The 144,179-nt window shown below is 36.8% G+C and overlaps 5 protein-coding genes and 2 pseudogenes across 12 annotated transcripts; 3 read left to right on the forward strand and 4 right to left on the reverse strand.

The window, feature by feature from the left end:
* The first annotated feature begins 5,909 nt into the window (after window positions 1-5,909).
* Window positions 5,910-13,451, forward strand: FAM162B (family with sequence similarity 162 member B). 2 transcript variants are annotated; one of them, XM_047759858.1, is made up of 4 exons: window positions 5,910-6,346; window positions 6,494-6,602; window positions 9,528-9,636; window positions 13,280-13,451. In XM_047759858.1, exons 1-4 carry the CDS (start codon window positions 6,175-6,177, stop codon window positions 13,376-13,378), a joined length of 489 nt encoding a protein of 162 aa, XP_047615814.1. In that variant the 5' UTR covers window positions 5,910-6,174; the 3' UTR covers window positions 13,379-13,451. The 2 variants fall into 2 exon arrangements, with proteins under 2 accessions (XP_047615814.1, XP_047615806.1); XM_047759850.1 differs by having other exon boundaries at window positions 5,914-6,346; window positions 6,491-6,602.
* Window positions 13,452-15,451: 2,000 nt separating this feature from the next.
* On the forward strand, window positions 15,452-15,873 carry LOC125121014 (60S acidic ribosomal protein P1-like). Its single transcript, XM_047769342.1, has one exon. It carries the CDS (start codon window positions 15,491-15,493, stop codon window positions 15,833-15,835), a length of 345 nt encoding a protein of 114 aa, XP_047625298.1. The 5' UTR covers window positions 15,452-15,490; the 3' UTR covers window positions 15,836-15,873.
* A 4,070-nt stretch (window positions 15,874-19,943) lies between these two features.
* KPNA5 (karyopherin subunit alpha 5) lies at window positions 19,944-56,026 on the reverse strand. Of its 2 annotated transcripts, none has more exons than XM_047759868.1 (14): window positions 55,845-56,026; window positions 52,386-52,519; window positions 50,575-50,676; window positions 50,359-50,458; window positions 47,547-47,641; window positions 45,680-45,811; window positions 42,581-42,669; window positions 37,265-37,364; window positions 34,339-34,502; window positions 32,561-32,639; window positions 30,797-30,922; window positions 29,821-29,948; window positions 27,191-27,369; window positions 19,944-20,257 (listed from the first exon to the last, which is right to left on the reverse strand). In XM_047759868.1, the coding sequence occupies exons 1-14, from the start codon at window positions 55,846-55,848 to the stop codon at window positions 20,070-20,072; spliced, it is 1,620 nt and encodes a 539-aa protein (XP_047615824.1). In that variant the 5' UTR covers window positions 55,849-56,026; the 3' UTR covers window positions 19,944-20,069. The 2 variants fall into 2 exon arrangements, with proteins under 2 accessions (XP_047615824.1, XP_047615833.1); XM_047759877.1 differs by having other exon boundaries at window positions 55,816-56,026.
* A 1,089-nt stretch (window positions 56,027-57,115) lies between these two features.
* ZUP1 (zinc finger containing ubiquitin peptidase 1) lies at window positions 57,116-85,757 on the forward strand. Of its 6 annotated transcripts, XR_007132154.1 has the most exons (12): window positions 57,116-57,494; window positions 58,652-59,224; window positions 61,430-61,540; window positions 63,529-63,650; window positions 65,955-66,123; window positions 70,358-70,546; window positions 70,842-71,007; window positions 75,095-75,246; window positions 76,604-76,824; window positions 78,197-78,248; window positions 78,879-78,999; window positions 85,380-85,757. XR_007132154.1 is itself a non-coding variant. In XM_047759923.1 (11 exons), the coding sequence occupies exons 2-10, from the start codon at window positions 58,666-58,668 to the stop codon at window positions 78,242-78,244; spliced, it is 1,737 nt and encodes a 578-aa protein (XP_047615879.1). In that variant the 5' UTR covers window positions 57,116-57,494; window positions 58,652-58,665; the 3' UTR covers window positions 78,245-78,248; window positions 78,879-79,878. The 6 variants fall into 6 exon arrangements, 5 of the variants coding, with proteins under 5 accessions (XP_047615879.1, XP_047615861.1, XP_047615894.1 ...); XM_047759923.1 differs by lacking the exon at window positions 85,380-85,757 and having other exon boundaries at window positions 78,879-79,878; XM_047759905.1 differs by lacking the exons at window positions 78,879-78,999; window positions 85,380-85,757 and having other exon boundaries at window positions 78,197-78,435.
* RSPH4A (radial spoke head component 4A) lies at window positions 81,617-101,219 on the reverse strand. Its single transcript, XM_047759891.1, has 6 exons — window positions 100,421-101,219; window positions 95,693-95,927; window positions 88,577-89,311; window positions 86,799-86,946; window positions 83,409-83,526; window positions 81,617-81,990 (listed from the first exon to the last, which is right to left on the reverse strand). Exons 1-6 carry the CDS (start codon window positions 101,140-101,142, stop codon window positions 81,750-81,752), a joined length of 2,199 nt encoding a protein of 732 aa, XP_047615847.1. The 5' UTR covers window positions 101,143-101,219; the 3' UTR covers window positions 81,617-81,749.
* A 9,395-nt stretch (window positions 101,220-110,614) lies between these two features.
* LOC125120630 (transmembrane protein 230-like) lies at window positions 110,615-111,264 on the reverse strand (annotated as a pseudogene).
* A 23,711-nt stretch (window positions 111,265-134,975) lies between these two features.
* LOC125120632 (amine sulfotransferase-like) lies at window positions 134,976-143,038 on the reverse strand (annotated as a pseudogene).
* Window positions 143,039-144,179: the final 1,141 nt, after the last annotated feature.

A 144,179-nucleotide genomic window follows, 5' to 3' on the forward strand; every position in this document is an offset into this window, starting at 1 on the left:
CCTGTCATTATCTACCACAATTACAGAATAGTCTCTGACTTAGCAATTCTCCGGCTAGAAAATTTAGACCTAAGACATAAATTCTCAACTCCGCAAAGATATATTTATTTACATGATGTTTCTTGCAGCAATCCTTACAATAAATAAGAAATTTTAAAAATATCATACAATTTAAATGTCCATAAAAGACACATTGAATAAATTATGGTACATTTGTTCAATAAGACTATTATTCAGCTCCTTGAAAAAATGAAGTAAGTTTATATGTTCAACTACTAAAAGGCCCTACCACCTATAGTGAATGATGGAAACCGGTTGCAGAATAGTTTAATTTTTGCATATATACTATATATAAATATTGGGAAGACAAATATATATATGATAATACCAGTTTTCCCTAAAAGGTGATCGAGTAGATTTCCACTTGCCATGTTTCACTACTGTTTGAATTTTCACTACAATCAGCATGTTTTACTTCAGAATAAAAACTTTAATAAACACAGTTTCTTTCCCCCTTTTTTTTTTTTTAAACACCACAGCTCATGGCAACTCTGGCTTCTAAACCCACTGAGTGAGGCCAGGGATCAAACCTGCATCCTCATGGATACTGGTCAGGTTCTTAACCTGCTGAGCCACAATGGGAACTCCCACAACTACTTTCTAATCAATAAATACCAGTTTTAACTGTCTGGAGGCTGAGAAAAAAGTCATGAAAAAAAGCAATGCCTAAAACCACACACACTTTTAGTGGAAAAAAAGAACGTCTATTAGATTTATTTGGGGGGGTTTGGAGTTGTGACACTAAGCTCATAATTAGCTTCCAGGCATATAACATAACCACTTGGTAGCGCAAGCTGGCTAGGTGGCTGGCAAAATGGCTACAATAACCTCACTTTTTCTTCTGACATTTGAGAATAATCTATACTTAGAATTTTTAACTACCAAAAGGAAAAAAACGGAAAGAAAGCACATATATTTGAGCTGCAGAATATAGACTGGGAGCTAGCTGTCTACAGGGACAGAACTCATCGTCTTCATAAGTATCATGAGAAATTTAGGATTGGCCCCTATCCCGCAGGTGTGTGTTCCTAGAACAATTTGAAATACTGCTGCCACCTAGTGGGTAATTATTTTTACTTTTTATTTGTGGACAATAGTATAACCGGAACCAAGATCCTCATGGAACACTTTTAAAGCAATTTCATAATAAAGTTATGTTGGATGTTTCTGTTTAATGTAATACTAAGGAATATATGCATTAAACTAAAAAATATTTTATTAGTTTACCAAACAGAAGTAACTAAGAAATGGTAAAGATACATTCTAAATAATTTGCTTTAAAATTGACTCTAAAAAAATTACAGCTTTTAATTTTGTCAGGGAAATAATCCCAAGTTTCAGATTTTATACATCTCCTTCCTTGGGGAAAAGCAGTTATAGAAATTGCCCTTTCTTCCTAAATATTTGAACTATAATGCATATGAACAAAATCGTCATTAAAGAAATTAAAACTTTTTCACCATTCGTTCAGTTAACATTCTTGTTGTAGTCTTTCTCTTTTTCACTTTAAGAAGATCCTTTAGAAGTCCCCGTCATGGCTCAGTGGAAACGAATATGACTAGCATCCATGAGTACGCAGGTTCGATCCCTGGCCTCATTCAGTGGGTTAAGGATCCAGTGTTGCTGTGAGCTGCGGTGTAGGTAGAAGAAGTGGCTTGGACCTGGTGTGGCTGTGGCTGTGGCCAGTGGCTACAGCTCTGATTCAACCCCTAGCCTGGGGACCTCCATACGCTGCAGGTGCAGTGCAGTGCTTAAAAAAAAAAAAAAAAAAGATCCTTTTACACTTCTTGTAAGGTTGGTTTAAGGTTGGTTTAAGGTTGGTCTAGTATTGATGAACTCTTTTAGTTTTATTTTCATGTTTGATTTTTGGATAGCCTAGTAGGCATAACTCTTGGATGTTCATTAGTACTAAGCTTTTGAGAACAGACGTTTAATATATACTTTCTAGTTGAATGAAAGAATGAAGAAATAATGAAATAGCTGATTTAACCTCTGTAATATTCTATCTCCTAGGTTATGCAGTTTTAATCTTAAAAAATTTCCCTAGATTTTGGTTCTTTTACCCAACCCAGACCTCTTGTTGGAGAGCTCTGATAATTTAAATGATTTGTGGGACTAGTGCCCTTTCGATTAACTTGAGTTAATTGAAATTAACACATTCTTTCATTACTCTTCATCATCAGGATTATAAATAGTAAATAAGATAGAGATGTGGGATGCAGGGTTAAAAAGGAATAGGTGATTGGCACCATGAAAGTTTTTTTTTGGTTTGTTTTGTTTTTTTGTCTTTTTAAGGCAAAACCCGTGGCATATGGAGGTTCCCAGGCTATGGGTCGAATCGGAGCTGTTGCTGCCCACCTACGCCAGAGCCACAGCAACTCGGGATCCGAGCCACGTCTGCAACCTACACCACAGCTCACAGCAATGCAGGATACTTAACCCACTGAGCGAGGTCAGGGATCGAACCCGCAACCTCATGGTTCCTAGTCGGATTCATTTCCACTGCGCCACGAGAGGAACTCCCAGCACCATAAAAGTTTTACATGATAATATCCATGTTTTAGAAAAACCTCTGGAGGCTAGGCGAGAAAGGACTGGAGAAAGAACTACCAGACATGGGGGAAATACTTTGGAGGTCATAAGAATAGGATGAGGGACAGAGAATAAAACACTGAAAATGGGAACTAAAAGGAATAACATGAAGAGCTGTATATAAGAGTACATTAATGCTTTCTGAAATCTCATTTTGGGCTTTGGCTGGTGTCCTCAGTACATGCTCAGTACCAGCAGGTAATCGGGCCCTGGCCTGGACTGCTCATTTAATAATTTGCCCAAAGCACTGGAGATCATTGTAAACCGCGTCTGCAAGGAAACTGTCACTCTAGAACTCACCCTACAAAAAGACTAGCAGGGGATTAGTTTTTTGGGTTTTTTTTTTTTTTTTAGTTTTTTGGTTTTTGTTTTCTTTTTTTTTTTAGGGAAGCATCTGTGGCACACGGAAGTTGCTAGGCTAGGGGTCTAATCAGAGCTTCAGCTGTCGGTCTACGCCACAGCCACAGCAATGAAGGATTGATCTGTGTCTGGGACCTACACCACGGTTCCTGGCAATGCTGGATTGTTAACCCATTCAGCAAGGCCAGGAATCAAACCTGCATCCTTATGGATACCAGTTGGGGTCCTTACCGCTGAGCCACAACAGGAATTCCATAACAGGGGATTAGAAAACAAGTTGGTTAAGGCCCCTCCCAACTGCTCCTTTGGGAACAAGGCATTTCCTGATGAGGGAATATCATCCCAGCCAGACTACAGCAATCTTTGGATTTCCTGCCTTAGCCCCGTGCTGAGCATAGAATAGCCTACAGTGAGTTTTTGAAAAATAAAAAATCACCCACACTTTCCCTTTAATCTATCTCATAGCTTTATTTAAAATTTATTCCTAGTTATAACAATATATCTTAAGGAAGAAGTAAATTAGCCTGTAGGAAATGGGGATGTAAACCATACAAATCAAAACAAGACTTGAAGGAACAAAAGTGAAAACAGTATATGCAAATTATATGAAACATTGGAGTGAAAAACAATATAGTACAGAACTGGTAGCCTGAAACCACCGTTAGGAATGAGCTCAGTGAGGAGAAAAGATTTTTGTATGCTTACCTGTTATGCTGTAATCTCAGAGCCCTGAACAGTACCCAGCACATAGGAAACACTCAATGAACATATGCTGAATGAATAAATGAGCTGTTCTGGTTTAAAAGAAAAACAGAAAGGAATATAATTAGCTTTTCTTTTGATTAGGAGTTGACTTGAAGGGTTTTTTTCTTTTCTTTTGTTTGTTTTTGGTGGTTGTTCCAATTCTAGAGCTAAAGAAAGCATCACTTGTGCAGCTGTAATTTTTTTAAATGTAGAACACTGCCAGATAATGACATTTTAATCCCATCAGGAAGAGAGAATAGAATGCAAACTGTTCTTTCTCTCATGACATAAGCCATGGTTCTCTTGCCCTGTGGTTCCTCAATGATAGAGAAGCTTGAAATAGAAAATCATGTGTAGATGTCTGACGTTTGGTTCTCTTCTCTCCAGGGAAATAAACTTATTTTGCCAAACTAGTTTAATAAGACTTGGTGAACTTTAATGAACTATTAACAATTGGTTGTTTCCCAGAAATGTTTTTCTCTCACTCTATGGATCTTTCTTCTTAGTGACATGAAGAAAAAGAAAATATTAAAAGAAAAAACAACACATTTGAATAATGGGAGAATTATTCAAGTAGCATATTCCTGCAACCATCAAATATTATTTATGGCAACACTGTCAGGTATGAATTCATTACCTTCATCATGTAGCATGTCCTCAAGTATTCAGTCTTTCCTTAAACTTGCCCAGATGTAGTCTATTTTATTATTGAAGATTTGCATTCATTTATTCATTCATTTGACAGATTAAAATCAAGTTATCTACTAAGTGCCAATGTTTCAGCTACATCCTGGGGATACAGTGCTGAATAAGACAATTTTGACCCTCAGGGAGCTCATAGCTTCCTAAAGTTCCCTACAGGAGATTTCTTGAATTAAAATGCCCCTAAGTTTCCAGACTAGTTAAACAATGTGAAGGGAAAGAACATCTTTGAAGTGTTATTATGTGCCAGGCACATTTGGAGGGGTATCCCTAACCATCCTTCCACCTCATGCCTACTTACTTTGTTTCATCTTGCTTTTTTTGCTTCATCTACTAACCCCCACTTGGCATTGTTCACAGCTCCATGTCCACCTCTGAGAAGTAGCTGGTGTATACAGTATGGGTTTTGTTTATTTTGTAGTGGTTGCAGGAATGAACTTGAGAGGCAGGAATTCTCATTTTGCAAATGAGGCCAAGATTGATGACTTGAATGATTTGCTCATAGGGAGTTCCCTGGTGGCTCAGAAGGTTAAGGATCAGGCATTGTCACTGCTGTGGCTTGGGTTGCTGCTATGGTGAGGCCCAGGAACTTCTGAATGCTGTGGGTGTGGCCCCCCAAAATGATCTGCTCATAACTGTGTAACCCTTAAGTCACAAATCAGGGGTTTAAACTTGAATGAAGGCAAAGCCAACATTCTTTCTAAAATCACTCCTGTAAATGCGTATTTCTTTACAGAGTTATGCATCTGTGTTCTTTTGTTAAATACCATTATGTGAAAGGCAGTTACAGAGATCTTGCCTTCAAGTGCCTAAAGTCTAGTTAGGGAGAAAAGAAACACCTCAAAATCCAACTAAAAGTAAGTTAGTGTCTGGGCAGGGGAAGAACCTCAGAGACAGTCAAGGGGAGGATGGGCTGGGCCTGAGGCTGGGTTCTTAAGGGCGCTTCCACTTGGCTGAGATCTGACTTCCCTGGACTATGAGTAGGTAGAAAAAGTAAGTTCCTTCCACTTAGCTTTCCTACAAGCCCTTCTCTGAGTCCCTGCTCTCATTTAAATCCCAGAGAATAGTGGATTCTGCCCTCTTTTTGAGAGGTAAAATGGTGGAAAGTAGAAGAAAAGCTCCTTTGGCAGGGAGTTTGGGGAGTTTCTGGTCTAAGACATGAAGAGGTAACGAAAAACAGTTGATGTTGTTTTGCCCAGAAACGATAAAAGTATGGGAGTGGAGGGCGGGGTGAGGCGCTAACTTCAAAATACGTCCTCATGGGAAAATCAGAAGTCTTTTGACAAAGTCCTTACACTTACTTGGTAAACATTTGGAGCGACTGTTGGCTTTTCCTGGAGAAGAGGAGGGAGATTTATTCCCTTGGGCAGGGAACAGTGGAACCAAAGGGCGAAAGCCCGATGAAAACACGTTTCTACTCAAGAGTAAGAAATGCCCTTAAAACCAGCTGCACGGAGCCGTCTCGGAGGAAAGTAGTCCAGCAGAGGCAGGCCGCTCCCTGAGTCCTACCAGGCGAAGGACTCAGCCCTGGGGTCGCGATGTCCCGGTCTCGGGTCGCCGGCAGGGGGCGGGTCCGGGAGCCGAGGGTGGGCACGTCGGACTCCAGCTGCGCGCTTGGGGCTCCCCCGGGAGCGGCGCGAAGTGGGGAGGGGCAGGGGGCCCCCGGAGCTCGAGCGCGGGCTCCGGCTAGCCGCGGGCGCGGGAACAAGGCGCATCATGCTCGCCGCGGTCCGGAGCCTCCTGCGCCTCCGCTCGGGGTGCATCCCCCGCTGCGCCCCTGGAGCACCGCCAGAAACCTCGAGGCGGCCGGTAGCATCTCTCCGGCCCCGGGGTCTTCCTCAGTACTCCAGTGGCGGGGCCCCGGGCGGCTCGGAGCCTCAGGGTTCCGGTGAGCGGGGGCTGGAAATGGCCTGGGAGCAAGGGGTCCGAGGAGGGGCGGGTGAGGAGCCGCGGCTGGGGGATTGAGGGGTGATTTTCTGTGCCGTCGGTCTGTCGGTTCTTCCGACCAACACCAAGCCTGTCGCTTTCGCAGCAGGGAGGGTCCACAGGGTCCCCGCCGAGCATAAGCCGTCGCAATTCGACAAGAAGATCTTACTGTGGACCGGACGTTTCAAAGCGATGGAAGAGATCCCCCCTAGGATCCCGTAAGTGTAGCCTGTGCCTGCCCCGGGTGCGTGCGCCGGGGAGGGCGCTGGGGTTGGAGGGTCTATCCACTCACCTCTCGACCTAGAACGAAGGCGGCCGCGGAGCCAAGCAGGTCTTCCCAGCAATACCTTCCACCTTAAGGAATTTGTCTACGGCCCCCTAGTACGGTTAAATGTCAAGCTTCCTGACTAGTCTGAGAACTAAACTAAGCGGAAAAGGGGATTGTTGGAGTCGAGTGAAAACCCAGAAGTTCAATGGGCTCTTCCATGGCGCCCAGATACCCGCCCCTAGTGAGCTCCAGGTGGTGAGACAGAGGTTAGGCCTAACCGAAGGCACCGTTGTCCTCTCGAGTACCCAAGGGGCTGCGGGGACAACAGAGAAAGAGGGGCTCTGTTCAGGGCGGCGGCTTCCTGCTGCACCCAAGGAGTAATCATGGCTCGTGGGGTGGCTGGAGAGTCTCTGGGAAGAAGCCACATCCACTCCTGGGGAGGGAGATGCCTGGTATACGCGGTTCTGCAGCCCTCTGAGCCCGGGATTCTTGGACTAGGACTCACTATGCATCAGCGTCGCTGGCCACTTCCCCCATCCCAAACCCAATAAAAACTCAAGCTGCCAACTTCAGGTCCTTTCTGCTAAATTAAAAAAAAAGAAAGAAAAAAGTAAATACAACCGGTAAAAACAATATTCCTATAGCTTCAGTTTATGCAAAGTCCAAAAATCTTTCCAGCACTTTTCAAGGGAGTGTTTAAAAAGGGGAAAGAAGGAAACTAAGAATAAAATTACTCTACTACTTTTTAAACTAATCTTAAAAAACAAGGAGGCTAGAATTATATCAAGTAAGAATTTTAAATGTTCAAATAGATTTATATGAGGTAATCAATGCCTGATAGACTAGATAATGGACATGGGGCCTACATCTTGTTCTGTGCATATTGTCCACACTTTTGTTGATTATTAATTTATTGGTTACCAAAAGCATCTCAAATAAATAGAAGAAATACTGGTGGGAAATGTTCATTCAATAATGAATGCTCAAAATTTTAATTTCTTTTTTTATCAAATTATTTGATGAGGAATGGACATAGAATTTGAAATAAAATGGAATTTGAAATCTCTTTTCAGCATTTATTCAACTAGGATATTATTTGGTAATATTTTAAAAAGGATATTTTGTTTTCCTGGAGAGCTATAGCCTCTAAACTACAGATGTAGCCCCAAACAGAAATTAGCCACAGAGAAGCTTAAAACACCATTCTTAGTATTTTTTGATTTTGAGTTCTAGTGCTGCAACTGAATAATCCAGAATTTAAAGAACCTGCATTATTGTAAATTAATGCTTGTCAAGGGACAATATTGCATTAATGTAGTTGTATATGTAGAGAAATCCACATTACAGAAATAATTTCCCCAGGATCGCTGTCAAAAGAAATATTATAAACAGAATGTAATAACAAGGTGCCTACGAAAAGTGTTGCAGTTTTTGGTTGGGAACATAAAAAGTATTAGAATATTTTTTATTTTATTATTTTCTATAATTTGTTAAAAAGCATTGCTGTTTAAGACAGATATGCCTCCTAAGCTGTGTTAGATTTACAATGTAAATGGCTTTCACTTTTATGTTCTTAATGGACATAATAACAAGTGACCTATAATTCTCGTACCATACACTAATGATATTTAATAATAACTGCACTTTTCTTTTCAGTGTTAAACTAATTTGGCATAGCAGATCAAAGCCAAATGGATGGGTAAAAAAGATCAGATCTTTTAGTTTCCATCTGGAACAAAAGTCAGTAACAAGTATAATCTAATAAAATCCTAACATTCACCTGTTTGTAACTAATTTCTTAAGATTTACATTAATCTGCCTAAAACCTGAGGAAAACAAGCTAGATATTGATTTCTGTGTTCTTTTCGCTGGTGAAAGTTAAAAGAATTTTTTTGTTTGTTTTTGAGAGGAATTGCAAATTATTTTTCTGAAATTCTTTTTTCATGTAAGTACATTTTATTTATACTTGACATAGAGAAGAAAGAATACCACTTGAATACATTCTCAAAAATCATTCTTCAATTATGTGTATTTATAAACTATCATTTCATATTACTGCAAATTGTTAAAGTTTATTTCAGCAAAAAGGCCTACAGGCATGACTACTTTTGTAACACTGCTTTGCTAAAATCTTAGACAACTAGCATATAACTTTATTAATAAATAAGGCTATGCAGTATTCAAGTAATCATATTAAAATATCAGAATTATAATAAGAAAACAAAGGTGTGTTTATCTTTTCTTCAAGAAATTACTGTGATTTTGATCTTCTTTTGAAAACTTCATGCAAAAGCCATGAAGGAAACACCTTTTCTCTAACAGACATGCTCATGAAATATATAATGAAATGTATCATAGCAGTATGAGTCATTTTCACAAAATGTATAATAGTCTGTTTAATGGAGGTAGGATGGGAAGGGGCAAGAAGAGATTTGGAGACCAGTGAAAAGGCAAAATGATGAAAATGAGTTTTAAAAAGCAACTTGTTTAAAACTGAAAACAAAGCCCACTTAAGACAAGGGGCCAAATGAACAGGAGTCATAGACACACATAAGTGTGTCTTCCTTTTATCCCAATGATTGAAACAAAAATAATGGAGCGTAAAGTTGTAATCTCTAGCAGTTATATTTTGAACAGTTAGAAACTAAATATACTGCACCATGGTTTCATAGTGCCTGACAGTAATTAGGACCTGAATAAATACCTCTTAATTTGCAATTGGTAAGATAATGTGCTAGCATTTAGAAGTCTTTCACATCTGCCATTTCGTTCAAGAAGATGTTTGGAATATTTTCATAACACATCATTGTCTGTTATGCCAGGTGGTAAAGCATATTGCTTTAGTGTCATTAATAGAATACACATCTTGGTTTAGGCCAGAAATGATAGATGCTGCAAGAAACAAAGCACGAGTGAAAGCCTGTTACATAATGATTGGACTGACAATTATCGCCTGTTTTGCAGTGATAGCATCAGCCAAAAGGGTGAGTACCTCTTTAAAGTAAAGCTAGACTTGTGAATTTTAATAAAGATTAGGAGCTTTATTCTCCTTTGGGGGCTTATTTCTCTTCTTTCAGTGCAAGAAGGGTTTCATCTCAGACACTTTGAGGCACCACATATGTCTATCATGCTGGCAACAAAATCATTCATGAAAATTTGAATCAACAAATTAACTATATGGACAGGAGGGACAGAAGCTTGTTTCCATTTTTAGATAAGCAGAAACAAACCAAAAAAATGACAGTTTATAACCTAGTTAAAATCTGTGCAAGAAGAACTTTGTTGTATGAAAGTTATCCAAACTAGATCATTCCTTAAATCATGAACTCAATTAGGTGTTGCACAGAATCATGAAATAGTTAGAAATGCAAAGTTGGAAGTGGTGAGCAAGGCAGACTAGTTTGCCTGTATCCTGTATATGAACCCTTTCCTTGGCATCACCAGTGTGTGGTTTCTAGAGGGAAACTATGAGCAAATTAACGCTCTGATTTTCCCTCTTGTTTCCTCATATTATTTCAGCTGTGAAACACTTTTTACTTGAAGAGCAGACCCACAAACATTGAGGTATCTGATACATCTCTGTGGAGTCTTCATTTCTCCAGTCTTAATTTCTTCATCCTTAACAATTTTCCTCTATTTTGAACTCTCCTCTGGACACAACCCAGTTTATCGGTGCCCCTCTTCATTGTGGCACCTGTCACTGAACCCATCAGAGTGTGATTATGACTTTGTTAGTAACGCAGCCAGAGTTGGAACTAGATTGTGGCAGCTGTGTTGCACAGCATGGTTTGCCTGGATCCTGCTTCACTCTCTAAGCACATTTAACCAATGACCATTCTGCCTAGTCCTATGATTCTGCTCTTTAATTCTCAAGTTTTCAAGAGTGTTTGAGCCCAGTGAGTCACATGGGAACCAGGGCCTCTAAGCTTACTGATATTCTGTACGTGTCTGTTCATTTCTGGTGGCTTGGCAAAGAACTTATGCTTTGAAATTATTCTCATCAAATGGAAAATTTCTTAAATGTTTGCTGGCGGAACACTTAAACATAGAAATAAAGAAATTCAAGGAGTTCCCATCATGGCATAGCAGAAACGAATCCAACTAAGAACCATGAGGCTGTGGGTTCAATCCCTGGCCTCACTCAGTGGGTTAAGGATCCGGCGCTGCTGCAAGCTGCAGCATAGGTTGCAGATGCACCTTGGATCTGATGTTGCTGTGCCTGTGGTTGTAGGCCGGCAGCTGTCGCTCCGATTGTACCCCTAGCCCGGAAACCTTCATTTGCCTTGGGTATGGCCCTAAAAGGGAAAAAAAAAAAAAAGAAAAAGAAAAAAGAAAGAAAGGAAGAAATTCAGTTATCTCATTTTTAACCTACTCTAGATAAAGGGACTGACCACCTAGCTGATAATTTTCTCCAGCTCCTAAGTGACAGATTGGGTTCTGATACTGCCTGGTCCCTCCATGTTTCATACCATCTTCCCTTTCTTCCTTATGCTTCAGCCACACTAGCTCTTTTCTGTTTTTTATTACATCAGACCCTTTCCTCTCTCCACGCTCCCCTTCCGTCCCCTGGATTTACCATTGCTGGCTCATTCTCATTCTTCTCAGAGAGAGGGTCCCTGACCACCCCATCTAAAATGGCCTCACCCAGGAACTCAATTTTATCATCTTGGCAGCTGCTCATGAGTGAGTCATTATACATCAGCAGTCCTGCTAGCTCCACTTAAAAATATATCCGCACCATTTCTATTGATATCACCCTGGTCTAAGATAGCCAACCCCTTGTTGCCTAGTTTATTGCAGTATCTTTTAGGTGGTCTCATATCTGTTCCTCTTGCCTCTCTCCAGTTCACCTTTCATTTTGAATAATCAATGCCTTTGCCTTAACTGAGATAGTGTCAGATAGAGATAGAGAATTGGTTAGCAATTTGAGATGTATTCGAGAAGGCAAATGGATAGAACTTTGTGGTAAATTCAATATGGGAAGAGGAGAGAAAATATAAGAATGAAACCAGAAAGCCTGGGTTTTTGACCTGAGCACCTAGATGAATGGTGACATTTGTTGAGATGTGTAAGGCTGGGGAAAGAGCTGATAGGCATGACAGGTAAATATACAGTAAATATACCAAGACCTTTATTTTTGATTATTATGTGTGAGATACTTATTAGACATCCCTCAATATCTGTTTTTATTTATGCTGCTGAGATGTATGTTCTTCAGTCTGAGGACCTATAGCTTTCCTCACTTCTGAAAAACTCTAAGCTGTTATAATTTTAAATATGGCCTCTTCCCCCATTCTAACTATTCTTCCCACCTCCTCAGAATATATGCTGGCACTTAGGATTCTAGATTCTATGTATCATAACTTCTTTATCTTTTTTTTTTTTCCTTTTTTGGCCACCCTATGCCATATGGAGTGCCCAGGCCAGGGGATCAGATCTGAGCTGCAGCTGCAGCCTAAGCCACAGCTGTGGCAGCAATGGATCCTTTAACCCACTGTGCGAGACCGGCGATCAAACCTGTGTCCTGGCGCTGCAGAGACACCGCAGATCCTGTTGCACCACAGCAGGAACCCATTTTAACTTCTCTTTTCTACTTTTTCTATCTTTATCTCTGTGCTGCATTTATATTTTCATTTCACAGGACTACCTCAGCTCCATGTCCAAGAGTCAAATCCTGAACTCACCTGTTGGTGTACAAATTAAACTGTTAGCCCGCAGCTATTGAGGCCAATATTTTCCCCTAATGTTCCCTGTTAGAAGCCATATCCTTCATTCCTGGCTTCCGTCTTTCTCATTCCTCACCAGTGCATGCCTTTTGTCTTCTTTCCATGTCTTGTACCTGAGGATTTCCCTTTCTTGATTTTGAGCTTAATTATTTGAAAATATATCCGTTACTTTTTATTCAACAAATATGTCTATATGCCAAGAGAGGGTGGAGGCAGATTTCTGACATCACCTGTTCTGTTGATTTGAAGTCTAACATCTTAAGTAAATTTTTTCTGTACCAAAGGATCATTTTTTTTCTTTTTTTTTATGGCCACACCCACAGCATATGGAAGTTTTTGTGCCAGGGAAGGTATCTGAGCCGCAGCTGCCACCTATGCTGCAGCTGCAGCAACAAGGGATCCTTTAACCCCTTCTGCCAGGCCGAGATTGAACCCACACCTCCACAGCCACCTGAGCTGCTGACGTCAGATTCTTTTTTTTTTTGCCTTTTTAGAGCTGCATCCACAGCATATGGAAGTTCCCAGGCTCGGGGTCCAATCAGAGCTACAGCTGCCAGCCTATGCCACAGCCACAGCAATGCCAGATCTGAGCCACCTCTTCAACCTACACCACAGCTCATGGCAATGCCAGATCCTTAATCCACCATGCCAGGCCAGGAATTGAACCTGTATCCTCATGGATACTAGTCGGGTTTGTTTCCACTGAGCCAGATGGGAACTCCTGCAGTCAGATTCTTAATGCACTGTGCCACAGTGAGAACTCCAGGATCATTTTTCTTAAATGCTATGTGTGACAGATGGTTTAAGTTACTGCTCTTCTTTTCATAGTCTCTCCTATGTATCTCCACCTAAAACAAATTCTTCCAGAGCGTCAAAAGGCTTTTTTAATTTGTTTGTGCAGGCTGCAGAACGACATGAATCCTTAACGAGTTGGAACCTGGCAAAGAAGGCTAAGTGGCGTGAAGAAGCTGCATTGGCTGCACAGGCCAAGGCTAAATGATACTGACAAAGTGGTAATTGGAATATCATCATTGTTATCAGCAAAAATAAAAGATTGGTAAGAGAATATTCAACAACTTTTTGCCAAGGTTTTGTTTGGTGACGAGATCCACAGCCTTTTTTTACTTTTTAGTAAATTTTTATTGAAGTAGAACATACATTCAGAAAGCACACAATAGTGTATACAGCTTGATAGATTTTTATCTAGTGAACACACCTGCGTAACTACCGCCCAGGTGGAAATGTAGGACATCAGCAGCACCTCAAAAGCCTCCTTTCTGGCCTCTGTCAGTCACTACCCTCTGCAGATAACCATTGATTAGTTTTGCCTGTTCTGAACTTTATATAAATGGAGTTCCACAACAAGCATTTGTGATAGGTATAAACTGAATCACTTCGTTGTACAGCAGAAATTATCACATTGTAAATCAACTATACTTTAATAAAATTTTAAAACAATGAACAAAAAACAAGCACTTGTGTGACTGTTGATTCTTATTCTCCACATTATATTGTGTGATTCATCCACAAATTTTGAGTAGCATGAGTTCATTCATTTTTATTGTGTTACGGTATCCCAGTGTATGGATATGCCATAATTTTTCTGCCCCTTTGGTCCAGTTTTTGGCTGTTAGAGATGATGCTAAACTATGCATTTTGTATATGTCATGTTTAAATCACCAAGGACTCTTTAAAACCTAAACTAATTTTCAACCCAAGTGCTGGTATATTTGGTGATTGGGTAGTTCCTCTGGGTATACTTTTCATAGTTCGCAACTAGGGGAAACAGGCTTAAAAACTTTTATAAGCTGAGAAATATTAATTTCAAAACCTATTCTAAAATGATGGAAGTACTAAAACAGTAATTATAAAAACAATTTAGAAAAGACAAAAACATTAGGAAAAGAAAAATTGAGTCAGTGGTCTTCAAACTTGAATAAGCCCTAAAACATCTTTAAAAATCACATAGCTCCTCCTCACACAATTTTAACTTGGTGCCTAAAGTTTTAAAATCATAAACACGGGCAAAGTTGAAATGACATAATTTCCACTTTATTGTGTATTAACTGTACTTTAAATATATTTCCCATCCTAACCTGAAGCTGCAGAATTAGCTCATTCGGTTTAAGGAAGGTGTCTGCTTCGTAATTTTAAGGACAAAGCCAGTCCTTATTGTCAAACTGATAACACCAGATCAAAACTGACCTTCCTTGTTATTTTTAAGGTGTTTTTTTGTTTTGTTTTGTTTTGTTTTGTTTTTTTGCCATTTCTAGGGCCGCTCCCGCGCCATGTGGAGGTTCCCAGGCTAGGGGTTGAATCGGAGCTGTAGCTACCAGAGCCACAGCAAAGTGGGATCTGAGCCGTGTCTGCAACCTACACCACAGCTCATGGCAATGCCGGATCCTTAACCCGCTGAGCAAGGCCAGGGATCACACCTGCAACCTCGTGGTTCCTGGTCAGATTCATTAACCACTGCACCACGACGGGAACTCCGACCTTCTTTCTGTTAGAAAAAGTCTCACTTTGATTTGAAAATGAAAATGCTGCTCCACATTCCTGGGACAATAATCTCACTTCTGAGTTAAACTCTAAGATAGAGAATGCAGGCAGCATTGTCACAAGTCCACCTTCTGGATGAATCAGCCACTGACTGCTTTGGCATTTTGCACAGGACCTCTCTGCTGTGAGACTCTGCTTCAGGATCTGTCCTTTCGGAATTATCCATTCATTACACAGAAGGCTTTTGTACCACAGAGGAAAAAGCATGGGTAAGATTCAGAATGGATGAGAAGTCCTTTTTTTTTTTCTTGAAGGCAACTGACTGGGTGTTTATCCCACCTACAGAATACCTGAAAAGCAACATTAGTGTTTAACTAGATAACTGTTTAATTGGATAACTGTCCTGTGGCCTAGTCAGATGGACACAAAAAACAACTAACATGGTGCTTCAGGGTGTGTGTGGAGGGGAGTGGGATGGGGTAAGAAACTTACCTATTTAGGCTAAGGTGCTCGGTCCTTTCGAGGAAGCTAAGGCCGCGTTGGGGTGAGGCCCTCACTTCATCCAGCGACCAGCACCGCGCCTGGCAGCCCCCACCTAGCACTGGTCCGCACCATGGCCTCCGTCTCGGAGCTCGCCTGCATCTACTCTGCCCTCATTCTGCACGACGATGAGGTGACGGTCACGGAGGATAAGATCAATGCTCTCATTAAAGCAGCAGGTTTAAATGTTGAGCCATTCTGGTCAGGCTTGTTTGCAAAGGCTCTGGCCAATGTCAACATCAGGAGCCTCATCTGCAATGTGGGGGCTGGTGGACCTGCCCCAGCAGCTGGTGCTGCACCAGCAGGAGGTCCTGCCCCAGCCATGACTGCTGCCCCAGCTGAGGAGAAGAAAGTAGAAGCAAAGAAAGAAGAATATGAGGAGCCTGATGATGATATGGGCTTTGGTCTTTTTGACTAAACTTCTATAACATTCGATAATCAAAAGCTGAGCTATTCGCTGAAAAAAAAAAAAAAAAGACACTTACCTATTTATTGTCTTCACATTTAAATGAAAAAGTAGAAAGTGTGTGTGAATGTGTTCATTTGCCACTAAAATTGCAGATTGTTTTACTAGGAGCAAGAAATCCTAAAAATAATTGATCCAATTAGTTTCACTACTCTGATTAACATAGTTTCAAATACTGAAGGAAATGAGACCAGCCAAAGCAAACAAAACAAAAGAACAGGTAGTGGAAGAAGAAAACAAGAACAAAAACACTAGGCTGGGAAAAACGACAAGGTCCTACTGCATAATCTAGGAAATAATATTCATTATCCTGTGACCATAATGGAAAAGACTATGAAAAAGAATACATACTTATATAACTGAATCATTTTGCTATAAAGCAGAAATTAACATTGCAAATCAACTATGCTTCAAAAAAATTTTTTTAAAAACCCACTACATATAAGGTATCCAGCCCGTGTCTGGTACATGGTAAACACAAACAAGCAAATAAACTCTAGGCTGGGAGGCCTAAGCCTGGCTGTGTGATTTTGTGTTTCAGAATATATTAAGAAAGTTAAAGAGACATTCCCTCCTATTTCTATTTGTTAAGTTTAAAACTCCAAGCCTTAAATAAATGCACTGTATTGCAGTAAAATAACAGAAAAGGAAAAATAATCTCAATTGAAACATGTGAATACCCCACTAATTGCCAAGGCTTGAGATACTAGGATAAATTAGACATGTTCCTGTTATAGAAGAATATGTAAGTCCTAAAATAAAAGCAACATACTACTTTATCAGATAATGCCACCAACAAAATCTTACTGGTGTTAGAAAGGGGATGGAATTTTAATCAGTGAGGACATCTATTTTTGCTCCATTAAGAATATACAATCATAAGAATAAATCAGACACACATATAAATGCAATTGTAAAATAACATTTTATTATTTTTAATATAGTGCTATAACACTTCATAATATTGCATACTACTCCAATGTCAGTTTATTCAGTTAGGCAAGAATATCTTCCCCTCATCCCACTTCCCAATCAGAATTTAAAGATGCATTATCCTTTTAAAGCCCTAACTGTACTGGCTCCTAATATGTCACATTTCATAAAACAATAATGATATGAACTAAAATGAGTAAAAGTTAACAGCAATTACTCTGATTTCACAGTTTCACAAAGCAGCCAGCAGACTGCTAAATTTAGAACAGCAACAAAAATCCACTAAGACTTTGTATTATAATTACTTTTTCCGTAATGCTCCTTCTTTAGAGAAGAAAAAATATGAAGGCAAAGGTAATGCTTTGTCTAACAAGTCCTTTTCCAACAAATCAATCTTCATCTGCAAATAGGTTTTACAGTTACCAAAAGATACACTGTTTCTGTGCCAGCAGGTTTTATTACTTTTTATTTTTTTATTTTCCTGTTCTAGTGCTACCAGTAAGTGAACAGAATGACACTAAAAATTAAGTTATAGGAACACCTTTCAAAATAAAACTTACAGTAAAAAAAACAGGTTACTGAGTCAAGTACTCACAAATAGAAAACAAGCATAATTGCATAGATTAGCTGGTAAAAATTCAAATTCAAACAAAAATAAAACACTAAATTTAATTAAATAATGCAAAGGACTCTTTCAAGTATTTTCTTGATTTTTTTTTTGCATTAATGTTGCATGTGTTGCCCTTTACAACATGTTTTCTTTCTTTCTTTTTTTGGCACAGTTTCTTTCGGGTTTAAATATAATAAATCTTAGGAAAGCAAGTTAAAAAGAGAAATTTTTCTCCACAAGGGTCGGTGAAGATTAATGAAAATAAATTCTGGAGCATTTTAAACAGCACATTTAAAAAGAGTAGTCATATTAAAAAAAATTTTTAGGAACAAAGTATTTGCTAGTATATAGGTTCAATAAAGTCAACACCATACCAATCGATGGTCCCAACTCTTACATATTGCCCCTTACATTCAAATCTAATCAATCACCCAAGTAACAGATCCAATGCATTATACATAATTTTGAATGCTTAAAATATTCTGTACCTAGAGATATAATGCTTATTTCACTGGCAAAACTTTAAAAATCTTCCCCTTAAAGTTCTTCCTCTTATTTCTATTATTTTTCCTTCTATAAGAACTATTTTGTTTGAAAGCCTTGGCTTAGAGATTTATAATGTGACTACGGGGTCCTCAAAATAAAAGCAGGCACAGCTGGTTATTTGTGAATTATGTTGCATTATCAAGTTCACTTGATTAGAAAGAGTGGAATACCCTGTTATCTGATACTTAGAACTATCTGCATCACAAAAAAGCATGTATCTGATAAATTCACCATCAATTTGGTAATCTTTCATATAACTACCCTGTTCTTTTGAATATACATGTGTATATATATACACACATAATGCAAAAGAAACACTTCTTATACTGAGCTTCATAACTTCTACTACAATAAAAAGGGCACAGATACAGTCCTCTACTTAACAATTTAAAAGAGGTTTGGCAGATGTAGTCAGCATTATGGACACCATTTAAACCTGTGTTCTAGAGCTTGTAGGTTTTAAGTGCCTTGCCAAAAGCTTAGTTTCATGATATATAATTTACAGTGTCATACTATTTAAAAGTACTCCTATATACATTTTCTTTTTGTAACATGCCTCTGATTTCCAGCAGAAACATTATAAATGCTATCATAAATGAAATCTTTCTTTACAGAATAGGCTATGAATCATATCAAAAATGCTTCTAGTTCCCATCTTAAAACTGCAGTAAACTGATTTTTAAATAAGTATTTTAGGTATATAATTGAAAATGTAAATAGCCTGCATATAACTATAAATGAAAAAACTGAATTCAACAGTACCATATATGCTTACAAAACTACAAAGTATAGTACTGTGAAAATAACATACAGACATACCCATATATATGTATCTATAAATATATATATATAATTTTTCAATTGAAATTGTTTTTAAAGTTTCACAGTATGAAGAGGTTTTTGCTACTAATACATAAACACATACATTATATGACCAATCTGATACAAATGTAATCTAATACAATGGTTCATAACAAGCAGTAGTATGACCTCGGAATTACCAAAGGGGGAAAAGTCCTAATATAGGTTTCAACCAAATAACCAGTATTTCACTAATATCATCCTTTAGTGTCCAAACATTAAGTGCATTTAATAAAATTTAACACATAACCAGGTGATTTCTTCAGTATAATTTTGCCAAATATCTAAGTTCACTATTATACAGAAAATGAAACATTTCAATTACTGCTCTGAAAAATCAGAGAAAGAATTACAGTATTATTGTTGCTATGCAGCCCTACTAGAGATTCATGATGGCATCTCTAACATGGTGCGCTTTAAAATGAGCAGTGAAAAAATAATAAAATTATTCCAAAAATGGTAGCATATTTGGTCAAAATACAAAATATACAATAGCATTTATATGTTAAAAACAAATATTTAAATGTTGAGTAATCATTTTAATGTGTTCAACATGAAGAACAGCTTCTCTCCACAACTGCCACATTTTAACTGATTGTCAGTACAGTATTTCTTCTGTTTCATAAATAGGTTTTCTGTTGCAACTTTTGTTTTTTTGCAAAGTATAACCTACAGCACAGTGATTTATAATTTAAGGTAAGATCTATTTTCACATTTTAATTTAGATTTTATTCTATTTCATGTTTCTGAAGTTTTTGTTTTATTTTTGCTTCAAGAGGTAGATTTAGTAGAGAATGGGCATGTCAAACTTACTGCCAAAATGCAATTATCAGCAGCTATACTGCTAATTTATAGTTAACAAGAATGCTAGAAAAATTCAGAACCATTACATAATACTTTATCAAAGGTCTCCTTTTAGGTTTAAATTATTAAATAATCTCATAATGTATTTAACTGTTGACAAGCAGATACAAAAAAACAGACAAAACAATGAAAGACATAAACAAAGGAACACCAAAATAAAAACAAAACTGTAAATAAAGGTTGCATCTGAATGGAAATGTTCATTTTGCTTTTTAAAAGTGCATCAACTTCTTTCTTTTTTGTTCTACCAAAACCACCCCAAAAACAAAAAAACAACAACAAAAAAATCAATCAAATATTCCCACTGATATCACAAGGAAGGGGAGTTATCTGAAGCTACCTTTTTTGGCCATTATTTTTCCTTCTACCAAGTTAAAGGTGAAACCCTTCCATTGGTGCTTCCTGCTGCTGAAATACAAACTGTTGTTGGTTTTCATCCACTTGAGGTACAATGCTGGGGTCATCATCTTCTACACCAAAGTAATGTTCAATCAGATCAAAAGCCTTTTGGTAAATCTCCTGATTTTCATGGCTTTGCAGAAACTCAATTTTATCCAGACCTATTATACATATAAACAGAATTATTACCCAAATTTCAACATACATTTAAATCAAAATAATGAATCAATAGCATCTGACCATCCACTGGCAATGGGATTGTTATTTTTATCTAATTAAAAAATTTTGTACAATTATTAAAGGTTACTTTCCACTTCCAGTAATTACAAAATATTGGCTATATTACCATTGTTGTACAACAAATCCTCGAAGCTATCTCACATCCAACAGTTTGTACCTCCCACTCCCTGATCCCCATACTGCCCCCCACACCCCCCAGGTAACCACTAGTTTGTAGTGTATATATGTGACTCTGCTTGTTTTTTATTATATTCACTAGTTTGTAGCTTTTTTTTTTTCTTTTTGCCATTTCTTGAGCCGCTCTCGCAGCATATGGAGGTTCCCAGACTAAGGGTCAAATAGGAGCCATAGCCACCAGCCTAGCCAGAGCCACAGCAATGCAGGATCCGAGCTGTGTCTGCGACCTACACCACAGCTCATGGCAACGCTGATACTTAACCCACTGAGCGAGGCCAGGGATCAAACTCGCAACCTCATGGTTCCTAGTCAGATTTGTTAACCACTGAGCCACGATGGGAACTTCCTGTAGCATTTTTTAGATTCCATATATAAGTGATACCATAATTTTTATTTAATTTTTGCACATACTAAAAGCCAACACTAAATGACTTATACTTCAAGATGCACAGGCTGGGGAGCAGGAAGACAATAGACTCCACCCTTCTAATTGTATGATTTTGCCCAAATAAATTAGGTTCCTCTGTACTTTAGCTTCTGAATTTTAAAATGACCGTTTTAGATTATGTAACTCCACAAGTTGTTTGCAGAGGAAGTGTACTAAACACAAAGCACAAAAAGAGAAAGCGACAAGACAAAAAATAAATTTAAAAATGGGCAAACTAACACATAAATTTTCTCACAGAATAAGCCTAAGGGTATCAGTATGGAATAAATGAATGCCGTTTGCAAATCTAACATAAGCAAAGCCTATTAACTTAAACTGAAAAAGCCCATTTTGATAGCATATGGAGAAAGTGCAGAGCTCTATTTTACTGCTTATAAGAAAATAATCTAAATATATGTTTGGGTGATGCTGAAAATCTTTCTCACTTAATTACAGATAAACTTCTTTAATTATATTGTTGCAGGAGAGAGAGAAGCAGCAAAGCAGTCATATCTCTATACAATCATGAGTAGCCCCCAAATTCTAGTATAACTTAGGGTAAAAAATAATGACTGTAGTAAGGAAATGTTCTTAAATCAGTGATTAGTATCTTGTATTTATATGATGTCTTAACCAGTGACATTATATAATTTGAAATAAAGGTAAAGTGATCTCCCAGGCTTGGTTGAGGGATCACAAATAAAAGCTTGAATCAATCATATCATACAAAGGTACTTAAGACAGAAAGTGAGTATTTAAAGGAAATATACTGAAAGGAAAAAAATCAACTTAGATTTATTCCTTAGCCTAAAATAAATCCCCTGTGAGTTAAGTTAAATGTTTTAAGAATTCAATCAGAAAAATCTAGCCAATTAAGGAGTTCCCGTCGTGGCGCAGTGCTTAACAAATCCGACTAGGAACCATGAGGTTGCGGGTTCGGTCCCCGCCCTTGCTCAGTGGGTTGATGATCCGGCGTTGCCGTGAGCTGTGGTGTAGGTTGCAGACGCGGCTCGGATCCCGAGTTGCTGTGGCTCTGGCGTAGGCCGGTGGCTACAGCTCTGATTGGACCCCTAGCCTGGGAAACTCCGCGGGAGCAGCCCAAGAAATAGCAAAAAAAGACAAAAAAAAAAAGAAAAATCTAGCCAATTAAAAAAAATCATCAAATCTGTGTGAGGTCAATGACTTTGTAAACTTTGAAGGAACAGAAGAGTAGAATGAATCATTTATTAATTATAAATGAACATGGTTTATCTCATTAAGTCAAAAAGGTGAAAAGGAATGGGAAAAAACTCATATTAAACTACAAAATAAAATTAACTCAAATTTTTACAAAAAAAGAGACAAGTTGGTAACCGGACAAAGTACAATAAATATTCAATAGAGATAATGAAATACACCAACACACGGAAAATACAAACCACCTTCCACATGAAATAAAAAAAGAAACACATAAAAGCAACTTGGTGATACCACTTTACATTGGCTAAATCAGCAAAATCACCAAAACAGGTAAAAGGTTGCCAGTGACACTGTCAAGTAACATGTCTTTAGAAAGCAAAATGAGAAAACATACCCAAAGCTTAAAAGTAAGTTTGTGCCCAGGACTCAGGAAATTTATCCCCAAATATTAATTCAACAGAATAAAAATATTATATTCAGAAAGATGCTTATTACGGTACATGTAAAGTGGTAACAAGTTGGAAAGAAACTAATGGTCAACTACAAGAATATGGCAAAAACAGAATGTAACATTCTCTTTTTATAATATTATATGACTATTGCAAATCACAGAAATTATGCAGAAATGTAATTTCTCCATACTGTTAGAAGCAGAACACAAAACTACACATGCACTATAATTATATCAATGTAAAGTATTTGTGCATAAGGACATGTAAAAAGGATGGCAAATAATGAAGAGAAATTGTTAGGATAACAGAATTAAGAGTAGATTTTAAAATATCAAAAATATTATACTGCTCTTACACAAAATATTTTTATAGAACTGGAGGGGGAAAATATCTATGGCAGATAATTAAGAATTGACTAACTCTCAACAGAGTGGGTATACAGTGAATGGACTACAACATAATAAAGGCCATATATGGCAAGCCCACAGGTAACATCCTATTCAACAGTGGAAACCTGAAAGCTTTACCTCAAAGATCAGGAGCAAGACAAGACTGCTTACTTTCATCACTTTAACTCAACATAGCAATGGAAGTCCTGGCCAGAGCAATTAGGCAATAAAAAGAAAAGTTATCCAATTCAGAAAGGAAGAAGTAAAAATGTTACTATTTGCACATGGCATTCTATATATAGAAAATCAGAGACTCCACCAAAAAAACTGCTATAAATAATCAATAACTTCAGTGAGGACACAGGATACAAAATAAGAATACAAAAATCTGTTGCATTTCTATATACTAACAACAAGCTATCACAAAGAGAAATAAAGAAAACAACCCTTTTACAACTGCAACAAAAAGAATAAAATGCCTTTGAATAAAGTTAAACAAGGAGGTTCATGAAAAACCTGCACAATGAAAAAACTATGATCAAAAAAATTGAAGCAGACACAAATAAAAAGACATTTTGTGCTGTTGGATTAGAAGAATATTGTTAAAATGTTTGTATTACCCAAAGCAATCTACAGATCCAACATAATTTCTATAAAAATTCCAATGGCATTTTTCACAGAAATAGAACAATCTTGAAATTTGTATAGAGCCACAAAAGAACGCAAAAAGTGAAATAAATCAAAAGAACAACAGGGAGTTCTTGTCCTGGCGCAGTGGTTAACGAATCTGACCAGGAACCATGAGGATGCAGGTTCGATTCCTGGCCTTGCTCAGTGGGTTAATGATCAGGCGTTGCTGTGAGCTGTGGTGTAGGTTGCAGACGCGGCTCGGATCCTGAGTTGCTGTGGCTCTGGCGTAGGCTGGTGGCTACAGCTCTGATTGGACCCCTCACGTGGGAACCTCCATATGCCACGGGAGCGGCCCTAGAAAAGACAAAAAAAAAAAAAAAAAAAGAACAAGAACAACAAAGCTGGAGGCATCGTGTTCCCTGATTATGAAGCTATGATAAAACTGTATGGTACTCGTGTATAAGCACATCAGTGGAACAGAATAGAGAGCCCAGAAATAAACCTACGCATATATGGTCAAATAATGTGACAAAGGAGCCAAATATATACAATAGGGAAAGGACAGTCTTTTCAATAAATGGTGCTGGGAAAATGATAGGCACATACAAAAGAATGAAAACTAAACCACTATCATACACAACACACAAAAACTAACTCTAAGTTGATTAAAGACTTGAATATAAGAGGTGAAACCAGGATTTCCTGCTGTGGCACAATGGGACTGGCGGCATCTTGGGAGTGCTGGGATGTGGGTTCGATCCCTGGCCTGGCACAGTGGGTTAAGGATCTGGTGTTGGTGCAACTGTGGCTTAGGTCTCAACTGCAGCTCAGACCTGATCCCTGGCCTGAGAACTCCGTATGCCACAGGGCAGCCAAAAAGGAAAAAAAAAAGTTTGTTGGAGTTCCTTTTGTGGCTCAGTGGTAATGAACCTGACTAGTACCCCTGATGGATGCAGGTTCGATCCCTGGCCCAACTCAGTGGGTTAAGGAACCAGCGTTGCCATGAGCTGTGGTGTAGGTCACAGACACGGCTTGGATCTGGCATTGCGGCTGTGGCATAAGCTAGCAGCTATAGTTCCAACTCGACCCCTACACTGGGAATTTCCGTATGCCATGGGTGTGGCCCTTAAAAAAAAAAAAAAAAAAAAGACGTGAAACCATAAAACCCCTAGAAGAAAACACAGGCTCTTTGGCATTGGTCTTGGTGTTTTTTGCTTTTTTTTGTTTTTTGGATTTTGGATTTGATGCTGAAAGCAAAGGCCACAAAAGCAAAAATAAACAAGTGAGACTACATCAAACATAAACTTCTGCACAGCAAAGGAAAACATCAACAATATGAGTTGAAGTATTTATAGATCATATACTTGGTTAGGGGTTAATATCCAAAATACATAGAGAACTCATACAATTCAATAATAAAAAAAAAAACCACGGAGTTCCCATTGTGGCTTAGTGGTAACAAACCTGACTAATATCCATGAGGATGTGGGTTTGATCCCTGACCTCATTTAGTGGGTTAAGGATCTAGTGCTGCCCTGGGCTGTGGTGTAGGTCGCAGACTCTGCTCAGATCCTGCATTGCTGTGCCTGTGGCACAGGCTAGCAGTTGCAACTCTGATTCAACCCCTAGCCTGGAACTTCCATATGCTACATCATGTGTGGCCATAAAAAGCAAATAATAATAATAATAAAACAGGAGTTCCTGCTGTGGTACAACAGGATTGGCTGTGTCTTGGGAATGCTGGGATGCAGGTTTGACCTTTGGTTAAGGATCCAGCATTGCCTAAGTGGCAACTGCAGCTCAGATCTGATTTCTGGCCCAAGAATTCCATATGCCTTGGGGAGGCCAAAAAATAAAACAAACAAATAAATAAACAAACAACCCAATTAAAAGATGGGCAGAAGATCTGAAAGGACCTTTTTTTTCAAGGGAGATACACAGATGGCCAAGAGGTACCTGAAAAGATGTTCAACATCATTAATCATCAGGGAAATGCAAATCAAAACCACAATAAGATAATATCTTACAGCCTGTAAAAATGGCCATTATAAAAAAAAATGAGATAACAAATGTAATTAGCAAGGATGTGGAAAAAGGGAACCCTGGTGCACTGTTGGTGGGAATGTAAACTGTTGCAATCACTATGGAAAACAGTATGGAGGTTCCTCAAAAAACAAAAAATAGAACTATCATATGATCCAGCAATTCCACTTCAGGGTATTTATCTGAAGAAAACGAAAACACTAACATACAAAAAAAAAATAGGCACCCTCTTGTTTACCTCAGCATTATTTACAATAGCCTAGACATGGAAGCAACCTGAGTGTCCACTGAAGGGTGAGTGACTAAAGAAAATGTGGTATAGGAATTCCTGTTGTGGCTCAGTGGTTAATGAATCAGACTAGGAACCATGAGGTTGGGGGTTCGATCCCTGGCCTTGCCAGTGGGTTAAGGATCTGGCGTTGCCATGAACTATGGTGTAGGTCGCAGACATGGCTTGGATCCCACGTTGCTGTGGCTCTGGTGTAGGCTGGTGGCTACAGCTCCGATTAGACCCCTAACCTGGGAACTTCCACATGCCGCAGAAGCGGCCCAAGAAATGGCAAAAAGACAAGACAAAAAAAAAATATATATATATATGTATATATATATATATATATATACACATACACAATAACATATAATTCAAGCATATAAAAGAAGAAAATCTTGGAGTTCCCTGGTGGCTCAGTGGGTTAATGATCTAGTGTTGCCACTGCTGTGGCGTGGGTTTAATCCCTGGACTGGTAACTTCTGTATGCTGCAGGCATGGCTCCTTGACCCCTACCAAAAAAAGGGAACTCTTGCCATGTGCAACAATATGGATGGTCCTTGAGGGAATTACACTTAGTGAAACCAGTGAGATAAAGACAAATACTATATAATCTCGCTTATATGTGGAATTAAAAAAAAAAGAGCTCATATTTACAAAGAACAGATTGGTGGTTGAACAGAGGAGGTAGGGGGTGAATGAGAAAAGCTATAAACTTCCAGTTATAAATAAACAAGCCTTGCAGAGGTAATACACAGTCTCCACAGACTACAGTTAATACTACCGTATTATATATTTGAAAGCTGCTAAGGGAGTTCCCGTTGTGGCGCAGTGGTTAATGAATCCGACTAGGAACCATGAGGCTGCAGGTTCGATCCCTGGCCTTGCTTAGTGGGTTAAGGATCCAAGGTTGCCATGAGCTGTGGTGTAGGTTGCAGATGTGGCTCAGATCCCGCGTTGCTATGGCTCTGGTGTAGGCCAGCAGCAACAGTTCCAATTAGACCCCTAGCCTGGGAACCTCCATATGCCACAGGAGTGGTCCTAGAAAAGGCCGGAAAAAAAAAAAGAAAGCTGCTAAGAGAATAAACTTGAAGGGTTCTAGAGTTCCCATCACAAGAGAAAACATTTTGAAACTATATTTAGGTGACATGAACTAGAATATTATCATCATTTAGCAGTATATACACATATTGAGTAATTATGTTGTACACATGAAACCAATGTAATATGTCACTCATATCTCAATAAAACAACTTACAGTAATTATAAATTCTTAACTGACTACTTACCATATGCTTCTTCAATGAGGGCACAGTATGGATTAACACCTATTCCATTCTGCTTAGATTCTTGTTCACCAAGACGTAAAATATTTTCAAGTCCATTTAAAGCCACTTGGACTATTTTAGAGTCCATAACAGTCAATAGGTCACAAAGTGGTTTAATGCAGCCTAAGGCTACCAAATACCTTTAGAGTAATTAAAAAAAGAAAAGCAGAGGGAAAACATTAAAAATAAATACTCTTTATAGCAATGACATGAGAATATTCTTCAGTGACATGTTATGTAAACAATTATTCCTAAACAATCTCAAACTTTAAAAACATTTACATTTTCACTTATACAGGAACCTGAAAATTCTTACTTTCCTATTTTCCTAGTTTAACATAATTAGCTATAAATGGTATTACAAATGTTATGAAAATATACATGCAAGCAAAATGGTACTCATGCCTGTTTTTTCATGGTATATGAACACTAAGAAGAGTGGGCTCAAGATTTTTTGGTTTGTTTTTTAAGGTTAGCCTATATAACATGTGGGATCATGTGGAGGTAGGTAGAAATGAGAGAGCAAATCTAAATCAAACTCCAGGAAGTTCTTCTCACAAAAACAACTGTAGCTACTGTTCTAAAACATCTGCTGTTTTAGATGCACAGAAGGCTTCTGGGAACAAAACAGGCCATGTTGTAAATAATTTTAATAAAAAATGATTACAAAAATTATTCTGCTCATTTCCTAATGCTTTATGCTTTTCTAGTTGTTACTAGTTCTTTAAAGTAACTGATTTGTTCACTTGGCAAGAAGTCCATACTAAGCATAGAGGTAAAAAACATTTCTGAAGTCAGACTGCTTGGCTTCTAGTCCTATTTCTACTCCTTAGTTGTGTGACTGAGTTAACTTCTCATCACCTCAGTTTCCCCATCCTAAAGTGGAAATAATAATAGTACTAAACTGAGAAGGTTGCTGTGAGAATGCCTCAGGCATTCAATAATAGTTAGTTTCCATCCCTTTAAAAAAATGTACATATCTTCACTGGCGTACTCACTTGTCATATACTATACCATGACTGATCAAATATATTTGTTGAATGAATAACAATTTCATAGAGTTATAAAGGTAAAGCAAATAAAATATATGAAAGTATCTGATGCACTGCTGATGCTCAATAATTGAAATGACTTAGCACATCTAGCACTCAGTAAATATTAGTGCTGTGCATGCTGAACATTATCTGAGATCAAGACTTCCATATGCAGAGTTAATGAAATGGTGCAAATGATTAGAAAAATAGTGATCTCAGTTTGGACATTTGATTTATACTAATATATTTTCGGGATAATATGTGGAATAGAGACAAAGATGAAAACAAATTGAAAAAAAATACAACTGTTCATAGGTGAACAAACTGTGGGTCCCAAAGCAGAATAATATTGTTAGAAATGAAAGATCTTGTTTTATCCCTGCTTTGTTTTAATGACACAAATGAAATGGAAATACTAATTAAAGCAAAGAACAATGGAGGATAAAAAACAGAGAAAGATGTTATTAAATATAGTGATATGAATCTGAGAGATGATAACAGTAGAAATTAAAGCAATAATAGACAATGATCTGCCTGTAAGCAGATCTCAAAATCCTCTGAGTTGTAAAATGGCATAGCAGTCTGACTTTTTTTATAAATTAAGAAATAAAATATGCATTAGAAAATATTTCCTGAATAGTCACTTCAAGATCCTTCATAAAAGGATCCTTAGAAGATTCTGTAGGAAATCAGGCTTTTATAGAAATGCAAAGTAAAACTCTGTGACAGAGGAAAAAATCGTGAAAGCACAAGATGAAAAGTGACTTAGGAATTAATACTAATACTAAAAATTATGATTACAAATAATAGTGATAATAGCAGCTAACATTAGCAGAGGACTTATGTTTAGGCACCGTGGTAAAGCATTTTAAAGTACAAGTTACATTTAATCATCAATATATGACTATAAGGTACTATCCATTATTTAATCCACTTAAAAAATAAAGAAAACTGTGGTTTAAGGAGGCTAAATGACTTTGTAAAGATCACACATCTTTTACTGAAGGAACAGAATTTGAAAGCAGGCTGACTTCAAAGCCCATGTACCTACTATTTATGTTGTTAATAAAAAAAACAAATAGGAGTTCCCATTGTGGCTCAGCAGTTAACCAACTCAACTCGTATCCATGAGGATGTGGGTGTGATTCCTGGCTTTGCTCAGTGCATTAAGGATCCCACCTTGTTGTGAGCTGTGGTGTAGGTCACAAACACCGCTGGGATCCTGCATTGCTGCAGCAGTGGAGTAAGCTAGCAGCTACAGCTCTGATTCAACCCCTAGCCTGGGAACCTCCATATGCCACGGGTGCAGCCCTAAAAAAGACAATAATAAATAAATAAACAAACAAATAGTAAAAAATACTTTTTCTCTGAGTGAATGATATAACTAACAAACACTGTCATTTCACATTAGAAATGGCTATAGAACTAACTTCTATAAGCATGTCTTATATTTTCTTATAGAAGTAGTGTTTTAGTTTCATTAACAAAAAATATATATTAGTTCAAATTTTTTTCCATTTACATTTACAAAACAATTTTAAAAAATCTGTTTCACACCTTATCTGTTCTGGAGTGCCTCCTGATGTTGCATTAGTTATAGCCCAAGCTGCTTCTTTCCTGGTACGAAACTCTGCTTTCTGAAGAATCTCAATCAAAACAGGAAAAATATTTGCATCTATAACAGCCTGAGGAGAAAAAATGGTACAGCACAATCAATGCAAATACTATTTTAAAAATATTAAGAAGCAGAGGAATCTTCAAACTCACTGGCTTTAAAATGTCAGGCTTTTTTTTTTTTTGTCTTTTTAGGGCCACACCCACAGCATATGGAAGTTCCCAGGCTAGGGGTCCAATCAGAGTTGCAGCTGCAGGCCTTAGCCACAGCTACAGCAATGCACGATTGAACTGTGTCTGGGACCTACGCCACCTTTCACAGCTATGCCAGATACTTAACCCACTGAGTGAGGCCAGGGATGGAACCCACATCCTCTGAATACTAGTCGAGTTTGTTACTGCTGGGCCCCAATGGGAACTCCTAAAATGTCAGGCTTTTTGGAAACACCTTTGGAAAAAAATTAATGTCCAATCTTTCAACAAACTTTCACATACTTTCTTTTAAGACTAGACAATAAATTAACAGAATATATATACATTTTAAAGATGATAAAGCACAGGCAGATGACTGATCAAAATAGATAATTACTGACTCAAGGAGCTTGATAGGACACTAAGATCATTATTCAAAAGCTTTAAGAAGATCACTGCCTAATTAAATTTAAAGAAATTTAATCCTTTTTTAAAAGGATTATGTCTCAGGCACCATACTGGGCAATTATATATACAGTTGCCATTCTTCACTAGAATGCCTTCTAGAAGTAAATGCTATTATTTTAGAGGAGGAAAATCCAGTTCTTTAAAACACTTTTCAAGAATCTTTAGTAACTCATTAAAAAAATTCACTGATAAAAAGATGACTTTTGTCCAAAATGACTTCTGAGATTTTCCTGTTTTCTCAGATCTGGAAGATATTTACCTGAATCTGAGCTCTATTTCCAGCAGTGATGTTTGAAACAGTCCAGCAGGCTTCTTTTCTGATTGACTCCTTTGAGCTACTCAATAAGTGTAAGAGACAGGGTAATGCAGAGCAATTCAAAATTACCTGAAACAAAAGTCAAATATGAGAACAAAGTTTTATCGGAAACAATTACACAAAAGTATATTAATTATTTAGAAATACAAAAATCACTCTGGAAAATGAATTAAAGAAAAAAGAAATTACTCTCCATGTAAAATGTTGGCACTTGCTCTCTTCTACCCCCCCCAATTTGCTAAAACTTATTTAATACTGGTGCAGTGAGGTGCCCTGCTCTCAATCCGCAAAATTTGCAAATAAGCAGGATACTCTGAGGTGTGCCCTTTAAGTTTACGAATACATTCAAATAAGTTCAACTGATAGAACTATTTGAAGAGAGATTTAGTGATTGGTCAGGATCCAACCTTTAAGTTTTATCATTAATAGGAAAAAAATATATCTATTTCTATCTCAAACAGTTTGCAAGTACCTAATTCTACAAGTATTAAGAAACTTTAATGCATGCAATGTCTATTAGTTTTATTAAATAAAAATTACATAAATATTAATTATAAATAAATAGAAATTAAGTAAAAATTAATTTTTACTACTCCATTTTTCTTTAGTATAAGCAGGAAATAAGTCCCTTCACATTATTTATCCCTTGACAAGATTAATTATGTTCCATTTTCACGATATCCACAATGACTGACATTAAGTTTACTTGGTGAAAAACATATGCAGCAGTGCACCAAAAATTCAGCTGAAAACAGGCATTTTCTTTTAAAGAGCTATTTTAAATTAATAACTATTAATTAGTAAAGATCTACTACTTAATAACTAATTATCTAAATATGACTTTAAAAGATTAAACCTGAAAGAATGTAGGTTAGCATAAAAAGTTTATGATGGCAAAGGAGAATTTAATGTGTTACACAGAGTTTATGCTTCTATCTTTAAGAAAGATAATTAGTCATATCTGAAGTTAGTCTGACATCACACTTTTTTTTTTGACACCTCACCATCTTCTAAGACAGGTAGAGAAAGACAGACAGACAGACACACACACACAGTTAGTTACCAATCTGGGAAATGTTTCCTTGCTATCTTTCCTTACACTCCCATAATCTAGGTCTTCAATCTGCATTTCTACCCCACTTCTAACCATTTATAATCCATCACTGTCTCACTAACAGTTTCTTCTCCAGTCAAGTTTAACATCTCCTAAACCTAACTCACACATCTGCCTCCGTACCTATGGTTGCACAGATTTCTTCTAGTCTTCTGAAATCCTTCTCTACTCTTAAGATTTAGCTTTAGTTCCTACCCCTTTGTAGAATCCACAAAAATTTCTCAGCACACCGATCTCTTAAAAATTGTTATAGTATTTACTGACCAGTTGGCTCTCAGCAAACATACTACCCTTGGGTAATTGCTTTGTTTCAATATATATTTCCCTCACAATTGAATTGTAAATCCCTCAAGAGCTGAACTCCTATCTTATACTTCTTTACATCGATATAGGTCTAGGATAGCACTTACCTATAGAGGTATCTGAAGTGGATCACTTATTATCAAGAATATGCTTACTGTTCCATTACAGATGCCTATATAATTATGGTAATGCTAACATTTTGATTTAAAATGTAATCAAGTGTTATAAAACATGATAAACTTTGTAAAGTCCATTATGTTACCAATTCATCATACTAAAACTGAACTTACCTGTGTTTGAATATCATTACCAGTCACAATATTACCAACTGCTCTTAATGCAGGTGATACAACTTTATAATCACTGTGCCTAAAAACAATAAAAATATAAACTTAAGTACTATAAAAAATTTATAGAAAATATGCAAAAATAATACAGAAAACTCTTGCACTCTTTACCTAGAGATCCCATTTGAAAATGTTTTCCTAATATTTAACAAAGAATCTAATCCAGAATCATGTGTTGCACCCATGTCTCTCCAGTCTCTTTTAACTCAAAACAGTTACTGAGTTTTCCCTTTGATAATCACAACCCAGTTATTTTATTTTGTTCAGTAATAAGACCCAGTCACATGCTTTTGGCTGAGCTATCACAAATGTGATATGCTTTTCACTACATTGTACTGGATGACATATGCCATCTATTTTGTCCATTATTGTGGCACTGAACTCTGGTCACTTAAATAAGATGGTGTCTCCCAAAGTTCTTCACTTTAACATTACTGTTCTTCTCTTTATAATAATATTTTATGATAAAATAATACTTTTAAACTATGTAAAATTCCATTCCTTAACCCACTTTCACACTAGTTTTAGCATCTCTTGATATTTAGTGTCTGAATCATTAATAACTATTAGTATTGTTGCCACTGATGACTTTCTAATACTATTACTTCAACTATGTGCCTTTTCTACCTACTCATCTATCTACTTACTTTAATGTAGACTCATGGATTCCTATTTTATTCAATATATTATGTTACTACAATTTATTTCAATGCTCATATCATCCCAGGCTTAAACAACAGGAGTCCCTTCAAGTGATCTTCCTTCTGACATTTCTCCATTCTTTGGCCACTCATTACTTTCTGAGTTTATCTTATTTTTTCTCAGTCCCAGCCCTGAAATTAGTAATTTCTCCAAGAATGTGCTACTCTACTTGGTGGACAGCAGTGTTTAAAAACCAAGGTTTGGCGTCCCTGTCGTGGCTCAGCGGTAACAGACCTGACTAGTATCCATGAGGACGGGAGTTTGATCCCTGACCTTGCTCAGAGGGTTAAGAATCTGGCATTGCCATGATCTATGGTGTAGGTTGCAGATGTGGCTCGGATCTAGCATTGCTGTGGCTGTGGTGTAGGCCAGTGGCTATAGCTCCAATTCGACACCTAGCCTGGGAATCCCCATATGTCAAAGGTGCAGCCCTAAAAAGACCAAAAAAAAAAAAAGAAGAAGAAGAAGAAGATGAGGAAGCCAAAATATGCTTTTAAAACAAGTTTTCTGATAAGTTTTAAACTTTTTTGTATAGAAAGTCTGTTACTTTTTTAAAAAGGAGCAATAATACCCCAGCAAAGAGAAATATTTTCTTTAATACAAGTAACATACTAAATGTTTTTCAATTCATGGACTTATATACAAATTCATTATTGTAATGAACAAGTAACTATATTATTGATTTTGTGAAAGCAGGAACTGTGTTCCATACATAATAAATTACACAACACTCTAGCATTTAATGGGCATTCCATAAATACTTGTTGAATTATGTCTCTCCCATTCATGAAGAGATTAAAACTAGTAAAGTTCATCAACAAACTGATTAGTTCCAACAGAGTACATAAGAAACAAATTTAAAGGTCAAATTTTCAGTATGCAGCTATTCGTCAAAGTAGAATTGGCAGCTTTTCAATCCTTCCTGAAGACAATGATTTCTGAGATGTTTACAAGGTCATTACTATAATTGCTAAACTAAATACACAATCATATACTTATTAACCATAAATTGTAGTTACATCAAAAGTTCCACCAATCTTCGACAGACTCCAGAATCAATGACTGCTTGAATTTTATCATTAGGTCCATCAGAGAGATATGAAAGGGCCCAACACACATCTGCTAATACATCTGGGTCACTGCTAAACAACAATCGTGACAGCACATTTAAGCAAGGTGAAACCTGGAAGGGAAGAGAGTCAGTACGTAAAGTTTTTCTCTAACTAAAACAAAGGTTTTTTTAGTAAAAGAGTTTCTGGTCAATTTAAAATACAAATTTAATGCTACAAAAATACCAGAGAAATTAAGACAGTCTATTGTTTTAAAATAATGATCATGAAAACCATATATATATATACATGAAACTGATGATTACTATTCATCTTATACTGAGTAAGATACACGCTAATTTAAAGTTCTTAAAAATAATTAAATATGTATCTGGGATCCCCTGTCTATGTCTAAATCATACCCTCCCCCACTCCCCAAAAAAAAGGCATAACAAAACTGAAGAAGTAAAAATGATTCAATTAAGTGTTTAATATGATCATGGAATATGATCCAATTTAAAGGATCCTCACCTTCGGAGTTCCTGTCATGGCTCAGTAGTTACTGAATCCGACTAGGAACCATGAGGTTGCAGGTTCGATCCCTGGCCTTGCTCAGTGGGTTAAGGATCCAGGGTTGCCATGAGCTGTGGTGTAGGTCACAGACGCGGCTCGGATCCCGAGCTGCTATGGCTCTGGCGTAGGCCGGTGGCTACAACTCCAATTGGACCCCTAGCCTGGGAACCTCCATATGCCATGGAAGCAGCCCTAGAAAAAGGCAAAAGACAAAAAAAAAAAATCTTCACCTTACTTATTACATACACATTACTGGAAAGGAAAAAAACAAACAAACAAAAACCAAAACAGAAACACAAATCCCATCTTTGAGAAATCCAGTAGACATTTTTAATCCTGACCACAACTGGTGAACTAGAGAAACTGAACTTTGTGGGGTACTGAGCATATAGGAGGTTGAAATGAAGCACTGGATTAGAAACTAGAAAGATTAAGTAAAAGTTACATACTGATTGATTTGAAAACTTCCAGCCCTCTTGCAATTCCCAGCTCCCAGATCTCCAGTGGTTATTTTATTACCTACTCCACATCTCAACCCAATCTATCCACCTTCCAACAGGAGAGTGGAAAGTCTGTCTCTAGAGAAAAAGAATGGTTTTAGGAAACATAATGAAATTTTGAGTTTCTCCAAGAAAATACCATTTTGCTGCCCAATTATTCTACAATGAAGCCCATTAGACAATGAACCTGGACACCTATCTTCCAGCTTTTCAGGGCCTGCCTCCTAGGCATGTCCAGAGTGGCAAGGATCACCGAATGTACGAAGAGAGCCTCCAGTAGGAAAGAGATCAAGACAAACGAACCATAAATAAAACAGAAATGTAGAAAGAAACTGAGACATCAGAAAGAAGATAGCTTCCAAAATTATAAATCTACCAATAGACAATATGCTGGATCCATAAAAGAACCAAATCCTATATAAAAATGGGCAAAGAACAAAAAAAAATTCTTGAACATATGACTGTGGAAACAAAATTAAAAAAAAAAAAATTGAATGATGAAGGAAACTCTCTCATAGAAAACCCCAGAAAATTTACCTAACAAAAGTCTTAATCCCTATTAATGTAACATCACACTGTAAATCTGGAATGTGTATGTAAAAAAAATCAAAAAGATTCCTAAAGCTAAGGAGATTACATTTTAGAGGAAGAAAGGTTTTCTTTGTTTTTTAATTTTATGGCTGTACCTGTGGCATTCGGAAGCTCCTGGGCCAGGGATTGAATTTGAGCCACAGCTGCGACCTATAGTGCAGCTGAAGCAATGCCAGATTCTTTAACCCACTGTGCCAGGCTGTGGTTTAAACCCACACCTCTTCAGCGACATGAGCCATTACAGTCAGAATCTTAACCCATTGTGCCCCATTTAGAACTCCAGAAGAAAGATTTTTTAAAAAAATTTATATATATATATATATGTGCATACACACACCCACATATATAATAAGCACATATTTATATTAAAAGGTGCTAAGAAAAAATAGAATAAAATGTGTGGGTCAGTGGCTGGGGATAGTGATAAATTTCATGATTAAACATAGTAGTCATGGTAGAGTTCATGCAACAGTTAACTTCTAAGCTAGCACTTACAGGAGATGAGGGAATTAGGTAGATATGAAATAGTGTTGGAAGTCAGTGATTCTCAAAGTGTTGTCCATGGACCCCTGGGGGATTTCTGAAACTTTTATGGGATCTTTAAGAACAAAACTATTTTCATAATTATACTAACACACAGTTGGCCTTTTTCACTTTATTGACATCTGCACTAAAGGTACAAAAGCAACAGTGGGTAAAATTATCAGTACCTTTGCACAAATCAAGGCAGTGGTACCAAAACATATCACAGATCTTTGTATTCTTCACCTCCACACACTTGTAGTTAAAAGTGGGGAGGAAGAATTACCTTGAAGAAGCAGTAAAAATTACTAATTTTATTAAATCTCAACTCTTGAAAACATGTCTTGTGAATATATTGTGAGATAAAATGGGAAATATATACAAAGTACTTCTGTATACCAAAGTACTATTTTATCTCCAGGAAAAACACTCACTTGAATTGCAAGCTGAATTAGCTATTTTCCCCCATGGGAATACCGTTTTTACTTAAAAGACTGTTAATCATTATTCAGTCTTAGATATTTAGCAAATGTTCTTTTTGAAAAATAAAGCGAGCTTTTTCACCATCTTAATTCTGTGTATGTGCAAATATTGTCTAGTACATAAAAAATTACTAAAAGAATAAAGTCCTTCAACCTCAAAAAATCTATTATAAGGAAACTTAAAAGTTTATGTAGACAGATTACTCAATTTATGTATTTTACTCATACCTTACTAAAGTTTGGAGGAGGATTTTTCCCTCTACATAAATTTGAGAGGGCCCATACAGCATTTCTGGTGGTTGTAAGTCTGTCTGAATTTGTTAATAACCTGTCGAGAAAAAGAAAAAAGGAGTTGCCAACTTTACACTCATTTGTCCTCTTTAGCTATTTTCTACTGTCATAACATAAAAACTTTCAATACATTTTATAAGGAATTCAGAGCAACCTTGTAAAATAGGAAAAGGGAGTTTTAAAAATTCAAAATATTTCCAGAAACAAAAATAAACATATCACAGCTCTATTTTTAAAAATTTTAAAATACGACCTGAAGAGATTTTTATAAGATATAAAACACATTCAAAATAAAGAGCATCATGGGACACTGACTTACTTATTTCTATATACTTTAAAAAGAGTAATTTTAAGTTTGTTTTTTTTTTTAACCATGGAAATAATATACTATCCAAATTCAGGAAGTGAGAATACAGGGTTCAAACCAAATAAAGATCAGCTATTGAGAAAGACAATTTTTTTGTTTTGCTTTGAACAGATTGCCTATCTTCACATTTTTATAGGCAACCTGCTAGAAGTACAGAGAAGCTAGATTTAAAAAAAAAAAAATCCTATTCTGGAGTAACATTAGCAAAAATGGTGAAGGGAATTCTGGGAGGCTTATCCTACCCTCAAACACCAAAAAATACCCTTACAAACCCCATCAGAATCAATTTTATCAAACTCTCAAAGACAGTAAAAGTTTACCATAACCAAGTAAACTTTTAATCAGGAAGGAGCAGAAATGTGGTAGAAGAGCTTTCTCACAATATAACTTACCTTTGCTCAATCCCCTCCCTAGCTGGAGGCAACCTTGAAGACAAAGGCTGGAGTTGCCACTGTGAGTTCTGGTTCCAAAAGGGGCTATGGAGACTTTGTTTCCAAGAAATTGTTTCTCTGTTTTGACCTGTCTGGGTACTCCCTGAAGGAGTGATGAAGGCTCTTGCCTTTATTTTGCCTAATTGGGAACTCTCTCACCAAGATCAACAGCTGACCTGTCATCAAAAACCATGGAAGGCAGAAGGCAATGATATATTTAAAGTGCTGAATGAAAAAACTGTCAAGTAAGAATCCTATATCCAGAAAAATTACCCTTCAAAAATGAAGTAAAAGGTTCCCAGAACAACAAAAACTGAGGAAATTCCATCACTAGCAGATCTGCTTTATAAGAGTAACTAAAATAACTAAAACATACTGAAATAAAAGGACAGTGAAAAATAACTCAAGACCGTATGAAGAAATAAAGAACACTGCTAAAAATAACCACATAGGTAAATAAATATAAAAGGGAATATTGGAGTGCCTGTGTGGCTCAGTGGTAACGACCCCGACTAGTATCCATGAGATACAGGTTCAATCCCCGGCCTTGCTCAGTGGGTTAAGGATCTGGCATTGCCATGAGCTGTGCTGTGAGTCACAGATGCATCTTGGACCCTCTGTTGCTGTGGCTATGGCATAGGCTGACAGCTGCAGCTCTGATTTGACCCCTAGCCTGGGAGCTTCCATGTGTCATGAGAGCAGCACTGAAAAGACAAAAAAAGGGGGGGGGGGGAATATTATTTTATTTTTGATTTGTAATTTCCCTTTTTTTCTATAATAGATTTAAAAAACACAAATAAAGAGCAATAAATACAGATATATGTTAATAGGCATACAATATATAATAATGTAATTTGTAACAACAGTAAGTTAGAATGGGTAGGACAGAGATGTAAAGGAGCAGGGTTTTTGTATAATATTGAGATTAAATTGGTAAAAATTCAAGCAAAGTTGTTGTAAGTTTAAGATGTTAACTGTACTCCTTAAATTAACCATTAAGATTATAACTAAAAAATACACTAAAAAGGAAATGAGAAGGGAGTCAATAGAGTGTATTGCCCCCCACCAAAATCAGTTAAACACAAAAGGTAATAAGGAAGGAATTGAGGAACAAAAAAGATTTAATACATAAGACATATAGAAAACAACAAAATGGCAGAAGTACTTTCTTATTAGTATTTAAATTGAATATAAATGGATTAAACTCTTGAATTAGAATTAAAAGGCAGTGACTGGCAGAATGTATAAAAATAAAAACAAATAAACAATAATCCATGAGCCATCTATAATACACTTTAGAAGACACTCATTTTCAATTCAAAGACACAAGCAGAAAACAACAACAACAACAACAAAAAAAAAAACAAAGACACAAGTAGGTTGAAAGTAAAAGGCTGGAAGAAATATTCCATGCAAATAATAACCCAAAGAGAGCCAGTGGAGATATACTAATATAGAAAAACAGACTTAAGTAAAAAACTGTTTAAGAGACAAAAAAAAAATAACATTACATATTGATAAGAAAGATAATCCATCATGAAGTCTTAACACTTATAAACTTGTAAGACCTAGCAACAGAGTAAAATATACAAAGCAAAAATTGGCAAAAGTGAAGGGAGAAATAGAAAGCTGTACAATCACAGAGACTTCAATATAGTTTTCAATAATGGAACACTTAGCTAGAAGATCAATAAGATAACAGTAGACTTCGACAACATTATAAACCAACTAAATATAACAGGCACCTATACAACATGCCACTCATTAACAGAAGAATATATATTCTTCTCAAGTGCACATGGAACATTCTCCAAGATACACCATATGTTAGATCACAAAGCAAGTATGATAAATTTTCAAAGGCTGAAACCATACAAAGTATCTTTGAGCACAACAGAATAAAACCAAAAATCACTAAAAGAAGGAAAACTGGAAAATTCAAAAATGTGTGGAAATTAACCAATGGCTCAAAAAAATTCTCAATTAGGAAATACTTTTAAATGAAAATGAAAACATAGCATGCTAAAACATACAGAATGCAGTGAAAACTTAGGGAAAATTATAGCTGAAAACCTCTGCATTAAAAAAGATCTCAAATCAATAACATAAACTTCCATCTTAATTAAGAAACCAAAAAATTTAGAGCAAACTAAACTGAAATCTAGCAGAAGGAAGGGAACAATAAAAAGCAGAAGTAAATGAAGTAGAGAATAGAAAATCACTAGAGAAAATGAACTAAATCAAAAGTTGATTCCTTGAAAGAAAAGTCAACAAAATCAACAAACCCTTACCTTGACTGACAAGGTAAAAGACTTAAATTAGGAATGAATGATTACTACTTATCTTTCAGAAATAAAAATAATCATAAGAGAATACTATGAACAACTAACTGTAAGCCAAGTGGATAACACCAAAGAAATGAACAATTTCTCAGAAACACATAAACCAGCAAATTGACTCAAGAATAGAAAAGCTAAAGAGACATGTAACAATTAAAGATACTGAACCAGTCATCAAAAACCTCCCAATAAAGAAAAAAGTCCAGCATGAGATGGCTTCACTGGTAAATTCTAGGAAACATTAAAGAATTAAATACTTCTCAAACTCTTCCAGGAAATAAAATAAAACTCCTAACTCATTTTATGAGGCCAGGATTACCCTGAAACTAAAGCCAAAGACATCTGAAGTATGTATTTATATTCCTAATAGATACACATGAAAAATCTTCAACTAATTCTAGGAAACTAAATCCACAAACATAACAGAAGGATTATACACTATGAACTATCCCAGAAATGCAAAGATAATTAAGTACATAAATATCAAACAAAATAACACACTACATTAACAGCATGAAGATAATAAAATGAGACCATGTCAACTGATGCATAAAAAGCATTTAACAGATCCCAACACCATTCATGATAAAAACACTCAACCTAGGAATATAAGGAAACTATCTCAATATGATAAAGGAAGTTTATCAAAAACTCACAGCTAACATCATTCTCAATGGTGAAAGAGTGATCAAAAGCAAGACAAAGTTACCTGCTTTTGCTTATTTATGTAACACTGAACTGAAGCTCAGCCAGAGCAATTAGGCAACAGAAAGAAATAAGAGATATCCAAATTGGAAAAGAAGAACTATTATTATTCACAGATGACATGATCTTATACACAGAAATCCAAAAAAAATCTGAATAGTGCTGAGAGTTCCTGTCATGTCTCAGCAGCTAACAAACCCGACTGGCATCCATGACGACACAGGTTTGATTCCTGGCCTTGCTCAGTGGGTTGAGGATTTGGCACTGCCGTGAGCTGTGGTGAAGGTTGCAGACTCAGCTTGGATCCGCTGTTGCTGTGGCTCTGGCACAGGCCAGTGGCTACGGCTCCAACTGGACACCTAACCTGGGAATCTTCATATGCTATGGGTGCAGCCCTAAAAAGACAAAAGACAAAAAAAAAGACAAAAAACTGAATAGTGCTAATAAATGAATTCAACAAAGGTATAGGATATAAGATCAACACACAAACATCAATTGTATTTCTATACACTGGGTACTAAACAAGTCAAAAAAGAATTCCAGGAAACAATTTCATATAAAACTGCATCAAAGACTAGTTTCCCTGTGGCACAGGGGCTTAAGGATCCAACACTGCTTCTGTCATGGTATAGATTTGGTCCCTGGCCAGGCACAGTGGGTTATGGATCCATTTGTGGCATAGGTCACACCTGCAGCTTGCATTTGATTACTGGGTTGCAGGTGAAGCCAAAAAAATTAAAAAAAAAAAAAAACTGCATCAAAGAAAATAAAATTCTTAGGAATAAATTTAACCAAGGAGTTCAAGACCCTACACACTGAAAATTATAAAATATTGTTGAATAAATTAATTTTTATTGCAGGAGTTCCCGTTGCGGCTCAGCAGTAACGAGCCTGACAAATATCCATGAGGACGAAGGTTTGATCCCTGGCATTGCTCAGTGGGGTAAGGATCTGGCATTGTGGGCTGTGGTGTAGGTTGGAGACACGGCTTGGATTCTATGTTGCTGTGGCTATAGGGTGGACTGGCAGCTGCAGCTCCTATTTGACCCCTAGCCTGGGAGCCTCCATATGCCATGGGTATGGCCCTAAAAAGCAAAAAAAAAAAAAACCCACAAAAAACAATTGCATTAAAAACTACACTTACCCTTGTTTTGTGGAATAATTACTTTAGCACAGTAAGCATCAAGTAAGCAATGACCCTGTGAAGTGTGGCCTAATAGAACATAAAGACAGATATGATATAACTGGAAATTTTTTTGTTAGCTTTTACTTACTTTCAGGTTATTTCAAGCTTGATTAAAAATAAAATTTAAAAGTATCACTGAAGAACTTAACTGTGTATATAGAAATAAAGTGTAGAAAATAGTTTTCTTTTCCAAAAGTAGTTATTTAATTGTGATAAAGTACTTACTCTAAAAGAGGCGGAAGTATTTCACAATTCAAAACAAAATCTCTGCATTCTGCATTGTCACCAGCAATATTACCAAGTGCCCAAACAGCCTTATAAAAATAAGAAAAAAAAATTATTTTACAATAATATCTTAAATAAGAAGCTCTCTCTTAAGAATGAAATTTCAGTGTAGGAGGAATAAAGTGATAGTTTTCAAGATGTTTAAAAAATCTCTATTCTAGTAGGACACAAGAGGAGAAAACTTTGAAGGTAATTTTAATAATATTTTTAATCAAACTGAAGCACAGGACATTTAAAAATTTTTCCTTACATGCTAGTGAAATGTTTATTCTGTTTAACAAAGAAATAGTTTGTCTACTCTGAATCTACATGGAGAAACAAAAAATAGTTGACCCTTAAACAACAAAGGTGAGGGGTTCCAACCCCTGCACAGTTGAAAATTCATATGTAACTTTATAGTTGGCCCTCCTTATCCAAGGTTCACAGACTCAACCAACCTCAAATTGTGTAGTACTGTAGTACATGTTTACTATAAAAAAAAAAAAGTCCATGGGTAAGTGAAACACATAGTTTAAACTTGTGCTGTTCAAGGGTCAACTGTATAACTATTAAATGAACTTTCCAATTTCTCATACTAGAGGTTTGCTCCTATGCCAAGGAATCCACTCACTTTTTACTGACTTGTAAAAGAAAAAAGGAAAAAGGAATGAGAGACAAAGCACTGAAAAGTAAGGTAAAACTAATGTGAGAATTGGCTGAATTGATGATTGAAAATAAGTTTAGAGTTAGTCCAGGCTCATTATGATTTTTTTAAATAAATGGTAGTAAAAGTTCAAATTATTTACTTATTAAATTTAACTTAGATGATGAACTGCACAAATGCAAATGATTATTCTCATTTCAAGTTTTTCATATAGGTACAAAAGCAGACTAGGTTACTTTTTCAAATGGGAAATTTTAACATTTAAAATATGACTTAGGGGAATTCCCATCGTGGCTCAGTGGTTAACAAATCCAACCAGGAACCATGAGGTTGCGGGTTCGGTCCCTGCCCTTGCTCAGTGGGTTAACGATCCGGCGTTGCCGTGAGCTGTGGTGTAGGTTGCAGACACGGCTCGGATCCCGAGTTGCTGTGGCTCTGACATGGGCCAGTGGCTACAGCTCCGATTAGACCCCTAGCTGGGAACCTCCATATGCTGCGGGAGTGGCCCAAGAAATGGCAAAAAATAAAAAATAAATAAATAAATAAAATAAAATATGAGTTAGGGAGTTCCCGTTGTGGCTCAGCAGTAATGAACCTGACTAGTATCCATGAGGATGTGGGTTCGATCTTTGGCCCTGCTCAGTGGGTTAAGGATCAGGCACTGCCATAAGCTGTGGTGTTAGGTCACAGGACACAACTCAGATCCAGCACTGTTGTGGCTGTGGCACTGGCTGGCAGGTGCAACTCCAATTAGACCCCTAGCCTGGCAACTTCCATATGCCGTGGGTGCAGCCCTTAACATATACTCTAGACCCAAGTTTACTGTCTATTTTTTTAAGAAAAATCTTTTAAAGTAATGACAATTTGCACCCTGTGAAGTCTAATATTTTGTCAGTGGGGATATCAATTTGTATAACGTTTTTGGAAGTTAGTTTTCAAATATGTAATAAGAATCTTAAAATTTTTTCTTTGAGTAAAGTCATTTTTCACTAACGAAACAATCGAGGCAATTATTAATATCAAGACTGATATATAATTATGTTCATCATAACATTAAGACTAATAAGCTAGAAATAACTCAAACATACAACTATTGAGGAACAGATAAATTATGGTACCCAACTGAATGGATAATTAGCAATCAGTAAAATTTTCCTGGAAGAATAAAGTCATAAGAAAAGGCTCTCGGAGTTCCCGTCGTGGCACAGTGGTTAACAAATCCAACTAGGAACCATGAGGTTGCGGGTTCGGTCCCTGCCCTTGCTCAGTGGGTTAAGGATCCGGCGTTGTGGTGAGCTGTGGTGTAGGTGGCAGATGCGGCTCGGATCCTGCGCTGCTGTGGCTCTGGCATAGGCCAGTGGCTACAGCTCCGATTAAAGCCCTAGCCTGGGAACCTCCATATGCTGCGGGAGCGGCCCAAAGAAATAGAAAAAAAAAAAGACAAAAAAAAAAAAGAAGAAAAGGCTCTCAATACTACTGTTAAGTGGAAAAAAATACCCATAAAAAATATAAACAAAAAAATGGAATGGTAGAGAGATCAAAAGAACAATTTGCATGAAAATGATTCAAAACAGAAATATCATGTAGTTCCTATTATGGCTCAGCAGAAACCAATCTGACTAGTATCCATGAGGACACAGGTTAGATCCCTAGCCTTGTTCAGAGGGTTAATAAGGATCCAGCATTGCTATGAGCTGTGGTGTAGGTCACAGATGTGGCTCAGATCTGGCATTGCTGTTGCTGTGGCTGTGGCATAGGCCAGTGTCTACAGCTCTGATTTGACCCCCAGCCTGGGAACCTTGATAGGCCGTGGGTATGGCCCTAAAAAGACCAAAAAAGAAAAAAAAAAAAAAACCCAAAAATTTGACTTTGGATGGTACAAATTACATGATTAAATTTTCCCTGCCACGACTTTGAGAATTTATACATAACGTTTAATTTAAAATAATGTGATATTTTAAAATGAAACAGGCAATTCATTCTTCCTTTCTTCTAAATTTTTTTTTTTTAAGGGCCGCACCAGAGAGATATGGAGGTACACAGGCTGGGGTCAAATCGGAGCTGTAGCCTCTGGCCTACGCTAGAGCCACAGCAACACCAGATCTGAGCCACGTCTGTGACCTACACCACAGCTCATGGCAACACCGGATCCTTAACCCACTGAGTGAGGCCAGGGATCAAACCCGCAACGTCATGGTTGGGGTTTGTTTCTGCTGCGCCACGATAGGAACTCCCCTTTCTTCTAATTTGACACTTAAATAGAAATTACAGTATCCTAACGAATGTAATATACATAGGCAGTTTGGTAAAAATGAACTTTAAATCATAATCGCAAATGGTACTTTCAAAAGAAAATTAAAATCTAGTAAGTATAATAGTTCAAATTAGATACTTACTTGTTCTTGAACATCTTCATGCTCTGAATTAAGAAGTTTGATAAAAATTGGAACAGCCCCAGTTTCAATAACTACTTTGGTATGCAGAAAAGTTCCAGAAGCTATATTAGTTAATGCCCATGCAGCTTCAAACTAAGGAAAAATAAAAGAATAAATGAGAGCCCCAAAGAAATGTCAGAAAGGGGAAAAAAGGGAGAGAGGGAGTAAAGACTTAGTTGAACAAGTCTGAGAGAAAGACTGACTTATGATTAATAAGATTTGATGTGAAATCAGATTTCACAGGCAAAAATGCTTTAATTTTTTTTTAAAGGACACTTCAATCTGGAAAAATAAGAACTGAGAATAATATAATGAATATTTATAAAATCACGAGCAATAAATAAACACACATGAATTTATAATTCATAAAACTCCTTATGTTTACTACTAGGGAGCCAGGTATTCTAAAGCAAATGTCTCTAAATAAATGAGACACTATTTAATAGAGTAATAGTATATTTATGGAACCTAGAATCATAAAAGATATTTTGTTTTCCTAGGGACTATCTAGTCCCAACCTCCTTACTTAAGAAATAAAATTAGAAGCCCAGCCATCCCTGGACATTGGAGTATGGTCATAAAGAAGTAGAAAGAACATTATCCTTAGTTGGTGTTTTGAGTAGTAGACTGAAATACTCCCATTGCAAAGGCAACCTCCTAAATATAGCCTTCAATTTATGAATTTTAAATATTCATGTTGGAAATATTTTAAAATTTCTTATCATTGTGGTGATGAAAAAGAATTCAAGGAGTTCCCTGGTGGTCTCGAAGCTAAGGATCCGAGCTGCATCTGTGCATCTGCGCATCTGCAATTTATACCACAGCCTATGGTAATCCTGATCCCCCACCCACTGAGCAAGGCCAGGGATCGAACCCTCATCCTCACAGACACTAGTTGGGTTCATTAACTGCTGAGCCATGACGGGAACTCCAGAACAATCTTTTCTTTTTTTACTTTATTTTTATTTTTTTTTTACTTTTTTTTTTGTCTTTTTGCCATTTCTTGGGCCGCTCCCGCAGCATATAGAGGTTCCCAGGCTAGGGGTCTAATCCGAGCTGTAGCCGCCAGCCTACGCCAGAGCCACAGCAGTGCAGGATCCGAGCCGCATCTGCCACCTACACCACAGCTCACCACAACGCCGGATCCTTAACCCACTGAGCAAGGGCAGGGATCGAACCCTCAACCTCGTGGTTCCTAGTCGGATTCGTTAACCACTGCACCATGATGGGAACTCCAGAACAATCTTTTCTTAAACAGTTAAAATGTTTGCAAACTTCAGTAATTTACTATTAGCAGCTAATTATTTAGAAGACATCTTAAAGTTGTTACTACAGTATAACTGAGAAGCAACTGCTCTTTAGGACGAATCTAAGTATGGTCACATTTTAAGTAGATTATACTGACTTGTTCTTTTTTCAAAGAAAGAACCAATCAATCAAATAAAAATGTTTTAAGAGGAACAAGAATTTATACTAAAAAGTTACAGCTATAGTTAGCTAAGAGCCAAAATAAATTTAACTATTATTAAATTAATATTTTGGTTTAAGGTTTTCTAAAACAAAAGTTATTAGAGGTACAAAATTTTTCTAACATTAGGAATGACTTTATATATTTTTCCCAAAATTTTTTAATAAAAGCAGTTCCAAGAAGAAATCAGCATTGCAACCTTGACCAAGGCAAGACAGAAAGCACTACCTTTTCCTTTAATTGCCAAGTATTTACTGACTGCTTACAATATATTCAGTACTATAAAAGTTGCTTTCTCTAGAAACACTAATCCTATGTCACTTCTGGAAAGAGTTTAAGACAGAAAACTATAGAACTCACTTGTAATGTACAATTTTCATTTCTTTCAAGAAATTTTACAAATCTCTGTACAACTCCTGGTTTCTGTATAACTTGATCAATTGGTGGATTAGGTTCTAAAAATTAAAAAAGAATTAAGTTATTACATAACACAGAAACACAATGATCTGGTCCCTGTGTCAATTAACAGGGCACACAAAATAATACTTTCCTAGGTTCTGCTGACCCAGTTTAAAATCCTTAGCTGGACATAGCTGAAGAAAACAAATGTCCTCATAATTGCAATGCTTACTGTAAAACAAATCCTTTTTTTTTTTTTTTGGCCATACCGTCAGCATGCAAAAGTTCCTGTGTGAGGAACTGAACCCACACCACAGCAGTGACCATGCTGGATCCTTAACTTCAAGACCTCCAGGGAACTCCTCAAATTCCTTTTTTTTTTTTTCTTCAAATTCTTTTTCATTACCACAATGATAAGAAAATTTTAAAATATTTCCAACACATATTTAAAATTCATAAATTGAAGGCTATATTTAGGAGGTTGCCTTTGCAATGGGAGTATTTCAGTCTACTACTCAAAATACCAACTAAGGATAATGTTTCTTCTACTTCTTCATAACCATACTCCAATGTCCAGGGATGTCTCTTTCAATATTAACCATTAATTGCTTAATGTCTTTCAGCCAATTGAGGTTCTATTTTGTCAGGGTATTGTTTATTATTTTAAAATATGCTATTAAACTATCTAGAATTCTTGATAAATTTTCATGAAATGCAGAGGACTTTTGAGAACCATAAAACCTCTAAGAAATTTTAAAACAAAGACATGCAAACTTGACAGAAAGGCATTTCAAGAGCTGTGAACTATTTTGACAGGAACTCACAAGAATCAGTAAAAGAAAATATTTATAATTTCTGCTATAAGCCCAACCTGGACAAGGCCAATCCCACTATAAGAAAGAGAGAAATCATTGATTTTATAAAAAGAAGATACTACATTAGAAAAAAAATAGAATACTCTGAGGAATTAGGACAAATGAAGATAAAATCTTAAGACAGAAGAATTAAATAATAGGGAAGTTGGGATATTAAAAACTGGTGGCAAACTAATATTCTTAAATAGAATTAAATCTAAATTAATTCTGTTAATTAGTTATAATAATGCATATACCAAAAGAAACCTTGAAAGAGAATGTGATAAAATGAAAAATTAATGTTATTAGTAATACATTTAAATCATTTTTAAAATTACTTTTAAAAATTAATGTTTTATTTAAAAAATATTAATCTGGGAGTTCCCACTGTGATGCAGTGGGTTAAGAATCCGACTGCAGCAGCTTGGGTCACTGTAGAGGTATGGGTTTGATCCCCAGTTGGCACACTGGGTTACCACAGCACAGGTCAGCAGCTGTGGCTCGGATTCGATCCCTGGCCTAGGAACTTCCACATGCCCTGGATGCAGCCATAAAAAAAAAATTAACGTGACCAAAAAAATAATCCAAATTAAAAACACAAAAACTGTGGATGGTCAGGAAGAGGAAACCATTCTTGATCATATAGGATTTCCTAACATTGCTAAGCTACTTCAGCTTGGAAGATAAGGGATGGAAAACAAAAGTTAAATGTACTTATGAAAAAGAAGTACAATAAGAAAGCAAAAGTAAAAGCCTTGTAATCTATGCTGACCTGAACACAACAGTTCTTTTACTCCTTATATGTTGCTAGATATTGTCTCCCTTAGGAAGATAAGGTGGCTAGCCAAGGGCAATTTCAAAATCTTAATACAAGCAGATATAATTAAAATTACTAATCCTATAAATTCTATACATGAAAGACAAGACAGACTTAAGGATTATATTTTTGTTTAATAAGGAACTTTTATAAACTTAATATAAAATTAGATAACTAGATAAACTATAAATTAAAAAGGTCAATAATTGAAAATATTCAATTTAAGTACTCAAAAAGATGCCATACAATGTTACTATTATACAAGCATTATTTGCTTTTTTAAAGATAATTATACTAGTAAGAATATAGTGAAATGGGAGTTCCCGTCGTGGCACAGCAGAAACCAATCCAGCTAGGAACCATGAGGTTGCAGGTTCGATCCCTGGCCTCGCTCAGTAGGTTAAAAGATCCAGCATTGCCAGTGAACTGTGTTGTAGGTTGCAGATGAGGCTCGGATCTAGAGTTGCTGTGGCTCTGGCAGAGGCCAGCGGCTACAGCTCCGATTAGACCCCTAGCCTGGGAACCTCCATATGCCGCGGGTGTGGCTCTAAAAAGACCAAAAAAAAAAAAAAAAAGAATATAGTGAAATGAAATAAATACCTATACAAACTAAAGATGGGAGTATAAATTAATACACTGTTTATTCCCTTTGACCCATGATTTTACTTTTATAAACTCATACTAAGGAAGTTTTGGATTGTACAAGGATTTATGTAGCTTTGTTTATGATAATCAAAAACTGTGAAAAAATGAAATATGATTAAATTATTTTACAGTCATCATGCTCTGATGTTATGCTGCCATTTTTTTTTAATCTGAAAATTATTTCTAAAAGAATTAAGAATATGTATCTCTAATTTGTTTCTTGGCAGGGGGACTAATGATTTTTATATTTGCTTCTTTAAATTTTTTTTATATTTGTAGATACTCTACAATCAACATGTGTTACTTTGACAATGTTTTAAAAAAGATGTGATTTAAAAATACATTTTAGAGAAAAATTAACTACTGGCAAAGAAAAATGCCTTAAAATGAAAAAATATCTAACAAAACTCATAAACTCTTAACAATATCAAATAACCATAATGAAAATCAATCTTGCCTTTAGAAAGCAGCTTTCTAAATTTCTGTGTTGCTGTTAGCTGTTGATCAGCATTATTAGAAAAAATCATCTGAACCATATCTGTGGTAATAACTTCTTCCTAAAACACAGAAAATATAATTATTATTTAAATATTTTGTATTAGTAATTTTGCTGTATCACCATCTCTGAAATATTATTGAAATACAATTTTAAATACACTTTTGTAATATCTACCTCTGGAATGGGTACAGTGGAAGTGATATCTGGATCCTGGATAGGACTTTCTAACATAGATTCGTCACTTTTGGGCAAAGAGACATTTCTGCGTTTGAATAACTGTAAAAAAGAGAAATAACCTTATATGTTGAGCTTTCCATAAAACATAAATTCCTATAGAATTATATTTTCCTTTAAGTGAACAAAACAATAATCATATAACTAAAATTCTGAATATTTCAGTATTTTTTTTAATATTTCAATATTTCTTAATCATTATACCACGAACACCTAAATTATCTATGAGAAGTTAAACTTTCTGGGCTAGATTAGTTCTTGCCCTTTATTTCAGCTTTCGGTCATTCTTAATCTCAGATCTTTTACCAATGGCCAGTCCCATAAGCAGAACAACATTTAGATTTTACATTTTAAGAAGCACATATACCTATACTGGATTATAAAATGTTTAAAAATGTTTCCAAGAAAATCTTAATTAAAAAGCAAACTATTACATTAGTGAGTTAATGTGATACATTAACAGAGCTGGTAACAGATTAACAAAGAAGAGAACTCTCAGAAAAGATGTCCTGATGCTTATTAACTCAGGAATGAATAAAGGAAAAAAAAAAGAGGAGCAAAGAGTCTTGATCAGATCACTGGGGAAGATTTATAGATACATCTTGTACATCAAAATTGAGGGAAAAAATCTGATATCATATTCTTTTTCATAGCTAAGTAAGTTCTGTTGTTCCTCAGTCTATATACAGTTCTCTTTCTTTTTTCTTTTTGTCATTTTAGGGCCGCACCTGCAGCATACGGAGGTTCCTGGGAGGGGTTGAATCGGAGCTACAGCTGCCGTCCTACACCACAGCAGCACCAGATCCGAGCCATGTCTGTGACCTAAACCACAGCTCACAGCAACGCTGGATCCTTAACCCACTGAGCGAGGCCAGGGATCAAACCTGCGTCCTCATGAATACTAGTCAGATTCGTTTCTGCTTAGCCACAAAGGGAATTCCAACACAGTTCTCTTTCTAACCATTCATTCAAATGATTTTTTTTCCCCTGAGTTCTTAACTATAATAGAGAGTATACTCTATTATAGTATATAATATAATTTGTCATATAATATACCACAAATGGGGGGTAACAAATCATAATCATATTTCTAAAACAGGCTTTTTTCTACTTTCTTCATTGTTAGCCTTTTTCACATGTAAGTTTTAATCCAGGTATGTAAGGACCACAACCTCCTAACTATTTATGAATACCTCTAAATTTAAGTATAACTGGAAAAATGTTGAGATACACTCTTTTAAATGAGTTTTTTCTATTCCTTACATCATACCTACAAGGTTCAAACAGGGAAGGCTAAGAGATCTGGTTGATGAGACTACAGGAAGAACAGTATGAGTAGCAAAGGAAGAGGATTACAATTAACTTAAGGGCAAGAGCTATGAAAACCACAAAGCAACAAATGAATAACTTTTTTTTAGGGGGCAAATCTTACAATGACAAGTGAAAGTGATCTAAATACGCTCAAGAGTAAAAATTTCTTAGCACTGGAGTAAAATATTACCATAAAAGGCTTATCAATGAAACAGAAAAGCAATTCTTATGTGACTAAAAATAGCACAGGATTCTGATTCATGAATTTGATAACATTATTCCTGGAGTCTAACAAATTAAAAAATAGGGTAATCTATATTCAATTTCCTAAAACATTTTTTATTTAAATTTATCTAAAAATTAGCAATAATACAACTTCTAAACTCTGTACATAATAATGTTTTTATGTTAAACAGAATTAAATATTTTAAAACACCAACCTGTTCTTCCCTTTTTTGTTTTCGAAGCTGTATTCCTTCTTCTTCTCTTCGTCTACGCATCTCTTGGGGATTTAGGGCTTTATTCTTGTAACTTTTCATTCTATAGTTATCCTTCCCTGGACTAGCCATGGCATCTTAAAATTAGAGAAGAAAACAGATACCAGTAACACTCAAAACAACACAAGGTATTTACTCTAGGTCAAGTAAATTCAGGCTCAGTGACCAAACAAAGCAACAAAAGCCAATCTGAAAATTATTCCCTCACTCCCATATCAAAATTGGAGCAAAGTGACCAAATATTTTAAGACTTAACTACCAAACAATTAATAGATTTTGGTCTAAACATAGACAGAGTCATTACCCTAACTCCACTGATCCAGAGATGTACTCCCCCATCCCTGGTATTTTAACCTTTCTGTAAGTGAGATGCACCTTAAAATTACTGTCAGCCAGGAAATGATCATGAAATAGTTGGGTAAAAAACTTCTAAATTATAGTTTCTGGAAAGATCAAGAAAAAACAGCAATAAACTGTCTTATTTTCAATAAAATATGTTATCAGGCTTCAGTAAGCAAACCTCAAATATTTATTGGGATCCAGCTTCTTTCATTTACTTAAGGAACTTCCTTGGGAACTAAAGTCACACAGGTCATAACTTATGACCACAATACCAGTTTTTAGCACGAGAATATAATTAGTTCTTTTAAAATACTGAAATACTTCTAATCTTAATTTTTATGTATTTTTATGTTTTTAAAATATTAACATTTACATAAACAATTTATCCATTCATTGATATATCCAGCAAATATAAGTGCCTAAAAATAAGGCAAGTACCATAGGAAAGAAGTAATAGATTTAATAACTAGGTCACTGGTAAAGACAAAAATTTCACTAGTGGTAGGAGCTAAAGGTAGAATGGAATAAGCTGAGGACTTCACAATGATTTAAAAGTACAGGCGCCTTTGAACTATTAACACATGTATGGTCTAGCGATTAAAATCCATTTACAACCAATAGCCCTCTGTATTTAATGAACTTTTTAGCAATACTGTGAGAACTTACAAGTATTTACTACTGGAAATAGGCCAATCTAACTTTCTTAATAATAACAATAACTAATATTATTCTCTGTTTCACGAATAAAAATTCTGTCTCAATAAAAGCTTAGGTTCTTGGAAGGGAAAAACAGAGATCAGAGTCCATTACGTTACAGAGCAAACTGGGCTTCAACATTAGTTAGTGAATTACACTCAATAAGTATAAAATATCTTAGCAAAATGAAATGTTCACAGCAATAAGCCTCTTAAAATATTTATCACCTATACATTAGGCATTTTCTAAACCACTGGCTTCTAAACTTTTTAAATCACACATCCTTCTGTATGCAAAATACATTTGGGAATTCATTCTTGATATATTTATACACACATATTACTAGATTAATAAACTACCCCATTATAAATTCACACAGAATTTTTTTTTTAAAGAACAGTTTTAGGGAGTTCCTTTATGGCACAGTGGGTTAAGGATCCAGTGTTGTCACTGCACTGGTTCAGGTTGCTGCTGAACAACCCCTCATGAGTGGTGTGGGTTCAATCCCTGGCCCCAGAACTTGCACATGCTGTCAGCGTGGCCAAGAAAAAAAAAAATTAAGGTAAACAAATGGAAGTTCTAACATTTTCTCCCCACATCTGACTGAATTACCTTGTGTCTCCCAACATACACAGCAGACACTAACCCTAAGACTATCTAGGCAATGACATTAAAATCTTCCAATGTAAATGTTAACCAAATAAAATCCAGCCCCCCAAAACTTATATATCATTTGTTCCTTTTCTTTTATAGCACTTCTTGTTTCTGATTTAACATCTGTCTCCTCACTGCAGTTACTTTAACAGGAATACAAGAGCTCTCCTTTGGCGGAGGGTTAAGGATCCTGTGTTGTCACTGCTGTGGCTGGGGTTTGATGCCTGGCTTGGGAAGGTCCAGATGCCATGGGTGCGGCCAAAAAATAAATAAAGGGAACGTAAAATCCAAGGAAAATGAACTTTAAGGGTGCCTTACCCAAGAGGATGTTTCAGTGGAAAATAGCTTAAATTAACCATATTTCAAAGGCTACTGTCTCATACAAATTATTTTAAATATAAGAAATGCCATTCAGACATTTTAAAGTTGTTAAATAGAGGAATTTTTTTCTAGTCATAAGCTTATTTATTTATTCAGCTCTTTGGAAAACTATGTTGAGGTTGGGCAAATAACTGGAATCTGATTACACATTAACATAATTTCTTGTCTTCATACAGCCTCCATTTATATGGGCTTTAGTGTCTATTAGTAAAATTACAAAATCAGTACAAAGGGGGCAGTGCACCAAATAGAGCCCTAAACAAACAGTACTTGAAGATCTAAAGAACAGGGTCATTTCTTGTTTACCAAAAGAGAAAGTCACTTCCCTACAAAACATAAACCACTTAGTGTTGTAATTAAGAGACACCAAATCAGAAGATACTTTATAAAAAAAAGTGTTCAACAGACTTGTTGCCAAGGCAGAAATGGGGAGGGGATAGGATGCACTGGGTGTTTGGGGTTAGCAGATGCAAACTATTACATTTACAATAGATAAGCAATGAGGTCCTATTGTACAGCACAGGGAACTATATCTAACCTTGTGATAGAACATGATGGAAGATAATATAAGAATGTGTGTGTGTATGCATATATGCCTGGGTCACTTCGATGTACAGCAGAAATTGTTAAATCATTGTTAAATCAACCATAATTTTAAAATAGTTAAAAACAAAAACAAAAAAATGTGTTCAAAAAGCCCAAGAGTAAATGCCAATGTCATATTCTTTTGAAGTATCACTATCCCATTTCACAGCTTTCAATTCATTTCATCTCTTATGCATTATCAAGGAGACACTACTAAATTTTCACTTTGGCAGTGAGCTGGCAGATATTAGAGAAGCACCTAACCCACGCTTGCCGGCGTCAGAACTGAGCCTTTCGAGGCACCTGCGTCCAAGTGGAAGGCAACTTATGCAGGCAGAAGGTGCGATACGCAGGCCTATGGAACCCAATCTGCTTTATTCCGGACACCATAAAACTTCTAATAAGCTGCAGGAGAGATGGCCGAGTCCCAGGAGCGAGAGGTAACACTTAACAAGACCAGGTACTGAAGAGGAGGAACTACCAAAAACAGTGAAGCAGGATGATATCTCCTGCCTAAAGTTCTTTTTGAAGACCAGCCTGACTCTGGGAGAGTATACGTGCTCCCTGCGCCTCCCCGTCCTCAAGAGAGGCTGCCACGCCCCCGCCACCACTGTCTGCCACAAGAAATTGAGAAAACCCCAGTGTGGGCTGGTCCTGAACCCTATAAATAAGACTGTGGCTTCAAGACCCAATAGCTCCCAAAGCCTAAACTCACCCAATCTGGTCTGTGTCACTCCCACTTACTCATTAATGTGGCACTATCCAGCGCCGCTACTTCCCAGTCCCCGGCTTCGGCGTCTGCTGCGGTATCAGTGGGTCCACCACTCCGCCCCTAGCGATGAGTATAGAGACCAGGCTCCCAACTCAAGATGGCGGCCACCTGCGCCCCTTACCCGAGACCCCAAGGGTCGTCTCCCAGAAACCCTTGCACGCGGCGGCGGCGGCGGCGGCGGCGGCGGTAGCGGCTGCATAGCCCAGCAGAGGGGCGGAGAGAAGCGCGCCCCAGCCCCACCCACCCAAGGAGGAGCCGGCCCCTGCGCGTGCTCAGCAATTTTACCCCCGCGGAGTTGCTGTGGCAGCAGTGTCCCACTGTCCCAGTCCTCTGTGCCCGCTCTCATTCATTCATTCGTTCGTTGATTGAATAATTCATTCGTTCATTTTACAATGCAGTATTGATGGAGGGCCTAATCAATGTCAGGCATTGTTTTAGTATTAAAGGTAAAACGGTGTACACAACGGATAGAAGTCCTAAACTCATGGAGATTTGTAGAGCCTCCTCAGCTTCATTTGTTCTACCACTGCACTCTGCTCATTTGTTTCAAGCTTTTCAGTTAGCCATGTGTTTAAATTTTTGGATTATATAACATCTGTGGATTTTTTGACAAAAACATAGTCTGTGACATATGTAATGAGTAACTCCAGATAAAGTACTCTAAATTGTTTTAACACATAAAGCCTTGTAATACACCCTGGGGTCGAACAAACAGTATTGAAAACAAATTGTTTCCCACGTGTAATGCTAGGCACATCATGTATTAGATATATAACACATGATTCCTTCTCTGAAGAAGCTCCTGTTTGCCATCTCTTGCTCTTTTTCTCTTCCACCCCACCTCCCTTTTGTTCTATTTTCTGAGAAAATTTTTTGGATTATTTTACAGATTTCCACTGATTTTTTTTTTAATTCTGCTATTGTATTTTTTAAATCTCAAGAGCTGTTTCTTATTTTTAAATTCAGGGCTCAAGATAGTGTTAGCTTGTAGTCTTGCAGCAAGAACATACCTTAGGCATCCTCCATAGTTTGGAATTTGGCACATAGCATTACAAACTCTTCATTGATAATGTAATAAAACGTTACAGAGTCAGGCCCTAGATAGTGGGTATTGTGGATTCGTGTAATGCCCTAGGACCAGCCTTGGGAATTCATTCACAAAGACCTCAACCTTGCCGGGAAGATGCAAGAATGACTACGACTCCCAGAATGCACTACAACCCCAGATTAGCGTGGAGCGGTGCATCCTGGGAGTACATTCACTCGGGGAAGGAGAGGAAGAGCTTTTTTGAATATTTTTCTGGGAGTTGAAGTTGTTCGGAATCGCTGCTTCTCTTTTCGGCTTTCCGTGAGTCTCTGGGTGTAGGGGGCTGCCTCAGTCTTTCAGGCCTGGAGAGGTAATCGACGCCGCGCACGCACGTTTCTGCCCCGGACCCAGACGGCTTCAGCATCGGAACCCGAAAAGGAAGCTAAGCACAGGGCAGGGTGGCTGCCGCCGTCTCTCCGAGCCACCAGGAACTGATCATCCCAGCCCTCGTTCCGTAGGCCCACCCTTTGACCCATTTAGTATCTGGGCTGGTTTCAGGCCTTGGCCCGGGAGATTGACACGGATCTTTGAGCAGGTTCGGCTTTGTGGCATTCCGGCCCTTCCCACCTCCTCACCACTTACCCATCCCAGCACCTCTCTCTGGCCTCCGTACATCTCTCGTCCCCTCGTTCTGAGCTAAGTGTTGGGCAATTGAAGCTTGTTCTCTGTACAGCGGTGCCCCAGACACAAAAAAGAACCTTTCTGGGTGTGACGTTCTTTCCACTGGGGGTTTGAGAGAATTTCCTTCTAAAGTCGAGACTGTTTTCACTTGTATGAAGTGAAATTAGAAAAATAAGGACAATGTAGGGAGTTCTTATACAGTTAAATTTATTTAAATGATTGGGATAGTTTACTTGTTTTTATTTCCCGTTTGTTTTAAAATAATTTTTAGCTGAAAGATAATGTGTAGTGGAAAGGTTGTAGCGGGAACTGCTTCCTAAAAATTATTTCTTAGCGAAATCACCTTTTTTGTCGGTAGCCAGTACCTCAAAATGACTGCTGATTTAGTATAACTCATAGGCAGAACCTCAAAGAGATGAGATATCTTACCTAAAATTATGAAAGGTGAGATAATAATCCAGTTCTCTTGGCTCTGGAATCTACTCTGCTCACACTGATTTTATTCTTTGAGTTGAGAATACAGCGGGCCTGACTGGGTTAGCATTTTGGCTAACCATTTTCTGGAGGCAGTGAGGTACCTGAGCCAGGGTTTTCTCCTTATAGAATGATAATAATGGTACTTAAATTAGTTTGATATGTGTAAAGCTCTTTACCTTTTAATTGCTGTTATTAAGATTTATTTACTCAATTCCTTGTTAATAGCTTTAAAGTTTGATAAAGTTCCTTCTCTTTCTTTGTTTTCTTATTTGGTTTGTCCTACCCGGGCAGTTTTATAAACGTTATTTTTTCTTTACCTCAGGCCAGACACACCTTTTGAAATTTTGAAAAATTATCTAATTTGCATCATTATTGCCTTTGTTTTATCAAAACCGTAAGCTTGAAACACAAGTTTTACTTGAAATTTTGGATGAAATTTATATGTAAATTCGTGTGTTCAAGGAACAGTAATTTCATCTAAATAACCCAGTTTTCAGTAACCAATGTAATTACTCCAAATCACTTTATAGAATGTATTTTCTTTTTCTTCATCACTTAATTTCTAACATAAAATAATACTGTATTCTTTTTCAGTTTCCTGCTTTACCATGCTCTCTTGTGATATTTGTGGTGAAACAGTAACCTCAGAACCAGACATGAAGGCTCACCTAATCGTTCATATGGAAGATGATGTTATATGTCCATTTTGCAAATTGTCAGGTGTGAGTTATGATGAAATGTGTTTTCATATTGAAACTGCTCATTTTGAGCAAAATGAGCTAGAAAGAAATATTGAGAGGATTAATTCAGTACAGTACGGAACTTCTGACAACAGGACGGACAGCACCCTGCAGTGTAGAATGGAAGTTAATTCAAGTATTCATTCAGCTTGTGCGTCTAATCATCCAAAAATTTTAGCTCAAAGTCTGCCTAAGGAAGGATCTTTAAAACATAAAGGCTTTCATTCAGAGAATGTAACTGAATCCAGAAAATTTCTGAAAAGTAAGGAAAAACAGTCTGACCTAACCAAAATAAAAGGATCAATTTATGAAACAATGTATAGTCCTCCTGAATGTCCATTCTGTGGAAAAATAGAAGATTGTAGTCAAGATATGGAAACTCATGTGAAAACAAAGCATACCAACCTTTTAGATACTCCATTAGAAGGTAAAGTGTTTATGTAATAAGCAGCAGTAGTCTCAACTTAATAGGTGGTGTCCCAAAAGTTGGTTTATACATCAGATGACTGCAAATGTATTTTTAATTTTCAGTTCATAGCATTGTTCATTTGCCTTTATTGGGATATGGAACTATAGTAATGGAAATTTTGATGCAAATTAAAAATGTTTCAGCTATATTGAAAGTAGTTTTAGAATCTTTCTGAGGAGAAATAGTCTCATAGTCCAGTTTCCAGAGGTATCTTTTTTTATTTTTTTAATTTTTTTTAATACCAGCCCAGTGAACTGTCTGAGACCCTGATTTTCTGTTATTGAGTTCTAGTTTGAGTCTGTTATGACCAGAGAACACACTATGATGAAAATTCTTTTGAGTTTGTTGAAACTTGTTTTATGGCCTAAGACATGGTATATTGTCTATCTTAGTATATGTTCCATAGACACTTGGGGGGAAAATGTGTATTCTGCTATTGTTGGGTTGAGTGTTCTATATTCGTCGATTAGAGTATGTTGTTGATTGTGTTCAGATCTTTCATGTCCTTGTTGCTTTCATGTTCAGGAGTCCTACCAGTTTTTGAAAGGGGTTGAAGTTCCCAATTGTAATTGTATAATTGTCTGTTTTTCCTTTCAGCTATATCAGGATTTGTTTCATGTATTTTGAGTCTCTTTTGTTGGTGCATACACATTTAGAATCATGTCTCTCTTAACTGTTAAGTTTTAAGAGTAATTTATATATTTTGAATGCAAATCCTTTAGCAGATGTGTTTTGCAAATATTTCCTCTTGGTCTGGGGATTGCCTTTTCATTCTCTTAACAGTGTCTTTCACAGAACAGAAGTTTTGCTTTTAATGAAGTTCACCTTATTTGATTTTCTGTAATGGGTTGTGCTTTTGGTGTTGTATCAAAACTCTTTGCCAAACCCAAGGTCATTAATAGTTTTGAATTTTACACTTACATCTGATTCATTTGAGTTAATTTTTACAAAAGGTTAAGGAGAGTGCATAGATTACTTTTTATTTAAATTTAATAAATTACATTTTCTAGAGCAGTCTCAAGTTCACAGCAAAATTGAGTAGAACGTACAGAGGATACCCATGTACCCCCTGTTGTCCCCATATTCTCAAAACCTCCTCCACTATTCAATAGCTCATACTAAGTGATATATTTGTTAAAATCAATGAATCCACACTGACACATAGATATTACTCAAAGTCCTAAATTTACTTTAGGTTTCAGTCTCTCGTGTGTGTATTCTACAGGTTTTAACAAATACGTAGTGACATGAACACACCATTTTGTAGCATACAGAATAGCTTCACTGCCCTAAAAATTCTGTGTTCCACTTAGTCCTCCTTCTGTCTTTCTGTTCACTGGCAACCACTGATCTTTTTATTGTCTCCATATTTTTGTCTTTTCCAGAATGTCACATAATTGAATCATACAGTATATAGCTTTTTCAGATTGGTTACTTTCACTTGGTAATAAACATTTAAGATTCTTCCATGTCATTTTATGGCTTGATAGCTCATTTTTTTTTAAGCAGTGAATAATATTCTTTTGTATATACCACAGATTATCTCCTTCCTACTGAAGAACATCTTGGTTGCTTCCAAGTTTTTGCAATTATGAATAAAGCTGCCCTAAATATCCACATACCAGTTTTTGTGTGGAATAGAAGTTTTTAATTCATTTGGGTAAAAACCAAGGAATTCATAATTCTGGATCACATGGTACCACTTTTTCTGGCAAACTGCACCGTCTAGAGTGGTGGCTCATATCTGCAGCTCTTTGATGTCACTCTCCCTACTAGACAGTATGATCCCAGTGGCCAGGTTCATGCCGAATGCTTGAATTCTGCACCCCACCACTCAGTCTAGAGAGTGCTGAGAATCCAGCCCCTCCAAATCTGTATTTAGATGGGCCTCTACTTACCATTTGATTTTCCTTTTTCCTTTTCTTGTTTTGACTATAGACCTGAATGTTTATTTAATATTTTCCTTTATTTGTAGGGATAAGAGAGGTTTTTTCTTCTGTTCAGTCTTCCATCTTGACACTAGAAGTAGAAAAGTTGTTTTAGATCCAACTACAAAGAGTTTTTATTTAATAAAGTCAGCGGGTAATAGACACTCTTTGATTTGGGGGTGGAAAATCTAAAACTGTTAAAAATAAAAGCAACTAAATTATATCTCTAATACAGACTGTGATGAACCACTCTATGGCTGCCCTATGTGTGGGCTTATCTGTACAAATTACCATATTCTCCAGGAACATGTTGACTTGCATTTGGAAGAAAGTGGCTTTGGACAAGGTATGCCTATATGTTTAAAAATAAGAATGTCTTGACTTAATTTCTACTTCCTAGAACACTATCTACTTTTTAAAATTAGTGATACAGAGGGGGAAAAAAAGCACACTGGTTAAAAATAAATCTGTCTCTTAAAAAAATTCCAGTGTGGCTTCAACTTTTTTAGAAGTTTTCTCACAGAAAAGTTATAAAGGATGAACTATTGTGACTGAACTAGGAGTGTGTACCCAGGGTTTTGCCTGACCATAAGTATTTAGAAGACAGTGAAATATTGTACAATTTTAAAAATCTGTTTGTTTTGCAAGTTGAGGCCATTTTCTTTCAGCAGCTGAAAGTAATTGAATTTAGCATCTTGTCAGTAAAAATTGTTTATGAACTATGAAGCTGCCATGTGGCATATATAATTTTATTATTTATTTATTTATTTATTTTTGTTTTTTAGGTCCACACCCACGGTATATGCAGGTTCCCAGGCTAGGGGTCGAATCTGAGCTACAGCTGCCAGCCTACACCACAGCCACAGCAACGCCAGATCCGAGCCACATCTGCGACCTACACCACAGCTCATGGCAACGCCAGATCCTTAACCCACTGAGCGAGGCCGGAGATTGAACCCACAACCTCATGGTTCCTAGTCGGATTCGTTTTCTGCTGTACCACCATAGGAATTCCTTATATGATTTTAAAAAGAATGTGAACTAGGTGACTTAAAAGTTTTTCAAGTGCATTTCCAGCTGCTTGCTTAGCTTCTTTATTACCACTTACTGGTTTTACAAGAGATTCTAAAGTTTTCCTCTGTCCCCTGTTTTAATAGTGGCATTGATTAAGTAATCATGATTATGCCTTAGAAGTGGAAAGATCCTATATGAGTTTCACAATTCCATTGAAAGAAAATATGAAGTAGACTCAGAGAAACCATTTGTGTTCTGCTGGATTTCAGTTTTATAGTTATCTCTTGTTAGTGCAGGGGTCTTTAGTGTTCATTATCAAAGATCCTAGTACCAGTTGGTAATGTCCATAGACAGCATTATGTGCTCACTCAGCCTAACAACAAAATGAGAATTCCTGGAGCAAAGATAAACGTACTCTACTGCGGTGGTTCTCTACTAAGTACTGTGGAAGAATAACCCTCTGAAGTTGAGTGTCTGATAATTCTTACTTTGTTTATGATTAGCTTTGTATGGTTACTAAATTATTCTGTAAGCCTATAGTGGATAATGAGAGAAATATATGATCTTAGTAAATCAATATAGAGAACCTCAGAACTATGCCAAAAATCACTTTTGATTTGCACGTCTCCAACAGTGGAAATAGGGACCACATTGGAAGATGTAGCAGAGGTTGTGAGGTTTGAAAAGGAAAGAGAGACTATTCAAATGCATAACAAAACATCAGATTGGGAGGTCAGGGAGATGCTGGCCAGAAGCCACTGACTAATGGATCTGTGGGACAGTGGGTAGAGAGGAAAAAGGGCAAGATGTTGCAGAGTTGTATGATTTGCTTGGGGTCAGACTGTAATTAAGTTATGATCTAATATCTGTACTTTATAAACTTCCATTACTTATATTTTTATACCCTTTATTGTTTTCTTTCCCCCCTTCCCTGATATTTCTTTTAAAAACCTATCTGCCTTGTTTGTGTTAATAAGGAGCACCACTCAAGGGTGTTACTTAATTTCTCTAAGTTCTGGTTTCCTCGTGGATAATAACACCTAGCTTCCTAAGGTTGTTGTGAGGATCCAAATGAGATAATTAGTGAGAAGTGCTTGTCACAACCTAAATACTCTGAATAGTAGTGATTTAAATGGTGTTTATACCTTTACAAAAGTAGTTCAGGTTCTGCTAGATTTGTACTCAGTGTTTCTACGACGTCATAGTTATGAATAAATAGCAAAATAATAGCATTTACTCCATTTCAAAATATGCGTTAACATACAGTTGAGCTTTGGTTTCAGCAGTTATTTTATTCCAAACATTAAAAATATATAACAGGCATGGATAGAGTCCAGTGTTCTAGAGATCTAGAATTGGCTCAACAGCTTCAACAAGAAGAAGACAGAAAGAGGAGATCTGAAGAGTCAAGACAAGAAATGGAAGAATTTCGGAAGCTGCAGGTACAAAGATTAATAACAATTATGTTATTTAGGTTTGGCAGAGTTCTTATTTTTCAAATATGCTATCAAGATTTCAGCCTAGGAGTTCCCGTCATGGCTCAGCAGAAAGCAGTCTGACTAGCATCCATGAGGACGCAAGTTGGATCTCTGGCCTCACTCAGTGGGTAAAGGATCTGGCATTGCTGTGAGCTGTGGTGTAGGTTGCAGACCAGGCTCAGATCCCTAGCATGGGAACCTCCATCAGCCGTGGGTGCAGCCCTAAAAAGACCAAAAAAAAACCCACACACACACAAAGATTTCAGCCTATTTGTCTTTATTACACAAAATATTTTTTTACATATATTTTTATAGTTCATAATCACCACCATTTGTAAATACTCATTCTGGTCATGTATTGGTTACTGGGCTAAACACATCACATAAAATATCTCAAAGTCTTCACAACTCCATGAAGAAGTTATTTCAACTGTTTTTTTTGTTTGTTTGTTTTCTTTTTTTTTTTTAAGTAGCAGATAAAGAAATGGAGCCATAAAGTACTTAAGTAGCTTAACTTGCTCAGGGTTGGGCTTGAGACTCAGAATTTTAAGTCTTTTGTATGAATACTTAAAACACAAGCTTAGAATTAATGTCTCCTGTTTGACTCTTAAATTCCTTTAGTGATTGCAATTCACACACTTAGAAAGAATCTTTTTTCTGTTTTGTTTGTTTGTTTTGTTTTGTTTATACTTTAGGGCTGCACGGGTGGCATATGGAAGTTCCCAGGCTACTGGTCAAATGGGAGCTGCCGCCCTACACAACAGCCACAGCAACACAGGAGCCAAGCTGCAGCGTCTGTGACTTACACCACAGCTCCTGGCAAGGCCAGGATATTTAACCCTTTGAGCAAGGTCAGGAATTAAACCCACACCTCTTAGATACAGGTCAGATTCCTTACCTCTGAGCCATAACAGGAACTCTAGAAAGACCCATTTTTAATGAAAAATGCTTTTTGATAACATCTGGTACTTCATTTATCTTAGGTGAGTGGTGGTATCTGGTGAACTAGGCTGGTAATATCTATTATGTTTTTAATGCATTTAAAATTTTAACAGCTTTTTCTGCTTTTTTTTTTTTTTTTAGTCTAATTTGCTATACACTGTGTCGTCTGTGTTAGTAACGCTCATAGAGTTTTTAAATGTTTCTTCCTAGGTGCTGATAGGATAGTGTGTGACTGAAAAGGGTTTATGATTGAATAATTGGACTTATGATTGAGTAGCTTTGAAAGTGCTCAGTTAAGTAAACAGGTTTATATACTTGAAATCTTCTCAGAACCTTTAATATGCTAATATGCACTGTGCCTATCATCATCTTTCTGGACTTACTTGACCTCTGACTTTTTCTCTGGTGTTTCACACATGGCTGTGTGTGAGATCATTTCATTATCTTTCAGATAGCTAATTTAGGCTATTTTTTTCATTTGTGATTCATTTATTTGCAAAATTATTTTCCCACCAGTATTCAGAGGTGAAAAGGAAGTTGGTGGTTCCTAAATCTTCTTTGTTTTATGTAATTTTAAACATTATCAATACAAAAAGTTTTCAGTATTTAAAGGAGTTTATTTTGTAACTTTGCAAGTTAGTTGTTTAGATATCAGAAATATTTTCTACAGGGGCTGGGTTTGGGGGTTTTTTTTAGTTTGTTTGTTTTTTGTTTTTGTTTTTGTCTTTTTAGGGCCACACCTTCGACATGTAGAAGTTCTCAGGCTAGGGGTAGAGTCAGAGCTATAGCTGCTGGCCTACACCACAGCTCATGGCAATGCTGAATCCTTAACCCACTGAGCAAGGCCGGGGATTGAACCTGTATCTTCATAGATACAAGTCGGATTCATTACCACTGAGCCATAACGGGGCTGTTTTAACATATTATTTGAGATTTTCTGCAGTGTACAAAAACATAGTTCACTTAATATATAGAATGAACCAAATAACAAGTACTGACAGGTTTTCTTGAAAAAATCAGCAGTATATACAGAACTCATCTGCCTTTCACAGTACCTTTAGTAGGAAGACAGGATTCTCTACTTTCCCTACAAGGAAAGCAAGTCTCTTGCTGTGATGGTTTTTTGTAGAGAAAGGCTGTTATTAATGCAGGGATTTTTGTGTGTATGATTTATTTTTCATTAAAATCCTTGAGTTGATTTGTATAAAGTCTATAGACCAGAATGTTTCAAAATGCGTTTTTTGATATATAAAATAATGGTAAGTTTCCATCTTCATTGACATAAAGGGAGATAAAAATTGAGTAATTCATTTTTATGTTTAATAGAGACAATACGGTTTGGATAATTCTGGAGGGTACAAACAACAGCAGCTACGAAATATGGAGATAGAAGTGAATAGGGGAAAAATGCATCCATCTGAATTTCATAGAAGAAAAGCTGATATGATGGAATCACTAGCTATCGGTATTGATGATGGAAAAACAAAAACTTCTGGTGAGTATTTAAACAGTCAGATCTTGGTTTACTTCAGTGATCTTCCATACATCACTGAAGTAATAATTAGAATTATTTGAATTTTGCTTAATTTTCATAATCCACAGTTTATTTAGTTTTAGGTGAGACTTTGTAGAAATAATTTTTTAAAATATGTTTTAAAACTTCCAAACTTCTCTATTTTTACAGTAAATAATTCACTTTTATATTGTATCAGTTTACTTGATGTTTGAAATGGAACCTTTTAGAAAAGGTTTTATTGAGTGCTTACTGTGTTGCAGACAAATACTGTCTAATAGAATGTGAGCCACATAAATAATTTTAAATTTCCAGTAGTCATATTAGAAAAAGTAAAAAGTAGAAAAAGTAGAAAAAGTAAAAAGGACTAGGTGAAATTAATTTTAGTATTTTTCCCGTGTGTCCATATTATTCAACATTAATCAGCATTAAAAACTGTTAATGTGATATTTTGCAATCTTCTTGCATTCTTCAAAATCCAACGTGTATTTGATACTTTACAGAATATCTCAATTTGAACAAGTCACATTGCAAGTATTCAGGTAGCCACGTGTAAATAGTGGTTACCATATTTAGTACAATTTCAGGTGCTAAGACCTTTATATATTGTATCATGTAACTCTCAAAACAAAAATCCTGTTTACTGTTAGATTTTTCTGGATGAGGAAATTGTGACTTGGGACAAATTACTTTCCCAGGTAAAGTTACATAGCTAGTTATTGGCCTACCTAGTATTCACAATCGGATCTGCCTTGTTCCAAAAAAATGCCTTTTTCTTGATATTTTTAACTTTCTTTTTAGAGCCACATCCATGGCATATGGAAGTTCCCAGGCTAGGGGTTGAATCAAAGCCACAGCCGCTGGCCTACAGCACAGCCACAGCAATGTGGGATTCGAGCTACATCTGCAACCTACGCCACAGCTCATGGCAACGCCAGATCCCTGACCCACTGAGTGAGGCCAGAGATTGAACCCACATCCGCACATCCTCGTGGATATTAGTCGGATTTGTTTCTGCGCCACAACAGGAACTCCCACTTTTTTTTAACATATCTGTTAGTGTAGTTAAAAAAAATTTATATGGAAACAGCTTTGTTCTCATCACCCAGCTTTTATGAAATTTAATGTTTTAAAACTGTGAAACTTTTCATATGAAACATTAAACTGTTTTTGTATACCTCTTTGATTCCAATTTCTTCTCTTCCACAAGGGGAATCATTATCCTGCATTGGGTATTTATCAGTCTCATGTATGTTTTAATAATTTATCTCATATATAACTTTTCATAAAAGCATAATATTTTGTATTTTAAATTACATGTGAATTGGTATACAACATGTATCCTCTCATTGGATTTGCTCAAATGTGTTGAGTCTTATCATTGTTCCTCATTCATTTTGATTGCGGTGTAGTACTTCCTCATATGACTTAGATTGTTTCCCATGTTTTCCCATTCTTACAAGTTTTCAGCTTTCCTCTTCAAGAGTTTCTCTAACATCCACACTAGAAATACTACATTAAAGGGCATGTGTGTAATTAACTTTGTTAAGGTTATTATGGAGTGTTTTCTTAAAATGGTTATAGTCTGCCTCTGTGTCAATGTATTCTGATTCACGATTTGTATTGTGACTCTTTAATTTTTACCATTTAATAGTACATGAGAGGGTACATCTCTTAATTGCATTTCCCTGATGTTCTGAGTTAGTTTCTTCTGTAAATAACCTATTCCTTTCCTTTCCCTTCTCTGTTGGGTTGTCTTTTTCTTATTGATTTTGGAAGTCCATTAGGTATTCAGGTTACTAATTCTTCATTGATCATATGAAGAACAAATTTCTTCTTTAAGTCTATAATTTGCCTTTACATTTTGTATATGGTATCTTTGATTAGACAGAATTTTAAAATTGAATACAGTCAAATTTCTCACTCTTTCCTTTTATTTGTATTCTAAGTGTCTTGTTTAAGAAATTCCCCCATCTTTGAGATAATAAACATATGCTTTTATATTGTCTTTAAAAATTTATACCTTGCTTTTCATATTTTGACTTTTAATTGGCTTGGAATTTATTTGTGCATAAGTTTGTGAGAGAGAGGGCAAAGGTATGAATCTAATTTTTCCCCGTATTTATAGTAATACTTATAATACTAGGTTGTTATTGCTTATTCATCTCAGTACCATTTAGCAAATCTGTACTATCTCCATGTATGTGTAATACGTATGTCATATTTTCATATATCCGTCGGTCTGTTTCTGAAAGCTGTCTTTATATTTCTCCAAGGATCTCCCTGCAAAAAGGTTTCTGCACAGGATAGCGCTTCCCAGCAGATGCCTAGTACGATACATTTATTTGTTATTAGCAATAGAATATAATTTAACAAGGTCAGTCTATCCTTTGTTAAATTATAAATTCTAGATGATCCCTAGTTCACTAGGTATGTGCCAAACCTGAAGCTTGCCCCCCAGGCTGAAGCTCTAGGACAAAGAAAGACTGGAGAATATTATGTCTTTTGTCCATGTGGTACCCTTGAGGGCCACTCTTCCAAGAATCATTTTTCCAGTTGTCATAGTCATGTGGGACCCAGGAATGCATGCCCTTCTAGCCACCAGCATCAGGCCATCAGGGGGCATCCCCTGGGTGGCAACAGGGGCGCCAGGTATAAAACCAGAGCACTAACCATGTTAAAGTCTTCCCTCCAGGAGACACTGGCTCTCTGAAAACTTCTCTAACCCTTGGAGGGAAACAGACGTCCAGAACCAGGAAATCCTGAGTCCCAAATAAGATTTTTATGTTTAGTTGGTTATGAAAATGTTAACCGAAGCAGCTATTATTTTAAGAGTTTCTTGTTATTATCTTAATAATAGAATATAATTTAACAAAGGATAGATTTGTCTTGGGAAATATCTAAAGAGCTTTAGTGGCTAAGAAATATAAAAACTTTATTATGAGGAAATTTTCCCTTAAAAGCAAGTTACATGATGTTGCTAGGATGGTGTTACCTAGACAATGAGGCAACACTGAGTTAATAATAACTATGCCAAAGCATATTAGAATGTACATAACTCTTTTTTTCTATTTTTCTATTATTCCACTTGATTCTTAAAGGTCTCTCTCAAATCTTGATTTCTTCATCAAAGTCTATGATACTGAACCTCACATTAATTTTTCTGAATTCCTGGAGTACCCATTCCATGCTGCAACATTTAGTACTCAGTTATATAGCGTAGTAATTGTTCTTTTTCGTGACTTATGTCACATGTTTTAAGTTCCTTGGAAAAGATTATACTGATCTGTATTTCAATCCTCCATGGTGTAGGCACAGCTACAACTCTTGGTTCACATAATTGTTTTGATTTATTGACTCTACCTTCTTACAGACAAAAGCCCATTTTCCTATGGGATACCCTCCATTCAAGTAAAACATTTAGTGATTGTCTTTTTGGTACCCTGTTCTATATGAAAAAGTACGGGCTATCCGAAAAGACTTTCCTGCCCATAAGCTTCATAGAATCTGTCAAGTAATACAAAGAACTTTAGTATTCTGCCATGATGGAATATGGCTAGTACCTAGGAGGCACAGCAAATAAATATTGATGCTTAAGGGAAAGAGGACCTTTTTGTTTGGGGTTGTGGAATCAGGAAAAGTGTTTATGAAGACTGTAGCATTTGCTCCTGAAAGTGTCAGTAGGATTTGAAAATACAAGAAGAGTATAGTAGAAGGAGGAAAGAGATGGAGTCAGATATACCCGATCATAACACCTTGTTTATCTCAGTCCAGGAGAGTTTAAGGAATATTGTCATATACATCTTTTGTATCCTTAATGCTTAGCATAGTACTAGGTATATAAAAAGTGCTTAGCAAATGTTGTAATTGCATGAAAACTCTATGGTCAGAATCATGTTTAATTCCTTTACATGGGTTATAGACAAAATTATGGTAAGAATAGTGGTTTGAAATATAATTAAGTTAGAGGATAGCTTGCTGTGGGATTCCTATTCCATGGATTAAAGCTATTCCATAGGCAATATGCTAGTATTAGGAAACTTGCAAGTGGTAAACAAGCAAGATGTAAACTAAGATTATATCAATAAAAAGATAATGAAAATGAAATCAATAGGATTTAGAGGTGGCCTTGAGAAAGATGATGTTAGAAATATATGAGACAGCCATAGAACAATGAACATCCTTCTAAACCTTCTAAATCTCTTTTCCACTTTAGGAATTATGGAAGCACTTTACAGGTATTACCAGAATGCTGCCACAGATGTGAGACGTGTGTGGCTTTCTACAGTAGTGGATCACTTTCATTCATCTTTTGGTGACAAAGGTTGGGGTTGTGGTTACAGAAATTTCCAAATGCTGCTTTCGTCATTATTACAAAATGATGCTTATGGTGATTGCCTCAAAGGTATGTGAAATAACAATACTCTGAGCTTATCATCTGGTAAAGTACATGCTCTGGAATAAATTAATATATAGTAGGCACAACTCATAGATTTAATGAAGATGTATTTTAATGAATACTTATATTAAAAACCGGAATTCTGATTGAAGGAAGAAAAAAGATGATACAATAGAAAATGTTAGAAATAACTGTCTTAACTGCATTGTAGGTTCCTCTAGAATATATGGTATACCACTAAATGATATTATTCAGTACTTTAGTAACTGTCATATTACATGTTTGCTTTGTATAATTTTAGATATGTCGGTTCCATGCATTCCAAAAATTCAGTCTATGATTGAAGATGCGTGGAAGGAAGGTTTTGATCCTCAGGGTGCCTCTCAACTTAATAACAGGTTACAAGGAACAAAGGCCTGGATCGGAGCATGTGAAGTATATACACTTCTGACCTCCCTAAGGATAAAGTATGTACCTAAACACCCAAGTTAATGTTATCATATGTGGGAGGTTTTTGTTTGTGTTTTTCTATCAAAGGGATAGTGAGAAAATAAAATTTAAGTAACATTGATAAAATAAAATGAAAGATATAATGTAAACCAGCAATTCATTCCTTTTTTCATGCTTTTCTTTGTCCTCAAGTCCACTGTTTCTCAGAGGCAGCTGTCACTTCCATTGTTTTCAAATAATATGCTCTCATGACTTCTTCTTGGTTTATCAGTTTTAGACATTGTCTATTGCATTCTCCTTATATCTCCCACCTGTTTACCCTCAAATCTTATAATATGGTTAAATCTCAGTTTTTATTAAGTTAAAAGTCAGGTTTGTATCACGGCTGTGTAAATATAATTCATTGCTGATTTTATATCTTTCTTGAAAAGCTTTCAAAATTTTCCTTGAGTTAAGAATTGCCCTTTTACTGTTTGACTGCATCATGGTCAAGTTTTTTCCAAAAATTCCCCTTTTCATGTAATCTGGGGCAGTCCTTATTCCTGGACACCTTTTTCTTGAAGCTGTCTGTCCTCTTTGCTTTAGTCTGGATTATTTGCCTTCTAGGTCCCTTCCACAGCTCTAATCATGTAGCATTTATTCATTATTTTCTTGAATTGGATCCTGGATTTTTCCTGGATTCCATGTCTTTCTCTTTTTTTGGATTACTCTCTTTTGCTTGAACACTTCCTTTATTAGCTTCCTAAGAAAGGGTACCTAGTCTTATTGATTGATTGTTTGTGTGGCTGTGTTATTTTTCACTCAAAATCATTTCCAGATCAGATTAAGTTGTTACTCTATTGCCTTCTAAGCAGTCAGTATTACTATTTAGAAGATAAGATGCCATCTGATATTTGTTCCTTTATGTATAACCTATTTATTTTTTCTGGAAGTTTTTTCCCATCTTTTCTTGGCCTTATACTATGACATTTCCATCATTAGATATGGGCTTTGATTCATTGTGTTAGGCATTTGTTTTTCCTTTTATCTGGAATTGTAGGTTATAAGATCTGAGTATAGCAGTTAAGAGCTTAGACTTTGAAGTAAGATTGCCTTACAATTGATTCTAGCTCTCTGCTCATTAGCTCTATGCCTTAACTTGTCTGTGCCCTAGTTTCCTCATTGGTAATAGAACGTAAATAGTAACTGCTTCATAGAATTGTAATGATAATTAAATGAGATAATACAGTGCTTAAGACTATGACTGGCATGTAGTAAGAGCTTAGAGGTTAACTGTTGTTTGATAATTATGATCCCTTTATTTTCTTTTTTCTTTCTGGAACTCCTAATAGTTGGCCGTTGAACTTCTTTGATGTTGTAAGTTTATTGGTCATGTCTCATTTTTTCATCTTTGCTTTTTGTTTTACTATCTACATTTAATCAACTTTATCTCCCAACTACTCTATTGAACTTTTTGTTTTCACAATCATGTCTTAATTTTAAGGGCTAATTTCATAGCGTTATAGTCTTTTATGGTAAAATGTTTTTCCAACATTTCTTTTCTAGTCCTTACATTTTTCTGTTTCTTCCATGTTAAATTGTTTTCATGCCTATTTATTTTAGTCTTTTCCATTTAAAAGGCTCTCTTCTAACTTTTAAAAATCCTTAGCTGACCAATTCTAAAATGAGGAAAGAGGCAATAAAAAGCTGATTGGTGTCCTATAGGATTTCATGGAGCTTGTAAATGAGGAGACTTCTTAGGTGAAGTTTTCTGTGTGGTCGGGGACTCTCAGGTATCAGTATAGAGAAAGATCTTTTCTCAGAGGCCATTCAGAGAAAAGTTCTCTACTCTTGCCTACAGCTCCTACACTGGTGGAGGGGGAAGTTGAAGCATGATTTGCCCTCCTTATGCAAATTTTCAATTAAGCTCATATTTTTAGCACCGCTACTATGCTACTCAATACCTAGTGTCACTAATCTTTTATCCTCTCTTGGGTTTTAAGACTACTGTCTGTATTTTTTTGCATTCACTTTTATGTTTCTCCTCTCCTGCTTTCCATTTTCAAAAATATGTGCCAGTTTCTTGTCTATCCCCATTATCTTCCTCCATGGGTATTTAAATCATTTTCTCCTTCACTGTTATGTTGTTGGGCTCTCAAGAAGCATCAGAGATAGATACTTATGATCATCCCTAATGGGAAGTTTTGCCTTAAGCTTCATGGCTCTATATTCCTTTTATGTTTGTTTCTATGTAATCTAGCCAGTGTTTTACATCATTTCTATCATAATGATGTTGAAGTTGAAGTATTTCTTAAATCTTTTTTTTTTTTTTTTTGGCTTTTTAGGGCCACGCACGCGGCATATGGAAGTTCTCAGGCTAGGGGTCTAATCGGAGCCACAGCTGCCAGCCTACACCACAGCCACAGCAACACAGAATCCAAGCCATGTCTGCAACCTACACCACAGCTCACCACAACTCTGGATCCTTAACCCACAGAGTGAGGCCAGGGATCGAACCTGCAATCTCATGGTACCTAGTTGGATTCATTTCCACTGCACCATGACAGGAACTCCTTTCTTAAATCTTAAATAGAAAAACTAATGTATGTATAATAACTTTATCAAATTAATTAAATCAAAAGGGCTATCTTAATGCTCTCAAAATTTCTTTTTTCTCTCATCCTTTTTGCCATTCTGTCCACACCTTCAGATTACATATGCTTTCTCATGTCCTGAGCTTTTAAGTCATTTTTAAGGAAAGGAAGATTTTTGTCTAAAATACCCAACATATCCAGCTGTTTTCTTAGTACCTGAAATAGTTTAGTTTTTTAGTAAAGCCTTTTTATTACTATACCCTGAATTTGTTTACTAGTTATTGAAATGTCTTCCTTTGGCTTTCTATGAGTTATACTCCATAGGATACTATTCAGATTCTAAATGTAAGCCTGCAGTCAACTGGTAACTCAAAAGCACTGTTCTTACTTTTTGAGAGTGTTTCTAGAAGTTCAACATTTAAAACTCAGTATTAGTCAGTTGAAAGTTATCAACACTAAACTTGCTGAGGCTAAAGATAGTAACCATTATAGTTTGGGTGTATTTGGAGACTTTCTGACCAGGAGGGACAAGGATAAGATATGTGTGCTGTATTGTAAAGTGAAAAATAAAGCTTTTAATTGCTTTTCCTTATACTAAACCTTTTCAAAATTGTTGCTGAAAAGTGTAAATAGTGCTTCTGGTTAAAATAATTTGGTTTATTCACAGTTGACTTCCTTTTGAGAAAACAATACCATCATGGTCTATTGCCAAATAGAAGATAGATGTATAGATTCAGGTACATAAAGATTTTTTTCTGTGGTCTTTATGGGTATTCTTTTCTTGTCTATTATTAGATAAGAAATTTTAGAGAGCTGGCAGGAAAAATATTTAGGATATTTTTGATAGCTTCAAATGATTATCGAGGAATTATAATTAGAATTCGGCTTCTAATTGATCATCTGGTTTAGAGACTTTAGAATAAAATTAAAGATTATATGTACACTTTTGAAAATCAAGTATGATCTCATTTACTACTAACATAGATTTTCTTTTTTTTTGTCTTTTTTGTTTGTTTGTTTGTTTTTTGTCTTTTTGCCTTTTCTAGGGCTGCACCTGGGGCATATGGAGGTTCCCAGGCTAGGAGTCTAATTGGAGCTGTAGCCGCTGGCCTGTGCCACAGCCACAGCAATTCAGGATCCGAGCCGCATCTGCAATCTACACCACAGCTCATGGCAACACCAGATCCTTAACTCACTGAGCAAGGCCAGGGATCGAACCCACAACCTCATTGTTCCTAGTTGGATTCATTAACCACTGCGCCACGATGGGAACTCCTACTACTATTATAGATTTTATATGTCAGGAAATTTTTATAACTTGTGTCAGTCATCAACCTTATTAATTTATTTAAACTATTTTCTCACGAAATAAGTTTTTCAGATAAAAGAATTTTTATTTTATTTCTTCTTACAAAAATAATACTGAGATAAAATTAATCCTAAATTAGGGATTTTGTTGTGTGACTCCACTGATGAAAATGTTTTTTTTTTTAATATTTTCTAAGTAACCCCTTTTGTCAATTTTTTATAGGTGTCGTATTATTGACTTTCACAAGTCGACTGGTCCTTTGGGTACACACCCTCGCTTATTTGAATGGATATTGAACTATTATTCTTCAGAGAGGGAGGGGAGTCCAAAAGTAGTGTGTACATCTAAACCTCCTATTTATCTTCAGCATCAAGGTTAGTATAACTTACAGATAGTAAGTGTAACTTACAAGACAGTATCTTTATAAGACAATTAATTGGCTTAAGCTTCAGAATAGGTTAGGATTCTAATGAGAGGAGAGGAGTATTATGACATTACTTTGATTTTTAGTTATATTGTCATTACAGTACATTCCAGTAATGGATGGTATCCTTGGCGTCTTCGGGGCCCCCTGGTCCACTTGGTTCACTCTTCTTTTATTGTTCATCCCTTACCTTTTTCAGGTCTTTACCTTACTTCAATGAGGTCTTCCCTAAACACCTTTGTAAAAATTTCTTCTCATTATCCTTTCACCCTGTAGCACTGGCATGTCCTATCCCTCTTCTTTACTTTATTTTTCTGCATCTAACATTATAAGTATAAACCTCACTTACTTACCCTGTTTATAAAATATTTCTTTTTTGTTTGTTTGTTTTTTTGTTTTTTAGGGCCGCATCTGTGGCATATGGAAGTTCCCAGGCTGGGGTTGAATCAGAGTTGCAGCTGCCAGCCTACACCACAGCCATAGCAACACAGGATCCGAGCCTTGTCTGTGACCTATACCACAGCTCATGGCAAACCAGATCCTTAACCCACTGAGTGGGCCAGGCATCGAACCTGCATCCTCATGGATACTAGTTGGGTTTGTCACCTGCTGAGCCACAACAGAACTCCTAGAGTGTTTCTTCTTATTAGAATATAAGCTCTATGAAGGCAGAAGTGTTTGTTTGGTTTACATCTATACTACTAATGGCCTGGAGTAGTGCCTGGCATATGGATATTTGATATATCTTGTTGAATGAATTATTTGGATTGACAGGAATAAGAAGTAAATGTTAGGAATTTCATTGTTTTGGAATACAAGCTATAAAGGTTAAGCCTTTGCCATTGAAATTCTAGTATATATAAATTTACTCTTGTTTACCTTTTGTTGCCCAGTAGGTAAATTTCAAATCCTTTCATTTGAGATAATTTGAATTAGAAGGATAAAGGGATTTGAAGAGCAAAACTAAAATATATGGCATAGTAGAAGTAGAATTTTATTTGCTGTGAAGCCTTTAGAAAACTAAAATTGGATAAGGGAAAACTGAAGGTTAGAAAGTGGAACTAAACTCTTGTGTCTTAGAACTGGAAAAGCTCAGATAACCTATATGTCAGAGGGACTGACTATATTTATATTCTAAGTACACATTTGCACACACACTATATATGGAAAGTTTATAGTATGTCTATATGTCTGTGTGTGTGTGTATATATATATTATATGTATATAGTGACTTGTATCTGTATATAGGTACAGACAGGTAGATGTGACACACACACACATATAGCTGTTATTTAATTTTTTCATAGGTCATAGTCGAACAATTGTTGGAATTGAAGAGAGAAAAAACCGAACATTATGTTTACTAATATTTGATCCTGGATGGCCTTCTCGAGACATGCAGAAATTCTTAAAGCAAGACATGGAAGCTAGCAGTCTCAAGCAACTTCGGAAATTTGTGGGAAATTTAAAACATAAGCAGTATCAGATAGTGGCAGTAGAAGGTGTTCTTTCTTCAGAGGAGAAAATTGTAAGTAAATATTTTTTACGTGAAGCTTGGACAAGTTGAATTTAGAGTTTACAATTTTTAGTTAAAATTATTTGTAACTCCCAACACCTCATTCTATAACATTGGGTTGTCAAAGATAATTTGGTTTTATGTCATTTAATTTCTTTAAATTTCAAATGGTACCCAATACTTTCACATATTTTACTCAGAGCTTCATAAAACTATTTAACTTTATAATACATAATTTAATTTTTTAATGTCAGGGGAGTAATGAAATATGGCAACGTATATGGTATGAAACTCTAACTTAATCCAAGAAGTTCTAATTCATATTGATCTTATATAGTTTATTAGATGTGATTCTGGTGATTCCTGAGGATCTGTTAGGTACTTGGATATATTGGATGTATTATTGGAAATAGATATATATGCACACTTATTGGATATATATACATTTCTAAAAATTAACTTCAGTACAGTTGCCTCTTTATCCCTTGCATTTAAGTGATGAATAGTACATTATAGAAGAATACCTAGGGATTGGAAACCCTCCACTTGTGTAAACTGAAGCTATCTGGTAGCACATCGAGTCTAGAAAATGCTTGAATCTTAAAAAAAATGTCCCTACTAGAGTACTTCACATTTGTTTCCCATAAAGAGAGAAGAGATAGATATGGGAAAGGACTAAAATTGTTTAAAATGAGAAAGGGAGCAAGAGTAATCTTTTCAGCCTTACAATTTGGGATATAAAGGCAAGGGTTGTTTGAGGTTCTTCAATTTAATTATGATAAATTAGAGGTTTCTTTGCAAAGACATAAATACCAAAATTTCATTCATTTTTTCTTCTGTCCTCATTAGATTGGCTGAATATAATTAGAGGTTAATTTTAATTACTATAAAATATCAAGATGCTTGTTCACCAAGATACAAATAACTTTTGAGATCCTAGAAAAGGTTAAATATTATCATGGAGTCCAGCTGAACATTTTAGTTAGCTGATATCTTTCTGGTTTTGGAAGTGAGACCTAGGTAGTATTTCTCTGCTTGAAGCCCCATCTCTATCTCTCCTTCTCTCTATTTTTAACCTGCCTCTCTCCCTGACTTTAAGCATTTTTATTTTTGACTCATTATTGCATTAGAAAGAAGTGATATTTTCTTTTAAATTCCTTGTGTTTTATCTCTATCTGGAATTTCCTTTAATTTTTTTATAGTTTGGCTTTAAAAATGTTTATTTCTAATTGCCTAAGTTTAAAGTTGAAATATTCCTTAAGGAATTTTCATTATCTCGAAAACAGTTACAGATTTTATTTTTATATTATATGATAATTAATATATACTTTAATTAATTGATTTCTTACTTAACAATTAACATTTTGAAAAATTCCTTTTCAAGGCCAGGAGACAAGCTTCTCAAGTCTTTACAGCTGAGAAGATTCCTTGAAGAAGTAAGCATGTCAGTGATTGTGGAATTTTACTTTATTTTTCAAATCCAGATATTAAATTTATTAATATATCTTATGAATCTGTGAATTTTTTAAATACTCCACTTTTAATTTCTAAAATGTCTAAATTACACCTTCAGTACTTCATTGTCTAGTAATTATTCCAATAAAATATCTTGTTTGCATTGTAGATTTTGTATTTCTTGTCTTATCTATGTTTCAGAAACTGGTTTTGTATTATAGTCATATGACTATTGGGTTCTTACTTGTGTTAGGTATTCCTAGTATTTCTCATGTATTAACTAGTTAAATCTCTAAAATAGTTTTATGAGACAAGGACTATTATTAGCCCTGTGAAGAAGCTGAAACTCTGAGAGATAAGTAATTTGCCCAAGAAAATGGCCATAATCAGAGTGTAGACCCAGGCTGTCTCACCTGCAAGTTTTTACCATTATAGCTTCTGATTTCTTCTGTTATAAAATATATGTAATGAAATTCCCTCCTCACTACTTAGAAATAACCTTAATATTTAGCAGGCCTAGCTCTAAATAGAGGGGTTTGCTTTTGTTAAATATTTAGGCTCTTACCTACACAACTGTGATATGAGAGTCTTGTGTTTAATGTGTTCTGTAGGAAAGAAGCTTTCAGATTCATGTTGGATTTGCCATGTAAGGTTGCAAGCAAGAATCCTACTCTGGCCAATTTAAACAGAAGAGAATTCATTGAAATTAACAGAAGCTCACAGATTACACAGGTAACTAGGGAACTGCTGGAACCAAGGCAACTCTTGAGGCTAGAATATGGCCTGATTTAGGGGGGAGCAGTCAAGTTAGGAGCTGAGGTAGAATGTCTCTGCTCAAATATCAGATTCCAGAGCGGGCAGATCTGATTAGCATGTGACCATATGCCGCAAGACAGAGGCAGTTTCTCTAAAGGAAATCAAGGTAGATGAAGAAATAGATAATAAACAATAAAAGAGAGAAGCAGCAAGTGTCTACTACCCCATGAAAAAATGAATAAGAACTTACTGGAATGACGTTCTAGAAATATCTTTTGCATCAAATACTGAAAGTTACACTCCAAGAGTGAATAATATTGCCAGTTGGAAAACTCTAGAAGCCAGCCTTTGTAATATTCTGTCCTTTAGACTGGTAACCAGATTTTTATTGTATTTTCCCATGAAGTTATGTTACTTCCTACTATCATTGTCTCATATCTAGACAATGTGAAAACCTCCTAACTGGCTTCCATGTCTTAATCCTATGTCAGTCCATTTTCCACAAGGAAACCAAGTGGTTTTAAAACACAAATGTGATTTTGAGACTTCTTGGTTGAATCCTCTTCATTGCTCTAAGATAAAATTCAGACATCCCACACAATCTGAGCCCTGCTTACCTCTCTAGTGTCACTCTCAAAGTTTGATTGATTCATTTCAGCTCAGAGTCCTTTGCCAAATACAGCTGGTGCTACCTGGGGCCCTTTTCCCCTTAGTTCTCCTTCTCTTACAAGGGCTTCCTCTTAGAAGTGCTTCCTGACTGCTCACGTTTGGATTAAATGCACCTTTTAAATGTTTGATAAGCAGCCTTTCTCAAAGTAGAAGTCACTAATCTGCAGATCGCTGGTCTATGACAAGATAATTACAGAAATTAGGAGTTCCTGTCGTGGCACAGTGGTTAACGAATCCGACTAGGAACCATGAGGTTGCGGGTTCGATCCCTGGCCTTGCTCAGTGGGTTAACGATCCGGCGTTGCCCTGAGCTGTGGTGTAGGTTGCAGACGCGGCTCGGATCCCGCGTTGCTGTGGCTCTGGCATAGGCCAGTGGCTACAGCTCCGATTCAACCCCTAGCCTGGGAATCTCCATATGCCGTGGGAGCGGCCCAAGAAATAGCAACAACAACAACAACAACAGACAAAAGACAAAAAAAAAAAAGAAAGAAAGAAATTACGGTTGCTGACATACTTCTGTTTTATCTTACAAAGGTGATAGTAATGGATTAGAAATTTTTTAAAAGTTGGTTCATCATCATACACAGTTTGAGAAACACTGTCCTGTGGTATAATTATATCACAATACCTGTTATTCTAATTATCTATCTACTTTTTATACTTCCCTCTTTGAATGTAAGCTCTTAAGATTTCAAAAGCAATGTCTAATTTTTAACAGTAGCCTCAGAGTGGGCACATATTGGGCTTAAAAATACTTTTTTTGGTGAACGGAAATAACTAGCTTCAGAAAAGCAGTGATGGAAAAGTCTGGATATCCCAGCTAGCCATCTCTATGCAAATCGCTTTTCCCCAAATTAGATAAAGCCAACTTCTATAGGATGAAAGAGTTACATTGAGAAGTTTCTTTGAGAAGTAACAAGTAGAAGAGTTAAAAAATTTGAATTTTTTCCACAGTCTTTTGAGCAGGTGGTGGAATTATATACCATTTCCCCAGGGTGAGGGAGGAGATATATATACACACACACACATATACACACACACACCATAGTATACACTATATTACAGATCATTTAAGAATACATGCTCTAGGAGTTCCCGTCGTGGCTCAGTGGTTAACGAATCCGACTAGGAACCATGAGGTTGCGGGTTTGGTCCCTGACCTTGCTCAGTGGGTTAAGGATCCGGCGTGAGCTGTGGTGTAGGTTGCAGATGTGGTTCAGATCCCACGTTGCTGTGGCTCTGGCGTAGGCCGGTGGCTACAGCTCTGAATGGACCCCTAGCCTGGGAACCTCCATATGCCGCGGGTGCGGCCCCAGAAAAGGCAAAAAGACAAAAAAAAAAAAAAGAATACATGCTCTAATTTAGTTATTTTCCGTATTTTTGGCTTCAGTATTCCTTGACACTCAAAAAATATTGAAGTTCCCAGGAAGCTTTTGTGAGTTAGCAAGTATGTATTTCCGGGCTTGCCATGTTAGGAGTTCCACGGTGGCCTAGCAGGTTAAGGATCTGGCGTTGTCAGTGCTGTGGCTCTGGTCACTACTCTGGTGCATATTCGATCTCTGAACCTGGAACTTCTGCATGCTGCGGCATGGTCAAAAAGAAAAAAGGAAAAAAAGAAATTAAACCTGAGGCTTAAAAAAAAATGAAAACACCGAAGCACATATCCCATTAGCTGTAGCCATAAGAATAGTAATGTAAAACAGTGTCATTTAGCCTCTGCAAAATCAATTGAGCATCATTTTTGGGTTTTTTTTGTTGTTGTTGTTCTTTGATTTGGGGACAGGGGGGCACACCTGAGGCCTGCAAAAGGCCAGGGATCAAACCCCTACCACTGCAGTGGCAATGACAGATCCTTAACTTGCTGAGCCACCAGAGAACTCCCATTGAGCATCTTTCTTAAAGCACATATTAACAGTTCCACATATGAAATTCAAATTTTATGTTCAAGGAATGGTATTTTGTACATGAATAGTTGTCACATGTATGTATATAAAATCACTTTCAAATAAGATGTTGTGTATATCAGTCTCCCACATAAGACTGAACTAATTTTATTTTTATTGGTCATAATCATCTTCCTCATCTTCATCCTCCTCAGTTTCTTCGTTTTCTTCGGTCAGGTTTACAGCTACTTCTTGTGCAGCCCTGAAAGCCTGCTCCTCTTCCACACTAGGGTCTTCCATTTCTGTAATTTCTGGTCCACTAGGATACTCTTGATAAACTGGTGGTGGAACTGGAGGTGTATAGCTGTCTGGACTGTATTTATGACCCCACCCTATGTAGAGGTTTTCAAACTTTCTAGAAGTTAAAAAAAAAAAAAGTAGACCGTTATATATAATTTTTCAGTAAGAAAAGTTGATCCTTCTTTCCTGTAAGGATAAAGTATTTAGAGTATCTTAGTCCCACAGTGTTAAAAAAAGTTCATTTAAAATGCATTAGAGGTAAAATATCCCTAAGTGATTCCTCCACCACAGGGAATTACTATGATCAAAAGCTAGTTAAGAAGACCCTGGGGCCAGACCCTGTCAAAATGTACCCTACACCTGGACCACAGCCTTTCATCTTTTAATTATTTTCAGAAAAAAAAAAACAACTAAGTTAAAAATTCTCACCTCCCTTAGAGTTAGAATGAAGAAGTTGCTGGCCTATGGGTGATTTTTTTTTAAGGCCCAACTTGGAGGATGAGAAAACCTTTAGGGTGTCAGCCTCACAGGGAAAACTGCCCTCTCCACACCAGACTTGGCATGCAGCCAGGGCACTGCAGTCTAAGGGGAGGGGTGGGCAGGGACTCTCGCCCTCTGGCCTGTCATACACTTCACACATTTGTGTTCCTGGCTCAGGTTCCTTCATCTGAGGTCTTCAGCAGAGACCTTCAGGCCCCTCTGCCAAGGCCTCCTTATGGGGGTTGAATGAGAAAAGGGGAAACCTTACAGACACTTTTTCCCACTCTTGACTCCTTACCTAGTACTTGTCCCCTCCCTACCTTCCGCTGTCCCCCAGGCCCATAAAACTGCAAGATCCTTATGTCGGGGACTTCCTTGTCAGTGAGATGACCGCCACAACTGTGGTGACCCACCTGACCCTCCTCAGTGTGCTATTCCATGGGCAAATGGGAAAGGGGGGAATCTCTTCTTATACCATCATCACAACAAGTGATGAAAGGCTCAACACTTCCATTTTTGGCTTGTTACTTTAATGGCTAATCTGACATTTGACTGCCCAGCTCTCACCAGTTTGATCGAGCTTATGACCCAAAGAAAGAAATGGAAGCCTAAGACAAATGGAACTGTATACTCTCAATGAGAAATAAAAAGACATTTACCACCCTCTTGATCCTAATTATCTTGAAAGCTTAATATATATTTTAAATTATCTTTAACTCAGATATACAACCAAAATGAGATTTAAACTAATTAAACACTACTTAGAATGACCTCCAATAAATGAATGTCAATTACTCAATCATAGAAGAAAAAGCATACCTTAGCTCCATTAATTGGATAATTCAGATGAAAAGGCAGAAGTCTGAGTCACTCAAATGTTATAAATTTTGATGCTTTGTTGTATAAGACAGATGTTGTTTGAATAAATCTTATGCCATACACACTTAACATGCCAAAGAAGAGTTAAAACAGTAGTAACATTCCAGTGATAGCTTATAATTTCCAGAAGTTAAATGATCAGAAAAATGGCCTTGTAAGTTGTCACATACTTACTTGCCATTGGAAAAGGCATATGCTCCAGGCCAAAGGTTGGATCTAAGGACTGCAATAGCATATTGAGGAATTAGATTTGAGGATAACCGTGTTGTCCAAGGCGGTATATTTTGGATCTCTACAAACCAAAGAGAAATTTAAATAGACTTAACTCCTAAATAGACAAGCATATACTGTGTAACAGATTATATATCTTAACACATATACAACTTGACATAGAAAAGTTAAAACATCAATAGCTTAATATAAAATCAGGAGGGTATTATATGAACCTTCTGGAACAATGAAATTTGAAAAAGGTGTATGTATATGTGTGTATTTGTAAACAGAAAATAAGTTTTATAATTGTGTCTTTATGTATATGTGTACATTTGTACAACATAGTAAGTTTCACTAAGGGAGAGGAAGCCTATGTTGTGGAGGGAAAAATATTTGAAAGAGAGCTAGGGTTACAAGCATGAAACCTCCAAAACTGAAGAGGAAGAAAAAAGAATATGAGAAAAATAATAGACTAGGAAAAAATAAAAACAAAAAACTCCAAAACAGTACCTTACAATATTTTACTCTGTAGAATGTAAAATAAGAATGATACAAAAGATAACTGTCAGCATTTCCAGTAAGAGCTACAGACAATTTATGTTTCCTTTCTCCATCGCACTCCTGCAGCCTCTGTCCTAGAAAGTTCTTGAAGGGGCTAGCTACATTAGTCTTTATTCCCACCATTTACTGTGTGTGTGTGCGCGCGCGCGCGTGTGTGTGTGTGTGCGCGCGCGTGCGTGCGTGCGCGCGAGTTTCCCATGCTAAAGTAGAGCATTCCTATGAAATCGTTTGTAAGCCTAAATGACAGAGTGAAGAAGCAGTTACCTTAGGATACATCTTGCTAATAGATGCACAAAATAAATTGAAATGATAAAGCACAGATGCTGATAGACACAGTCCAAAGCTACTTGACGCTGTGTAGTTTCTGGGGAATAAACTTGGAGGTGTGCCCCTCTGACAGCTTAGAGCATGTGCTACCTCCAGCTGCTTGGTGCAAAACAAGTGCTGGACACTTTTTGCTTTTGCCTTTTTTTTTTTTGTAAAAGGGAAAATCCTCTTTGGATTTCTATAAAAGAGGATTTTCCCTTTTTAAAAAAAAAAAAAAAGGTACTAATAGGTCCTAAAGTAGGTAATTCATAAAAGCAAAGTGGTGTAAGGCAACCTTTGCAAAAGCAGGAGATACCTGTGTATATATACACTTAATATTGTATGTGTATATGTGTATATATATATATAAAATATCATATATATTCATGGTACAGTCATATTTTTATTGTGCCTCACAGACACTGAGTTATTTTACAAATTCAAGTTTTGTGGCAACCTTGTGTCAAGCAAGTCTGTTGACACCATTTTTCCAATAGCGTTTGCTTGTTCCTGTCTCTGGGTCACAGTTTGGTAATTCTTGCAGTATTTCAAACTTTTTCTTTATTATATTTGTTATGGTGATCTGTGATCAGTGATCTTTAATGCTAATATTTAATGTTTAATTGTTTTGGGGCACCCCAAACCATGCCCATGTAAAATAGAGAACTTAATTCCATAAATGGATTACTAGAGATAGTGGGTTAGGGAAGGGGGAATTGAAATTGAAGGAAGGTAGTCAAAAGACACAAGCTTCCAGTTGTAAGTACTGGAGCTGTCAAGTACAACATAATTAATGCTAAAGTATGTTATATATGAAAATTGTGACTAGTGTAAATCCTAAGGATTGTCATTACGAGGAAATATTTTTGTTTTTTATATGAGATGCTAGGTGGTCACTAAACTTACTGTGATAATCATTTCATGGTGTATATAATTACATAATTATGCTGGGCACCTTAAACTTATATAGTATGTCAATTATATCTTAATAAAACTGGAAGAAAAAATAATTAAATGAGAGTATTTAACAAAAATTTTAAAAAGACAAAAGAGGTTTTCTCTCAGGTTTTGGAAGAGATTCACCATTCTACATGGCATGATTCATGGGACGTGGTCAAGATATCAACATTAACCAGAGTTTGGAAGAAGGTGATTCCAACTCTCATGGATGACTTTGAGAACTATAATTAGAAATGGTGCCTGAAGATGTGACTGAATTGCTGCAGTCTCATGATAAACCTTCAGTGGATGAAGAGTTGCTTCCTTTGGATGAGCAGAGAAAGTGGTTTCTTAACATGGAACCCACTCCTGGTGAAGATGCTGTGAAAATGGTTTAAAGGATTTAGAATGTGATATAAATTTAGTTGATAAGGCAGTGGCTGAGTTTGAGAAGATGGACTCCAATTTTGAAAGTTATGCTATGAGTAAAATGCTGTCAAACAACTTTACATGCTACTGAGAAATTGTTTCTGAAAGGAAGAGTCAAGTGATGTGGTAAACTTTATTTTAAATCACAGCCTTCACTAAGCACCACCCTGATCAGATCAGTCAGCAGCCACTGACATAGAGACAAGAACCTCATCAGCAAAAAGATTATGACTCACTGCAGGCTCAGATGATGGTTAGAGTTTTTTAGCAACACTATTTTTTCTTCCAGTGTGATCTCCTTTTCTATACATTTGTGTATTTGCTTGTTTTTTTGGAACTATAATTGACTTGCAACACTATATTACACAACATAATGATTTTTTCTATACATCTCAAAATGATCACCATGATAAGTTCAGTCACTTTATATGTCACCACACAAAGATCTTACCTTATTTGGTCTATATTCCCCACATTATACATTTCATAGCTGTGACTCATTTATTTTGTTAGTACAAGTTTGAACCTCCTTACTAATCTCCTTCACCTAATTCTCTCATCCCCACCACTAATTTTTTTTTTTTTAGGGCCTCATCTGCAGCATGTGGAAGTTCCCAGATTGAGACGGAGTTGCAGCTGCCAGCCTGCACCACAGCCATACCAACGTGGGATCCAAGCCACATCTGCGACCTACACCACAGCTCATGGCAACACCAGATCCTTAACCCACTGAGCGAAGCCAGGGATTGAACCTGCATTCTCATGAATACTAGTTGGGTTTGTTACCACTGAGCCACAGCAGGTACTCCCCACCCCCCTAAGAATTTTTTAATTAAGTTATACACATTGGGTTTTTTTTTTACACATGTTATTTGCACACTTGACTACAGTAGAGTGTAAACACAACTTTTCTATGCACTAGGAAACAAAAAATTTTTTATGACTCACTTTATTGCAATATTCACTTTAGTGCAGTAGTCTGGAATGTATCCCATAGTATCTCCAAGGTATGCTTATATATACATATGTACATACTTATGTATGCCTACATATATGTGTGTGTATATATATATGTATACACACACACATACACACATATAGTGTATATAAAATTACCTAAATCTTCAGAGATTGGTGTCAAGAGAGGAGGTCCCACTTCCTGTTCTATATAGTCAGGCTCTTCTCCTTTTTCTTCCTTTTCTTCTTCATCTTCTTCTTCTTCCTCCTCACTTTTTGGTATGGGGTTGAACCAATTACAGCGACCCTGGGTATAAATATTGCAAGATTTAGCAATCTAATGAAGACCTTAAAATATGAGAATATTCCTTTGGATTGAAGTAGTTATCTGCATGACATCCCACTGTGTGGGATATTGATCATTCATTCATTTAATATATATTTACCAAATGCTGTTCTGATTTACATTATTTCAAGCAAAAGATTGTACTATTTATTTCAAGAATTTGCCACCTTCTTGAAGTTACAGAACACTTATGTATTAAAATTATCAGAACCTTAGTGAAAAAGGTAATAATGCATTTCACTAATTTATATGAAAGAGGTAAGTTACTGTTATTATCATTAACAACAAAAATATGATAAGATTAGGTATGGAGTTGGGGTTATAATTTCTCAACTCTCGTCTAGAGATATATGGAGTATATCTTAGGTATATCAAAGTATAATGAAAATTCTCTACTTGCAAATGAGACAGTAAAATAGTAACAACAGACTGATTAGGAGTATGGACCCTGGATCCATTCTGCCCATTCATATTTGACCCTGTTGCTTATTAGCTATATTCCCCTTGTGATATTTCCTAAATTCTCTATCTTAATTTCCTCATCTGTCAAATAAGGATACTAGTCTTTCATACAGTTGTGAGGTTTTTTGTTTTTGTTTTTTGTCTTTTTAGGGCCGCACCTGTGGCATGTGGAGATTCCCAGGCTTGGGGTCGAATCGTAGCTACACCACAGCCACAGCAACGCCAGATCCAAACTGTGTCTGTGACATACACCACAGCTCACGGCAATGCCAGATCCTTAACCCACTGAGGGAGGCCAGGGATCAAACCCGCCACCTCATGGTTCCTAGTCAGATTTGTTTCCGCTGCGCCACTACAGGAACTCCCCCAGTTGTAAGTTTTAAATGAGATAATATATATAAAGTGCTGTTAAGAACACTGGCAGAAAAGGTTCTGTATAGCTGCTGTATAACACTGTTTTCTTGTTTTTGTTAGAATCTTTAATCTTAATTGCTAAAAAAAAATTCCTTGTATTATATAAATAGAATATTTGAACTTTCCCAAAATTAATGTACTCATCTATATTTAACATATAGAAATAATTTTGCCCCAGACCTAGTATAAATCCTTACATAATTTTGTCAAATGCTCCATAGAAATACTTATTTTATTTTTTTATTTTGTTTGCTTTTTTAGGGCCACACTCACGGCATATGGAGGTTCCTAGGCTAGGGGTCTAATCAAAGCTATAGCTGCCAGCCTACACCAGAGCCACAGCAACGCCAGATCCAAGCCATATCTGTGACCTACACCACAGCTCATGGCAACGCTGGGTCCTTAACCCACTGAGTGAGGCCAGGGATTGAACCCATAACCTCATGGTTCCTAGTTGGATTTGTTTCCGCTGCATCAAGATGGGGACTACAGAAATATTTATTTTGTTTCCATTTGGAAATTAACCTGTTTGAAGATCCCAGGTCTATACTACTTGGAAATTATATAGTACTGAGTGTTTTCACTAGATTTTTTTAATGGTTTCTTTCTTTATCTAGAGTCTGAAGTTTGTCTTATATATATTATGTTCATTGTAGACAGAATTTAATCAATATTTGCAGACTGGCTGGTAGATTGAGAATTGCAAAGCCCCTACCTGAGGGAGTATATGTTGTATGTGATGAACCCAGTTGGAGAGGGATTCCACTAGATCAATCACTTGGATGCCTTCAAAATCAGGGTTTTCTTCATAGCTATCTCTCCCACATTCTATTTCTTCCTCCTCTTCTTCTTCACCAAAATGATAGAATCCTAGAGGGCTGACATGAGTCCCTGCTGAAATTCTGGCAATTTGTGCTCGTAAGTAATTACTCTCGTTTCCTGGGAAGGGTGGGTAGCTTATGATGGGGGCATCCAGTCGCCCAGTGAAAAATTTCTTGATTTTTCTTGCAATAACAATTTGTGCAGGTGTAACTGCTGGTAACTTCACCCATGGTCTTCCTGGTTCATTGCAAACAAAATAGGCATATTTGTTGGCACCTGTTCTGCTTTCCTCTTTTGGAATAGCCTGTGGGGCCTTGTAAAAGGACCTTGGTAATTCATCTTCATCATCTTCATCAGCTTCATGCTCTCCATTGTCCCTCTCTTCAGGTGCATCTTCCTCTTCCACCTCTTCTTCATCTTCTCCCTCACGAAATTCCACTTCAGCTACAATATAGTTCACTTCCAGACCTAAGATCTTGCCCCAGAAACGACATTTTTGGATTGGGTGGGTGTCAGTAAGCTGCTTAAGGGCAAGAAATATGCGGTAAGTCTCATCCGTGCCCAAACCAACTCCAGCTTGTTCAAAATAAAAAGCTGACTCCATTACATTTGGAAGAGAGTGTTCTGCCTGGGAATACAAGTGCTTGGTTAATATTTTATCCATAAGAGAATTGTTTGCAATCTACATAGTTAACATGATCCCTATCAAAAAACCCACGACATTTTTCATAGAACTAGAACAATTCTAAAATTTTATGGAAATACAAAAGACCCAGAATTGCCAGAGCAATCCTAGGGAAGAGAACAAAGCTGGAGGCATAACCCTCTCAGACTGCAGATAATACTACAAAGCTGCAGCAATCAAAACAGCATGGTAGGAGTTCCCATTGTGGCTCAGCAGATTAAGAACCTGACACTGTCTCTCTGAGGATCCCTGGCATCGCTCAGTGAGTTGAGGATCTGGCGTTGCACAAGCTGCAGTGTGGGTTGCAGATGTGGCTTGGATCCAGTGTTGCTGTGACTGTGATGCAGGCTTCAGCTGTAGCTCCAATTTGACCCCTAGCCCAGGAACTTCCATACACTATAGATGAGGCCATTAAAAAAAAAAAAAAAAAAAAGACAGCATGGAACAGAAATAGGTATATTTAGATCAATGGAACAGAATGGAGAGCCCCAGAAATAAACTTACACACCTGTGGTCAAAGGAAGCAAGAATATACAGCAGAGAAAAGACAGTCTCTTAAGCAAGTGGTATTGAGAAAGCTGGACAGTTACATGTAAACCAATGAAATTAGAACATTCCCTCACACTTTATACAAAAATAAACTCAAAATGTCTTAAAGAGGTAAATATAAGTTGCAACACCATGAAACAATTGTAGCGATGTTTTCTTAGATCAGTATCCTAAGACAAAAGAAGTAAAAGCAAAATAAACAACTGGGACCTAATCAAACTTGAACGGTTTTGCGCAGCAAAGGAGATCATCAACAAAACAAAAAGACAACTTACAAAATGGGACAAAATATTTGCAAATGATGCTGCCACAGGGCGTTAATTTCCAAAAATATACAAACAACTCATACAATTCAATATCAAAAAAAAAAAAACTCAATCAAAAAATGGTCAGAAGACCTTAACAGACAATTCTCCTAAGGCATACAGATGGCCATCAGGCACGTGAAAAGATGCTCAACATTGCTAATTATCAGAGAATGCAAGTCAGAACCTCAGTAGGTATCATCTCACCCTGGTTGGAAGGGCTGTCATCAAAAAATCTACAAATAAATGCTGGAGAGGGTGTGGAGAAAACAGAACTCTCCTACACTGTTGGTGTGAATATATATTGGGTACAGCCATTATTGAAAACAGTATGGAGTTTCCTTAAAAAAACAAATAGTGCCACCATATGATCCATCAATTCCATGCCTGGGTGTGTATCTGAAGAAGCAAAAACACTAATTTGAAAAGATGCATGCTCCCCAATGTTCATAAAAGCACTATTTACATTAGTCAAGACATGGAAATAAACCCAAGTCCCCATCAACAGGCAATTAATTTAAGAAGATGTGGTGTGTGTATATATATACATATACACATATACAGATACACAATGGAATACTCAGCCATAAAAAAGAATGAAATATTGCTATTTGCAGCAACATGAGTTGACCTAGAGAATCATACCAAACACAGAGAAAGACAAATACTATATATCACTTATAAGTAGAATTTTAAAAATAATGCAAATGAATCAATATAAAAAACAGAAAGCAGACTCAGACACAGAAGAGAAACTTATGGCTACCAATGGGAAAATGGGGGTAAATTAGGAATATGGGATTAACAGAAATAAACTATTACACATAAAATAGATAAGCAGCAAGGATTTACTATATAACATAGGGGAGTACATCAATATCTTATGATAAAACTATCATGGAAAATGATCTGAAAAATACATATACAAATGTATGTATATATATATATATATATATATATATATGTATATATATATATAACTGAACCACCTTGCTCTACACCTGAAACTAACATAACATTGTAAATCAACTATACTTCAATTAAAAAAAACCCCAAGCCTTTCTGTAGTGATATTTTAGAATCTTATTCACTTTCTCAACAATTAGTTCTTTACTTTCTAAAGTTAAAAGGAAAAGACTACCTTACAATCAATTCTAATTTTCTAGCTTTTACCACAATTTAACATGTGAATTTCCATTGGCAGTTAGATCGTGTTTTATATCCTGTTCACTGTAAGTTCTCTAAAAGGTGATATCCACAAATATAAAATTTATTAAGTAAAATAAAAAATAAGGCAGAACTGCTTACTTCTTGCTTACTTCTCTTTTCCTTTTTAAACATCTTGCTATTAGCTCTACTTTTTTCCCACTACTTCTTTTTTTTTTTTTTTTGTCTTTTGTCTTTTTAGGGCTGCACCCAAAGCATATGGAGGTTCTCAGGTTAGGGGTCTAATGGGAGCTGTTGCTACCGGCCTACATCAGAGCCACAGCAATGAGCCGTGTCTGCGACCTACACCACAGCTCATGGCAACGCCAGATCCTTAACCTATTGAGTGAGGAGAGGGATCAAACCCTCAACCTCATTGTTTGTAGTCGGATTCGTTTCTGCTGCACCAAGACCGGAACTCCCTCCCACCACTTCTTTGACATTTCTTTCAAGATTTAGATCATATTCTGTTAATTTCTGAATTTCAATTTTCTCCCATTACTTGTAAGTGTAACTTTCAGCACTGTGTCTTACACTCAATATATTAGCTATCTTTTTGTATGTGTGTATTTTAAGTAGAAATGATTTCATAACCACTATGAATGGTAGAAGTCCAACATCATCTCTTTATAAGAGAATTTAAATGGCCCCTTTACTATCCTGCAATAATAAAATATAGCAAAACCTGCCTACCCACATGTTTTTTAAAAATTTTACATATACGTTTATAATGTTTTTATGTTTTATATTATTGATATTTACTAAATAATATAATATAGATATGGTAATAGGATAAATAAAAATCAATATGATATCCTTTATATAGAATAATATACATAATTAATAAAAAGAATGTATAATAAGTGCTCAGGCATGACTACATTTGAAGACATGATTTAGTTAGATGCTTGCTCCTACTTACGCTAAGTAATTTTTGCATTTAAAATAAGGAAATCAGAAACAATTCCAAAAAAGAAATATAGGAAAATCAAAATAGAGTCTCAAGTGAACTCTAGAAAAACATTTTTGAGAAAGTAAAAGTAACATTAACTGAGCTAGGGCTAACTTGGCAGAACAGCCTTTAGACTGAAAAATTATGAGCACTTGGCTATTCTTACAGATGATCTGTTCTTATGTATATTATAATTTGGATTGAAAATTAAACTGGGTGTCAAAATAAGCATAATGACACTTTTCAATCCTCATCTCTTTGATACCTGATTGAAGACTCTTTCCTTGCGATCTATTGCACCAGTCTCTCTTGATCCTTCTGTGTCCTCTGTTATTATTTCCTAGTCTTTTAAATTGATTCTTTTTCCTTAAATGAGGCCTAAATATTGGTATCCTCAAAATTTCAGTCATCTTCTCACTCAGCACTTTATGCTTGGAAGATTTTTCCTGCACTACCCCAAGTGATAATGTAGGTTTTAAAGCCTACCTCTCTGACTTTTCTCCTAAGTTTCACACTCTTATTCCTAGCCAACTATGAGAACTTTCAATCTGACTAATCTACATATACTTCAAATGAATATTTAATTCATATTCCTCTCAAACTCTTCTTTTTTGTATATACCCTAACTTCGCCAAAGACATCACCATCACTCAGTTTCCTGAACAAGAAAGTTCAGTCATCCTTGCTCCGACTCCCTTGACTCTCATATTTAGAGTCCTATTGATTCTACCACCTAACAAGCTGTCGGCATTATTCCTTCCTTTCCCATTCATTTCTGTCACACTAGTCTCCACCCTGACTACTTGTTCTATTACAGAAGGCTTCTATGCTCTCCTCCTAGTCCCTGTTCTAACCTTTCTTTTTTCATTCTCCTCCATGTTACCACCAGAGTTATCTTCCTAAACCATAAGTCAGACCATGCTTTGTTAAAAGCCTCTATTAACTTCCCATCATATGCGAGAGAAATTTCTTATCCATGAAGTCTACCTTTTTTTTTTTTTTCTTTTTAGGGCCGCACCCACAGCATGTGGATGTTCCCAGGCTAGGGGTCGAATCGAAACTATAGCTGCTGGCTTATGCCACAGCCACAGCAATGCCATATCGGAGCCGCGTCTGTGACCTATACCACAGCTCACGGCAACACCGGATCCTTAACCCACTGAACCAGGCCAGGGATCGAACCCTGCAACCTCATGGTTCCTAGCTGGATTTGTTTCCACTGCACCATGATGGGAACTCCCAGCAGTCTGCCTTTAAAGCCTCAAATCTGAGTCAGTTTCCCAAATGCCAAATAACCTTTCCTGACATTTTATTGTACTTTTTGCCCAGAATTTTATTCCTTATCATCTTCACCTAGTGAACTTCTGCTTATCCTTCATGATCCAAATGAAAGATCACTGCCATTACAAAGCCTTGCCCAGTTCCTAATAGCAGAGTTTGTGACTTCATTTTGTCTCATAGCTTGTCAAAACAATATAATAATAACTGCCCCAATGCATTAAATTCCTAGAATGTGCCAGATCCTTACCTCTACCCCTCTGGTTGTTGCCATGTGATTATCCCTGAGGCTTGGAAAGGTTTAGCCACTTAGTCACACAGGGAGTAAGTGGTTGAGCTAGGATTCAAATTTATATTGAAAAAAATATATCCAAAGACCCTGTTTTTTTCCAATATATCTGTATTATTGCAGTAATCAAATAGTTGTGATCTTTTTTACCTATTTCACTGAACTACAACCAACTTAAAGTCAGGAAAGTCTTTTCATGTGTATGTCTCAGTGCCTCACATGCAATAGGTGGTCACAGTGTTTGCAAATCAATGGGTGAAGGAATACATGAATGCTGAAGACAAAGAACAGGAATTCTGGTGTGGTCAAAGACGAGTAGAAATATTAACACTATAAACATAAATCTGGGACAGAGTTTTCCACAAAACTCATAACTCAGTGATTCCAAGAGGCACCTGTCTTCCTCTTCCTTCATCTTCCTACTCTCTGAGGTAGAGTTTTTCATCTGCATCTAATGATTTGGTTCATTCTTGCTCTAAAGCCAATCCTACTATTTATTAGGAAAAACTGATGGAATCTGGTTAAGAGGCTCAGGTTCCAGGATCAAAACAACTTATTTGTATTCTTATCTCGTAAGGATGCAGATTCCTAGTTGTAATGCTGTGCCTATAGATGGTCCAGTGCCCTATTCTCATACTGGAGTCTAAGCTTTCTTTGATGAATTTGTGCATAAGAGTGTCTGCCATCTGAGTCCTACATGCTGTTTGCCCTCAGGCTTTTCAATACTGTATGTGGCTACATAACCAAATGTTTGGAATAAGATATCTTTTCAGAAAAAGTCAGCCAGTGTCAGATGTCAGAAAATGTCTTTGGCAACTGTTCCTTCTGAGTATTCTGTATCTCACTGTGTCCGTTTGGGTCCTACAAAGGCTCTAGATGCCTCCTGTGCAAAGGGGGTATCTCTGCCTCCCTACCCTCCTATCTTTCCCTGACTGAATTCTATGTCCTATTCTGAAAATATCTTATGCCTAACATCAAACTGGCAAGTACATAGACAGATTTTAAATAGTCTGATGGTAACAGAACATGGAAGGTCAGTAGATGGATAGTATAAATTCCTCGTAGTATAAATTGCAAATACACAGGCATTTAGGAGACAATAGTGGATGCTAATTTGAAGTCTTTGGAGCTAACATTTCAATAATACAGCCGATTTTGTTCTCTAATGATGGCTTTTTATCTCTGTCACCAATGTTCTCTGTAAATATTTTCAGCAATTTCTATATGGGGATTAGGAGAAATAGTTTATTTCTTTCCTCTTCCTATTAACATAATATACATACTCTCAAGACACAATATGAAGAAGTAGCCTTGGAAGAGAATGCAAATGACATTAGAAGTTCTTTTTATTTCTCCAGTAAATTGAAGGGGAAAACTTGATTAAAACCTAATTTTTAATTATGTGACACATCAACTCATTCAGCAAATATTTAGTAAGAAACAGCTATACAGGCAGTTCTGTACCAGGCACTTTGGAGAATATAAAGGATGAGAAAGCCATTTTCTCTGATATCAAGGAGGTTAACCTCACATATAATTAACAGCTAAGCCTGTGAAAGACTAAAATACAATGTGAAAATATAAAAAACTCTAAACAAGGGAATGAGTGGATGAGTGGTGGGAAATGAAGTGGCAAATAGTTTTAGTAAGCTATAACAGGCACTGGGTATGAATTTAAAACTACACCCCACTCATCTCAAATAAAACCCCAAGATTAACCTATACAAATTATAGGACTGACTTACTATTTCATCTTCCAGTTCTTGGTCAGCTCCTTCTAAATTTCCCTGGAGAAAAAGAGCTTTTTGCTTCTCTGCTATTTCATAGGTTGGAAGCATCTCATTCTCATTTTGGAGTGTATCCAATTTTTTACTGAAGTGTTCCATCTTCACATCTTGGCTGATATTTTCAATGATGTCCACAGCATTTTCAGGACGCTTATCTAAGACATTGGTCAGCATTTCGGAAAGATGATCATATCTACCCCAAAAGAGAAAATTACAGATAATATCCCTGTCAAAAGCATCTGAAGAGACATTTTATGCATTTTCAGTGGGTTTTTAGGAAACCTTTAACAACTGGAAGCTATAGAGATTTTCAGTGGAAAAACTTCTACCACTGCCAGGAAGAGCTTATCTTAGAATTGATTTAGAAATGCCTTCAATATTATATGCATATTTAACTTATTAAAGAAAAAGATAATACAGCAAGCTATATATTCTATATTGGGTACATTTTCACATTTCAGATTGAAATCTTTATATATTTAAAAGTGACTAAACTTATTTTTTCCTTTTTTTACCATCCCCCTTCCTCTCCCCTTATTAAATTGTTTGATTTCTAAATCCAGTTGACTCTTTTAAAATCTATCATTTTCCTTCCCATTTCCTAATCCAATTACGTACTTCAGTGTTTTTAGACCTATAAAAAATACATTTCATATTGTAACTCTCCCCCACCCACAGACACAATGGAAAAAAATGTGTCCGCAGATGTCACTAACCTTTATTAAAATGTGATACACTCTAATATTTTTTGTTCTCTTCTATTAAAAACACTTCTATAGCTTTTTATTTCATAACTGAATTAGTGAAACTACTTTTAACCTCTCTATTGATGCATTAATTATCCTGTAACTTGTCATTAATTCCTTAGGTTTTTAAACCTAAGTGCTTAGGATGTGCTTTTTTAAATTTTTACTTATTTATTTATTGTCTTTTTAGGGCTGCAGCCACAGCATATGGAGGTTCCCAGGCTAGGGGTACGATTGGAGCTGCAGCTCCCGGCCTACACTACAGCTGCAGTCACATGGGATCTGAGCTGCGTCTGTGACGTACACCACAGCTCACTGATATGCAGGATCCTTAACCCACTGAGCAAGGCCAGGGATAGAACCTGGGTCCTCATGGATACTAGTCAGGTTCATTAACCACTGAGCCACGACGGGAACTCCAGGATGTGCTTTATTAAATACTAGATTTACAATGTGAATTTACTATTAAAGAGCTGAAAATGCCTGTCAAATTGCTCTCAGGCTAAATATAAATTCCTCTGTCCAATGTGGACACTTGCATAAATTGTCTCTCTGGTGGATAAGCACTGTATCTCTCCAGTTTCATTTCTAATGATTAGTTCAATTAGAACTTCTGTCCCAGCAAGATAAACCTACTAAATACCCCTCTCATGTTATAGTTGCTAAGTTGGAACAAGAGCCTTTGTTTGTTGTGTCCCATACATGTCGTTTCTCTCAAGGAAATGATTTAAAACCCACTTCATCCTCAGAACCTCACCACTCAGGTCATTCCTGAAACCATTTTTTCCTCAGTGTAGAGTGGGCCTTTCTGAGATCACTGACAGGCTGCTGTGTAATTGTGTACCTTACGTACTTCCCATTCAGCAACTGCAGTAGTTTCTTCCAAGGCTGAAATTCGGTTTTTGTTTGTTGTTTTAATATATCTCCTCCTTTATTATAGTGAAACAAAATGGATGCTCAATAAATGTCCGCTCTCTGTTAATTGATTCTAGCTATTTGTTTTTGTTTTTTCTTTAATACCTGTATTTATCTAATGGATTTTAGGAATGCCCAATAAAGAAATGTAGATTATATAGGCAACCAATGTGAAGTAATTGGCAAATATTATGTATAAAGAATATATTATTCTTTCCCAAAATACTGCCTTTTTTATAAATGAACAAAATGTTATGAATGGCAGAGAAGTAAGTCTTTTCTGTACTTTTACTCAACAATGTGAAAACCAACATCGGATTTTGTATTTTAGTTAAATATTGTTTTAATTGACATAAAAAATAGCTTTAATGGCTGCCAAATAAGATCTGCATAAAGGAGATGGAATTAAAATCATCCTTTACTACTCTAGAGTCGTTTTTTTAACTATTCTGTAACACTTAGAAAATAATAGTTGGAGTTCCCGTCGTGGCGCAGTGGTTGATGAATCAGACTAGGAACCATGAGGTTTCAGGTTCGATCCCTGCCCTTGTTCAGTGGGTTAATGATCCAGCGTTGCTGTGAGCTATGGTGTAGGTTGCAGAGGTGGCTCGGATCCTGCGTTGCTGTGGCTGTGGCGTAGGCTGGCAGCTACAGCTCTGATTAGACCCCTAGCCTGGGAACCTCCATATGCCGCGGGAGTGGCCCTAGAAATGGCAAAAAGAAAAAAAAAAAGAAAAGAAAATAATAGTGAATATTATGGAAGCTATTCACTTATTATTTCAGAGACTTAACATTTGAAAGTTAAATTTGGCTATTTAAGTAATGTCATTTATAACACAATTCAGTAGACAAAGATTTCCTGTTTTATTTTTTTGTATTCAGTTTTGTTTTAAATTTTTAGTGAACTATCAGGCATTTATAATGAGCTCTTTTAGAATTTTATCAAAGTTTATAAACTCATGCTTGTTATTTAACCCAGGGAATTGTGACAATAAATTTATATCAGTAATTCAAGTAGAATCTACTACTGAGCAGCAAATCACATCCCTGAAGCTTGAGTAAATTATAGTTTAAAAGAGTAATTTATAAGTAACATTATAAGTTGTTAATATTGGGTTTTGTAGAGATTTCTCACATTAAATATAAATTGGTTTCATTTTCTTCAGACTTTAAAATTATACCTCATAGTTTAAAAAGCCAAGTAATAGCTACAAGCATTTGCTACATACTATATATTGAATGGACATTCATTTAATGTTTACTGATTAATCAGAAGGCATATTGGCAAATTATGATGAGACCTAAACTGGAATCAAAAGGTCTGGACTGCTTTTCTTGTGCTGCCATTCATTAATTCATCCTTGGAGTTCCCAGTATGGCTCAGCAGGCTAAGAACCCAATATAGTCTCTCTGAGCATGCGGGTTCGATCCCTAGCCTTGCTCAGTGGGTTAAGTGAGGATCATGCATTGCCAAATGCTGTGGCATAGATTGCAGAGGTGGCTTGGATCCCACGTTGCTGTGGCTGTGACATAGGCCTTCAGCTGAAGCTCCAATTTGACCTCTAGCCTGGGAGCTTCAATGTGCCACAACCTCAGCCTTAAAAAACAAACAAACAAACAAAAAAAACCATTCTTTATTCAAAAAGTAGCTGATAGCACCATGCTATAAGTTTATAGTGGTGTACGAAACTCACATAGTCCCTACACTCAGGTCTGTAGTCTGATGGGAGAGTCAGATATTAAATATAAGTCTATAATTCTAGGTCTAATTATATGTCTATATGTAATTATGGCCTTAATACCTATGAAGGAAAAAATAAGCTGTTATAATAGAATTCAATGGAAGTTTCTAAAAGATGAGAAGTCAGCCAGGCAAAGACTTAGGAAGACCTAGGGAAGATTCCTGTCTAGCAGAGGGAGTAGCATGGGAACTGAAGAGGCTGTGTGGCTGAAGCACAGTGACAGAGGAAGAGGGAACAGTCAGTGACTGCTCTGAGACAGAAAAACCTCGAGTAAATTAATTTTCCCATGACTTAATCCCCTCATTTAAAAAGAAATGGATCATATTAGATATTTTCTTAAGTCCTTCTAGGCCTAAAATTCTGTTAACCATATGATTATGTAACTGAAAGCAGGAATCTAGAAATCTATGCTCAATCTTAAGATCTAAATTTTAGCTATAATGAGATGGTCAGAAGATACCTGGGCCATTGGTCATCACATTTTAAGAGAGATGTGATGGGTGGCCTACTTAGTGACTAGTTCTCCTGGTTTGCCTAGGACTGAGGTTTCTCAGGATATGGAACTTGCCATGTTCAATCAGGACAGTTCCAGGTTAAGGTGGGTAATTTATCACTCTAATGCTGGCCTGGGTGGGGATTCAAACCATGCCATACAAGCACAAGAGTGCTTAGATTTTTCATAGGCAGTCATTTTTAATAAGGATCTTGGAGAGATGCTTGGACTTCACTGTCTTTATGATTTCTTTCAAACCCAATTCCATAATTCCTAGATTTTATTTCTGTGTACCAAGAGGTTTGTTTGTTTGTTTGGTAGGGGGTTGGGGGGCTGCACTTGCAGCTTATGGAGGTTCCCAGGCTAGGGGTTGAATCAGAGCTGCAGCTGCCGGCCTGCACCACAGCCACAGCAACAGGGAATCCAAGCCGCATCTGTGACCTACACCACAGCTCATGGCAATGCTGGATCCTTAACCCACTGAGTGACGCCAGGGATCGAACCTGTGTCCTCATGGATACTAGTCAGATTCGTTTCCACTGAGCCACGATGGGAACTCCGGTGTACCAAGAGATTTTAAAGAAGCTGGAAAATTTCCCACCAGTGACTTATTTTGAGTCCAAAGAGTTAATAAGTCACTCTCTCTCTAATATAGACTTTTCAGATATATTTCCATTCACCCTCAGAAAAACATCCTCACACAGAGATACTCATATCCCCTTTCCCTTGCCAAAATTTCCTCCCTCTCTCTGTCCCCTCTCCCCCTGCCCCCATTTTCCCTAAGACTTACAGATTTAGGCCTGACTTGCTGCTGGTCTTTAGTAGGTAAGCCTTGGCATTCTGAATGGCAATCTCAAGCATGCTAGGGGCCACTTCAGAAGCCCCAGACTCAGGCTGCTCCAGATCATGGATACTGTTTGAGTCTTCTTCCTGATAAATGTCAAATCTCAGCTCTTTCTGATTAGAGTTGTTGTAGCTCACATCCCTCCATCCATACAGGTGACATTTGGTTTGCTGAGATTGTTGAAAGGTGTTTCCCTCTGAATGACTTGTTTGATAAGAAATTGATTTTCCTTTATCAGATGTTTGTTCCAAATGGTCAATGTGAGGTGTCCCATATTCAGAAGTCACACTAGTGGTCTTGTCTGACTGCCATGTTGCCATTAGGTCCTGCCTGGCCAGAGCCGAGGGAGAAGGAATGGAAGTGGGCTCCTGAGATGAGGAGGGTGGAGATGACGCACATGGTCCTGCAAGGTCATCCACAGGCGTTCTGGCTCCAGACTGGGGGCTCCCAGAAGGGCTACTCCTGGGCTGGAATCTAGTTTCCATCCCCTGCTCCAACTTTGGGGTCTCAGATAACCCAGGCTCAGGATCTTGGGACAAAGTTGTTAGCATTTCTTCCCACAGTTGCCCTCCTTCCCTAAGTTCTCTGTTTTCTTTTTCTTGCTTCAGGGGGGTTGAGTCTTCCATGGGAGGAATCAAGAGGAAAAAAGTTCTGGATGAAGGGGGCATGCAGATATGGAAGGAGACAACACAGGGCTGTGGCTTTGTTTAGGTCTGTTAGATGATTTCCTAGTTCCTAGTTGCTCTCCAAGTCTCACAGCGTCCTGTCTCCATAGCAACCCCAGGCAGGGCTCCCCCTAAGAGAAACAACACAAACTTGTTGCCAGGACTCTAGGGAGGAAACCAAGAAAGATGAAAATCCTAGCTGTGTGATTTGGTAGAGCCTCTGCTCCTCTAACTAGATCAGCCAATCCAATCTGCAGTCCGTCAGTCATGTTTGGAAACCTGAGAACTGGTCAGGCTCAGAGACAAGGAGCCTCCACCTCCACCCCATGAGAGGATTTTCAGGGTCTAATAGTTTGATTTAAGCTGTGTGGTGAGAATGATTCCTGCAGTTGTGGGAGGACATTTACAGAGCTTGTGTGTGTGTGTGTGTGTGTGTGTGTGTGTGTGCGTGCACGCGCACGTACACACACAGAGAAGAAAGGAATGACAAGAAACAGACTTAGCATTTATCTCTGCTCTTTAGGTGAGAGGGACATCTGAAAGGAACATTAGATGTCCATTATTATTCCTGCTTTATTTTCACCCTAAGTCTCTATCTAGATGTTTACTCTTGTAATCTTAAATTTGCTTCTCATTGTTTGTAGCATAATGACCAAAGCTCTTAGCCAACTTACCTTGCCAGCTTCATTTTTTTCTCTTTTATTTTATTGAAGTATTTATAATATAATTTATAATACTGAATGGATATTTACTAATAGTTTCTTGAGAATTTTTTCATCTATATTCATGAGGGATATTTGTCTACAGTTTTCTTTGTATAGTTTTCTTTGTCTCTGCTTTTGTTACTAGAGTAATTCTGGCTTCATAGAATGAATTAGGAAGTATTTTACCAGCTTCTGTTTCCTAGAAGGGATTGTAGAGAATTGGTATAATTTCTTCCTTAAATGTTTGGTAGAGTTCACCCATCTGGGCCTGTTTTTGAAGATTAATTATTGATTTGCATATATATGCTAATATCTGTGTGTGTGTGTGTGTGCGTGTGCGCTTTGGCAGACTGTGTTTTTTAAGGAATTGGTCCATTTTATCTAGATAATCAAGCTTATAAGCATAGACTAGGTCATATTATCTTTTATTATCGTTTTAATGGAATCTTTAGTGATGTTACATCTTTGATGTTCAATTTAGTAATTGCATCTTCTTTTTTTTTTTTTTCCTTTTTCCTAACCTGGCTAGAGAGGCTTATTGATTGATTGATTGAACTTTTGTTAGAACCAGCTTTTGGTTATGTTGATTTTGTTTTCTTTTTTTTTTTCCGTCTTTTTTTAGGGCTGCACCTGCAGCATATGGAGGTTCCGGGATAGGGGTTGAATTGGAGCTGTAGCTGCTGGCCTTACACCACAGTCACAGCCATGCAGGATCTGAGCTGTGTCTGCGACCTACACCACAGCTTATTGCAATGCCAGCTCCTTAATCCACTGAGCGAGGCCAGGGGTCGAACCTGTGTCCTCAAGGATACAAGTCAGATTCATTTTTGCCGAGCCACGATGAGAACTCCTGAGCCACAATGGGAACTCCAGTTTTCTTTTTTCAATTTCTTTAATTTCCACTCTAATTTATATTGTTTTTCTTATTATCTATTTTATATTATTTCTCTTTTTTTGCTCAGTTTGGATTTAATTTGCTGTTCTTTTTGTAGTGTCCTACAGTGGAAATTTAAATGATTGATTTTAGATCTTCCTTCTTTTCTGATATATGTATTCAATTGTATCAATTTTCCTCGAAGTACTAATCTTTGCTGCATTCCACAAATTTTAATAAGTAGCATTTTGTTTTCATTTATTTCAAAATATTTTGAAATTTTCCAGCTATTTTTCTGTTCTTGACTTGTAGTTTAATTCCACTGTGGTCTGAGAGACTACACTGTATGATTTTAATGTTTATTTTCTTATATCCTGTAATTTTTATGTGCTGTTATGGCCCAGAATGTGATCTGTCCTGGTGAATGTTCCATATGAGCTTAAGCAGAATGTGTATTCTGCTATTGTTGGATGAAATGGTCTGTGGATGTCAATTTTGGCCAGTTACTGATAGTGTTATTGAATTCAACTATGTACTTACTGATTTTCTCCTTGCTGGATCTGTCCATTCTGTTAGAGACATGTTGAAGTCTCCAACTACAATAGTGGATTCATTTATGTATCCCTGAAGCTCTATCAGTTTTTGCCTCATGTATTTTGACTTTCTGTTTTTAGATGTGTACCTATTAAGGATTGTTATGTCTTCTTGGAGAACTGATCCATTATCATTAAGTAATGCACTTCTTTATCTCTGATAGCTTTCCTTGTTCTGAAATCACCTTGGTCTGAAATTAATATAGCTTCTCCTATATTCTTTTAATGAGTGTTAGTATGGTATATTTTTGCCCATCCACTTACTTTATAATATCTATCTTTATATTTAAAGTGGGTTTCTTATAGATAACATATAGTTGGCTCTATTTATCTTTCATAGTTGTAACTAATATGACAACTGTACATGCAAAACCATTGCTGAATATAGGAAGCCAACACCATTCAATACCATTAGTCTTTGTCCATGTTATTGAGTATTAGTATCAAGAGGGCAAAAAATGAACAGATTTTTAATCAATTCATCTTTTCTTGGTATAAAATAAACCTCATAATCTCTTTGCTTTCCTATTTTTACTGTCATATGACCAATTTCATTGCAGAATAAAAATACTAGAAGAGTACAAAAAGACAAAAAGGACTAATATTGCATCTCAGTAACTTCTGACATTTTATAAGTCTGTCACATTCGCTAAGTCAGACTGCACATTATCTCAGACTTTAGAAATGAACCTGTTATTCTCTGGTGGTAATATATCTTACTCTGTGATTAAAGAAATGCTCATGAGTTACAAATTCTTATCCCAAATTAGGGCAAGATAACCTTTTAACTCTTGAAGGGAGTCTTTTGTAGTTACCAAGTTACCCTGAAACACCTTTCCAGGCAATCAATATACAACTTGATACCAAGTTATTTTGGGGGAGCTCTTTATGTACATAGGCTCCTGGCCCTCAAACTTTCAGTTGAGAACCACTTCACACTTTTATAATGAATAACCACCTGAAGTAGCTTTTGCTAATATAGGAAATATAGTTATAGTCATGAACTCTTTTCATATTAAAGACATGATTTTTTAAAATATATATGTATAACAAAATCACCTCACTGTACAGCAGAAATTAACACAACACTGCAAACCAACCACACTCCAACAAAATAGGTTTTTATAAAAAGCCTTCTAGTTCACACAGTTGTCCATCTCTGGCCACATTCTAATTCTGAGCCACTTCCTACCCATTAAGTTGATACATGTACAGCTGTATGGTAATCTCTGATTCACTTAATTACCTATACTGTGCTCAATATCTAAGGCCTCAATGGCTGTTTCCATAGGAACAAGAGTCCCTGTGGCTTTCCCATCCCCTTCAACATTCATTTTCATGTCATCTTCACCAGATCTCCTAGACACACTCATCTTCATGGAATGTTCTCCATGTCAAGTCAAGAAGCCTTCAGAATGGGCCATAAACCCAAATCAGAGCCATGGGTGCCACTGCCTAGGCAATAGCCAAAGATATGCTTTTTCATCCTGCTCAGTACCTTTCTCTACCATGTCATTATGGTCATTTTAGATAATTCTAGCACTTCTCAGGATGAAGAGTGGTAGGGGCATTTGTGTTTGTTCACAGGATAAAAGTCTATTGAGTATTTATGTAAAAACAGGATGAATTAAATCTATTATCTGAAAAAGGCTTTTAGCCCAATGAACTCAGAGAGTTGTCTAGCTTTCTGTTTAATTTTCTGGCACAAATCTGGTGATTTTGGTTGTGTCTCCACTGCCATCTTTGGTTTTCTGTCCCAAGATCGATCTTGCTTTCTTTCTCTTTCTTTCTTTTTTTGCAAAGGGTCTTGTCCATAAAACTGTGGGACTAACATCTATAAAGGGCTGTGTAAGAATTTCAAGAAAACATGTAGACAAATAAGTGGTATTTGTTATGGTTACTGTTATTATTGTTAATACATTTAGATCTTAATATTGTTTGGAATTTAGTATTTGGAAAGATTCTCTGAAATATTTTCACTTTTCTTTACAGAGCTAGTACAAGTAGGTGGGGTTTTTTTGTTTGTTTGTTTGTTTGTTGTGGGGTTTTTTGCTGTACCTACAGCATGTGGAAGTTCCTGGGTGAGGGAGTAAATCCAAGCAGCAGCTGCAACCTAAGCCACAACTGTGGCAATGCTGGATCCTTTAACAAACTGCACTAGGTTGGGGATTGCACCCATGCTTCCACAGCAACCTGAACCACTGCAGTTAGATTCTTAACACACTGTTCCACAGAGGCAACTCTCGCAAGTAGTTTTTTAAAATAGGATACAATTTGATTATTCAGAGTACTTAAAAGTAGTTCTATAACAGAAATAATATGTGCTCATAATAAACATTTGAACAGCCCAGGTATAATGTGAAAAAATTCATGCACATACAATTTAGAATCCAGTAATCAAATAAGAGTATTATAATTGTACACATTTCTAAGTCAACTGATTAAAAAAATGCACAAACTTATTCAGCTTAGAAAAACTATTTTCCCCCTGTCTAGCATATTTTTTTTCATTAAGCTGGAAGGAAATATGTATATTTATGAATATATTTTAAATAAATAAATGGGATAATGTTAGAGACTATTCTACAACTATTTTTATATATAATAATTATTCAACACCATTCTACCTTTTGTATAGATGTGTGTGTGTATATACATGTATATATATGTATTTAACAAGTAAAGTATATTTGATATTAAATACATTCTATAATTCATTTAATCCTAATGGCTATTGATGGAGGCTTAGTTTTTCAATTTTTTTTTTCTTTGAATGTCATTTTCTGTGATGTGAGTATTTCCACTTGTTCTTTCTTTTCAGATATTTTCACCATATATGTCTTCACCTATCTTTGTAGTTTTAGGGTTTCAGTATTATTTTGTTCTATGTAGATTATCTTTTTTTTTTTTTGTCTTTTTGCTATTTGGGCCGTTCCCGCGGCATATGGAGGTTCCCATGCTAGGGGTCGAATCAGAGCTGTAGCTGCCAGCCTACGCCAGAGTCATAGCAACGCGGGATCCGAGCCGCGTCTGCAACCTACACCACAGCTCATGGCAACTTCGGATCGTTAACCCACTGAGCAAGGGCAGGGACCGAACCTGCAACCTCATGGTTCCTAGTGGGATTCGTTAACCACCGCACCATGACGGGAACTCCAGTTTTTCAATTTTTAATTTTTAAAACAGTGTGCCACTAAACATCTTAAAAAATTTTTGTTTGTTTAGTTCATAAAGTATATAATATGTATATATATGTATTTATATATGTGATTTATAGATGTGAAATTTCTGGGTCAGCAGTTATACACATTTAAAATTTTGATTGCATCATTTGCAACTATTTTCACCCATTCCATAGGTTGTATTAATCATTTTTTTTTAATGGTTTCCTTTTCTGTGCAAAAGCTTCTAAGTTTGACTAGGTCTCATTGGTTTATTTTTGTTTTTATTTCTAATGTCTTGGGCAATTGACCTAAGAAAACATTGTATGGTTGATGTCAGAGAATGTTTTGCCTATGTTCTCTTTCTAGGAGTTTTATGGTATCTTTTCTTATGTTTAAGGCTTTAAGCCATTTTGAGTTTATTTTCGTGCATGGTGTGAGAGTGTGCCTGGTTTCATTGATTTACACGCAGCTGTCCAGTTTTCCAAGCACCACTTGTTGAAGAGACCATCTTTTTCCATTTTATATTCTTGCCTCCTTTGTCAAAGATTAATTGACCGAAGGTGTCTAGGTTTATTTCTAGGATCTCTAATCTGTTTCATTGGTCCCTATGGCTGTTTTTGTACCAGTACCACACTGTCCTAACGACTCTAGCTTTGTAATATTGTCTGAAGTCTGGAAGAGTTATGCCTCCTGCTTCATTTTTTTTTCCCTCAGGATTGCTTTTTGTATTATTTGTTCTAGTTCTGTGAAAAATGTCATGGGTAATTTAATAGGGATTGAATTAAATCTGTAGATTGCTTTGGGTAGTATAGCCATTTTAACAATATTAATTCTTCCAATCTAGGAGCATGGAATATCTTTCCATTTCTTTGAATCATCTTTAATTTCCTTGATTAATGTTTTATAGTACTCAGCATATAAGTCTTTTACCTCCTTGGTCAGGTTTATTCCTAGGTATTTAATTTTTCGGGGGTGTGATTTTTAAAGTGTATCGTACTTTCATATTCTTCTCTAATATTTCATTGTTAGTATACAGAAATGCAACAAAAATTTCTGAATGTTAATCTTGTATCCTGCTACTATGCTGAATTTGTTGATCAGTTCAATTTGGTTTTGTGTGGAGTCTTTAAGGTTTTCTATATGCAGTATCATGTCATCTGCATATAGTGACAATTTTACCTCTTCTCTTCCAATTTGGATACCTTTTATTTCTTTTGTTTTTCTTATTGCTGTGGCAAGGACTTCCAATACTACGTTGGATAAAAGTGGTGAGAGTGACCATCTTTGTTGTATTCCAGATTTTAGTGGGAAGGGTTTCAGCTTTTCTTTGTTGAGTATTATATTGGCTGCGGGTTTGTTGCAAACGGCTTTTGTTATGTTAAGATATGTTACCTGTATACACACTTTGGTAAGAGTTTTTATCATGAAAAGATGTTAGATTTTGTCAAATGCTTTTTCTGTATCTGTTGAGATAGAATATCAGGCTTTAAAACACCTTTATTGGCAGGTAAGAGTCCAAACTATCCTGTTTTTATTCCTCATTTGCTGCCATGTTATGCAGTGAATAGTAAAGAAATTTTCTCACTTGTTCGAGAATATTAGTATGCTTTGGTAGCATATCGCTGAACAATGCAGAACAGATCAAAACAAAGGCAGTTGATGATCAGTGTCACACTTTTTTTGTTTTATTTTTATTTTTATTTATTTATTTATTTACTTTCTTTTTTGTTGCTGTTTTTATTCTTTTTTGTTTTTGTTTTTAATTGTTACACTTTAAAAGCTCTAACTTTTCATACCTACTTTTTTTGGCCCAGATTTTCTAAGTGTGCTGGAAGACTTAAGTCCAAGATAGTGAGATCTTTACTGCTTCTTATCCAAAATCTGGTAAGTCATATAATTATTTTTATTTTAAAAACATTTTAGTGTATATATCTCATAAAAATATTGTTAGAAATATTTATTATAAATTTATTAGAAATAATTATTTCCCAGACATGCCCCAAGAGGAGAGGAGTGTAAGAGTGTGTGTGTATTCTGATCAGTTTTAACGGAATACATCACTTCATTGTTTTTTTCCTCGAGCTTTACACCTTTTTATTTGCATATTAAAAAATTGTGATTTCCAGTAATTAAAATCATTTGAACAACAACAACAAATATATGGCACTCTGATTAAACCTCATTTTACACCCTTTAGGACACCTTGGACTTAGTAGCTTGCTTTTTACTCTAGATTTCACTGTTGTCCCACCTGGCATCCTCCTTCACCAACATGCAAATTCTTTTCCTTCCCTGCCAGCCAGTCAGGCAGATGGGAAAGGCAGACTCGGCCTTCACTGTCAGTAGTTCTCCATTTTTTAAGTGAAAAGTGGCACAACGGTCTTTTAAACTTGCTCCAACCTCTTTGCATCTCACAAAGTTAAAAAGATAAAAGAAGTAAAATAAGAACAAGAGGGAGGAAAGAAAGGAAGGAAGAAAGAGCAAGCCAAGTGAAAAAAAGAAATATACAAGTTTTTACAGTTTTTCCTATTCATTATATGTCTGGGTACCCATGGAAGACCAACAAACCCTTTTTTTTTCACTTGAGCACATCTTGTTGTATATATTAAGGGTAACACACCTGAAAGTATTTTCCTTCTCTTCTATGAATTGCCGGTATTTTTCGTGCAGAAAATATACTTTTCTTTATCTCTCACAAATCTATATTATCTATAACACTTCAAAAAATATTGGTTTTTATATGATGATAAACTTTTCTCTAAAAAGTCCTACTGCTCTTTCAACTGTTAACTTTAATCTGGAGCCACAGTCTTGACCACAGACCTATCCCCACATTCAGTCCTTTTCTCTAGATCCTTTCTTCACCTTCTATAACAGAGCCAAATTTACCATGAAGCTAATGAGACTTAAGCATCAGGGCACCTTGCCATGCCCTATGCTTAATTTTAAATCCATAAATTTGCATTTTTTCTTAAGAGGCCCCCTCCAAATTATATAAACTTCAGGTATCACAAAGCCTGGATCTGCCCAATTCCTGTATAGAAATTCCTGTATAGAGGTTCATACAAATAAAATATAACCCAGTGCCCTGATTTAAACTGAGATAATAACTTTACAGATTAGCAGTCTAATTCTCTTGGATGGCCAGCTCTCCTATCTTAGCTTGAAGGGAATGAATGCAATTCATTCGTGGCTTAGTTAATTTTATGTTCAGTCTTCTACAGAACTATATTTCACAGTGAGTAATAAACACTTTTGAAAACAGATATGTGCTATGTTGTTGATATAGAATACTTTATTGGACCCCTATTGAAACCCCAAACAGTAAGAATTAGGGTCCCCAACTCTGTCTCAGAGTATTAAAGTAATTTGCCCAGGTTATATAGCTGGAAAATTTGCATCTGGAATTTAAAACGTGTTCTTTCTGACTATAAAGTTCAATGGGTCTCCACACAACACAGCTGTAGTGCTCTTTTTATTTTTCCTAAATTGATGTTTGATGTTACCCAAATCATCTATAGACTACAAAGACAGAGATTAGTGTGAGGGATGAGATACTCAAACTTTTCAAATAAATTACTTGGTAATATGAAATTTGACAAAATGTTTCCCATTGGCCACAAAATAAAATTACCAAAGAGGACCAAGTTAAAGAAATGTTCATCTCTAAATAGGTGGTGGCAGCAACATTTTGTTCTACAGAGTAACTGTTCACTTCCTCATACAATCAACATTGCTACTCTTCCTCTATACATATCCAGTGGAAAAAATTGTCACTGGGCTTTTGCAAAGGCCTGGAAGGTAAAAATAGAGCTCTGTGCTCCCTTATCTTACTATTTGGCTAATTGTAAACTCAATTAACATTTTGGGGCTGGATTTATAAATTCTGGTTGTATTTTTTTTTTTTTTTGGTCTCTCTCTATAGGGCCACACCTGAGGCATATGGAAGTTCCAGGCTAGGGGTCAAATCGGAGCTACAGCTGCCAGCCTACACGACAGCTTACGGCAATGCCAGATCCCTGACCCACTGAACGGGGCCAGGGATCAAACCCACATCCTCACAGATACTAGTCAGATTCATTTCTGCTGCACCACAAAAGGAACTCCCTGCTTGTAATTTTTACCAAGCATTTGTAAAGCAGCAGAATTCTTTAATCCTTAGGCATAGATTTCCACAACTTTTGCCCAATGTCCTGTTCTCTGCTCAGCACCGTCTGTGACTTTTCTGGCTGTGGTGGGAGCTAGTCATCACAGTCCAGAAGATCATGGTTGGAGTCTCCCTGGAAGCCTCTGTATGCTCTGTAGGCAATGATCAGGTAGGCAAACCCAGGGAGGAATACCAGGATGCCAACAGTCAGAACTGGAAAGGCTCAATTGGCTCCCACTTTCTTGATGTAGCCTGCCAGAAGGAAGCAGCCCATGATAATGAGAAAAGCATCCATCAAAAATTGTAGGGTGGCACAAGCAATGGCCTTATAAGGAATCTTAGTAGGGCTTCTCCTAAACTTTAATAAATGAGATCTCAAGGCACCTGGACATCTTTTCAACTTAAAGCTTACTTGGACAGATAAATTTTCCTTCTCATGGTTAATGTGTCCACCTTTAGTGCTGGAGAGCTTTGAGTATTTCACTTAGCTGCTGGGAATCCCAGCAGCCACATTGGTGTAAGTGGGCACCAGAGACAGCAGAGTAGGTAGGGAGCTTGCCAGCTGCCACACCATAGCAGAGTGGGTAGGGAGCTTGCCAGCTGCCACCCAAGGGCCACCTGGCCACGAGGTGGGATGTCCCATGGCACCTCTCCTTCATCTGCTTCCCCCAGCAGTCTTTCTGAGAGACTGTACTGTTTTGGGTGGAATCTCTCTTTTATCATTCAAGGCTGCCATTACTTTGGTAGTCTTCCAGCCTGCAGAGTTTCTTCTGAAAAATCACCTGAGAATCTTATCAGGGTTCCCTTGTGTGCAATTTGTTGTTTTCCCTAGCTGCATTCTATATTTTCTCTTTGTCTTTAATTTTGGTCAATTTGATTAACATGTGTCTCAGGGTGTTGCTCCTGGGGTATATTTTATATGGTATTCATTGTGCTTCCTGGATTTGAATGAATACCTTTCAAATATTAGGTAACTTTTTGGCTATTACTTCTTCAAATATTTTCTCCAGCCCTTCCTTTCTCCCTCTGGCAACCCCATAATGTGGATATTGGTGTGTTTAAAGTTGTCCCAGAGTTCTCTTACACTGTCTTCATTTCTTTTCACTCTTTTTTCTTTATTCTGATCCACATCAGTGATTTGCACCAGTCTATCTTCCACCTCGCTTATTTGTTCTTCTCCTTCCTGTATTCTGCTATTGATTACATCTAGTGAATTTTTTATTTCTCTTATTGGATTTTGCACCTCTGCTCATTTGATCTTTAAATCTTCTATTTCTTTTTGCAACGCTTCTTGTATTTATCACTCTTTACCTTCAGTTTTTTTCTAAGATCTTGGATCATCTTTTCTGTCCTTACTCTAAAGTCTGTTTCATGGAGGTTGTTAATCTAGTTTACTTAGCTGTTTTACTGTTGTTGTTGTTTTTTTTTTTTTTCACCTGTCCCTTTATCTGGGTCAAGTTTCTCGGCCTTTTCATTTTGTATAGTTTTTTGTGTGGTCTCCATTTTGCAAGCTATAGGGTTGTAGCCTCTCTTGCTTCTGGTTTCTGCCCTCTTGTGAATGAAGTTGGTACAGGACTTTGTTGCAGGCTTCCTGATGGGAGGGACTGGTTCCTGCCCACTGGTAAGTGGAGTTGATTCTTGTACCTCTGGTAGGTGGAGCTTTGTGTCTGAGTGTAATTAGAGGTGGGCTGTTTGCCTAAGAGGACTTTAGGGGTTTACTGATGGGCCAGCTGTGTTTCCACATTGTTTGTTGTTTAGCCTGGGGCATCTCACACTTGACAGGTGGTGCCATATTTTTCCAAAATGACTTCTTCCAGTGGAGTTCAAACTGATAATTATTCACAAGACTCTTCCTCTAGTGTCCTTTCCCCCACAGCAAACCACAGCCGCCCCCTGGATTTTGTTCCAAGGTCTGCTCCAGATTCTCTTGGAGTCTCTGCTTTGTGCTGGGACCCAGTGCACATGAAGGCCTGTGGGTACCCTACAAGAGTGGAGTCTTTGTTTCCCCCAGTCCTGTAGGGTTCCTGAGCACAAGCCCTGCTGGCCTTCAATGCACAATGCTCCGGGGGCTTCTCCCAAAGCAAGACCTCACAGCATGGAAACCTGATGTAGGGCTCAGAACTTTTCCAACTGTGGGGGAGCCTCTGCAATAGATATTCTCCAATTTGTAGGTTGATCACCAGGTAGGAAATGGTTTGCTTATATTGCAAAAGAACCCCTTCTACCATCTTGATGTAGCTTCTATGTGGGTGTAGGATATTTTTTTTGCTTAAATGGTCAAATTTAAAATAATTACTAATTTTCCTTTTAGCTCAGCTGCCAGTATGGCTCTGCATTGCACTATGGTTTAAAATTTTGAGGGGAATTCCCATCCTGGCTCAGCAGAAACAAATACAACTAATATCCTTGAGGATGCGGGTTCTATCCCTGGCCTTGATTATTGGATCAGGGAATCTGGAGTTGCTCTGAACTGTGGTATGTGTTGCAGATGCGGCTTGGATCCTGCATTGCTGTGCTGTGGCATAGGCCGGCAGCTATAGCTCCCATTGGACCCCAGGCCTGGGAACTTCCATATGCTGCAGGTGCAGCCCTAATAAGCAAAAACTATGTATATATAAAACGATGAAAAATAAATTAAATAAAATAAAATTTTGATTTGAGAACCTATTAAAATATTTTTAAACTTTCTTCAGCACCACAAGTGACACTAGCAAGCATTGGCAAAGATTAGAGAAGTGGGAATCCTCACCTCTGGTGGGAATTTAAATAGTACAGTCTCTTTGGAAAGCAGTTTGGCATTCTTACCTCTTGCCAAGACCAGCTCAGCAGATGAGGGCTGAAGAATGGGCGCTGTAAAACTTAAGAAGTTAACATAAAACAAGACAGAGATATTTATCTTAAATCAAAGGTGGGAACAAGGGTACTCAAGGTCAGGGACCAAGAGCACTACCTCAAGACACCCCACTGCTTTTATTGTGCTCTTTAGGATTAGGTCAAGTGAGGGGGGTGCTGTAGGTGCAGGATATAGTTCCTTTATTATTTTAAAAGTCACATAGCTGGTAGTCAGTTAAGCTTTTACTCTGACCTTTAGGCATTTAACAATCATTAGCATTGAGGAAGCCTGGCATTAGCTATCTATGCATAGCATCTAGAGAATCACCACTGTGCTTCTGCAAATGGCATGCCTATCTGCAGCAACCAGGCGTGCCTAGGTTTGCGTGCCTAGGTTTGCACCTGTTCTCCTTGCTGATGCATATCCTGCTAACAACCCCTCATAAACCCCTTAGGGCCATGAGGCTCAGCTTCCTCTTATTCTTAACAGGACATATTATGCTGTGCAAACGGCAGATATTATGCCTATCTGCACAGGTCCTGCATGCCTAGACGAATTATGTCCTTGTTCAGCTGACCACATGAATAACTTATGCCTTTAAGTCTTTGTTCTTAAGCTTAAGTTATTTACCAGCACTGCAACTCTTTTTCGAGTAGGAATTTAGAGTAAAGGTAAAGCAGGACAAGATGGAGTTTTCAGCATAGAAAATAGAAGCAGAGAGGCTAAGAAAAGATTGTAGAAACACGTCTCCCAACCACCTCTAGATATCTACCTAAAGTAATGAAAGCCTGAGTCCTCTCAAAGACTTGTCCATGAATGCTCATAGCAGCATCATTCACCATAGTCAAAAGTGGGAATAAGTCAAATGGCTATCAAATGGAGAATAGGTGAAATGTGCTGTATTCATACAATGGTATCTTATTCAGGAATAAAAATGAACAAGATATTAATACATGTTGCAACATGAATGAACATCTGTGTCCAGAAAAGACAAATCAATATAGGCAGAGGGTATGTGCTTTTACTTTCTTAATATGTGCCTAGGTCCGGGGCATGGGAACGTGGATTAATCATTTTCATTACCTGCTCTATTTTGCTTATGTTGGTTAGAAGTAAATTATTCTCATGCGTAACAAAGTGCTTGGACCAAGATGCAAAGAGAAAGAGTTTCAAAAATGCCTGAAAACCCAAGATTCATATTCTCAACCGAGGTTGGAACAGATATTTTATGTGTGCAATAAAAATATGCAAATTTCTTGGAAAAGGAAAATTACACTAGTTGAAAGAAGAAATGTAGTGAAGGTCAAATTTTAAGTGCAGAAAATTCACTTAATTGAATGGGAGTTCAGAAATTTTCAAAAATGATGTTACAGGCTTATAGACTATGACGATTTTAAAGACTTGATTCAGTTTCAAATTGCTATAAAGAATATTTGAACAGATTTCCATTTCTACAACATTTGTAAGAGAACATTTATTTTGCCTTACTCTCTCATATCGAGCATTCTCCCATTTTTAAACTTTTGCTTTTTATGAATCAATGTCTTATCTTTTCTATAAACAAGTTTATTTTGTCTGTTCTAATAGGATGTTTTCACTGTTATGAATTATTTTCACTAATTTCACTAATATATGAGAAAACAGAAAAATTCACAAATCACACATGCACAGCCTGATGAATACTAACCAAGTGACCACACTATGGAATCAGCACTAAAATCAGTAAGCAGAATAATACCAAAACTCTGGGAATAGTCTCCTTGCCTGACTGGTACTATAATCACTTTCCTTCTGAACCAATAGATTAACTTTATCACCTGTTGATCTTATGTAATGAATCCTGAATAAGTGATGACTTTTTTCCACTGAGTACTATTGCTTCTGAGATTCATGTATGTTTTCCATATAGTTCAAATCCATGCATTCCTATTGATGCCTATCAGTTTTTTCTTTTCTTTTTCTTTCTTTCTTTTCTTTTTTTTTTTTTTTTTTTGGTTGTTGTTGTTGTTGTTGTTGCTTTTTAGGGCCACACCCATGGCATATGTGAGTTCCCAGGCTAGGGGTTGAGTCAGCCTATGCCACAGGCAGGGCAACGTGTGATCCGAGCTGTGTCTCTTACCTACAACACAGCTCACAGCAATGCCAGATCCTTAATGCGCTGAGCCAGGCCAGGGATCGAGCCTGCATCCTCATGGATACCAGTTGGTTTCATTACCACTGAGCCACAGTGGGAACTCCTAAATCAGTTTCTTATATGAAATTCAAAATTTGCTCATTTGTTTCACTCTTCATGGACAGTGATTCATGGTTCATGGACAATGAGTTGTTTATATTTGTTTACCCTGTGGAAGGTGGTGCCTTGAAATGTTTCAGTGTAAATTTATTAAATTTTTCTTTTAATTTTCTTCCTCTGCTTTTATGCTTCATAAGTTTTTCTCTCTTTGGGAATTATAAACAGATTTACCTATATTTTTCTAGTTATTCAAAATAATTTAACTGCATGTTAAATGCATGTTGAATTAGTTAACTGAGTGATATGTTATGGTACAACTATTTTTTCCATCCAAATTGTTAAGCACTTGGGCCATTAAATGATCAATCCTCCTCTGAACCTTTGATCTGTAGTGTAAACTTTGTGATCTGGTAAATAGATGCATGTGTGTGTGTGATTTCTCTATTTACATGACATGCACAGTTGATTTTAATCCAACAAAGTGACAGTTAAATTAGAAGAATGGAAGGATGTTTTACATTTGATTGCTCCTCAATTCAATTGTAGATAATAATAAATACATGCTAAAGAAAACACTCATCAGATATTTACAATATGTGTTGCATGTTTTCTTTCCTTCACATCTTTATACAGGCCAATATAGCAGAGTATCTCCCACATCATTTTTATTATTGAAATGTCAAAGCTTCATTAAACAGATGGCCATGAAGTGAAGTATAGTTTACTCACCTTTTTATTAATAAAGTTTTATAGTTAACATTTGTATGAAAAACAAATTAATGTGTATATTAAAATATACTCTCTAGTTAGTCAATTTTTTACGTGATTTTTTGCACTGAATCTACTCCTAATATATGGCCTAGATGAACTTCAAAGGAAAATCTTTCATCTCCCTTTGGAACACTCTGTCAAAATTTTCATTTTGCTCCACAGTCAAGTGATACTTCCATTCTCTTGGGGCATAGGCATGTAGATAGCACTTGGGTGAGGCACTATCTGGGCCGAAGCCTCCTCCAACCCACTCTAATCTCTTTCCAACTCACTTTGATGTCTTCTTAAAAATACTGTTTGTTTTCCATGGGATTTGATACTTTACTTTTCCTTATACAGGGATGAGCTAAGAAACAAACTTAGGAACAAACTTCGGATGTGGTAACACAGGAAAGAGAGTTAGAGTCCACGTCCTGTTCTGTTAGACTTCCACCATCCACTACCATTAAGTTATAAACTTTTTTAGAAGGATAAACAAAAGTAATATCAATGAAGAGATTATAACATTTAAACATATTTTATGAAATGCCATGCACCACACTTAGCAAACCATCGATCTTGTAATATCCTTAATAATACTCTTCAAAGTAAGTACTTCTTCATTTTTAAAACTGAAAAAAAAAAAAAAAGACCCAAAGTTTTACAAGGAATGAATTCAAGCTCACAGAAGATGCCCATGTCTCTTGGGAGTTTTACTTGCTGGAAGGTTGAAACCATCATTAAGACCCTTTTTGAATGAAGAATAATAATTTGACATCTTTAGCTATCAGGATTTCTTGTGTAACATTATTACTGGCATTAGAAGAGCTAGTGAGCTTGTATGAGCATGAGAAATGTGTAATATGTCAGCTATTTGAGAAATGTGACAATTGATGACAAATATGACAAAAAATAATGATTTTTTTTTTAAATATCAGTATTGGAGTTCCCGTTGTGGCTCAGTGGTTAACGAATCTGACTAGGAAACATGAGGTTGCAGGTTCAATCCCTGGCCTTGCTCAGTGGGTTAAGGATCCAGCGTTGCCATGAGCTGTGGTGTAGATTGCATATGTGGCTCAAATTCCACATTGCTGTGGCTCTGGTGTAGGCCGGTGGCTACAGCTCTGATTCGTCCCCTAACCTGGGAGCCTCTATATGCCACAGGAGTGGCCCAAGAAATGGCAAAAAAAAAAAAAATCAGTATCTCCAGTAACTTCAATAAAATCTTGACATAATTAAGAATTAATCAATGTCCATCATCAGGATGCTAAGTTATGAATATATTAGGAATAAATATGAATAAAGTAGCAAAGTTCAAATTATACTTTAGAATTATATACATTATAAAAATTAAGTAAAAATGAACTTAAGGAGCATAAGAAGGAACATGTATTTATTCTTAACAAATTTTGGCAAGTTATTGGAGCACAGTAGAAACTTACTGCATGCTGTGGAATAATTGATTTCATAGTTGATTGGGTTAATGAGGTATCAATCCACTTGTTTTACAGTGAAGAAATCTGAACCTGAGGAAAGAATAGTAACCTAAAATCCCCCGTGCCCCCCGCCCCCGCCCAATAGCAAAGTACATATTGACTTTACTTCTAGAGTTTTCTAGGAGAAATAAAGGAAAACAGGAATTGGAACCCTCCTGGTCCCATGTATTCTTTGGCTATAAGTAAGACTTGTTAACAAATTTTAGTGTTGGCTCACATGGACCAGAAAGAAGGAATCTGGATGCTTACTAGTCAGGCTTGAATGTCACTCTGTTTACCGAAGTTCTGTTCTGTTTTCTCTAGGGCTCAAGTGCTTATACCTGGAGACATGTTACAGGCCATCCCTTGCTCAGTCTAAGTGCCAAGAACCCAAGGCAGTTCTCAATGCTTTTGCCTCTTTAACCCACTGATGATCACCTTTGCACCTGAAATGTCCCTTGTTCATTCCTATTCCAACTTCATATCTTAGAAGACGATCATAATTAGCTTGCAAATCATGTTCTGAAATGTAGTCTGATTCACAAGAGCATCCAGATCCTCTTCACTCAGTTCTTTTCCAAGAAAACTGCTGATTTTAAGTACAGAACTTCTGAGATCCTGAAAAGAATGTGAGTAGGAGAAACTATCCCATCTATAAGGAACACCTGAGGCAAAGCCCAAATATTTTTATATTGTTGTATAAAAGTGAAAGTGCTTGGGCTTTTTCTAAGTTTTTACAAGGATCTATTACTTACTCCTTCTAGTAAAATGACTGCTTTTGTTTTCGACTTATTGGAACTTGCAACTGTGTGATTTCATAAGGCTAGCTCACCTTTATTCATTCATTCAAACAATACTTTTTAGATTATCATGTATATTTCAGAAACTGTACTGAGTTCTGCAGAATGTGACAATATCAATGATGTGCCATCCGTGCCTGGTAAGAATCCACAATTCATAAAGGAATGAATAAAGCAAGTCATTAAATGCAATGTGCACAGAAAAGCAAAGCCTGGGTCTTGGTGGCTTCACTAGTGACTTCTACCAAAGATTCAAAGAATTATCGCCAATTCTCCCTATACACTTCCAAAAAATTGAAGAGGATGGAAGACTTCCAAATGCAGTCAATCAGGCCAGCATTAACTTAATGCTAAAGCAAGGAAAATACTGCAAGGAAGTAAAACTAAAGACTAATGTCAATTATGAAATGTATGTTGCAACGTTCCTCAACTAACTAGTAGCAAAACGAATTCAAAACAACATCTTAAAAGGATTATACAACAGGACCCTCATGGATTTACTCCGGATATGCAAAGGTAGTTCAAAATTTGAAAATGAATTAATATATTATCACATTTGGGGAATGAAGGGAAAAACCCACGTGATCATAATTTTGCATACAGAAAAAGTATATGATAATATCCAGCACATTTTCATGATAAAAACACTAACTGAATTAACAAAATATAGATTGAAACTAACTCAGCATTGGAAGGCCATACATGAAATACCTACTGCTAATCTCATAATCAGTGGTGAAAGACTGAAAGATTTTCAGCTAAGATCAGGATTCCCATTCTCGCCATTTCTGTTCAGCATAGTAACATATATAGTCCTAGGCAGAGCAATTAGGCAAGAAAAAGAAATAAAATCATCCAAACTGTAAAGGAAGAGGTATAATTATTTCTGTGCACAAATACCATAATTTCAAGCATAGAAAACCTTAAAGAGTCTGGGAATCCCAGCAGCCATGTTGGTGGGAGTGGACACTAGAGCAAGCAGAGTGGTTGGGGAGCTTGCCTGCTGCCACACCATGGGAGGAGGCATCAAGGCCAAGTGCCCACCCAAGGGCAGCCTGACCACTGCTGTGGGTTGTGTCATGGCATCTCTCCTTCACCTGCTTCCCCTGATTCTAGGATACTGCTTTGTTTTCGATGGAATGTCTCTTTATCAAACAAGTTTGCCATTGGTAGTCTAATATTTTATTGGCTCTATTGGTTATTTTCTTTAGCCAGGTCTAGTAAACTCTCAGTTTCCTTTATCTTTAAAACTATTTAGATTAAGCAGATCATTTCACATTCTTTAGATTTCATTTCATTAGTTTCACAGAATTTCCATTTTTTTCTACATTTTCATCATCACATCCCATCTTTTGCCTCTCTTCTCTTCCATTTGTCTTACATGCAGCATACATACCTCTTCTGGTCAGCTTCAAAGGGGGAATATGAGGGGACATGTGAGTATTGGACTTCAGTCTGGGGGAAATCCTGACTCTGCCCCTTCTTAACTGTGTAATCTTGGTGTTAGTGCATATCTAATGATGGAAGAGATATTCATATATCTAGGTATGAGAAAGTTATTCTGGCTTATACTTGAATTGGTTTGAACTTTATGCTGACTAGAACAGCATGTCCTGTGGCCTATCATACACACACACTGTACATTTGCTCTAACCATTAAAGAAAAGGGTGCATTGTCCAGGAGTAAAGAATATTCATTTTGAAGATAGAGATAAAGGCTTACTTTCCTAGGGTGCTTGTACTCCTTTGATGCTAGGGCTCCCTTCCCCGGTGCCACAACCACACTGACTGGATAAGTGCTAATCTTTCTTTCTTGAAACCTTGAAGGAATGTACGCCTTTCATGTTTGATGGTCTTTGTTCTGACAAAACTAAAACTGTACTGAAAACCCTGCTTCTCTGAAGAAGTTCCTCAGAACTAACTGAGAGGCTATCTCCTGGGCTAGAGTGCTCAGTCTGGTGTAAACAAAACTCTCCTGTATTCTTATCATAGATTGTTTATTGACTACTTGTAATAACACCAGGAACTTATTTCCATCTTTAAAGTGGGAGTCAGACATTCACTGCATAAGGGTATTGTAATATTCAACCAAATGAAGTATACCAACTCCCCTTGCTTATTGCGGGTGCCCTTGATGGCGCTCAGATCCAGACATGGTGATCAAGGGCAAAACATGTCCAAGGATGTCAAGGCATTTTACTCCTAAATTTTGGCTAATTTTACAGCTAAGAGCTTTCCTGCAGCTTGTATTGTCTCAACATTTAATTGGCTGCTCTGTGTGAGTGTTGTCCCCTTTGGGATGCTAGGGGTTAACCAGATGTAATCTGGCCTTGGAGGTGGTTGCAGAATGGGCTTCTACCTCATGAGAGGTTGAATTAGAGACCTGTAGGTTCTCTCTTGGCATCTAGAGTTTGGACCTGAGCTGCAGCCTCTGCTTCAAGGTTCTTCTTGTACAATCATTGTACTTTATCAAAATTAGGAAGTTGACATTGGTACGATACTACCTCAAAATCAGAAAAGTATTCATTGTCCCCAGTTTTCACATGCACTTGTTTTGAGGGGCAGGAGGCAATTATACTTCTGTGAAAGTTTATCCTGCATTGCTTCATGTAATCATCAGCACAATCAGGATACAAACTGTTCCCTTACCACAAAGAAACTTCCTTGTGGTACCCATTATTATTGCCTCCCTTCCCCAGCTTTCATACCTGGGTCTCACTGATCTGTCTGCATTCCCGATAATTTTTAATAACTCAGTAAATCTTATTATATTTATAGTTGTACAACCATCAACACAACCCAATTTTGCGACATTTACATCCCAAACCCCCAGTCCACCCCTCTCTCCCCGCACCTGTCCCCTTTGGTAACCTTATGTTTTTCTAACTCTGAGTCCATTTCTGTTCTGCAAATAAGTTCATAATTATCATTTTCTTAGATTCTACATCTAAGTGTTACCATGTGATACTTGTCTCTCACTGTCTGATTTATTTCAGTTAGTGTGATAATCTCTGGATCCATATTGCTGCAAGTGCCATTATTTCGTTCCTTTATATGGCTGAGTAATACTCCATTGTGTATATGAACCAAATCGTCTATATCCACTGCTCTGTTGATAGACATTTAGGTTGCTTCCATTGTCTTAGCTAGTGTAAATAGTGCTGCAGTGAACGCTGGGATACATGTATGCTTTAGAGTCATGGTTTTCTCTGGATAGACGCCCAGGAGTGGGATTGCTGGGTCAAATGGTAATTCTATGTTTAGTTTTTTGAGGAGCGTCCATCCTCCTTTCTGTAGTTGTTGCACCAATTTATATTGCTACCAATAGCATAGGAGGGTTCCCCTTTCTCCAAACCCTCTGCAGCATTTATTGTTTGTAGACTTTTTGATGATGGCCATTCTGGCTGGTGTAAAGTAGTGCCTCATAGCAGTTTTGATTTGCACTTCTCTAATGTTTAGTGATGTTGAGCATCTTGCCATGAGTTATTTTGTTTTGTTTTACTTTGCCATCTCTATGTCTTCTTTTGAGAAATGCCTGTTTAGCTCTTTTTTCCCTTTTTTAAAGGGATTGTTCTGTTTTGTTTTTTCTCATATTGAGCTGCAGGAGGTGCTTATATATTTTGGAGATTAATCCCTTGTCAGTCGCTTCATTTGCAAATATGTTCTCCCTTTTCACTGGTTATCTTTTTTTCTTGTTTAGGGTTTCCTTTGCTGTGGACAAACTTTTAAGTTTAATTAGGTCCCATTTGTTTATTTTTGTTTTTATTTTTAATACTGTAGGTGGTGGATCTGAGAGGATGTTTCTGTGGTTTATGTCAGAGAAGGTTTGGCCTGTGTTTTCCTCTCAGTGTTATGGTATCTAGCCTTATAGTTAAGTTTTAATCCATTTTGAGTTTATTTTTGTGTATGGTATTAGGGGTCTTCTTATTTTATTCCTTTACATCTAGCTGTCCAGTTTTCCTAGCACACATTATTGAAGGGACTATCTTTTTGCCGTTGCATATTCTTACCTACTTTATTGTAGATTAGTTGACCGTAGGTCTGTGGGTTTAATTCTGGGCTCTCTATCCTGGTCCACTGATCAATGTCTCTGTCTCTGTGCCAGTACCATACTGTTTTGGTGACTGTAGCTTTGTAGTATAGCCTGAAGTCAAGGAGCCTGGCTCCCTCAGCTCCATTTTTCTTTCTCAGGCTGTCTGTCTTTGACTATTCTGGGTCTTTTGTGCTTCCAAAGAAACTTTAAAAGATTTTGTTCGAGTTCTGTGCAAAATGCCATTGGTAATTTGATAGGGATTGCATTGGCTCTATAGATTGCCTTGGGTAGTAGAATCATTTTGACAATATTGATTCTTTCCAATCCAAGAACATGGTACATCTTTCCATCTGTCTGTGTCATCTTTGATTACTTTCATCAGTGTCTTATATGTGAAAATCCTCAGCAAAATACTAGCAAACCAATTCTAGCAGTACATGAAAAGGATTGTACACCACGATCGAGTGGGATTTATCCCTGGGATGTAGGAATTTTTCAATATCCACAAATCAATCAGTGTTGTACGCCACATTTACAAACTGAAGACTAAAAACCATATGATCTTCTCAATAGATGCAGAGAAAGACTGACAAAACCCAATGCCCATTTCTGATGAAAACCCTCCAGAAAGGGGTTTTCAGAGTATAGGTGCTTTGCCTCTTTAGGTAGGTTTAGTCCTAGATATTTTCTTCATTTTGATGCGACAGTAATTGGGATTGTTTCCCTAATTTCTCTTTCAGATCTTTCATTGTTAGTATAAAGAAATGGAATAGATTTCTGTGCATTAAATTTGTATTCTGCAACTTTACCAAATTCATTGATGAGCTCTTATTAATAGTTTTCTGGTAGTGCCTTTAGGATTTTTTATGTCTAGTATCATATCGTCTGCAAACAGTGAAAGTTTTACTTCTTCCTTTCCAATTTGGATTAATTTTCTTTTTCTTCTCTGGTTGCTGTGGCCTGGACTTCCAAAACTATGTTGAATAGAAGTGTAAAGAGCGGATATCCTTGTCTTATTATTGATCTGAGGGGGAATTCTTTTAGCTATTCACCATTGAGAATAATGTTAGTCGTGGGTTTGTCATAAACGGCCTTTACTATGTTGAGGTAGGTTCCCTCTATGCCCATTTTCTGGAGGGTTTTCATCAGAAGTGGGCATTGGGTTTTGTCAGTCTTTCTTTGCATCTATTGAGAGGATCATATAGTTTTTATTCTTCAGTTTGTTAATGTGGTGTATAACACTGATTGATTTGTGGATATTGAAAAATTCCTACATCCCTGGGATAAATCCCACTCGATCGTGGTGTACAATCCTTTTCATGTACTGCTAGAATTGATTTGCTAGTATTTTTCTGAGGATTTTCACATATATGTTCCTCAGGGATATTGGCATGTAATTTTCTTCTGTTGGGGTATCTTTGTCTGGTTTTGGTATCAGGGTGATGTTGGCCTCATAGAATGAGTTTGGGAGTGTTCCTTCATCTGCAATTTTTTTGGAAGAGTTGCAAAAAGATAGGTGTTAACTCTTCTCTAAATTTTTGATAGAATTTGTGTGTGAATCCATCTCATCCTGGACTCGGGTTTGTTCGATGTTTTTTAATCACAGTTTCAGTTTCACTGCTTGTCATCAATCTATTCATCTTTTCTATTTCCTCTTACTTTAGACTTGGAAGATTCTGCATTCTTAAGAATTTGTCCATTTCTTCTGGTTGTGCATTTTATTGGCATAGGGTTGCTTGTAGTATGATCCTTTGTATCTTTGTGACGTCTGTTTTACCTTCTCCTTTTTCCTTTCTAATTTTACTGATTTCGGTCCTCTCTCTCTCTCTCTCTCTCTCTCTCTCTCTGAGTCTGGCTAGGGATTTATCAATTTTGTTGATCTTTTCATACAACCAGCTTTTAGTTTCATTGATCTTTTCTATGATTTTATGTGTTTCTATTTTATTGATTTCTGCTCTGATCTTTAGGATTTCTTTCCCTCTGCTAACTTTGGTTTTTGTCTCTTCTTCTCTCTCTAGTTGCATCAGGGGTAAATTTAGGTTGTTTATTTGAGATTTTTCTTGTTTTCCTGAGGTAGGCTTGTGTTGCTATGACCTTCCCGCTTTGAACTGCTTTGCTGAATCCCATAGGTTTTGGACTGTTCTCTATTTGTTGTCATTTGATTTTAGGTTTTTTTTTTTTAATTTCCTCTTTGGTTTCTTCAGTGATCCATTGGTTTTTTAGAAGTATGTTGTTTAGTCTTCATGTGTTTGTATTTTTTGCAGTTTTTTCTCTTGTTGTTGATTTCTAGTGGTATAGCACTGTGTTTGGAAAAGATGCTTGGTATGATTTCAATTTTATTAAAGTTACCGAGGCTTGATTTGTGGCCCAGAATGTGACCATTCCTAGAGAATTTTCTGTGTGCATTTAAGAATGTGTAGTCTGCTGCTTTTGGATGGAATGAACTCTAAATATCTATCAAGTCCATCTGGTCTGATGCTTCATTCAGGACCTGGGTTTCCTTGTTGATTTTCTGTCTGGATGATCTGTCTATTGCTGTAAGTGGGGTGTTAAATATCCTACTCTTACTGTGTTATTATCATGTCTCCTTTTAAGGTTGTTAGCAGTTGCCTTATATATTGAGGTGATCCTATGTTGGGTGCATATATATTTATCATTGTTATATCTTCTTCTTGGATTGGTCCTTTGATCATTATGTAATGCCCTTCCTTGTGTCTTATAATATTCTTTATTTTAAGGTCTATTTTGTCTGATATGAGTATTGCTGCTCCAGCTTTCTTTTGATGTCCTTTTCATCAAATGTTTTCTTCCATCCTCTCACTTTCAATTTGTATATGTCCCTAGAATCTAAGTGGGTCTCTTGAAGACAGCACATACATGGGTCTTTTTTTTTTTTTTTTAATCCAGCCAGCCAGTGTGTGTTTTTTGGTTGGGACATTTAGTCCATTTACATTTAAGGTAATGAATGATATATATGTTATAATTGACATTTTATTAATTTTTTGGATAGTTTTCGTTAGTCTTTTTTCTTGCCTTCTCTTGTTCTCTTCTGGTTTTATGAATATCTTTAGTTTTGTGTTAGGATTGCTTTTTCTTATTTGTGTGTGTATCTACTGTAGATTTTTGATTTGCAGTTACAATTTTGATCTTGAGTGGAATTCCACTGTGCATCCACTAGAGGTTTTTCATCCATTCAGCTGTTAATGACGTTTTAAAATAGTTTCTTCCGGAGTTCCCGTCGTGGCGCAGTGGTTAACAAATCCGACTAGGAACCATGAGGTTGCGGGTTCGGTCCCTGCCCTTGCTCAGTGGGTTAACGATCCTGCGTTGCCGTGAGCTGTGGTGTAGGTTGCAGACGCGGCTCGGATCCTGCGTTGCTGTGGCTCTGGCATAGGCCAGTGGCTACAGCTCTGATTGGACCCCTAGCCTGGGAACCGCCATATGCCACAGGAGCAGCCCAAAGAAATAGCAAAAAGACAAAAAAATAAAATAGTTTCTTCCACTGCCTCCATGCTTCATAGGTTTTCTCCAGTTTGGGATTTATTATCAGATTTGTCCTGTTTTTCTAGTTCTTTGCAATGGTTTTATCTTAGAATGTTTTAACTTATTGAATACATTGGGAATTAGTTTACCGAGTGATATATTACAGATAGACCAATTTTTTTTTCATGGAGATAGTTAAATATTTGAACCACTAGATGTTTACTCCACCTTTGAACCTTTGATTGTTAGTGTTGACTTTGTGATCTGGTAAATTATTAAACAGATATGACTTGTTTATTTATTTCACATTGATTTTTATTTTATTTTATTTTATTGTTAAAGTTTTATCAAGGTCATGTCGACTTACAAGGTTTCATGATTTCTCCTGCACAACAGAGTGATTCAGTTATACATATACACACACCCATTCTCTTTCAGATTGTCAGTGTGCATGTGCCAATCCCAAAGCCCCTTTCATGCCTCTTCACCTGTTTCCCTTTCTAACAAGAAGGTTTTAAAAGTCTATGAGTCTCCTTCTGTTCTGCAAATAAGTTCATTTGTATCCTTTTTTGGAACCAGTGAATAACGTTTCTTGGAAAGGTGGAAGGATATTAATGTCTGACCCTCAATTTAATTGTAAATAAAGAAAAATTACACAGTGCAGAAAAGACTCTCAGGACATTTCAATTTATATTGCGTGCCTGCTTTCTTTCCCTTAAATGTATAGGTTGGCAATGTAGACTCTCTCCTAAATCATTTTATTTTTGACGTTTCAAAGTGGTCGTAAAACTAAAGGTGACTAATCTAAGCACAGTTTCCTCATTTTCTTGATTCATAAGGCTATATAATTAGCATTTCTATGAGAGGCTCAATTTAATACGTATATTAAAACATGCTGTGGGCTTAGATTTGTTTGCAATTCTTTTGCACTGATTCTACTCCTCATCTGTATCCCAGATGAACTTCAAGGGAAAATCTTCCATCTTCCTTTGGAATACCCTGTCGAATCATTCATTTTGCTTCATGGTCAAGTGATGCTTCCAGTCTCCAACGATGCCTAGTAGGTCAAGCAACAGGGACAGCACTTGGGTGAGGAGGTAACACAATCACGGCAAAAATTTCCAGCACCCCATTTTAATCTCTTCTCCGAGCCAAGCTAAGTATCTGTGAGATCTCCATGGGGTTTGATATTTCACTTTCCTTTTATGCTTATGAGCTAAGAAAGAAATTTGGATGCAGTAACGCTGAAAGTAGAGTTACAGTTCACATCCTTCATGGTTAGACTTTCACCAACCATGACTATTAAATTATAACCTTCTTTGGGCAAAAGCTGGAAACATATGAAGACATTAAAATATTTAAATATATTTTACCAAATGCCATGCTCCATACTTGGCCAACTACATCTGCCGTGCAATGTAATTCTTCACCAAACCCTTCAATGTAAGTATTTCTTCATTTTTAAAATTGAGAAAAATGAGATGCAGATATTTTCAAGTATGAAGTCAAGATCACAGAGGGTGTCTTGAACAGCTATTTCCGCATTTTAGTTGATGGAAGATTGAAAGCACCATTAAGACTATTTTCAAAGTAAGATTAATATCTGGCATCTTTAGTGATCAGATTTTTTAGTGTAAATATTATCATTGGCATTTGGAAGTGCTCACAAGCTATTATGGGCATGAGAAATGCTTTATATCTAATCTAGTTGAGCAAGAAGCAGTGAGAGTTGATAATAAGTGGGACAAAAGAAGAAACAATGATTTTTTTTAAAAAAAAATCAGTATCTATAATATTTTCAGTAAAGTCTTCACATAGTTAAATCAGGGAATTCTCTGATGGCCTAGCGGGTTGAGGTGCCTGTGTTCTCACTGCTGTGGTTTGTGGTCAGTGCTGGTGGTGCAGGCTTGATCCCTGGCCTAGGAACTTCCACATGCTCCATGCTTTGCAAAAAGACAAGGAAAAAGGGGAGAACCTGAAGTAAACTTTGCAAAGAGCCATCACTTAAAAAAAGAACGAATCATTGTTCTTGTTCTCTAATGTGCATGTGTTATATGCACATTAGAGAACGAACTATGAATAAGGTGGTGATATTCAAATTATCCTTTAGAATGATATATATTAAAAATTGAATTAAAATATTTTGAACTTAAGAAGTACTGGGAGGAAAATATATTTATTCTTTATAACTCCTGGCATGATACAGGAACAGCATAAAAATGTATTGCCCGTTGTTGAATAACTGAATTCATACCAGACTGCTTTAATGAGATAGCACTCTCTTTTTTACAAGAGGAAATCTGACACATGAGAGAATAACAATAATCCAAGTAGAAAAATACCTATTAACCCTATATGTGGTTTGTTCTAGAAAAAAATAAAGGAAAATTGCAGTTGGAACTCTCTTGGTTACATACATTCTTTGCCTTTAAGTATGACTTGCTTATAAATGTTAATGAGTAGGGTCATGTGAACTAAAAGGAGAGATCCTCATAGTTATTAGTCAGGTTCGAATGTTAGACTAATTAACCTAACCCTAACCCTAACCCTAACCCTAAAGGAGTGTTCTTTTCCTGCAATATTTTTTCAAGGCCATTGTCAGGATGTTGTTTCTCTCTAGGGACCAAATGTCAGTACTTGGAGTGACATGTTGGAAGCATTTCGTAATTAATGTAGTTGCCAAGGACTGAAGGGAACTCTCAATACTTTTGCTCCTATAAACCACTGAGCCTCACCTTTGCGGAGGAAATTTCCCTCTGTTCTTTTCCCGATGTCCTGCTTTAGAACTTGTTCATAATTGGCTTATGGATTATCCTTCATGTTCTGGAATGTAGCCTGGTTGACAATAGCATCCACCTCCTTTTCGCTCAGTTCTTTCTCAAGAAAACTGATAATTTGAAACACAGAACTTCTGAGATCCTGAAAAGAATGTGCATTTGAGAAACTACTCAGCCTATAAAGAATGCAAGAGTTACAGGCCAACATCTTTATCACATTTGGAAAACTTAATATCCTTGGTTTTATTCCATATCTAGAGTTTGACAAGGATCTATTTCTTATTCCACCTATGAAAATAAGTGCTATGGTTGAGTGTTTTATTATTCGATTTTATAAGCGCAGCTCACCTTCCATCATTCATTCAATCAGCACTTTTAGGACACCTTATATGTTTCAGAAACAGTGTTAATTGTCAGAGAAGTTTAAGAACAGCAGTTTGCTGGGAGTTCCCGTCGTGACACAGTGGTTAACAAATCCAACTAGGAACCATGAGGTTGCGGGTTTGATCCCTGACCTTGCTCAGTGGGTTAAGGATCCAGCATTGCCGTGAACTGTGGTGTAGGTTGCAGACACAGCTCGGATCCCGCGTTGCTGTGGCTCTGGCATAGGCCAGTAGCTACAGCTCCGATTAGAGCCCTAACCTGGGAACCTCCATATGCTTGGAGAGCGGCCCAAGAAATGGCAAAAGACAAAAAAAGAAAAAAAAAAGAACAGCAGTATGCTATCTGTGCTTATTAAGAGTCACCATTTCAAGAGGGTAGAGTAATTCGACCAATTAAATACAATGGGCACAGGAAAGAAAACCCCAGGGAGATCCCATGGTGGCTCAGGTTTAATGAACCCAGATAGCATCCATGACAACATAGATGGCATCCATGGCCTTGCTCAGTGGGTTAAGGATCTGGCATTGCCATGAGCTCTGGCGTAGGTCACAAACATGGTTGTGGCTATAGGGTAGGCCTGTGACCATAGCTCCGATTGGACCCCTAGCCTGGGAACTTCCATATGCCTCAAGGGCGGCCCTAAAAATCCAAACCAAACCTAAACAAAAGAAAGAAAAGCCCAGGTCTAGATGGCTTCATTGATGACTTCTACCAAACATTAACGGAAGAACTAACATCAATCCTCCTCAAACTCTCCCAAAAATTTGAAGAGGAGGGAACACTCACAAATTATTCTACAAGGCCAGCATGACCATGGTACCAAAGACAGACAAAAACACTGCAGAAAGAAAACTAAAGACCAACGTAATTTATAAAACGTAAGATGCAAAAATGCTCAACAAATTAGTAGCAAAATAAGTCCACCAGCATATTAAAAGAATTATACACCATGATGAAGTGGGATATGCTCCTGGGAGGCGAAGGTGGTTCAGCCTATGACAATAAATTTTTATAACACCACGTGTATAGAATGAAGGGGACAAAACCAAATGGTCATCTGAATTGATGCCGAAAAAGCATTTTACAATATCCAACACATTTTCCTGATAAAAACACCAAAACTATGATGAATAGAAGGAAAATACTTCAACATTAAAAGGTCATATATGAAATACTACTGCTAACTTCATTGTCAGTGGTAGAGAGCTAACATTGTTTCTGCCAAGATCAGGAAGAAGGCAAGAGTGCCCATTCTCACCACTTATTCAACGTAGTGCTGGATGTTTTAGCCAGAGTAATTACACTAGACAAATAAGTAAATGAGCAACTTTTAAAAAGATTTTAAATTGGAATGCCAGGAGTAAAATTATTTCTCCTTGCAGACAACAATATTTTATACCTAGAAAATCTGAAAGATTCTCCAAAATCTGTTAGAATTAATAAATACAATGAAGATGGTTGTGTGATAAAAAAAACCCCATAAGAATCAGTTGCATTTCTATCTGGTGAAGATGCACAATGCAACGAGAACATTAACAGAAAATTCTAATTGCAATTGCATCAAAAAGAATGAAATACTTGGAATAATCCTAAGCCAAGTGATGAAAGACATGTGTATGAAAGCTACAAACTACTGCTAAACAGAATTAAATACCAAATAACTGTGACATTTTGTGTTCCTGAATTGGAAGACTTTTATCCTCTGGACCCACGTGCAGTATATGGAAGTACCTCACTGGGAATCAAATCTGAGCCAGAGCTGTGACCTATGCCACAGCTGCAGCAACACTAGGTCCTTAAACCCCAGTGCTGCGCCAGAGAATCCCTATTACATGGTTAAACAGTTTGAAAGACTGGCAAAAACCTAGGCCAAAAATACATAAGCAATGGCTACTTGGAGGAAGGTAAATATGGTACCTGGGGATAGTATAGAGATGATAGGACAGAGAGATATTGAAGAGACTTTGCATAGTTACTCTGCAGTCTTTATATTTCAGTAAATGCTATATTTAGGAATACTTGGGTTGTGAGTACATTCTTGTGAAGAAACTCAAGTATGAAAATAAGGAAAGAATCAGATTTGCATTTTGAGATGATACCTCTGGTTGAGGAATAGAGAATAAATGGCTATACACTGAGATTGCAGGTAGGTAGACGAATAAGGAAGGCTGCTATTGAGAAGATGCAGAACATGATGGTGACCTGGACTATAGACGAGGCAATATGGATTGAGAGAAGGTTTCAGAGGCCAAATTCATGGATGGATTGATTGACTGAATGAGGATTCAATGGTGAAAATGGTGTTAGGTATGAAGGTTGGTTTCTGATTTAGGTCACTTGAGATTCAATGCATTTTCCAGGTGAAGCTGGGAGGTTACATGTTTGTTTGAATCCCAAAACTCAGATGTAAAAGTCGGTGTACAGAAATCTTCTACAATATATTTGTGTCTGAGCTGGTATTATATAGACCAGTTTCTTCCAGCAACCACGCCCATCTGGTTTGCTGTAGCTCATTCACTTCATGTCACTAGATTTAATGGACATTTTAAATGTTCATTTTTACTTGACTTCCAAGCCCTTAGAGATTGAAAAGATCATAAACGTCTTTCTTGATACATCCACTTATCTTCTTTATCACCACACACTCCTCAGTATTGTTCTGTCTCTTTGAATGGTTTCTTTTCTGTGTCCTTGGTGGGACTAATCCTTTCCACTCAAACTTTGTGTCTTAAGGTCTCTCAGTAATAGATTTTAGTACGCTTCTCTCTTCATCCCTCCATTCCCTCCCTCCTGCCCCCCTTCACCTTTGGACACATTCATTTCTACTCTTAGGGTTTGGCCTGACCATAGTTTTAGTTGTATTTTACACAGCGATGCTGCCCAAGTCAATACCATTGATACCAGTGATATTTTAAACAGTGATGATATCTTAATTAATGTCATGGATATTTTTAGCTCAATACACATTTTTTTTTTTTTTGGTCTCTTTGCCTTTTCTAGGGCCGCTCCCGCAGCATATGGAGGTTCCCAGGCTAGGGGTCGAATCGGAGCTGTAGCTGTCAGCCTACACCAGAGCCACAGCAACCCGCGATCCGAGCCGCGTCAGCGACCTACACCACAGCTCATGGCAACACTGGATCCTTAACCCACTGAGCAAGGCCAGGGATCGAACCTGTAACCTCATGGTCCCTAGTCGGATTTGTTAACCACTGCGCCAGGATGGGAACTCCATCAACACACTTTTTGAGCTTTAGACTTGTCTTGGCCAATAATTTCCAAACCTCTTATTTGGATGTTTCTAAGTCCCCCTAAACTCTGTGTGTCCAAACCAACCTTGTAATCTCCTCCCTGTAGCCTATTCTGCTCCAATGTCCCCTAAATACCTCCATGAATGATCCCATCATCTACACAGATATATGAACTGGAATATTGGAAGCATCCCTAATACATCCCCAATCTCTCTCTCTCTCATCTTTCCACTATATAATCTCATTCTTCTTGACCTCCTAAATAAATCTTAAAACTTTGCATTCTCTTCAATCCCAACTATCCCATTCTAATCCAAAGTGCCATTGATTGGCAGGGGATTGGCATACTGGAACTAACTGCTTTGTCTCTATTCGCTATTTTCACTTTTCAAGCCATGAATGGGAAAGATAGTCTAAATATTACTCCTGTCACATTGCCATTCTTCTTATAACTCTTAAAGGGCTCCTTACTGGTTTTTTTTTCTTTAGGTCCTCAAACTTGTCGTGTACTTTACTGCTCCAGGGAATTTGCATATTCTCTCTTCCTGGGTTAGAGTTCTCTTTTACCTCCCTTTCCGTGTTAGCTCACATGTATTAGTTTGTGGTTTTCATGATGCTTTTTCCAGAAACATTACCTATCAGCTTTGACAATACCAGCTCTCCTTATTCCAAACACTGATATCATACCTGTGGTTTTCCTTAATAACAATTATCAGAGTTTTAAATTATATATACTTGTTTGGGTATACCTGTCTTCTGTGTTGGATGATAAAACCTATGAATGTGGGGTTTGGTCCTCTTTCATCATGATTTAGTGACCGTCACCTGGCAGGAATTCGATAATTCATGAGACCAGGAGAGAATAAATTGCATGTTAATGAATCAACGTGTCAATCAAAGATAAAAAATAATGACTTCAAATGTCCATATTTTAAGACCGTTTTGATTGGATGCCCACAAGGAAACTGTTTGTGATTTCACCAGGAAACTGCATTTGAAGGTTTTCCTTCCAATTGGGAAGAACTTGCACCAAGGGCACACATTCACTACTGGCTAATTAGTCATATCTCAGTGGCCATATCCCACCCCAGTGCGCCGCAGTCCCTTTTCAATTTTTTTTGAAGCTATGGCTGCCCTGGACATTTGAGTTTACCTTTATTTCAGCAGATTTTTATAGAAAATGAAATCACAAGTGATGACTGTATACAGTGAGAGGAGAGTTCTGATGAAGGGAGGGGCAGGAAATTACAAACCCAAACAGAAGCCTGAGGAGTAGTTAGATGTAGAGATAACTAGGAAAATGTAGTCCATGGAAACTGAGACAAGAAATGTTTTCAAAGAAATATTTTTAAAAAGAAAAACACCCCTCTTACCTTCTTCATCTCTTCAAATGACATGAACAGAATATTGAAGTCATATCTGTGCTCATACCAGCCCCTGATGTGATCAAACCAAAGGCTTCCTAGCACTGTGGGAAAATCCAGAAATAACAAGGTAAAGTTCTCACACTTATTAAACAATAAGCTAGAGTCTTTATTTTCTGTTCTGGATTCCTCACAAAGATAAATCAAGTTCCCACTGCTGGACATCTACACCAACAGTTAAAAATGGTTTTTAGGGGAACGGTTACGTCTTTTTAATACAAACCCGCCTTTGCACCCTACTCTATGTCTGTAGGAAAGCAGCAAGGCAGACAAAAGTATTCCAAAGGTCTAATTTTGAAGATTTCATTAAGGTACCCCCCCTTCTTTTTCCTACTTCCCTCACCTGAAAACATGTTTTTATTTCTACTCTACTTTAAGGTTGATGGATAGCAGTTTTACCTAGGTACAAAAGACAGCACCTGAATATAATGTTCCACTGCTACTTTCCATGAGCCCTGCATCAATCTATCCTCCTCAGTGTTGGAACGAACATTCCACAGCTGCCTTACAAAGCCTACCCCATGGCCATGACAGAGCACAAAACCTTTCCCGAACGTTAGCTATTCTGGAACCCTTGGATGTAGCTAGCTTGAATTGTTAGACCATTTTGTGGTCCTCACTACTCTGGTCAAAATATTTTCTAGGAGTTCCCGTCGTGGTGCAGTGCTTAACAAATCCGACTAGGAACCATGAGGTTGTGGGTTCAGTCCCTGCCCTTGCTCAGTGGGTTAACGATCTGGCGTTGCCGTGAGCTGTGGTGTAGGTTGCAGACGCGGCTCGGATCCTGCGTTGCTGTGGCTCTGGCGTAGGCCGGTGGCTACAGCTCCGATTCGACCCCTAGCCTGGGAACCTCCATATGCCGAGGGAGCGGCCCAAGAAATGGCAAAAAGACAAAAAAAAAAAAATCTAAACCATATGCACCTGCCACCTTGACAATCCCCCAAGGGGTCCTGATGAGGATAGAAAAGCCAATAGGTGGCAGATTTAGTGGACAAACGATAGTGACCACTTACGTACATCCCCTCTTCTATGCTTACCTGTCTCTAGCTCCCTAAAATATGATCCTTGGGTTGGAGAGTGACTAAATGGAAACATTGCTTCATAAACATATTTGATAAATCAATTCATAGTTACCTTTTCCATCTAGAAACAGTTCCATTAAATGATCCATGTTATCTGTAGCTTCTAATGGAACTATCAAATTTGAAAAATGAAAAAGAGAAGTCAAAATATCCTTGGGGTTTCTTTAGATGTAAATAATCTGCAGAGGGAATAATGAAATAATTTTAATAATTCTTGGTTATCTCTTTAGGCTTTTTAATGCCTATGTGATATTTTATTCTATGAAGGCACAATAATTTATTTCCTACAGTATACTATATATGGCAGTTCAGATTGTTCCCAGTTTTTTGCTCTTTCAAAGACTGTTGCAATAAATAACTTTGTTCACATGACATCTCACATGCACAAGCATGTACAACTAATTCCTAAAAGTGAAATTACTTATTTGTAAGTTTACTTGGTATTTCAAATTATCTTGCATAGAACTTGTTGCTGTTTCCCCTTCATGAATATTAAATGATGTTAAGGGAATATTGGACATCGGTGAATCAAGGAAAAACTGCTTAACTGATGATGTTGGAACAAATAATTTTCCATATACAAAAAAAAAAATAGATCTACCTCAGAGCTTACGCAAACACACATTTATGAATGGATTAAGGATTTGAATAAGAAAGTAAAACTTCAATGCCTAAAAAAAATAAAGAATATATTTCCAGTCTTGGATAAGGAAAGTTTTTCCTAGACAGGAAAAAATAATTTAAAATAAAAATTGATCAATTGGACTACATTAAAATTGAGAATGCTATTAATTAAAAAATACTATATTGTTACAAAACTCAAGAGAATATGGGGAGCAACATATATAACCAAAAGTTGATAATTATTAAGAATGTAGGAGTTCCTGTCATGGCTCAGTGGTTAATGAATCCGACTAGGAACCATGAGGTTGTGGGTTCGATCCCCCGCCTTGCTCAGTGGGTTAAGGATCTGGCATGGCTGTGAGCTGTGGTGTAGGTCACAGATGCGGCTCAGATCCCGCGTTGCTGTGGCTCTGGCGTAGGCCAGTGGCTACAGCTCTGACTTGACCCGTAGCCTGGGAATCTCCATATGCTGCAGGAGCGGCCCAAGAAATGGCAAAAAAGACAAAAAAATAAACAAATAATAAAAAAAAATTTAAAAATTAGAAACATTTTAAAAAGAATGTATATGACACATCCCAAAAATAAACAACCTAAAACATTGTGTGCAAGTTTTAATCATTTCACAGAAGAAAAAAAAGCTATGGCCAATCAACATAGGAATTCCCTGGTGGCCTAGTGGTTAAGGATTTGCTGTTGTCTCTTTTGTGGTTTGTGTTCAATCCCTGGACTGAGAACTTCTGCAGGTGCTGTGAGTATAACCAAAAAATAAAAGTGCTTAGTTTCACTGATTAAGAAATCAAATTAACATTTGTTTGAGATACTAATTTATAATTACCAAAGTGATAAAAATTAAGATGTATGATAGGAAAAATTAGTAGTTGAGAAACAAAAACTCATACATTATTGGTTTCAGCATAAATTCATACAACTGCTTTGTTGAAAATAAAACAGCATCTTCTTAGAAAATTAAATATTTTTGGGTTTTCTTCCTTTGCACTTCTAGAGTGTTTACATCTAAGGAAGCTCATTCGGATGGGCATCCATGTATGTGCTCAAGAATATTGATAGCCACATGTTTATAATAACAAAATATCAGCAGAATCTCAGTATTAATGAGGGAAAGTGAAGTTCAGATAGAAAAACTTACACAACTTGTAAAATCATAGAACAATGGAAAATAATATTATAAATCAACAACAAAAAAAGGCATATGGCAATAGCCCAGGGAAAAACAAGTAACAACATAAAGTTTAGATAATTTAAAAGCAAATGGTTTGGAATTCCTGTCATGGCTCAGTGGTAAGGAATCTGACTATTATCCATGAGAATATGGGTTTGAACCTTAGCCTTGCTCAGTGGGTTAAGGGTCTGGTGTTGCCATGAGCTGTAGTGTAGGTCACAGACATGACTTGGAGCCTGCACTGCTGTGGCTGTGGCGTAGGCTGGCAGCTCCAATTCTATCCCTAGCCTGGGAAATTCCATGTGCCTCAGGTGCAGCCCTAAAAAGACAATTAATTAATTAATTAATATAAAGGCAAATGGCTTAGTAAGACAGCACATAATTTGTTTGCAATGACCGAAAGCCAAGGTTCTTTGTATACTAAATAACATAATAGAAAAGTATGAATAGTGCAATTTGTAGTAAGTATCTGAAGATTTAGTTTTAGCAACAATCATAGTTGGAGATTTAGGCACATTTTATCTTTAGACTTGAGGTAAAAGGATTCAATAATGAATTTTCAATATTATATAACAAAATGTATTTTATATATGTGTTGGTGCCCAACACATAGAATATACACTGTTTTCTCATGAGGTTATGGATGATATCAAAGTGCAAATATAGGAAAGGAAAGCAAAAAAGTATGTATAATTCTTTTTTTGTTTGTTTGTTTGTTTTTGCTTTTTAGGGCCACACCTGCAGCACATGGAGGTGCCCAGGCTAGGGGTCCAATCGGAGCTGTAACTTCCAACCTACACCAAAGACACGGCAACGCAGGATCCATCCACGTCTGTGACCTACACCACAGCTCACAGCAATGCCAGATCCCTGACCCACTGAGCAAGGCCAGGGATGGAACCCACAACGTCATGGTTCCTAGTCGGATTTGTTTCTGCTGTGCCACGATGGGAACTCCAGGATGTATTATTCTTTTAAGATGAAGTATGTTCTAGAGAATATAGGAAAAATTAGTAAATCTAAAAAAATAGGTTAATGGAGCCAAATAGTGTAACAAAATGCCATTATTTATAATAGTAATAAATAGAAATAACAATATTGTATTTCTACTAGATAGAATTACAGCAGTGCAGTGCAAAAAATTCCAGTTTATAATATCAATTAAAAAATAAACAACTGGTAGTTCCTGGAGTAGTGCAGTGGAAACAAATCCAAATAGTATCCATGAGGATGTGGGTTCAATTCTTGGACTCACCCAGTGGGTTGAGGATCCAGCGTTGCCCTGAGCTGTGGTGTAGGTCATAGATGCAGCTCAGATCCCGCGGTGCTGTAGCTATGGCTTAGGCCAGCAGCTGTAGCTCTGATTCAACCCCTAGCCTGGAAACTTCCATTTGCCATAGGTATGACCATAAAAAGAAAAAAAAAAAAAAAAAAGAAGAAGAAGGGGAAAAAAAGCTGGAAATTTAGGGAAAAATGTGTAAGAACCATACAAAGTACAACATACCAACATAGAGTGGACATGAATATAGATGTGATACAGAGCAATAGAATGCTACTGGAAAAAGTGATGGAATATTGCAAATAGCTAGTGAGAGTTTCAGAATTAAAGTATATTTTAAATCAAATCCAATCAATATCTTAATATCAAGGAGAATTAACATTCTAAAAGATAAAGTTCAAGAGAATTTGCCTTATCAGTTACAATATTTAAAATAGTGAAAAATGACCATATATTAAAAAGAACTACCAATATTTTGAAATATAAGCACAGAATCAGAGGGAGGACTATGGAAACTTAGGATGTCAATATGTAGACTTTAAAATATTATGTAAAAGGTCAAAGCTTAAACAAATAATACGGGGTCAATTGGCCAACTCTTTTGGCAAATAGCATATTTCAAATCACATGCAGTATCAGATATAACTTTTAATTAAATATAAAAGAAAAGCATAAAGTTATTTAGTAAAACCTAGAGAAAATCTGCATAATATTTGTGGTGGAAGGGGGTTTTCTTAGCAAGACTCAAGCGCTAGAAGTAACGAAGGAAAGTCTAATAGACTGGTCTATAAAATTAAAAGCCACCAATAATTTTTAAAGGTAAACTGTTAATTAGAACAATATTTGCCCAATGTAAACACTCCAACAAAATGGTAAATAAGGGACAAGCTAAAGAAAAATGAGTAAATGATATAAAGGCTATTTCAAGGCCTAGAAATACAAAAGTTGCTCAAACTTTTAAAACCAAGTCTTCGGATTACTCAAGAATGATGTATTTATCGAGCATATTAGCGAAGAGTGACATTGGAAAATCTCTGGTGACATGTGAGGAAAGAAGTATTTTTATATGCTCTCCATGAAAGGTAAATTGATAGGTTTTAGAAGGCAAATGGATAATACCTAACAACATAAAAAATATCTGGACAGTTTATTCTGAAAACTCCATTTTCAAGGAAATGTTACACCAGGCCAATAAGGCACAAACACCTATTAGAATGTTTATGGAAATTTGAAATTTGATATGTTGAATTCACAACCTATACAACATGCATATTGTGTTGCTATTCTGAGATCCTACTAAACCAAGAAGGAATAGAATTTTCCATGCTGAGATAAGAGAATTTTTGCTATGTGTTATTTAATAACATTGCAAACAATATATGTGATGACACAATTTATGTGTGTGTTGCTTTAATATGTAAAACAAGGTGAGAAAGATGAATCGCATTAGAACGGATGTAGATGAACGGGGCTGGAAAGCAATATTTGAAGAGAATATGTGAGTGCAAAAGGTTCATAAGCCATTCCCATGACATACTTTAGCTTTTTTGTTCTTCAGACCTTTCGGTGCTAAATAATATGGGATGTGGGACGAGAAGAGACGAGGGGATGGTCTCTTGACAAAGTCCATTTGGTGTAAATTGTATTCTAGGAAGGGGGCTCTATCAAATGTTTCCACCATTTCAGTTGTTTCGATGCCCCTCAAAGTAAATCGAGCTTACTATCTGCTGAGTCTAGATGGTACCTGTAAAAATAAATAATCCTGTTTTCAACTCAGAAATAACAAATAATATCAATAGGAACACCATCTCAAAATTATTTAGAGCTTTTTGTTTCTTTCAACCACTCCAAGGGTGCCAATGAATTTGTCTGAGTTTTTTGTTTGTTTGTATTTTACATTGAAATTAGTAGAGATGAAATCAAGGGCTCTTAGTTCCTTTTTCACTCTGAAGCATTGTGATGGTTCTGATCCCATGGTCTTGGTGATTCAGTTCCATTCCTACTTCATCCAAGCTTCATCTTTTAGAAGAAGCATGGACCAATTAAGAGCTCAAGGCCCCTTTCACTTCATTTTCTGTTTTATTATTGTGTAGCATAGACCTTCCCACACAATATTGAATAAAAGTAGTGAAAGCAGGCTTTCTTGTCTTATTCTTGATTTTAAATGTGATAATTTATATGTTTCCTTATCACATATAATGTTTGTGGCAGTTTGGGATAGATTCTGTTTTTCTGGTTAAAAGAAGTTCCTTTTCTCCCTAGTTTGCTGATAGTTTCCCTTATGAACAGCTGTTGACTTTTATTGAATGCTTGTTCGATACCTATGGAAAAGACAATAGAGGCTTTCTCGTATGCTCTAGTAATATGAATGAATTGCATTAATAAATTTTTGACCAATCATGACTCCTGAAATAAACCCACATTTGTCATAGTGTATTTTTTTTTTTTTGACATTGCGACATTTGCTTTGTTTATGTTGGTTTCAGGATTTTTGCTTCTATTCTCAAGAATATGCCATCAATGCTCCAAGAGAATGTGAGATGTCAACAGTCTTGCAAATGTCACTACTCAAATGATTTATATACGTGATCACTTTGATACAATTTATAATGGTTGCTGGGAAGACTCTGTAAACTCCCCTCTAAGATGAGCAAAACCCAGCAGGCTGGACTTACGACAGGTGTGTGGCATCCCAAACACTTGGACTGGACTCAGGGTAAAGGAAATACTTGTTTATTGATGCAGTGCTTGATCTAAATTGAGGAAACTAAGATTGTACCCACATCAAGGAGGAAAGAAAAAACAACAGTATCGGTTGTTCCCATAGGATTTGTAGAGTGGAAGTATCTAGAAATTACATAATGTGTTAGTGATTTGGAGAAAGTGAACAAGGTCGTGAATTTCAGAGTGGATGGTAGAGAAGGACTGTAGAATTGTCACGAAAATCAGGAATAAGTGTGTTTTTCATATTGACTTAGACTACAGTGTATCTTGGAATCACATTAACCACTCTGTACATCATTGCTTCAGTGATAGTGGTCATCTTATTTCAAAAGAGGACATTATAGAAAATAAGTTCTTTTTGGAATGTATGATTGAGAGCAACATTTATTAATTTAAAAGTATTGCATTGTTATAGACAATTATAAAACCATGAAAGTAATAGAAAAGCATATTAGGAATTAGTTCTGACTGAGTACTGCTGCTAACAAAAATCCTGCTGGGTTTTTAAATACATATATATTTTCTATGCTCAAGACCAAGCCAACAGGTCAGTAGTGTTTACCAAATATTTGCTTTTGGCTCAATATTTTTTTTTTTACATGTGCTATCAGAAATGACAAAAATTGGATTTCACATGGCCTTATTTCATACAGTTTAGGGATTTATTTAACTATTTCTCAGATCCTAAATGGTTGCCTCATTTTAAGTTGTGTTACTGTCATCATTGGAGAAGGGCACACTTGGGCACTTGTCTTTCCAAACCTCAGTGAGGACTGAAATGGGTGGCCCACTCCTCAAACTTACCAGATTTTGGATATGTAACTATGAATACATCATCATCTCTGATCTCAAAATCATTCATTTTTTTCTAGGAACATTCAATGAAGCACGTGAAAAATAATAGCATTTGATGTTCAATAAATATGCGTCTGTGTCATCCATCATTTTCACCTACAAGTGAAAACAAGTTATCAATATTTTATAATAATGATGGACATTTCCTCAGTGTTCAATATGTTCAATATGTGCCAAGGACCATATAAAAGTGCTATCTGGCTGAACTCATTTACCATACTAACCACCTTACACATATCACATCATTTAATCTTCATAGGAACCCAATTGTTCTGGAGATAATATGATTATCACTATGTTAAAGATGAAAAAAAACTAAGATTCTAAGAGGTAAGCCATTTTTTTTTAAAACCCCAGCTATGTGGCATTATCATGAAGCCAAACATAGTAAAAAGGAAACAGACATAGAACATACAGTAAGCTGTTCAGTGTGGCCTAGCAGGCAGAGCTGCAAATGTGATGTCAGACAATTTAATTTCAGAGGTCATGCTTTTATTCACTTTATCATACAGTTTGTTAGTGTTTTATATTTTTATTCTTGGTATTTTTTCTTTGTTCTAAAAATTGGAAAATTTCAAAGGAATATACTTGTCATTCACATTCTATCTGGAGCATAAATCATCTGCTATCTCTCAAAGAAGCTTCTGAAGATCTGGGATCTCATACACTGTTTCAAATGAATGGTGGAAAATGTTCAAGGTGAGAAACACTAATTGATTTAATTTAGGAATATTGCCGTTACTGTTGCAAGATATTGTAGGGTTATTAGAATATGTCCACATAGAATATTTTTAAACGGAATTCTGACATAAATATGAATAAATAAATAAATATAAATTTGAAATATATTAAATCAAAATAATGGGAACCCAAGAGTCTAAAGTCATGTCTGTTCAGAACTTGAACCTAAAAGACTTTCTTTATTAACTCTGCTTGAGAAATCTGTTTTTGAGATCTAAATGAGGAAATTCCAGAAGATCAAGTAACATTAATTTAGAACCACCATATATTTCAGGTATGTACTTAAAAAAAATTTCTGTACATACCAAGAAAATGAATTTGGGAAAATGTTTTGATTATTGTTTTGTCCTAATTCCATGTCAAGAAAGAAGATTTAATTCCTCTACAAACAATCTAACTTACCTGTTTAATAAAGGAGTCAAAGGTTAGAGTTTTGTTGAGTAGTGGTAGAGAATCACTTGTATTAGACTCACCTGGGTTCTGGGCAAACATTCATGTTTCTAGGCCTGATATCAGACTGGGAGAATCAGAATTCCTGGGGAGCGTCATTTAGAAAATTACATTTTAACAACAAAGCCACTCACAGTAAAACATGAAACTCAAACTAGTGTTAAAGCACTGTCTTGATTTCATGGGCTGTTCCATCTCAACCTACAGAGAAGCATTTGTGAGACATAATTGGACTCCCAGCTAATGTTCTCCTAAACTTTTGGAGGTTTCCTCACTCAAGTTGAAGTTCAGTCAACCTCAACTATAGGGAATTGAAGACAGACTAGACTGACTGATGAGCCACAAAGAATGGTTTCAATAGTGGTAGATGGAAAGCTCTCTTGACACTGGCATCACAAATTCTCCTATAAAAACCATGTAAGGAGTTCCCGTCATGGCGCAGTGGTTAATGAATCTGACTAGGAACCATGAGGTTGCAGGTTCGATCCCTGGCCTCGCTCAGTGGGTTAAGGATCCAGTGTTGCCCTGAGCTCTGGTGTAGGTCGAAGACATGGCTCGGATTCCGAGTTGCTGTGGCTCTGGCATAGGCCGGTGGCTATGGCTCCAATTAGATCCCTAGCCTGGGAACCTCCATATGCCGCAGGAGCGGCCCTCAAAAACGCAAAAGACCAAAAAAAAAAAAATGGAATACTCAGCCTATGGGGTGTGGTGAGGGAGAATCCATAGGACAAATGCGGAAGTTCATGAGTAGAAATTATAGTTGAAGTGAAAAGCAAAGACAACAATGTGAGTCACTATCACATCCTTCCTGACACCTGGCAATGCCACCACAAACCTTCCCTTACAAAGCACCAATTCCAGAGAGACTGGATGCTGAGAAAAGAGGAGAGAGTGCTAGGCAGCCCACAGAAACATTTTGAACATCACTCCAGTTTTTGCTGTTTTACTGTGTCCTGCACAGTCTCAGGAGAGAATTAGAAATGCTGTTTGTCACAGAAACAAGACAAAAGGAGTGGGACATGGGGTGGATTCATGTAGGACCTCAGCGTTGGCAAGCCAGAAATAGTTTACATCTCCACGATGAATAGAGAGGACGATGACTGTATAAGGGGAAAGGACATCTTGCGTCTCCTCCTTACTTTTGCCCTGACGTCCAAAAGAAAAGGAAGAAAACCAGAAAATT

The sequence above is a fragment of the Phacochoerus africanus genome, chromosome 2, assembly GCF_016906955.1.
Source record: "Phacochoerus africanus isolate WHEZ1 chromosome 2, ROS_Pafr_v1, whole genome shotgun sequence".
Taxonomy (NCBI): Eukaryota; Metazoa; Chordata; class Mammalia; order Artiodactyla; family Suidae; genus Phacochoerus; species Phacochoerus africanus.

Excerpts from the sequence above, each read along its gene's own strand:
- FAM162B (XM_047759850.1), top strand. The coding sequence starts at position 6,175 with ATGCTCGCCGCGGTCCGGAGCCTCCTGCGCCTCCGCTCGGGGTGCATC. Across the intron at positions 6,603-9,527 it reads GAGATCCCCCCTAGGATCCC|GCCAGAAATGATAGATGCTG; the intron begins GTAAGTGTAGCC and ends ATCTTGGTTTAG. Across the intron at positions 9,637-13,279 it reads TGATAGCATCAGCCAAAAGG|GCTGCAGAACGACATGAATC; the intron begins GTGAGTACCTCT and ends TTGTTTGTGCAG.
- LOC125121014 (XM_047769342.1), top strand. The coding sequence starts at position 15,491 with ATGGCCTCCGTCTCGGAGCTCGCCTGCATCTACTCTGCCCTCATTCTG.
- KPNA5 (XM_047759868.1), bottom strand. Across the intron at positions 50,677-52,385 it reads AACAAAAAAGGGAAGAACAG|TTATTCAAACGCAGAAATGT; the intron begins GTTGGTGTTTTA and ends TCTTTTTTACAG. Across the intron at positions 29,949-30,796 it reads GAAATAGAGCTCAGATTCAG|GCTGTTATAGATGCAAATAT; the intron begins GTAAATATCTTC and ends TTTTCTCCTCAG.
- ZUP1 (XM_047759923.1), top strand. The coding sequence starts at position 58,666 with ATGCTCTCTTGTGATATTTGTGGTGAAACAGTAACCTCAGAACCAGAC. Across the intron at positions 63,651-65,954 it reads AAGAATTTCGGAAGCTGCAG|AGACAATACGGTTTGGATAA; the intron begins GTACAAAGATTA and ends TATGTTTAATAG. Across the intron at positions 76,825-78,196 it reads TTTCTTCAGAGGAGAAAATT|GCCAGGAGACAAGCTTCTCA; the intron begins GTAAGTAAATAT and ends TTCCTTTTCAAG.
- RSPH4A (XM_047759891.1), bottom strand. The coding sequence starts at position 101,142 with ATGCCCCCTTCATCCAGAACTTTTTTCCTCTTGATTCCTCCCATGGAA. Across the intron at positions 83,527-86,798 it reads ACCAATCTCTGAAGATTTAG|AGATCCAAAATATACCGCCT; the intron begins GTAATTTTATAT and ends TTTGGTTTGTAG. Across the intron at positions 81,991-83,408 it reads TATGCCTTTTCCAATGGCAA|AAAGTTTGAAAACCTCTACA; the intron begins GTAAGTATGTGA and ends TTTAACTTCTAG.